The following is a 144,179-nucleotide window of genomic DNA, read 5'->3' as shown; positions in this document are numbered from 1 at the left end:
TCTATTCAATACTCTCCTGACTCAGTCTTCCTGATCCTTCTTGTTCTCTTCCCCCCCTCCTCTTCTCCCATTATCTTTTTTCTCCCTACCTCTCCTCTCCCCCCTTGCTCCCAATTTGCTCAGGAGATCTTGTCCCTTTCCCCTTCTTCGGAGGTCCATGTATTTCTCACTTAGGGTCCTCCTTGTTTCCTAGCTCTTCTGGAGGTGTGTATTGTAGGCTGGTGATTTGCTCTATGTCTAATATATGAGTGAGTACATACCATGCTTGTCTTTCTGTAACTGGTTACCTCACTCAGGATGGTTTCTTCCAGTTCCATCCATTTGCCTGCAAATTTCAAGATTCCATTATTTATTTTCCACCGTCCAATTCTTTTTTTTTTTTTTTTTTTTTTTTTTGAGACAAGATTTCTCACTGAACCTGCAGTTCCCAGTTTCTGCTAGACTAGCTGCCCTAGAATCTGCCTGTCTGTACCTCCAGCACTGGGGTTATAGGCATGCACCACTGCACCCCGTTTTTATACAAGTTATGGGGCTCAAACTCAGGTCCCCATGCTTGCATAGCAAGCACTTTACTGACAGCCATAAACCCAGCCCCATATTAATATTTTTCATTTGTGTTTTATATCCATAATTTGCATGTGCAGAGGGCCTGGTGTTTTTCAATGTGCGTTACACACAATTCTTTCCCTTCATCCTGACAAGCTAGTGAAGCAAGCAGGAAAAATTCTATGTAAGCATGAATGCTCTCATCACATAAGCATGGTCCCCTCCTCCCAGGCACACAGCAGAATATCACTCCCTACCCCTAGAGGTTGGCTGTGACTAAGCCACTTTAAAAATGTGGTGAAGCTGGATGTTGGTGGTGCATGCCTTTGGTCCCAGCAGAGGAAGGCGGATCTCTGTGAGTTCCAGGCCAGCCTGGTCTACAAAGCTACACAGAGAAACCCTGTCTTGAAAAATCAAAAAAGAAAGGAAAACAAAAGAAAAGAAGAGGGAAGGAAGGGAGGGAGGGAGGGAGGAAGGAAGGAAGGAAGGAAGGAAGGAAAGAAGGAAGGAAAGAAGGCGGGAAATCGGGGTGGATCAGACTGGAGAGATGACTCCGTGGTTAAGAGCATTGACTGCTCCTGCAGAGGACCCAGGTTTGGTTCATCAAAAGACTCACAACTACCCATAAGTCCAGGTTGAGGGGATCTAATGCCCTTTTCTGGCCTCTGTGGGTTTCATATAAACTCACACAGGTGCATACACACACACACACACACACACACACACACACACACACACACACACACACACACAACTAAATAATAAATAGTTTTAAAAATGTAAATGAAGCCTTTCCTCTACAAACCCCATGTCCCCTCTTGTGGCATGACTTGACTTTCTAAGGGAGACTCGGGACAGAATGCCAAATTCTCCAGCACTAGGTGTAATATGAACAGATGTTTGTCACTGCAGCAAACCACAACCATACTGACTAATACAGGAATGGTTCCCATCTCAGGATTAATCAGCAAAGCCTCACACTTAACCCAAGGCCTCCTAGACATGACCTTGGAGGAGAATCCAAGCCGTGGCTACGTGGGCGGGAGGCTGGGCACCATCGGGAACCAGAAAGGTTCATTGACCAGTTAGAGTGGGCACTGAACCCAGAGAAACTCTGCCTATTGTAGCTTGAGGCCATGAGCAAGTGATTTGGGGACCACATGAGGGTACCACCCACAGAGTAATTAGGAGTGCTGGCAATGCATGGCACATGTGGCACACATGGCTCTAACAAGCCCTCTGTTTCTGCTAACCCACCTTCTATTCACTCAGCTGGTTCTGTTTCCAGGGGTTTCCATACAGCTCAGGAAGTTCAAAGGTGACTCGGGGTACCCCAGGCTCCAGCTGAGGTGACTCTTCCTCTAAGCTCAGTTAAATAGCACCTTTTATCCATGTCTGGGCTTGGAATCCAGAAGGCATCCCCTTTGTGTCTGCCTGGAACATTTTTCATTTCAAACGTATTGTTGTCCTGGACAATGGCATAAAGCAGAGCTTAGCTGGCTCCCAAGAATAGAAGGAGACAGTGAAAGGCCCCCAAACACCTTGGCATCTTTGAGTGGCAGTCTCTTTCCCTTCCTCAGGGCCACCTGCTCTTGGTGTCAGTAGGAGAGGGCCCGGTAATTAATTTTTAAATTTGCTATTATCATGCATTTAAGCAGCAAGCCGAACTTCCAAGTGATTTTGACCTTTCAAAATGTTACAAGCAATATCAGTTTTTCTCCTTTGTGAAGGGCACTGATCCAGAGGCTATGAAAACAGCAGCCCACACACAGCCTTCCTCACCTGGTTCCTCTCCATCCGCTTCACCTGCCTTCTATATAAAAGGAGCCCTCACACCCATACCTTTTATTTTTCTAGAAATGAGATATCCTTTAATCCCTTCCTCTTCCACACTCAAAGTAGCTGTCACATTTTCTTTTTAAATTATGTAAAGTGTGCACAGCATAAAATTAGCCATCTTAGCCACTGTGTGTTTGTGCACCTGTGATCGAATGTTCATGCAGATGTCACAAGACAACTTCAGGACCATTCCTCAGGATGTCATGCACCTTCTTCACTGGGACAGGCACTCCTGCTGTCCTGGAACTCACACATTAGTCTAGATTTGCTAAAACCATTATATTACATTCCTAAAGCTAGCTCCCAAAGTCCATTCCCTTAATTTGGCCACTGACTCATTCCGGAGACAAAACACCAAGGTCCAACAATCAAAATTCATTATTTGGCTAACCTATCCAGTCAGGATTTACCAACTCACACTAGCACAGATGCCACCCCTCCTCTTAAAAACCCACTCCTGCAAAAACCACCTGCTTGCTGTTTGCCTTTGCAGCCTCCCCCCTACTTGCCCCTCTGGGGTAATAAATCTCCTTTGTGCTGAGAATGTGGTGTGCCCAGTACTGACTCACAGGTTCAAATCCAAGTTTTCGTGAAAGTATGGGCACCAGAGGCCAGAGAATTTTGTCATTTTACCATGCTGAAACTAGCTCCCCAGCCCTGGTCATGCCCACTCAACTCTCTCTTTCCTTGATTTGGGTCCCTCTGGTAGCTCACATCAGCAGTGCTGGATTTACCAACAGTTGAAGATGGAGGTTTCTGTTGTGCCTAGTCCCACAGCCACTTTGTCCTAAATAAACACACAAAGACTTATAATAATTTATATACTGTTTGGCCAATGGTTCAGGCTTCTTATCAGCTAGCTCAGTCTTAATTATTATCCCATTTCTATTAATCTATGTATTGCCTGTGGCTTACCTGTAATCTGACATGTTACTCCTTCAGTAGCATGGCCTCTCTTCATGACCCCTTTCTGTCTTCCTCCCCCCCCCAACCTAGTAGCCCCTGGTCTGATAGCCCCGCCCATCCTTCCTGCCTAGCTACTGGCCAAACTGTGTTTTATTCATCAAACAATAAGAGAAACATATATACAGAAGGACATCCCCCATCGGACAGTTATGAACCACTTTGTGCTGGGAATCAAACCTGGGTCCCCTGGAAAACCAGCCACTGCTCTTAACCCCTGAGCCATTGCTCCAGCACTGTGTGTATTTTTGTGACTAGATTGTCTCACACTGAATCCATCCTCAAGGTCAGCTTCTCTCTGTCCATTTCCTTCTTCACTAAAGTGAGTGGAACCCCCTCACATGTGGACAGTGACGGGAGATCCAGCCAGCTTTGTGTAGAAGGTTTTCTCCACATTCCCCACAAGGCTCAGAGATTTTGCATCTTCCCTCCAATGACCACTGTCATGGGTGCACTGTGTCACAAACACATTTGTGTCTTTCCACAGAGTCAGAATGTACTGAATAACAAAACATCCTCAAGGTATGATGGCCTCATTGGCAGCAGTTTACCAGAATCCTGCATTCCTTGATGGCCTCAGCTGAGACAAACACAGATCCCTTACAAACTTAATTAGTAATATTAACTCTCAGGTCACACATTGCACACACATACACACGTTAGTGTGAAAATATGTCTCAGTATGTATATGCATAGGTTATAGGATAGCTGGAGATAATTAAGTAGACACAGCAGAATTCAAGAGATTTCAGAGGCCTAAGAAGCAGGAAATTGATAGAGACACAAATGTAATCTCTGTGGAAAGCAGAGTGAACTAACTCACCAAGCGGGGATGCTGAGGTTGTCAGCCACAGTCAGGCTGCAGAGTCAAAGCTGAGCTGAGGAGTGAGGTGAAATGAAAGGTTAGGACTGGGACCAGTTAGACTGATGGAAGGATGGACAGATTGACTGATGGATGGACAGACAGATAATAGGCAACAGTCAAATAGATCACATCAACAGCAGGAATAGAAGCCCCTGGGACAATCAAGAGTTCTCTGTCCATTGATCCTTTCATATAAACACCAGGTGACATGGAGACCATTGTCATCATGGTATTGGGTATCCTCCTCTTTAGGGGTACAAGAAATAGAGTTATACCCTTTCCCTGGTATGGTCAGTAAATTCCTTGTTTTCCTGATATTATTTAAACATGTGCCCCTACACTCTCAATTCACCCTGATAAATTTGTACAGTACCTCTCTTTCTACTCCCAAGAAGAAGCCACATATCACTCTGTGCTACACGGGTAGCTCTGGATAGATGGTGCCATTCATATGTCTACCCAGGTGCAGAGTCACCATTCATCTTCAAAACAGAGTCAAAAGCTGCCTGTAAAATGGAATCTGTGGGGACAAGGTACAGCCTGAAAAATCACTGTTTTACACAGTGTGGAATAAGTTAGAGTAGATTTCAGCCCGATCTAAGCAGTCACCAAGCCTCAAGAAGTTTCCCAGAGCACACCCTGCCCCATCCATGAGAGCAGAACTTGCTCCATCTTGGCCAGGGGTCAATTTCACTCTTCTTAACTCCCTGCCTGCACCTTCTTGGCCAGAGGCCACCCCTGAAAGCCTACTGAGCTCAGAGCTCTACACAACCTCTTACAGGCCTCTGGGAGAAAATGGAAGACAGCTCTACCCCTGTCTCCACCCCCCACCAGGAGCCCCAGCCACCTCCTTCCCCTCTTCCCTGCAATATGAAATGACCATCAAGCGCAGACAGAAGCCTTGCATTTACACAATAGTCACACAAGCTGGAGTGTCATCACCCCACTGAGGTCACAGGGGTAAAGGGGGGCATCTACTGGGTGTTTCCCTCACTCCTAAATCTGCATGATGTGCGGAAATCTGACCCTCAAGTTCACATTTCTTTATCCTCTCAGGAGACAGGAGTGTGTGGATACAGGGGCAAGGTGGAGGGAAACACAAGACAAGGCAGAAGCCCAGCTTCAAGGTAGTCCTGACAAGATCACAGTGGGACTGCGGACCCCTCCTCAGAGTCTACACCTAGAATGTCACCCTCCATCCTCCTTTCTGGACAACTGTCAGGGAGGAAGTTGATGGTGGCAGTCTTAAGCTGTGTGGGTTCTCCATTGATGACACCAAGGGGAGGGAGACCTGACTGTAGCTCTGGTGGCAGACAGAGCCCACCCTGTTGCTATACAAGTTGTTCCCATTGCCCATGTGACAAGTCTTCCCAAGGTAGAAGGTGGCACACCCAGAAAGGCTGTCTTTGGGGACAAGTTCTCCAGGCAGGAAGGCAAGGAGACACACTCAGCAGAGGAGATAGGTTGTGCATGGCCAAACAGGATGCTCTCAGGGAATGGCCAGCTGGTAAATAGCAGTATATGTTCTAGAAATCAAGTGCACTACCATCTGCAAAACTCTGGAGGACAAGTTCAGGAGTCTTAATTTGGGCTTGCAAGCAGCAATGGAAACCAAGAGACTTTGAGGAATGAGTCAGGGTATCAACCCCTGCTGGGAGGCTGCAAGAGACAGGAGGAGGGTGAAGCCAGGGCAGCGGCTAAAAGCCATGGGAACACTAAACTTAATTGACTGGAGTAGAGAGGAGATTGGCAGGAAGTACTTTAGGGAACAGATGTGCCCCTAGCTCTGTAGACCCTCAGAAAAGTGGATTTGTTACCACCACAAACCTGGGTGGAGGAGACATCACACACACCAACTTTTGGGGGCTGGCTTCTTGTCCCCACATAGTGGGGACATGGAGTGGATTGGGCTTTTGAATGAAGCTGAAATGCTTGGCTGGTCTGGTCTAGTCTACTGAGCAAGCCCTGGGGAAGCTCTTTGGGGTACCCTGAACCTTTGTTATTGTCTCCTGCCATCGATACAGGCTCTTGCTCTGGTACTAAACAAGTCATACTTTAAAGGGACATCCGCGCTTACCTCCTCATGCCAGCTGTGTGATCTTAAGTAAACCCTCAAGCTCTCTGAGCATTGATTTCTATAAGAAAATTGCTTTTTTCAAAATCAGCAAGGTCTAGATCTTTCAAGGTAAGAAGGTGACAGGGAGGGTAACACAGTCATGCTTCGGGGACAGCTCTTCTTTTAGTTCCCCTTGTGGATGGCCCACTCAACCCTGTTGCCATGGCCACACTGCTCTGAGAAGTACATGTTCCCCTTTAAATGGTCTGGTAACCGGACAAATGCCAGTTATCCCAAACCTGGGCTAAGTACCAAGAGGAAAATAAGTATAGATATAAAGTATGATATACCAGACATCCCAGGGCATGCCATACAGCCACCCTCTTCATCAAGAGGCCCTATTCCAATTGCACACGTTTCTAAGAAAAAAGAGACACAGTGGCACCCTTGAGCAAGTTCATATGGACTCTGGGTCCTCATAGTGTGTAGATATAGCAGCAATGCTGGGGCAGTTTACAACATGGAAATTAGCTAGCCCTACAAATCAGGGATGTTTTTCTCCCCCAGTAAGCTGGTGGTTAAGCCAGTTGTACTGGTTAGTTTTTATTGACAATGAGACACAGCCTAGAATCACCTGGGAAGAAGGAATCTCAACTGAAGAATTGCTTTGATCAGATTGTCCTGTGGCTATCTATGTCTGTGAGAGACTGTCTTGACTGATGATTAATGTGGGAGAGCCCAGTACACTGTGGGTAGCACCACCCCTCAGCAGCCTTTCTCGGCGGTTTCTGCTTTAGTTCTTGCCCAGACTTCCTTCAATGATGGCCTGTGGCCTGGACACATACATTCCCTAAGTTGCTTTGGAGCAGACCGTTTCATCACACTGACAGAAAGCAAAGCAGAACACCAGCACACCTCTGACTAACTGCACAGCTCTGCCCTGTGACATGGGAGACTCTACGGGAAAAGAGAAACAATCCACAGATCTGTCCAAAGGCAAGTGCAAAGCTGTTCAGAGTAGCTAAACCCATTGCAGGCCAAGTACCCACTTGTATTTAGAGCTACCAAACAATCCCAGGCAGTGCAGGTCATGAAGGTGCAGGTCAGGGTCAACTTCAAGCAAGGATGACAGGGCAGTGAGCATGTGTGAGCCAAGTGCCTTCTGTGCCAATGGGACTCTTGGTTTAAAGTACAGAACTGACTTTGTATAAGTCAGTGATACAGACTCAATGGCATGCACACAACAGAGCTTCCAGACACATCCCTGTACTCCCCACACCAAGCAGCAGTACTGCCCTATCCCCCACCCTCAGGGACTTGCTCACCCTCCAGGAACTTGCTTTCAATGAGCTTTGGTGACCAAAGTTCATACCACAGCAACTTGTACACTAGGAACTGACCTGGAAAACAACATGGCCACCATTGGAGAAAAGAGCAAGACAACCACCTATTGTCCAAAGTCTTGCTCCCAAGTCCACATCCCAGTGTGCTATGTATCCAGCAGCAATGACAACAGGGAAAGCCTGTCAATACTCATGAAATAGTGAGCCATCTTCCCCAGTCACAGAAGAGGCTTTGGGTAACCCAAATGAGTAAGCATCTACACACCCTACTGCTCAGTGGAGAAGCTGACCCTGCCTACTCAACCCTAATGCCCTGCTTTGACCTCCCAAAACATAACTGACACCAGGCCAACCCATAACACCACATTTATTCATTCATATTCATATCTCAAAAGTCTCAGGAAGATGTCCTGGTTAGGGGATGGATACAGTTCCCAAAGGCAAGAGATCGAGACCAGAAGGAAGATGGGAAGTAGGATTGTTAATCCTCTCGGTGTGTGGCCTTAGGTGTTTGGGCCTTGACAGAGTCCAAGAGGACAGACAGGGGGATCCAGTAAGGACCAGGATGTTAGAGCTGTGTCTGCCAGAAATCTAAAAGTGAGGATCCAAAAGTGCAGGTATCTGCCATGCATGGGCCTAAGGGTGCTGGTGCTCACAGAAGACTTCTGGAATGCCAGACATTATGCAGGGGTCTTTAACTGTGTTGTTTCACTCAGGATTGTCTGTTCTTTGCCACATTTGACAGGTGGGGAACAGGTTCTAAAGGGTTCAACTTTGCTCAAGCTCACATAGCTATGGGGACCCAGGATCCAAACCTATTCTCTCTACCTAAGAATTGGGACACTTGAGGAAGGCAAGCAGGGTTTGCAGTGGTGGTCTGGAGAGGCCCCGAGTGGGCAGTGAGCCCTGGGGTACAAGGCAGGGAACAAGGCAGGACTCACACACAGATAGTCCTTTGTCTGGATAAGTTCTGGGAACCTTGCAAGAGAGAAAGAAATCAAAACCTGGTATAAGTTTGAGATGTGGTAGAGTGACGGAGGTCCAACCCATACCTAGCATCTGGCTTCTCATGAGCTGTGGCTGGAATTCCAAGGCCAGAAGCTTCCAGGCAGGTCTTGATCACAGTGAGACCTCAATACTTACTTCCTCTTCCATAATAAGGGCATAATGACTTTGAGGGTGCCATGGTTGGACAACATGTGTGAAATGGCAAAGGAGGAAATCACCACAGCTGCCACAGAAATATTCATTGACCACGTTAAACCCAACCAGGTCCATCTGGAGACCAAATGGACACCAAATGCTCTACTTGTGACTCCAGAACAGGGGAGGGCACATGGGTAATAAGGTGGGGGGCAGTTCCCAGGTGTCTTGTATAGGAACTCCCCAAGATCCTGGAGAATGATGTTCCAGTCACTTTTATCAAAAGTAACAAATTCATGGGACTGGGGAAAGTATTCAGTGGTTAGGACCACTGGCTGTTCCTGCAGAGGACCAAGGTGGGGTCCCAGCACCCACATGGTGTCAACAACACTCAATAACTCCAGTTCCAGGAAACCTGGCTCCCTTTTGGGGATTCCACAGGGAACCAGGAATATATAAAATATAAATATAAATTCATGTACATAAAATATAAATAAATAATTTTTTAAAACCACAGATTTACAAGATTCTTCAAAATAAATTCTGACCTGTCTGTGTATCCTCTGGCCCCATTGCCCAACAAATGCCTAGCTGACAAGGGCTTTCTTCTGTCTCTACCACCAGATCCACCCTTCCTGAGCTCACCTCCCTGCTCTGGGCAAGAACTGCCAAGGACATGGCCTGGAACACCCAGTTATTATCTTTCCATTATCACATTGAGATGTCCACACTAGTGCAGCTACTTCTGTTGCAAGGCCTTGACATGGCTCCCCATGCCCCAGAGAGACCCCAGCAGCCCTGACTTACCACTCACCCTGCCCTGAGTCTGTCCTGTGCCCACATACTGGAGACAGGCAACCTGTTCACCTACAGCTGCTCCTTCCTGTCCTTTATAGCGCTAACTTCTGTCTCTCTGAGCACCAGCCTGGCCTGTTCTAGACCAAGGACACTCGGCCTCTGTGTTTGAGGGAAATTGTTCTAAGATTCATTGTTTTATCAGTAAGCATCCTGTTCCTTCCCACCAGGGAGGTGGTGGATAAACCTGGTTTGTTGTTTTCCATTTTAATAATGAGGTTTTTTTTTTAACCTAGATTAAAAAAATAATATGAAGGAACAAAGGCAATGGGTTTATGCTGCCAGTTTTCCTTTCCCATGCCCCTAACTTTTCTGCCTAAACCACCAAAGCAAATGCAACTGTGTTTCCAAAGTCTTGTCACCCTCTCTTCCTCCCTCCCTTCCTTACTTTTATTGCCACACCTGGCTGTGCATCTGGCATTTTTCATTTAAAGATGGTACAAATGCCCCTTGCCAATCTCTCCCTGTCAGGCCATATAGATGGAGTCTGTGCCCTTTGGAATTCCTGGATAATCAGGGACTATGCCTAGTTATTAGTTTCAATCCCATCTTGGTGGAAACTTAGGGCGCCTCCATACTGCTGTAAGTATCTTTGTGTATTTGTTCAATAAATTCCTGGGAATGCAATTGCTAAGTCAAAGGTCACAGGGCTCCCTGAACACTGTCAACTACTGGCTCAGTTCCTCAACCTGCTGAGTGTCCTGCCAGCTTCAATCACCTCCCATTTCCCATAAACTTCAGGGCAGGCCTCATAACCGACCCCACTCGGCTTTAACAGCCACTCACTCATTCATTCATTCACTCATTCATGCACTCATCCATCCATCCTTTCTTTGCTTTGGTCCAGATCCTGGGTGGAATGCTGAGCATTCACATAAGGCCACACCCAGCCCTCAGAGCCTTCAGTGTAGACCTGGATCATCATCCTCCAGGAGATCTACTGAGCTCCCTATGCAAGCCTCCAGTCCCCTTTCCAAGCCCTACAAGGCCATCTACAAATAATCTGCATGTCTTCACCTGGGTAGTAGTGACACACAGAGGAAGTGTCACAACGAGGTCTTTTCTACAGCCAGGGACACAGCACCCTCCCTCCATTCCAGACACTACCCCTGAGGTATTTGGGTCCTTCTCCCAGGCATTTGGAAGGGCTGCGATGTCAGACAGAGGATGCTGGACCTGGGGGATGCAGAGGTGGAAGTAAAGACAGCATAGGTTCATGCACCAGAAGAGGCTGTGTGTGAGTCATGGCCAGGAAGCTAGCCTGTGGGCTAGAGAAAAGAAAAGGGTCAGTTCTAGAAACAGAAGTCCTAGAAAAGGCCCGTGAGCTACCTCTGCTTCCCCAGAGTGCCCTGAGCCCTCCCCACAAACTGTCTTATTTATTCTTGCTCCTTCTGATCCTTGCCCCAGCATAAGGCCACTCCGACTCAGTTTAGAGCTCTCAAACCCCTGCTCCCATCCTGGTGTGCTGGAGATGCTCATTAGCACCAAGCAAGAGTTGAGTATGTCACATGGTACTCCCCAGACCCTTGAGGAAGGTACCAGAAATCCCATGAACATGGCAGCTGCACTGGTCACATCACCAACAGGCTCTGTGTGAGCTGAGCCAGCAGTCCCAGATCTGTGAAGCCACTTGGCTATGGGCCCCTTCACTGTCACTGGGTGTTGGAGGCCATGGGTAATGAAGAGATGCCTCACTCTATAGCCAGCATAAGTTTACTGTCCTTATGAGGCTCCTGAAGCAGGGGACAAGAACACAATGTCTCCCAGAGCACACTGTGGCTAAGGCTTTTATGGGTTAGACAGTAGGAAGGTTTCCTCCCATGGTGATACTGCACAGCCTGCTGGGCTCCCTGCTCCACCCTGTCATCGTGATGAGCAAGAGCACATTCAGGGAATAGGAACATTTGATGACCTTCATCCTCAAACTGACAGGGCCATCTGCATCCCTGTCATGTCCTCATGGACTCCTAGAATGTATGATTCACTTGTCACTTGAGAGCTTTTCAGTTGGATGCCACCCAAGCACCTTGAGGTCCACCCCCAACCTCACTGCTGAGACATCACGATGAAACCAAAAAGATGCCATTCTCTTGGGATTTGCATGGCCCTTCCACAGATATGATCAACTGATAATAGCAGTACCCAGAAGGATGTGGGGCAGACTACTGGCTGAGCAACATTGCCCTCAGACCTTTTAGCCCTTTAGAAGAGAACTCATGATGGGAAGAGGGACCCCCTGGGCAGGGCAACTTGTCTCCAAGAAGCAGGTCCCAAGAGCTGAAGAACCTAATGGTGCTGAGATGCTCATGAATAGTTGACAATCTTCTTTTAGGGTTCCCAGGCACTGGTATGGCAGCCATTTTGCTTAGGGACTGTCTCACTGTTTGGAGTGTTCCATCAAAGTAGAATCAATCAGGCTATATAGCCTGCAACTCAGGCCATAGGAAAGATAGTCAATGAAGCTTGTAGGCTGGAATTTGGAGGAGAGCTAGAATTCTGGGGAAGACAGAACACAAGTGGCATGTCCCAAACAGCCAAATAGATGATTAATTCATGTGGTGTGGTGTGGGATACGTTTGTAGCTCAAGGAGAGCTTCCTGGATGAGAAAATACTGCAGGTGCATCTTATTAAAACCAGTATCAGGGCTGGGGAGTGGCCAAGTTGGTAGGGTTCTTGTCTGATGTGCCTGAAGTTCTAGGACCCAATGCTGAATAAACCAGGCATAGTGGTACATGCCTGAAATCCGGAATTCTGGATGTGGAAGCTGGAAGGTCAGAGGCTGTATAGAGTTCAAGGTCAGTATGAGTTACATAGAACCTTGGAAATAAATAAAAATAAAACTAGCAGGGGGCTTTTGGCAAAGCTCAGAGAACAGAGGAGAAGAGCATTTAGGCTCTTTAAACAGTGGGGCAGGGGAAAACAGAGGACACCCTGACTGGCCTGGAAGACAGAGGGTTAAGATGCTAAGCACCTTCTGGCATCAAGATCTGCCAAAGGTGAAAGACAGGTAGATTTGTGCTCGTCCTAGATCCTGGGTGGGGGACAGACAGGGGGAGACCACTTCCCCACTCCGTCTGCAAGCCACCCACCACAGAAGTGGTAAAGCCATGAACTTCTCAGAACATAATATCCAGATTCCTTTGGCTCGGGGCCTGAGCACAGACAGCTGCAGACCAGGGCCAACCTGGTCCCAGAGTCCAGGGAGACATCAGCCTGTTGGTGGCACTGGAGAGACAATGACAGTCAAGAGATGAGGCCTGAGGAGGCAGCAGGCCAAAATCATTAAGCAGAGCCCAGGAGAGGGAGAGGCTTCCCAGGGCTATTAAACCCAGTCATTAATTTGAGCAGTGGAACCTTCCCTAATGATAGCCATGGGCTGTCCCCAGAGGCTTCTGGGAGGCGGGGTGCTGCTTGTCAACTTCAGGTAGCAGAAGTGTCATTAGCATATTACAGCCTCAGCCCTGGGAGTCTGCTTTTATGTTCTGAAGACAGAGAATAAATGGCCCTGATCACTTTTATAATACTAGTGTCACTGCAGAAGTTTCTCTGAAGGACCTGAGCGCACACACACACACACACATGCACACGTATGAAGGGGTGAGGGAGGGAAAGAGAGAGAGAGAGTCTTGTTTATTGGGGATATTAAAATCTTTCTCCACCAAGAGGACACACCTGAGCTGAGAAATGGCTGAGCCCACCTTGGAGCTGGATTACCCACACAGGTCTTGTTTAAGCAAGTCCATCTCTGTGGGACCCATGTGAAGACCTTGATGTCCCAGTTAGAGATGCAGAAGAGGGGTTCAGCGGGTAAAGTGTTTGCTGTGCAATCATGAGGACCTGAGTTTGGATCCTCAGCAACTTCACAAAAGCCATACATTGTAGCATGGATCTGAACTCTGAGTGGGAAGTGGAGAGAGGAGGGTCCTAAGGCATCACTAGCTAGCCAGCCTAGACAAAATGGCAAGCTCCAGGTTCAGTGAGAAACCCTGTCACAAGAAAGTTAGGTGGAGAGTGGCAGTGGAAGACACACAACATGTACTTCTGGTGTCTGTACATTCACTCTCTCTCTCTCTCCACCCCTTCTCACACTATCTGTAAGGCTGGGGGGTCAAATCATATGCTAGAGCAACCTATAGATCTTTGAGAGCTAAGGCTGGTGACAACTTGGCCGCCCACCCTGGGCAAAGCCTCTTTGAGTTAGAAGCTGGTTATATTTGGGAACCTCTGTAGAGGTCAGAGCTGGAACTGCAGCGTGGAATCAAGTCTCTAGACAACTTAATCAGGACTCAATCTATTTTCTTCATTATGGGCTAGACTTCTAGTTCATCTTTCAAACTAATGAGAAAACCTTGTTTGGGCGTGTTAGGCTGCTTCAGCCTTCTCCTGGTGTTATTATTATTATTATTACTTCTTTCACACACGTGCCCAGCAGTCCTACGGCTGAACATTCTACCTTGGATCTGTTCAGAGCTCCAGGGAGCCCAGAGGTCACCCTGAGAAGAAGGGCTGAGCCTCTTATAAATGGGCTTGTGTGGGCCGCACACTTGTGCTTTGGCTGTCAAAGGTCCTGTCAAGCTCCACCTTCCACAGGGAATCAAAAGCTTACAGATGTGTTGTTGGTGCTCCAGCTGCAGCTCTCAGCCATCCAGAAAGGAACCAAATACAAAGTGAGGCACCTAAGTGTGGGAACAGGACCTTCTGGACATGCTTGGGGGATACTGCCATTGTGCAGGGGTGGGCTTTCCGTGAGTAGTGAGGCATCCCTGGTTTGCAGAACAGTGACCTCAGAAGGACTCGGGAAAACAATATCCATGCTTGTCCTCAGAATGCAAGAGGCATGTACTATCACCTAAGGTCATTGGCTGTCTTGACCCTTATCCATGTAGGCAGAGATCCCTACAGAGAGTCTTCCTCTCCCCTGATGAGGCTGGGAGCAGTGTGGTGAAGCCATTCACACAAGGTCACATGACTAACCACAAGGCAGGTGATCCGGTCAGAGCTGCCCCTCTCCTAGTGAGGAATACACATCCAAAGTTTGGGGAACAACAGGAGATGAATGAGAACATGAGCCCTGGAGTTGGAACTCTCAGGGCTCAAGCCCACATAACAGCCACAGTTTGCCTTGGACAAGCCCTCTTCCCTGCCATGAAGACTCACTTCTGTCTTCCAAGACATTCCACGCTCAAGTAAATACTCAGTCAACATGGGTTGCAAAAGCTGGGCATGCGCCAGGGGGCCATACCCTTCAGCCCACATTTCCCAGGGTCCCGAATCTCCAGGGAAGGTACCTCCTCCAGCACAGCCCACGCCCACAGGCTGGGCATGGAATCAGAACTGAGTCACAGTCATTTCCTCTAGAAGGGAACCAGCCTTGGCACACATGGCCCAATTACTCAGACATGGAGAGAGCCCTGAGGGGGTGGAGGTGACACCTGAGCCCAAGGAAGGTGCAAGTGCTGAAGTTCAACTACCCATTAGTGGTGGCTGCAATAGGTTCCAAGATGCACCCTACTCCTCCAAAAATGATCTGGCTCTCAGTTCCATGGGGTATCTCAAGCATCTCACAAAATACTTTCCAGGAACACTCTAAAGTGGTCAGGGAAGCTCTCTAGCCTTCTGGTACTTTATCCTTTTGGCATTCGCCAAGCGGGAAGCAGGTCCCCTGTTGTAGTTTGTTTAAGGGTTCCTGAGAAGACTTCTAAGCAGAAAGCTGAGCTCTGGGATGAGCCTTCATGGTGTCTGCATTCCCCCACCTTAACATTCTCCCAATTCCCAGGTGGTCTCTGTCATGGGTACCCATGGCTGCTGGCCCAACCCACAGGATCCAGATTAAAAACAATAACCAAAGATAGCTGAGACTCAAGCCACACTGGCAGCTTCCTCCTCCTGCGACTGTCATTCTTGGGAGCCACCATGGCCTCCTCCCACAGACAGATGCAGGTGTTCCCATTTGATGGGGCTGCAGGCTGGGCCAGGCCCATTTCAGAATTCAGAGATGAGGATAACTGTAGCACCAGCAGAGGCTGCAGATAACTCTGTTGGGAGAGTCCAGTTCTGCCTCCTCCATGGGCCTCCCACGACTGATCCATTAGCATCCATGATCAAGGAGGCAGGCCCTGCTCCTGCTGCTGCTGGAGCCACCACCATCCCACACAGGTTTCACAGCCAAGCTATCTTCCTGGTATTCAGCTCTGTTTCAAGCCATTATTCCTCATTACTCCACTGAGCACTCTTCAAACAGCCCCTCCTCCACCTTCATGCCCTTCAGAGGACTACAACAAGACTCATTTCTTGGCTAAGGGACAGGCCATCCGTCTTCTTAATCTGCCCTCATAAATCAGCCACCCCAGGCTGCCCACCTCTGCTACCCCAGAACTCTCTAATTTTCTGGATAGCTCTCAGGGATGCCCTCAGGCCCCAGTTCTTTGTGGAGGGGCAGCCATGTCCCCAGGTCACCCAGCTAGCCTCCCTACCAGAGCCTGCCTCACATGATGGGGTGGGGCATCTGGCAGATGCCTCTACAGGAGGCTTGCCATCAGCCACAGCAGCTGCTTCTGCTGTCAGCAGGGCCTTCTCCTGGAACGGGATGTCTTAAGGGTGTTGGGATCAGTTTCCCATGGTGTTCTGATTAAGGCCCCTGCCAGGTGGCTGATAGCTTCAACAGAGAAGGGAAAGAAGGAATTGGTGGGACCCTGAACAGATCCAAGGGATGTGGCTTTAGGGTAGGAAGTGGAGGAAGAAGGGATAGGGTCTAAAGGTCACAGGGGGAGCTCAAAGTTGCGTCAATAGGCTCGTGAAGGTTGGCATTTGGTGGGCATCAGGAAGCTACTAAAAGGCCACAAAAACTTCCAACTGAAGAAGAGGAGAGGGGTAACTAGTAAAGAGGAAAGAGATATGTGCATATATACTGTGTGTGTGTGTGTGTGTGTGTGTATGTGCACACGCGCATGCGCGCGCACATATGCGTGTCTATGGGTGTGTGTACGTGTGCTATGTGTATAAATTCTTTGTAGATGGGGAGGCCCAGAGTTGTCTTTAATTTCCATCTCCAACCAAAATCTCCTTAAGGTTCCTGAAGCCAGAGCTGAGGAGATGACTCATTCAGTCAAGTGTGTGCTGCACAAACACAAGGACCTGATTTCAGCTCCCCAGCACCCCTGCAAAAATCCAGGTGTGGTGACCTGACTTCAGCTCCCCAGCACCCCTGCAAAAATCCAGGTGGTGTGACAAGTGCCTATGACACTAACACTGGGGAGGTGATGGCAGGATATATATATAAATATAATTTAAAAAACAAAAACAGGGATCTGCTCTTGTCTGACAATGTCATGGACATTGAGAGATCACATCTTGCTTCTTGCTCATTTTTAACTCTTAGAAATCCCCTTTACTTCCTTGCAAACAGCCCTGGCACCTCACTTTCCTCCCATACCTTTCTTTATTTGGGGTTCTCAATTGGACTGCATTCCCAGCTTCCCTTGCAGCTAAAACAAGTGACAAGTGCTATTTCCCCGCTTGCCTTACAAAGGTCTTCCACACAGGGGGAAAATAAGTGCTCCCTAAGCCACTGATCCTGGTTAGAGGAGAGACAGCCACCATACTGGATATCACTAGGGCAGGACCTGATATAGCTAGCACACCTTAGCTAACATCAGTCCAGTACGTTGTCACAATTCACATACCTCATGCCGTGATCCTGTGCATTAGTATTTACTCAAAATCTTCACAAGATTTAGAGATTCAGAGGCAGGACCGGTCACAGAGCCTGAGGGGCCCACCCAACTGCTACAAATGGGGGAGATTCAGCTAAGAAAGGCTTCCATAGCTCTTGCATCTTAGAGCTCTACCTTAAGCCCCGTGTTAGTCCACAGGGTTTTCTACTTTCAAGAAGTTCCCTGATGGTTCAGGATATTGATGAACACACCGGTGTCCTGAAACAAAGGGGTGATGGCTGTTGTGAGTCTGAAGATGGAAGTCCCTCAAGGATATAATGGCCCGTTCATGCTAAGGTCATGGGGCCTGGGTGAGACTTTGCCTGACAGAGGATCTCTGTGGCAAGAGCATTTGGAACAGAAAACCAAGCAGGGACCTGCCTGGGCTGGAGTAGCTGGGACCATTGAGAATATAGTCTAGCTGCTCCTGGGAAGAGTGTGGACATGCTCTGGAGATGGGCTTAGGGACTGGAGCTGACAGGCCTGATCTATGCTAGAAAAACCTCAACCCACAGTCTTTAGTGACAGCTTGCCTGGCAATGGCCAGAGCCTTCTGTGCAAACATGTCAAGAGACCATCAATCCCTTGATCACTGTGGAAGTTTGGACTGCCTTCCAGTTGCTGGTGATATTCCTGATCAATGTCTGTGGTGACAGGCAAGCAGGAGGAGATGCAGCTAGGACCTGACACTTGCGCCCTCCATGACCCTTTTCAGCAGCCTCCTGGGAGTGATGGGATTCAAATATGCTGAGTGGCTTGCTACTAGCTAGGCTGGAGTTGAAATCTGAGACAAGCTGTGATGCCTGGTTCCAAGGCAACATGGGCAGATTACTGGGCCAGACAGTTTAACCAAACAAACAAGGATCTAAATATTTGTTAGTGGTGTTTTGTAAATGTCTTCATCTTCAATGAGTTTCCTGGAAGCAAAGGAGAGGGCGCTTGGTGACATGAATCACCTCATCCCAGGGGATTCTGCTTAAGATTGTGACAGGGCAGTTCCAGCCTGCCCTGCCCTGCCACTTGGCTTTTGGAGTTGCCATCCCCATAATCATGCCAGTCAATCCCACACCAATACTTAAAACCATGTTAGCTAATCGTGAGGATCAATTCTGATAAAGAAATCATTTAGGAGATTTTGTCGTTGTGCAAATATTACGGCATCTACTTGTCCAAAGCTGGATGGTACAGCTGGCTACTCACTCGGACTCTATGGTACAGCCACCAGCATGCACACATCATGGACTAGACAATTGTTAGGTGGCACATGGCACACATACCATATTGGCTACTTTTATGTTACTGTGACTAAAGTGTCTGACAAAAACAATGCAAGGGAAGGGGTCTTTATCTGGCTCAGTTTCAGTCCACTACTGTCCCATGTGCCTGGCCAGGACATCATCAGTGGGAATGTACATCATGGTGGGCCCAGCAAATGAGGTAGGTGTCTAGAACCAAAGGCCTGTTCCTACCTAGTGACCTGTTCCTACCAGGTAGACCCTGCCTCCTAAAGGTTCCACAGCCTTCCAAAGCAGGGTAACCAGCTGCAGAGCAAACAGTTCAAAACATAAGCAATGGGGGACATTTCAAATTTAAACCGTAACATGTCCTATTCCCATGGAGAATTCTGGGTGACATACCAGTGTCCTTCCTACCTTACTACAGTCCCCTGTGCCAAACCCCAGCACACCTGTCTCTTTTCAAAAGTTCTGGACTGGTTTTCCTTTTGGACTAAATGTTTATGCCCTAAGTCCCAATTTCACATATCAAGTCTCAAAGCAAACATTCTCTAGATAGAGTCTCTGAGGGGCGATTTAGATTAGATGAGGGTAGAGCCCCCCACAATAGGAATAATGTCCTTACAAAAAGAAAAAGATTGGAGCTGCTATCTCCTCACAGGTATGGAGGAGGATGAGATGTGAGGACCCACAGCAGACAGTGGCTGTCTCTCAGAGGATAGTTGCTTTAGGCTAAGGTCACAAGGCCTGGAGGGACTGAGTCTGTAAGCCAGAATGATGATTCTCCCCAAGTATTGAGAGCCTGACCTGCCTGTTAGCTTTGCCTCTCGAATGTGGGGGGGGGGGGACCATGCTGCCTAATACCCTCATATCACCAGTAACCCCTGAGCCCCCTGAGCCATGGCCTGTTGTAACATAGCCAGAACTGTCAAAAACAGTCAGAGTTCAAATGATGTCAGCGAAAGGAGAGTTGTGGAAGTCAGGAGGAGGGACACCTGACTCCACTGGCCAATCAGTGAAGACTCAGAAACCAGGCCTGGGGGAAGGCGTGAGATGCTGGAGTGCCACTCAGGCTGGGATCATAGCCGAGACCCAGGTCCTGGCCCAGCCCAGAGACATGAGAGTCCAGAGCAGGACAGGGGCAGAAAGCACCATCACACACCTAGAGAGTTGGAACAAGCCTAGGATTGCAAGTTGATGTCTAGAATGCTGTGCTCCCCACTCTATCATAACAAGTCCATTCCAGCCTGAATCCTACCCATCTAAACTACAAGAACTACCATATAGGAGACCCTAGGAGGCAGAAGTGATCCTGGCTTCATTCTACACCCCTTTGGGGGAAGTTCTCAGTGAGACAGAAGCTCTGAGAACCTGACTTGCCCTGAGAGGAAGGAAGAGCTATGGATCCTCATTCAACCCATGGCTGCCTGGGGCCAGCTGCTCTGAAAACAAGAGTCACTTTGAAGTCATTAGATCATGCTCTACTCCAGCCCAAACCCCACAGTACATAAAATTCCAGCAGGAAGATCAAGTTGGAGCTGGGGTCACACCTGAGATTATCCGTCTCTCAACACCCCTGGAGTAGAGGCCTTTGGAAGCTGGGTGCAGCCTAGAGCATCCTTTTCCAACACCTTGGGCCTCCTACCCTGGTAGGTCCCATGTTTCTCCTGCTCTGGGTGCGACAGCTAAGAACAGACCCTCTGGATTCCAGGGGAAAAAAATAATGGTAAAACTGGGAACACAGGATCGTTAGTGGCCCACTGTTAGGCATACCCAGAAACCCCCAGTCGTCTGGGAAGGTAGGGTCATATTCACCTACGTTCTCTCTACAACCTGTGCAGCCACCCAGAAAGAACACAGACCTGGAGTCTGCTGGGCAGGGCTGGGTCCTGACACTGCCTCTGGCCCAGCAGGCCCTGGATGGTCCACATCTCTAAGTCTACGATTCTTTTTGCCCAGCAGTGGGAATGAACACACTCATCATTCACATGGGACTGAAAAGCCCTAGCACACTGAAAATGGCCAAGGGACATTCATCCCCCCACAGTCAGCCTCTGCTGTCCCCTCCTCCTGTCCCTCATCTGACACTGCCCAGTTCCTTCCACTTCCTCACTGTGCTAGGCCCTCAGCCAAGAAGGGGTTTGAAGGTGGTTTGGCTCTGTCCTCCAGCTCAAAGGGATATGGGACATTCCAGAGTACAAAAAGATGAAGAGTCTGAGGAAGTGACTCCGGACTTGGGGAGGAGTTTACAGCATGTGCAAAAGCCCAGGGCCAGGAGTCTGGCCTTTCCTTCCTCTCTAACTACTGGAATGAGATGTCAAAATACAAATTCACAGTCATAAGAAAAAAGATCCCTGTGCCACCAGGGGAACCACAGCCTTAGACTTTCCTCTCAGGACAGGCTGTGGTCATTTGCATGGTCTCTGTATTTGTACACAGGCATTCTGGAGATGAGGTTCTACAAATGATATTTTTGCACCAAGCTATTCCTGAGTGTGTGTGTGTGTGTGTGTGTGTGTGTGTGTGTGTGTGTGTGTGGATTCCAGAGAAGCCTCCCAGACAAGAAAGATGTCCAAACCACAGATACCTGAGAGGCCACCCTCAAAGAGAAGATATGGCTACAGGGAACAGCACCTTGCTGCTCCTCACCCCCAATTCATCAAGATCACAGCTCATGGCCTGCAGTCTCCTGAAGCAGGGCATTGGTTGTTAACTTCATGTACAGGAACCGTCTCATCTTTATTCACAGCCACCAATGTGGCTGTGGGGAGCTACTCCAAGGCCTCAATGCTTCACTGAATGCTGGCTGGACCATTTGATTCCTTGTCTAAATGAAATTCTCAACAAGTGTCTCCTAACTGACAGCTCATTTGCCCCAGAGCAGGTGTGAGTAAGAGGTCAGGCAAAGAAGGAAATAAATTGAGCCTGGGTTGCAGCTCAGTTGGTAGAGTGCTTGCCTGGCATGCACAAAGCCCCAGGTTCAATCCCCAGCACCACATAAAGCAAGTGGGATGCCACAGGTCTGTAATCCCAGCACTTGGGAGATGAATATAGGAGAATCAGAAGTTAGAGTTCATATTCAGCTATGTAATGAGTGTGAGGCAAGCCTGGGCTACATGTGACTGAGAAGGAGAAAGAGGAGGAGGAGGAAGGAAGGAAGAGGAGGAGGAAGGAAGAGGAAGAGGAAGGAAGGAAGAGGAAGGAAGGAAGGAAGAGGAAGAGGAAGGAAGGAAGAGGGAGGAAGGAAGAGGAGGAGGAAGGAAGGAAGAGGGAGGAAGGAAGAGGAAGGAAGGAAGAGGAAGGAAGGAAGGAAGGAAGGAAGGAAGGAAGGAAGGGGAGCAACGGCTCCAGTTCACACACAGAGGAGGGAATTGGACAGCACCATGCATTGTAGGTTCTTGGAGGTGACAACTGTGGTTGCTAGTTTTATGTCAGCTTCGCACAAGCTAGAGTTAGCTGAATGGGGGGAACCTCAGTTGAAACAAATGCCTCCATAAGATCAGGCCATAGGGTGTTTTTTTTAAAACTAGTAATTGATGGGGGAGGACCTCGCCCTTTGTGGGTGGTGCCATCTGTGGGTTGGTGGTCCTGGGTTCTATAAGAAAACAGGCTGACAAATCCATGAGGAACAAACCAGTAAGCAACACCCATTCAAGGCTTCTGCATCAGCTCCTGCCCTGTTTGAGTTCCTGTCCTGACTTTCTTCAATAATGAAGAACAATATGTGTAAGCCAAATAAACCCTTTACTTCCTGGCTTGCTTTTGGTCATGTTGTTTCATTACACATAGAAACCCTGACTAACATAGCAGCCATGTGAGCCTTGAACACTTGAGTGAAGGCTCTTTCACACAGCATGGGTTTGAAATTTCCATGCCTGCCTATCACCAGCTAGCAACAGAATCCCTAGTGACAGATCCAGGCCAATGTCCATCCATGTGACATCTGGCGGGATGATGCCCCATCCATAGGGTCAGAGAAGGCTGGACCTTGGCCCAAAGCTTACTGAGGCTCTGAGTGTCTGACCTTTCCCATTAGCCCAATGAGGGAAACATGTGGAGTGAGGTGCTGGGATAAGAGAGTGGCTGAAGAGCTCACCCTACCCAGTGTTCCCTGTGCATGGGGAGAGCACCACCCACTTGCAACATCAGTGTAGTATGTTATCCTTGGGTTATCCAGAGAGGGCCACGCTTGATCCTCCAAACTCAGGAACTGGACCTGAGTCTTGGTCTTCTCCAGAGATGCTGAAGACTAGAGTGTGAAAAGAAAAGAGCCTAGGAATCTCCTGGGTGGAGCATGGCTGGAACGGGGGGGGGGGGGGTATTTCCCTAAGGTGTTGTGATGGTGATGGCCAGAGTAACACACTGTGATCAAACAATGAGACATAAGAGAGAGGTCAGGACTGGGCAGAGTCAGACAGAAGCTGTGGCTGTGGCTGGGAAAATTCTGGGATGTGACAGGCTAAACGCAGAAATGTCAGGGGAGGCTGGCTGGCCGAAGTGGAATAAATCAGAATGTGAGCACCAGCAGGACTCCTGGCTGCTCCCCATCCCCTGCATCTGCAAAGAGGAGTACATATGCTTCACCCTCAGGTGTTCAGGCCTGGCCCTGAAGATAAGGAAGCTCTGCTAAACAGACAGGAACAACGCATGGCCCAGCCTGGCCCCTGCTGCCTTGAGGAAACCAGACCTCACACTTCCAGGAGAGCTGGGACCCACCTAGGGCTATGTGCTGTGGAGGTTCTTCAAGGTACCTTTAGTTTTCTCTTGAGGAGACTCAAAGAGGCATGGACCCACTGTTCCCCAAAGACAGATTAGCTGTTCCTTGAGAGTGTATGCCTCAGAAGCAGAGCCACTGACTCACCAAGCCCTTCAGGCCCCAGGGCATAGCCTATGGGGGCTCTGTTTCCAGAGTCCTCTCAGTGTAGACATGGCCCCAGAGACCTTTGCTAAGTGGATGTCCACTGCTTCCTTCCTCTCCTCTAGGGGTCAGGAGCAGGGGACCTCTGCAAATTCCAGGGTTCCTTTGGAAACAAAAGTCAGGAAGTCTTGACAAAATCACTCACCTCTCTGAGACAAGCAGGCAGAAACCAGTGAAAGAGAGTGGAGAGGGAAGGAAGGAGAAATACTCCCCCACACGAGTATGACCCACTCAAGTGGATAAAGGTGAGGTGCTGTAGTAAACAGGGGACCCAGCACCATGGAACATGGCATAGCGGCCTTCACAAAAGTGGCAGCAGGGTTTTGCCATTGATCCCATGATCCCACTTGGGTGATACTTGTAGGAGAAGTGAAAGTAGGAACTGATCAGAGATGTCTACATTTGCAGCAGCTCAGCTCGCCACAGGCAAAAGGTGGCTGCAAACTAGGTGCCTATCAACAGTGAGTAATTAGTGGGTGCTAATCTACAGGGAAGCATTCCTTGGCCTCTGTCAACCTCAGGGTAGGATGACAAAAAAAGAGCAAACCCTGTGACCCACTTTATGAGGTGCTTCAAGGAGGCACTGAGAAAAACGAAGAGGGGGGCTCCTAAGGGAGCTGGGCCCCCAGAATTAAAATTCTGACAGAAGTCAATAACTTACAAGGCCCAGAAACTTACCAGATGTACAGGGTGGGGGACCCTACCCAAGACTATATAAGCTGTAAGGACTGGGGTGGCGGGGCAGGGGTGATTCTTGGGCCAGTCAAGCTGTTTGCACGTCATACAAAGAGCTCTGGAGTTCCAGCTGTGGTGAGCTAGTGGCTTTTGATGGTACCGCTGCCTTTCAATCATCCACACTCCTGTAAATAACCCCAAGGACCTGACTTAACAATTTGGACTTTAGATTGACAGGAGTTCTTTGTCAGGGCTAAGTAGACATTTGTTCTAGTCTCCCAGGAACAGTGTCACACAGCACTGGGGGAGGAAAAGGGTAGCTAGTGTTTGAGGGGCGCAGAGTCTCCACTTGGAAAAATTAAAGGTTTTGTGTGGATAGTAGCAAAGGCTCAACAATACTATGGATATATTTAATGCAATGATTAAGATGATTAAAATGTCTAAGATGGTACATCCCATTGTGTTAAGTATATTTTAATACAATAAAGCTATATATGGTTAAATTATTTTTGTTCTTTAAGATGGGGTTTCATGTATTCCCAGGCTATTTTCAAACTCATTATATAGCTAAAGATGGCCTTGAACTTTTAATTCTCATGTCAGTACCTTTCAAATGCTGTGATTACAGATGTGTGCCCCCACAATTGTTTTATGTGGTGATGGGGAATGAAGACATGGCTAAATCTTTGTAAAGCAAGGAGCTGGGGGTCAACATGGCATGGTATCATGGAGATTTGGGAAAGTTCCTAAAGACAGCAATACCTGATTAGGCCTTAGGGCTTGAGAGGGTGAACCAGCTCAGAAGGGCCCAGCAGAAGCAGGGTGGAGAACAGAGTGGGTCCGGGTAAAATTCCATTGAACTGTGTCCCCAGGGCCTGGCAGGCATCACACAGGTCCTAGGAGCCACCAGAGCCATGCCATACAACCACTGAGTAACAACAATGATATCAGATAGCTTGTCACCTAGATGCCATGCACCCCAGGCTCAGATTGAGAAGGGTTTGTAGGGGAGATGGGACAACAAGCAGCCTGCAGCAGGACCTTGGCCGCCTGAACTAACATGGCCGCCTCTACAGCTCAGTCCCTGGGCCACTTCTGCTCTCTCGAGGCTGGCTGAATTTAGAAAAAACTAGGACAGCCAGCCAAGGGCAACAAATGGCTTGTCAGTGTGTATCCCTGGCTGCATGAGGCACACTTTCACTAAACAATTCTTTGTGGTTACTTGGAGTGTCGTTTGTTTTCTTGTCCAGCACTGAGGGTGGAACCCAGGACTCTATGGCAGAACTCACCCAGCTCCTATTTGGAATTCATTTGGAATAGGATAGCCTGGTTTTGTTCTCCTGCCCATATTTGGAAGGGGTGGCTGCTGCCTTCCCAATCCCTCTCCTTCTCATCTAGCAGGTATTCCCGTCATGCCCTCCCCAAGACCATGCTGTTAGAAAGATGGACCAACAGTCACTCCTCCACCTCATGATCTAAGATGACCTTGCTTCTGTCTATAATCTGTCCCTTGCTCTGAGAGGCAGGGTGCATCTGTGCCTCCCATCTGACATGGTGGCTTCCACAAGCACAGGCACCTGTTGCTATATCCCCAGAGCCTAGCACAGGTCTGACACACAGTAGACACTCGGCTAGTATTAACTGAAAAATATCAAGACTGTCTCTACAAAAGAGCTGCCTAGTGCAGAGGGGAAGAGGGAGGTAAACACGAGGGGACGTGCTATGCCCCTATTATCCTACTGTCTGCCTGCCAGCCTCTCACACTGGCCACTAGTCCCCTCCTTTTTTGAGGTACAGAGTTGACAAAAGGGGGCTGGAATACAGGTCTGTCCTCACCCTACCCCACAAGCCCAGCCTCTGGTCCACACATTCCCATGGCAGCACAGTTACCATGGCAACAGCAACCAGAGGTCACAGCGCTGTAAACCAGAGGATGCATGCCCTCCTGGAATACCACCACTGAAGTAGAATCTAATTTTCATTACAGCCATAATACTGGTTTTGCATAATGGTACATATATGAATACCTAATATGTCTGTTTATTTGGTTAAAATTCATGAATTCAGGTCTAAATAAAAAATGCTGATGGCTGAAGTTTGTCACTCTCTTAAAACGTTTCTTACATTATTGTTTTAAGCCAGTCTCTCCTTGGCAGCTACTGGCTTCTAATCCTATTGCTAATGGGTAGAGAAGGAAACCGAGTAAGGACAAGATGAAGGTGACACTCAGCCAGATGCTAGACCTGCCCAGGCTTCAGGTCTGCTCACCCCTGCCACAGTGGGTGGAGCTGCACACTTCTCACCTGTCAGTCAGTCTCCTTGCTGGGGTGGGAGGAGCTGAGGCAGGACCTACCAGTTGCTTTGCTGTGGCCCTAACAGCTGCTGTCGCTCTCACACTGTCCCTCTTCCTTCCACTGACCAATAAATGTGTGACCGGAAGACAGCATATGCTATTACCCTGGCGGCTCAATGGGCTGGTCCTGCACTTGAGGATGCCTTTCTGCACCTGCCACCTGCACAGTGAAGGAGCCGCAGAGTTGGAGCTGCCAAGCAAACAGTGCAGGCCCTGGAAACGATATGGAGCCAAAAAGAGCATTAGGGGGAGAGAGAGCTACAGTGTGGCCAGTGGCACACAGTGATTCTCTGTCCACAACCCCACACTGGGAACTCAACAAAATGAGTCCTGGCAGGCTCTCCTATATGTCTACTGCCCACTCCACCCAGCCACTGGACTGCTCCAACTAGCCAGTCTCCCCTCCATCCACACTGTCCTTGCTACCAGGAGTACTGGCCCTAAGGTGGGTGAGTTGCCCCCAACCCTCCCAGTTGGCCACATCGCCTTGTCCCTGTTTATTCCTTCCTTCATCGCTTCATCCATCCATCCAACTACCCATACAAATTCCATCTATGACTCTCACCTGGCCCAGCTCAGAGCTGTCCTCCAAGGCACAGAAACAAAGCCCTCTAGGAGCTCCCAGCTACGTATGAAAGAGGAACCCTTGGAAGTGAATTCCCAGCACTTGAGATGCCATTGTAGCATGGCAGCACCCACACAAGTCAGATGGCAAGGAAATAGAAAGCCCTGCATTCACTCTAAGAAGTCTCCCTGAAGTCCGGAACATAGAACTCAAGGGGCAGAGGGGGTTAGACAGGAGAGAGGAGCTGCAAGAGGGGTGGCAGGGGACAAGGAAGGAAGGGGCCAGGGTTTTATCCCAGGGCTGTGAGAGGCAAGGTAGTTGGGGACTGGTGGAGCAGGACTGGGGAGTGTTGTAACAGCCCAAGGCCATCTGGGATAATGGGGCTTGAGTGGATGGCAGTGATGAGAGGAAGAGAAAAGCTACTCCGCAGAGATGCTGGCTTGGTCATGGGCTAACATCAGAGGAGGTGGAGGCAGGCATCAAGGCCATGCTAGAGTACCAGGAGCCTCACCAATGGCTGTGCTTTCTGAAGCCGAGGATCTGAGAGGGGCTGATCAGAGGCCACCCCCAGAGAGCATCCAGAGGAGTCATCTGCAGGTCCACGATTATAGGCTGAGAGAAGCATCTTGAGAAAGGCTTGCTGGGGTTTCTCCCAGGCATGGTACCTACATCAGCGAGGTTCTCCGGGAACAAGGCTCAGCTTGGAGGTACTGGTCCCAAATCACATATCCCAAGAGCTCATATATGGACTCAGGATCCAGCCTGCTCTAAAGAGTGCCTTGCTTTGTTTCATCTGTAGAATGGGGGTAAGGCTTCTTCTGAACCAAGCTAAGGCCTGTTAACCAGAGGCATTGAGGCAGGCATTTGCATACACATTCACAGGCTCACATATGCACACACTGTCAGCCATCACATAGATACACAGATCCTCAAGCAGGCAAGCACACATTTGCCTACACATATATCAACCCTGCCCCTGCAATGAGGCAGATGCCTGAAGCTGGGAAGACTTTTAAAGGGGTTCCAGTGTCCTCATTGGTTTGAGAGCAAGTCTGGATGGCACTGCAGCCACATACCTCCGCCTTTGCCTACCCCTCCTGTCACAATACACTAGTTTCCTTTGTTTCCAGAAGCTTCCAGAATCAATGGACAGGGAACTCCAGAGATGCAGAGACCAAGGGTGCTAATGAAGGAAGATGGGTCAGGAGTCCCGGCCTAGGTCACCCCTACCTATAGAGTCCTCAGGGAAGGGGGTGCCTTGAATGAGGCCATACCTGCTATCCTGATACCCCCAGAGCCTATATGAACCTCTAAGGGATGGGCATACTCAAGAGACAGGTGTCCACCCTCCTTCAACTTGTCAGCTTGGCTATTCCTGTGTTCCCAGCTGGCAACATCTGACCTGTCCATCAGAGGGCTCCATGGCCTCCTGTTGAAGGTAAAGATTAGAAGCCACTATTCCCAGAAGCTAATCAGGAGGGCAGGTCATAGATCTTACTTCATAACTCTGGTTCAGCAGCCACAGATGCCCTGAATCCCAGAATGAGCAGTGGTGAGACCTGGCCAGTACCAGCACAGTGTCTCTGTGGCATGGTGATGGTGTGCTCCTTAATTAACTCTGAGCAAAGCTGAATGAGGATCTTCCCATAGAGAGGTGGGGAAGCTCAAGCCTGGGACTGCTGGTGGCCTCAGAGAAGAAGAAACAAACACATAAACAACAAAGTCAGGAGGTAGCAAGACTGTGTCCTATTGACTTGGCTGAAGCCTTTGATCCTCCTGAAGCCCACACTATGCCTGGGATTCTTAAAAACTTGAACCACTAAATTATTTCCATCCGTGTCCATGTTCCCTCTCATTTCTCTCTTTTCTTCTCTTGTGCTCTTTTATTCTTTAAGACTGTGTGTGTGTGTGTGTGTGTGTGTGTGTGTGTGTGTGTGTGTGTGTGTGTTTATGTGCACCATAAGCATGCAGTACTCACATAGACCAGAAGAGGGTGTTGGATCCCCTGGAACTGGAATTAACAGGCAGTTGTGAGCCACCTGACATGTGTGCTGGGAAGTGAACCACAGGCTTCTACAAGAGCAGTGTATAGGAATGGCCCCCCAGAGGCTCATATATTTGAATGCTTGATCATTAGGGAATGGCACTACTTGAGAATGATTAGAAGCTGTGGTCTTATTGTAGGAAGTGTGTCACTGGGGCTGGACTTTGAGGTTTCAAAAGCACAAGCCAGGCCCAGGGTCACTCTCTCTTCCTGTTCCCTGAATACTCAGATGTAGAACTCTCGGCTCCTCCTCCAGCACCATGTCTGCCTGCATGCTGCTATGCTCCCTACCATGATAACAATGGACTAAGCCTCTGAAACTGTAAGGCATCCCCAATTAAATCCTCTCTGTTGTAAAAGTTGCTGTGACCATGGGGTCTCTTCATAGCAACAGAATAGTGGCCAAGGCAAACAGCAGGCACTCCTTTCCTCTGAGCGTCTCTCCAGCCCCCATCTTTTGCTCTTAAGCCCATCTGAGTTAGGTTTTGTGTTCTGCAGCTGTGAGTCCTCACAATGCCAACTCTATGAACTCAGGTTCTAGTGTCAAGAGTAAGCAGCTTGACTTCTCCCTGCCCCATTCCCAGCCCTGAAGCCCCACCCAGATTACAAGAGGATCCCATTACAGGGTCGCTGAATCCCCCAAAACCCCAGATCCCACAGCTGCAGCATGAAGACACCATCATTCTTCCCTTGAAACGGGGGCGGAGGATGGGGGGTGGAGAATGGGTGCAGGCAGCACAATCCCAACCCTGTAGGGAAGGAAGAGACATGAAGAAAGTCCTCAATAGTTTCTGGAGTTTTATTCAAAACAACGCTGGCTGGCGGTTCAGCTTGGTTTCTCCACACCTGGGCCATCTGGGCCAGCAGGGACCAGCGCCTTCAGTGACTAAGAGGGAAGCTCATTCACACTGTAGAAACTGTACAGTGACCAGAAGTTAGAGTCACAGCAGCAGAACTGGGCTGGGGGCTTGCCAGACAAGGTGGCCTCTGCCTCCTCCCAGGCCCCAGCTCTGCCAGGGACACTAATTATTGCACAATGACAAAAAGAAAAAGAAAAGAATATGTGTGTCTAAGACCCCAAGCCCTTACACAGAGTAGCAAAAGGGGCTGGTGATGACTCTGGGCGCTGGGAGCTCTAAGAGAAATATTGGGGGCAAGCAGATGGACGAGTATTGCTCGCAGTTCATCCTCCTCAGAGGGACTGCCTAGACCAGAGCAGGAGATAGCAAGAAGGCAGGGCAGGCTCTGTCTGGCTCCAGACCCTTCTCTACAGATGCTATAGAGCCTGGCAAATTAACAGCGTTAGGGCATCAGTGCCTGTGTCTCTATTCTCCTCGCATCCAGGCCCATGTGGATTGGGGGAGTTTGTGCTTTGGTGATGGACAGACTTGGCCTGAGGCCACAGCCCCAAGCCACAGTGTTGAAGGGTCACACGCCCAATCCTTGCCCATTACAACTCATCTTGCCAGAAGCTCACAGATTTCCTGGTTCCTGACTCACCACTCATAGACACAAGGCCAAATACCTGAGATTGGTCCTAGGGAAACCTACCCTGGATAGTCTCTGGTAGTTTCTGTGCTTCTGGGCTCAGATAATTGTTCTCTCTAGATGTACCCAGCTACAGCCCTTACTTAAACCTTGGCCATTTCCCTAAAACACCTTCAGCATTTCTGCTTGCTCTGGGGGTCACACAGCCCAGTGTAAAGGTGTAGATGCCTGAACATCTCTGCCCAGCCTCAGAGCCATGACAAGGAGAGAGCTGTGGAAGAGAAGCATAAACACACACTCAGGGGCACCCTGAAGATTGAGCTGGATGACTGACGCTGTACCCAGAAAGCAGAGGGTGCCGGATGCTATCAAACACCACTGCTGTAAAGCCTGAACACTATGGGCCCGCCCTGCCCTCTCTACATCACCGCCTACTACACACTGGGCCCTTGGAGCCACCCTCCCTTCAACCATGGCTGTGTGTGCACAGTTCAGATGTTCAGGCTAGTGCCCTTCACAGATGCCCTGGGATCTTTGCTGCCAGGGCTGAATCTCTGCTTCCCTTACCCAGAGTCTCAGTTTACCCAGATGTAAAGTGGGTTTATGCCACTTTCCCACGCCTCACCTCTAAGAAGGGCTTTGCAGGCAGCACCCCTCAACATCTCTTTCCTCCTCACCTCCCCACTGTGCCCAGCCTCAGAGTCCCTGTGCCAGACTGGAATACCCCAGAGCCTACAGACAGCCACAGCTCACTAGCCTGGCTAGAGGCCCACTTCTGTGAAATCAGGATTTGGAAGCAGGGACAAGATACACACATGCTCTTAGCAGGACCCAGGGCAACCTTTGGCAATCTAGATGAGCACCCCATATCACTGCCTTCTCAGTAGGCCACCCCTGCCCCAGCATGCCTTACTCTTCAAGCTGATTTTAAACCAACCTGCTTTAGAGCTGAGCTTTGAAAAGCACAGGCTCGATGCAGTCTGTTTTTTGAAATAAATAGGTAGCCATTCCAACAACAACAACAATAATAAAAGCCCTCCCATCCTGAATTCATCCAGGAAGCACTGCCATCATGAGGCCCTATCTGCAGCTTTAAACGGGCAAGCAAGAGGCAGAGGGTGTGAACGTCTGGGTAACTGGCTGAGGCGGGGAAAGGCTGGAGCCAGGGTTTAGACAGGTGCTCAGAACCCCCTTTAGAGTTACTGTTACCCCCAAACACCACTGGGGCAGGGATGGGGTTGCCCAGGAACTGCTGCAATTTGAGGACTTCACAGAGGATAAAAAGAAGAAAGTTCTCGTGTGGCTGACAACCCAAGCATGGGGAATCTGGGTGAGCCAAGCAGGTGCCACGGACCCCTTCACCCGTCCTCTCTCTTGCATGAATTATTCCTGTTTGCTGCCTCCCTGGGGGCGGTTGAACTGTCCCCCCAAATGCTCACAGAAATCAAAACTTAACCTGCATTCCTAAGCCCCCGTCCAGCCTCAGAACTGCTCTCTCCCCCAACCCTGCTCTAAGAAATAAGACTAAAACCCCAACCCCTGGTTTTTCTAAAGAGAACATCTAGCTGGCTAACTAAGAAAGTTTGTATCTCAAGAGTGTCTACAAAAGACTTCACAATGACACTATAGTCCGAGAGACAGGACTGACAACCCGACATGTGGGTAGAGGTTGGGGAACTTAGCAGCGCCTCTTCTTTAAAAGGGAAAAAAGTGCACCCTGAATTGCTTCTCTTCTGTCTCCTGGGCCCTGAACATCCTCCCAAGTTGCTCTCAACTCAGGGAGATACCCAAAATGACAGCCACCGATGCCGCATTAGGAGGGTCTGTGCTGTGAGGACCTGTGTCCTAACCAAGAGCCGAGACCCCTGTCTGGGCCCTAGCCTGCTCTCAACTTTAGCACTTTCTGGGATTCATAAGCTCTTAGTAAAAAAAATAAATAAATATATGTCTGTCTATATATATATATATATAATATGTATATATCTGCATATGCACTGGAAGGGCCATGAGTGGGACCACACCTGAGCCTTGGCTAACCCAGACCCTCCTCAGTCGCCTGCCCAGTGGCCTGGCGCTAGCTGCCCCCTATGCCACTCCCAGGTATGGGCAAAGTATTGCTGTCTGCTCCCTGGCTCCTGAGGTAAAAGAAGGCAAGATGGGGCAGGCGGGCGGACAGCAGGTGGCAGGTGCCCGGCAGCCCCTGCAGCCCCTCATCTCTTCCTCTTGCTTGCTGCATCAGTTGACTCCAGCTTCCCAGGAGGTGGTTGTGGCTCAGGGGCTGAGGAGCCCAAGCCTGAGGCCAGCTGGGCCTGGCCTGGTGGGTCCTTGCTGCGGTCTGCAGCCCATGAGGGGCTCCTGGCCAAGCCTCGGGCTGAGACAGTCACACCAGGACGGCCAGGTCCAGCCGCCAGGCTGCTGGTACTGCAGAACTTCCTGGCAGGGGTGAGGCCCGGGAGTGGCAGCATGGGGGGTGGGCAGAAGAGAGATGTGAGTGACAGGCTGCTGAGGGTCTCAGAGTGCTCACTGCCCGCACCCCCGCCACCTGTGCCCCCTCGGCCCTCCTCATCAGAGGGGTCCATGGAGTCGTGGTGGGTGCAGCCGGGGCTGGTGGAGCCACCGCTGCTGTGGCTGCGCTGATGGGCACGCAGGCCACGTAGACTAAAGAGGCCACGGCCCCGCAGGCTGAGGCGGCGCCGGGTGGTTGGTGACAGGCTAGCTCGTGGCCCTGGCACCTGGACTGGTGGTCCCAGAGCACGTCGGGGACTGTCGCTCAGTGTCAGACTGTCCTCCAATGTGGTCTGCAGGCTGCCTGCTGAGCTGCTAGGACTGGCATCCAGTGATGGGTCACTCACAGTAGCCTGCAGGGAAATAAGAAGGGTTGAGGCTCCCTGGCCCTTAGTGGGCAGTCTGATGATGGGACCCAGGATGCTTCCCTTCTCAGTGTATCCAGGATCCAACAACATCCCCTCTGCCACATCAGCAATCCCCCAGGATCTCTCAGAACAGTTACCACAGAAACCTCATGTAGGCTCCCTGTCCTCTCTGAAGCCTGAGCCATCTTTCCTAGTCCCAATGTCAACATCAAGCCCTTCCCTCTCATAGTTCCCAGATGACTCTCATCCATCCACATCTCCAGCATTACTTTTATAATCCTTTCCCTTTTTCACAAGCCTGTCTGCCTGCTCTAAGTAGCCCTGCCTCATCCCAGCTGCTCGCATCCTCTCTCCAGCCTTTATTTGCTCCCCCGCCATTCCTCAGTTCCCCAGAGATGATTATACTCCCAGCACTCATATGCTTGGCCATCTTTCCTTCTGCAATACATACATGCACAAGCACACACACACACACACACACACACACACACACACACACAACACATACACACACACACTTTAAACCCCAAACTGTCCTCCATGGGAGGCAAGGAGTCAGAGTCCATTACCTGTTGCAGAGCACAGCATAGTGAAACCAGAAATTAACTATGTCTGACTAAGTAATTACTAGGAAGCCTACAGGCCAGCCTCCGCTGTTATATAGGATTATACATGGCCCACCAAACGTGCTGGTGGATTTTTGTTTCACGCTCCAGGGGCCCTCTGTGCCCAGATGGCATGGGGGCTGTGGCTCCAGTCATCCTGATACAGGAGATCATACTTGGGGAGCCAAGACTTCCCCATTTCCCAACCTGCCCCTCTGCGATCAAGCAATCTATAGTCTACAAGCAGTCTAGCAATGACACCCCTACCACCCATCAAGAGCACTCAAGACACGGTCCCTGATCCCAGCACCGTGTCACCCCACAAAGCCTCCTCGGTGCCTCTCTTGCCCTCATCTCAAGCTAGAGCCCCCATTTCAGCTGTCCTGACAACCTGGGTGCCCCTAAGAAGCTGGTCTTGCTCATATGTTCACCTTAGTATCACCTCTCCTCCCAAGTCTCAGAAGCTCCCCAACTTTCCCAGAGTCCACTGCCCTGGCTGCATTCTGTTCTCCCCCCTCCCATCATCCCTGGTTCCCAGATACTCTTCAGAGTCCAGGAGGTGCCTGTACCTGACGCAAGAGGGTGCAGTTGACACTCGGTGACCTCAGGGATGCCCAGGAGCCCTGAAGGGCGATCTTGGGCAGGGTCCCCGCACTCATGCCCGGTTCCTGTCCCTTCTGGCTGGCGGACACAGCCGGGTGGAAGAACTCAGCAGGCATCTGCAGGAGAGGGCTGGATGCATCCGGGGAGAAATGGCTTGGGGGTGCTGCAGGGGAGGAAGAGGAGGTGCTGGGAACAGCCCAGGATGTGGGCACGAAGCCCTCACTTGGGCTACTTGACACTGGCTGTAAGACTCTGGGCAAGACTCCGAGTTGAAGCTTCAGTTTCTTTGCTGTGAGAGCAAGAAACACTTCTGGTGTGACCCCTGGAAGGACAGGCTTTGAGCAGAATGCTGCTTTCAAAGCCCAGCAGACCAGACTCCAGGCCAGACTCCTGAGCCTTCTTCCTCTGGAAATGGGAGCAGGTACACACCCAGTAGAGGTATGTTGACATGTCTACTGGACAAGCTCTAGAGTCACCAAAGAGAAGCACTCTGAACCTGTCTGTGAGGAAGTTTCTAGATTGGATTGAGGTGAGAAGACCCACCCTAACTGTGGGCAGCATCATCCCACAGGCCAGGGTCCTGAACTGAACACAAGAGAGATGAGCTGAGTACCAATGTGCATCTGTCTCTTTCCTGCCTGTGGATGCCACATGATCTGCTGCCCCAAGCTCCTGCTGCCATGCCTTCCTACCATGATGGACTATACCCTTGACCTGTGGGCCAAAATAAACGCTTCCTTAAGTTAACTTCACCAGGCATTTGGTCACAGCAATGAGAACAGAAACACAAGAGGAGGGCTGTGGGGCTAACAGCAAGTACTGAGCACCTAGCCCAGCACTGTGCACATAGTAGGTACTCAGTCACTAAGATTCATCACCCTTTGGACTCTGAAAAACCCACATGGCCAAGCCAGACCTGGGGGGACCCTCCTGAACAACACAGGATAGAGTTTCAGGTATGGGCCAGGCCCTGCACTGAGGGTACAGAAGCAGCTGTATGGGCCTGGTCTGCTCCACAAGGCCAGGCTGGGTGAGCCTGAGGCAGGGATATACAAATTAACATAATACTCCATTATGTTAATGGAAACTTCCTCACAGACAGGTTCTGGGGTCAGAACCTGGGCTCAGGTTTTGAGATCAGGAAATGTAGGGTCCTGGCATCTGAACCATCATACTCTGTAGAGGTCACTGGCTATGGGTCTGTGGAAAAGCCAGTCACCCAGACATCCCAGAAGACATTTTAGGGTTGAGTTTGGGGCCTTAGAGGTCACTCTTGTGTTGAACTGTCTCCCTTTATCCCCACCCAGCCAGTGATGCCACCCAGATTCTTGTCATCCTCCAAGAGGGAGCCCAAATGACAGGCAAGCCAGTTCAGTCCCTTGCCATATCCCAAAACACAAACCAGCTATCCAAGGGGGTTTTGGGTAAAGATCTTTTTTATCAAAAGGCCATTGAAAATGCCAATCTTCCAGTCATTGCATCACCTTGTGTGTATAAACACCTTTCGGATTATTCTCTGCCCAAACTCAATAATCTACAAATCTTCCTTCAGCTGTGCGTGACAACCTAGTTCCCAGTTCATCAAGGAACACAGGAAGCTCAGCACACTTCCTGTAGCCCATGCTTCAGCTATCCTTAGCTCACTGACTACTCTTTTATCACTACTGTATCAGGCCTGATTCTTTCTCTAATTGTCATTTGGTTCTTTCTGGGGGAAACAACCCTTTACCACCTCTCTCATAAAACAGATGTTTAGGATCTGGGTGCGGGGAGCTGGTAAGTTTGCAATGCTTACCTTGGCTGCTCTCATGTTTGAGCCAGGACTGGACAGGATTGAATGGGATGGCCTCCATCTCACACAGCAGACTCTCTGGGCCTGCAGACACTGGCGCATTAGCAAAGGGGAAAAAGCATTCATCCAGGTCTTCTGCCTGCAAGGGCTCTGGAAGCTCTAGCTCACCCTGCAGGCAAGGGAGGTAGGTGATCAATAAGTTGAGGAAGACAGAGGCAGGCTCCTGCATAGCTATCCCCATCCTTACCTAGGAAGCCCTTCCTCGTGCCTCCTCCACCTGACCAGCACTCACTACCTTCCAGTCAAGTGGAAGGTTCTGACCTCTAGGAAGCCTTCTTGGATGCCTCCAAGCAGCTGTGGTTCCCCTGCCCTCTCCCTTCTTGACTCTAAAGGCTTTGAGTACAGCACTGGGTCTTCTTCATATCCATAACCAAACACTAACTCAGTGTAGCAGTCACTCAGGGTGAAGGCATCAGAACAGAACATGTGCTGGGCCCCTCCCTTTGCCATAACACAGTTTCCACATTCATTCTTGTGGAGAGGAGTTCTTCCTCTCTGGCCACTGCCTCTTGCAGACAGAGCAGATGGCTGTGGCATCTCTTTCCAGACTTTCTCAGCTCTACAAGTTCCTTGAGAGCTACCTGATGTCCACTTTGAAACATGGGCTCACAATTTCCCAACCTGCAACTTGATATCTGACTCTAGATGTCTGACTCTAGATGTAGCCTCAGTTACCTAAATTGTACCCCACCTAAGCCCAGCATGGTTTGATGAACAGTATACCCAGGCATCGCACATGGAGAGCAATGCAAGGAGACTCCTAGCCACTTACCTTGCTCTCTTTGGGGCCCTGTAGGCAGGCTGTGGGGTCCTCAAGACTCAGGTCATCCCCCAGCAGGATGGACGAGGACCTATCTGAGTTCAAGGAGAAGGCCTCTGTCTCAGCCAGCTGCACCTGCAGGGGGAGGTGGTGGCCTCGGGTCACCCTGGGGCTGGGATGGGGCAGCCTGGGCCTGGAGCGCTGAGCAACAGGTCCCTGAAAGGACATGGGGCAGTGATCAGAGTGGTTCACAGGCCTGCTGGGCATGGGTGGTGGGCCCACTCTGGGTAGGATCTCAGCCTGGGTGACACATGATGGCCCTGGGGCCACCCCCAATGGAAACCAGGTCTGAGCGGCCCACCTTGGTGTTTGAACACACAAGTAGCCATGATACATGAGCTATGGAGCTCTGTTGTCCACTTGCCCCAGACCAAGTGTCCACACAGCTGGGTTGGGTGTGACTCCTCTGAGGGCTATGAGGGTCACTTGCACTGCATATCCCTGCAAGATCTGCTGTCCTGGGGAATCTGTCTCTGCTGTGAGGTGGGAGAGTTGAGCAACCTCCACCTACATGCTCAGCTCCTGCCCAAGGCTCCTTGGGGATGACCTCACAGCCACTGATCCTAGAACGAGCCAAGGACTGCATTGCTGGAGCATAGGAGGAGCTCTTTAAAACCTGGGAGATGGCCCCTGAGCAGGGGCAGGGTGGGAGAGCTGAGCTGCCTCTGTGAGGAGGCCAGACAAGCTCCCCAAAGTAGTTTTGAGATACTCATGGGGACCATCGCCACTGGGGAAGAACAGGCACCAGTGACCCCCTTCTTGGTTCACAAAGGGCAAAATGTCCTGGAAAGGACACAAGGCTCTCGGCTGCCCAGCAGCACAAGGAGGAATAGCTATTGCTTCTGTGAACCTTTTCTATCCAAGGCGCCAAGGATTCGGCTCTTTAGGCCCCACCACAGGGCTGCACTTCTCAGACAAACCTCATGACCAGTGGAATCAGTATGCTTCTAGGGGCCTAGAGTCACAGCTTCCCCCAACACCTCACCCCAGGCGACTCCCAGGGAGCCAGCTCCTATCAGGCTGCCAGTACCTCTTGCTTGTCATGGTGACACTTGTCACAACCAGCAGGTGAGGAGTAGTGGTGGAAGATGGATCCGGACAGGTTGTCAATGATGGTCAGCTCCCCCTCCAAGGAGTCCTTGATGATTAAAGAGACGCTGTCCAGCCACAGGGTCTCCTAGGCGGATGGGGCAGGGTAGGGACAGGTGGGATTATTGGCTGGGTCCCCGGACATTGGGGTGGGTGGAGCAGAGCTGCCTTCCCATTCTCTGTGCCCATAGCCTGGGACTGAGCCTCTCATCACAGAAGTGCCCTACCTTAGAGCAGAACACAGAGGGACCCCAAAAGATAGGACACCTCCCAGCCCAGCTGCCCAGCTGCCCAGCTGCCGAGTTGGCCCCTTGGCTCCTGCCCTTTGAGTCCCCATTCACCTCTCAGACTGCCCACCTGGGCTGGAGAATAGCAGTGCTGGCACAGGGGGCCCTCGTTGTCACCCCCAACACCTGCCCCTCCTGATCCACGGCTTGGGGCTCCTGGTGAACTAGTAGGCAACCTCGGACCAGGACAGGGGCAGGGGCCGGGGCCAGGGCCAGGACCGGGACCAGGGCCCAGGCTGTGGGCCATCTCCAGCTCGATCTCAGCATCCATCTCCGCATCCTCCTGGGCCTCCTTGTTGCTATCATCCAGATGTTTCATGAGCACAGCCACCACCACGTTGATGAGCACAAACTGAGCCGTGAGCACAAAGCTCACGAAGTATAGTGGTGACACGAACTGCAGGCTACTGAGGCAGCTGCGCTCATCATGGGTGCAGTCTCGAAGAGTGTCCTACCACAGGGAGAGGTTAGTGGGGTCAATGCCACCCACCACACCTGCCCAGCCACACACCTTACCTTCCCAGCACAGAGGTTAGGCACGCATGCCCGCGCACACACACTCACACACACACACACACACGTTTGCACGCATGTGCATGCCACAAGACCTAGATTCAGTCCTCCTCCAGAGTCCTAGCTGCCTTCATTGCCTTCATGCCCATCTAGCTTACAGTGGCCTGAGCTTGCCTCAGTTCCAGTCAAGTCCCTAGGGTCCTAATCTGGTGTGCTCTGGCCCTCTTCACTCCCTACTGCGGCTGATCCCACCTCTCAGAGCCACAAGAAAATCTGAGAAGCAAGGGGTTCCCTGGGCACTCATTGCTGCTTTTCAGACCAGCCCAGCAAGGTCCTGCTTGACCTAAGCATGGGTTCATTTCACTGGAGTCAAGGAAGTCCCTGGATGTCTCTGGTCCCTGACTCTCCTCCTGCATACAATCAGTTATTGGGCGTGTAGAGAGTACTATGTCTGCAGCAATAGTACCACCATGCCCCCCAAGACTTGAAACTACCTGCTTTCCCCCTCAGCTAGCCCATAAATACCTTCATGATTCCATTCCAGTTATCGCCTGTGGAGACCTGGAAGAGCGTGAGGAAGGCCATGCCGAAGTTCTCAAAGGTAGCGTGCCGGCTCATGCCCTCACACGGGTTCTCATCATTGCAGACTGAGAGGGGAAAGGTGGTCAGCCTGTCCACCAACTGCACCACCCCCTATAACCATATGCATATGGACTGTGCCCAGCCAACAGATGGGACAACAGAGGCTGGAGGAAGTGGTACACTGGCTGCGGAAGCAGTCTTAGAAGCATGTGGCTCTTCTATCCAATAAGGAGCTCCTGAGAGAGGTGGCCGGGTGAGGGCCAGCCCCTCAGGGAACCCCTGATTTCTGGAACTGACCTTATATGTGGGGCTGGCTCTGTTATTGGGGTGGCCCTGACTCAGGACAGGAAGTGGCTGGAAGCAGAGGATGGAGGTTCCCCAGAAGACCAGACAGCTTGAATCCAGGACTCCACCACACAGATCTGATGTACATTCATGAGCCAGGGCCTCAGAAAATACCCCATGCTAAGACTGGGTTTGGATGAGGAGTCCTACTACTGCAGCATCTCCCCATACAATGGCGTCAGCGGGCTGAGGCCCAGCCTAGGCATTGCTCACCCAGTTTTCCAAAGAGCTCCACTCCCAGGGCAGCATAAATGAAGAAGAGCAGCATGAAGAGGAGGCCCAGGTTGCCCACCTGTGGGGAGAGATGCGCAGCACTGGGCTGGGCTGGAGGCCTTTGGCATTCAAGAAGAGAAGGGGGAGGACTGGGGAAGAGGAGGACCCAGTCTGGAGGAGGGCAGTGAAGGGGGGATCCCTGGGGCAGGAGGGTAGAGATGAAGGGCCTAGGCCAGGGAGACAGAGGCAGGGCCAGGCTCTGTATCATGGCACCAGGCTGAGTATCCATGTCTGCTGTCCTCTTGTAATCTCCTGAAGGGCAAGACTTGTGAATCACAAGTTACCGAATAAGAACTGAAGGCTTACAGCTTTTTCCATGAGCATAGCACTTGTCCCCCCCCCAAAAAAAAACTATGAGGGAGTAGAGAGATGACTCAGTGGGTAAAGTGCCCAAATGTGGGGACCTGGCTTCAGTCAGCAGCCATGTAAAAGCTGAGCACAGTGGTGTGCATCTGCCCCGCTCATGTGGACAGAGACTGGCAGGTCATGAGTTCATGGCAAGGCTGGCCACAAAAAAGAATTAGTGAAGGAATCACACACACTGGGATGCCAAGAGCCTCCTACAAATGCAGCCACCCCTGTCCCATGGCTCCTACAGGACAGAATGCCCCAGATTTCGAGCCTGGTTCAAACCCAGGCATCAGTGGGAGACTGCCTTTCCCTCATGCTGTGGATGAGGCTGAAGGTGTTCCTGCCCTACAAAGAAAATCCCTCCTGACCTTCCAAAGGCTCCCATGAATTGAGACGAGAGGCGTTTGAGGTGATCACTATAAAGCAAGCTCCTTCCCCACCCCCTCCTTCCACTCCATGGATCACAGACTGCTCTAGAGGCAGGCTTCCTTCCCAGCCGCTCCACACTGTAGTGTGGGCTAATTGATGACATTAAGGATGCACAAGCACTTAGTGGACACTGCAACCACAGTATGTGGTCCTGGTAGCTATGGAAGACCTGGTCGCACCATGGCCCACAGAGCTCAGCTTCCTGCCCTGCTCAGACCTGGCTGGTGGTGTTTCCTAACCAGGATCCAGTCTTTTCCATCAGTCTCCTACCCTCACCCTCAGCCCCTTAGAAAGCCTGAGAGTCCCAGCAGCCTCCTCATCTGCCTCCTTGCCTCCAGCCTTTCCTTCAAGATTCACACAGAGGCACCCCTGCTTGGAGCCCTCTTGTCCAAATACTCCTGTGGCTTACAGAGCCCACAGCACAAAGCCCACATCTGTTTTGTCCCAGAACTGAAGGCCTACTGTGACATCCCCTGCCCACTCCCCTCACAGTCTGATCTTCCTGCTTCTTGATTCCAACCACATAGAAATGGACTGCTGAGTGTGCATCCTGTCCCTCTTCAGGGAAGATGCTTGGACTTGTATGGTTAGTCCCTCATCATCATTTCTCAATGCCCAGTCCAGGTCACCTCCCCTGAGGAGCCTTCCCCAATTCTTCTCCATCTATATTGGGCAAAGTCTGGGGGAAGGGGCTGAAGTTCTATTTTCTTTTTTTTTTTTTTCTTTTTTTCTTTTATTTTATTTTATATAACAAAGTCCAATTAAATGAAAACAAACATTTATACACAATATTTGGGAATTTGGGCGTCGTGAAGTTCTATTTTCACAGCACTCTACCGTTGTCCATTTGGGGTGGCTTATATTGTCAACTTGACGTAACCTAGATTCACATGGGACCTGAGGATCTTGGCATGTCTTTGAGGGAGTTTCTAGACTGGACTAACTGAGGTGGGAAGACTGAGTGTAAACAGTTGAGGCTGAGCTTGACACCACTGTTGATCTGTCTTGGCTTCCTGAGTGCAGATGCAAATTGACCAGCTGCCTCAAGCTCCTGCTGCCATGTCTTCCCTGCTGTGATAGACTGTATCCCTGAACTGGGAGCCAAAATACATCCTTCCCTCCATAAACCACTTTTGCCAGGTATTATATAGCAGCAGCGAAAAAAGCAGGGAATACACCATTTAACAGCATGGACTAAGGCTGGCAAATTTTTGAGGGACAAGCCCACAGCTATATGTCACTTGGTACATACTTATGTCATTGTAATTACCATCATGTGTCTCCTACTTGAGCCGGGGCTTCTCCAGTATCTCCATGTACCCTGTGTCAACTTAGTACTAGCCTACAGAGCCCTGGCAGGATGACCAGGGGTCAGAGGAGCTAGACACACCCCATCACCACCACACCCTCATTCCCACTTGTAGCTGCCACACTTTCCATGAGCTGAGCCCTGCTAAGAACTTGATGAGCTTTAAATGTCAGACACCTCCAACTTTGAGAAACTGTCACATCCTCACTCACAGGTGGGGAAGCCAAGACACCAAGACAAGACACAGTATACCACATGCCTACGCATGGATCCCAGGCAGGATGTTCAAGTCCAGGTCTCAGCTCACTTCCTGTTTACATTTATGTGCATCCCAGGACAGCCCCTTCCCTGTGCATTAGGAGAAATCACATCTCTCCCAGCAAATGCCCTTGCTTTCCAGTCAGACTGTAGATGAGTCATGTTGCTTTCCCTTTGGAAATAAACAAACTACTCTCTTCCTGGAAAATTTCTCAGACGGTAGACTTGGGACAATGTACTATAACCCACCCCTTCTTATTCATGACATATTTCCCCATCCCCCTAATTGGAAGAGACTTATCACAAACACTACAGACCCCCACATCATTTGGGGAGGTCACTGCTCGTCTTACTTTGAATCCCACCCATCCTCCAACCTGCATTCTTGTGACATGCCCCCTATCAGAGGAATACCGACCAAGTCTGGTACCCAAAACTGATGTTCAAACTTCAGTGTACCTGAATAATTTGAAGCAGCAGTACCCTGGAGTATGGGCTGGGAATAACTCATGAGGACTGGCCACTAAGCACCAATTGTCATCCAATTACTAAGTACTCCTACCAAGTATGTGATGGGAGATGTCATTCTGTAAATGTTTCTCATACTGGTTAATGAATAAAGCACTGTTGACCAATAGGAAAGCAAGATAGGCAGGACTAGGAGACAAGGAGGAAAGAGGAAATAGTAAGGAGTCAAGATGGAGAGTCGAGAGAGCAGGACGCCAGCCGGCTCTCCAGTAAGAGGAGACCACGTGGAAATACATAGATTAACAGAAATGGGATAATACTTAAGACAGAGCTAGCCGATAAGAAACAAGTAACTGGCCAACAGCATTATATCTAATACAGAGTCTCAGTGTGATATTTGGGGCTGGTGTGGTGGCAGGACAAGACCAGCGGCGGGAGGAAAAAACTTACTCCTTACATGTATGAATCAAACAGTACACTGTGAGCCAGGAAACCAAACAGGGGGATTGTTAAACACAATAGCAGTCTACAAAAAGCAGAAATCCTCATTCCCTGTCATTCCCCTTAGAACACTCCCTGATCCCAGTCCTAAAACCAGGCACCAAGAACTATAGAACTGTGAAGGATCCCAGAGTAGTAAACAAAAGGGTGAATACCACCGATCCCATGGTTCCTGACCTCTACACCCTCCTGAGTCTTCTGCCACCAGAAAAACAAATACATATAGTTCTGGACTTAAAAGATGCCTTCTTTTGCCTCATATTGGCACCTCTAAGCCATCCCAATGTTGCCTTTGAATGGACTGATCTTAAGAGAGGCTTTACAGGCCAACTGACCTGGACTAGGTTGTCATAAGGGTTCAAAAATTCTCCCACACTCTTCAATGAGGTCTTAAGTGAAGACCTCCTGACTTTTCAGCAGAGGTATCCAAAGAGCATCCTATACAGTACATGGATGACATTCTCATAGCCTCATTAACAGAGGAGGAATGTAAGAAGGGGATTTATGGAGACAGCGAAGGGCCCAGGATACTAGATCTCAACCAATAAGGCCAAACTATGTGTACCCCATGTCACTTACTTGGGGTACAAGTTGGAAAGAGGTAAATGAATACTTTCCCAGAGCCAAATATAGGCAGTCCTACTGATCCCCACACCTCAAATGAAGAAACAAGTGTGGGAATTTCTGGGAAGGTCATGTATTGCCACTTGTGGGTACCAGGGATCTTGCAGCTAGCTAAACCATTGTATACCAGTACTGATGTGGTGGCTCTCAGACACTACAATGGACTGATTCTGAATGAGGAGCTTCTGAGGCCTTGAAGAAGGCTCTCATTTCTTCACCAAGAAGCCTAGCCTAGCCCCCCCCACCCCCGGACATCTCTAAGTCTTATTACTTATATGTGAGTGATGCCCAGGATACTACACAGGCACTAGGACCCTGGAAGAAGCCAGTGGCCTACCCATACAAAAACTTGGATTCTATTCCTACCTGTTGGCCAGATTGTGGGCAGTTGTCTCTGTAGCCATGCTAGTGAAAAGCTGACACATTAAGCTTGGGTCAGGAACTGTTCCTAACCATCCTGCACTCTGTAGAGGCCTTCCCAAAGGCAGACCCCAAAAGGGTAGATTCTGATGCTCCAGCGATACATTATCAGGCCGTCTGGACCAGCCCCATGTATAATTCTGTGAAAGCTCAACCATCAGCCCTGCCAGCCTACTGCCAGATGATAACCAAACTCCCATACAATGTTGGGATAGGAACTAGTCAGACCCTACACCCCACTTCTAACCCTGAAAACTGTAAATGGGGCCAACCTAAACTCACCCTGGGAGACCTCCAAGACTGCTTAATGGCACTAAGATACCTGCTAGATAGCTTCCCCTATGCAGATTCCTGTCACCATACATGGTAAGTAAACTCCATGAACAGCAGACAAGTTTATTTCCAGGCCCCAGCCACTACTTGGCTTGCTTAGCCAAGCGTCCATCTTCTGAACAGTTTGCAGTGGAGGAGACCCCACTCCTTTGATTCCTCATGTGTGCCATTCCACAGGTACTCATCTGTAATGAGGAACTGGGCAAAGCCAACCTAAATCTAGATGGTTGACTGCCTTGTATGTGGCAAGCCATCCCCATCCCCATTCTGTTCTTGGTAGGGGAATGAAATCAGGGTCCACTAGAGTTGGAATTTTAGCCCTAATTGTAGGGGATACAAATTTAAGGAAATTAGTACTCAAATAAACATAGACCTAGGCAATCTGGAAAATTCTGTTTCCCATTTAGAAACTCAGGTAGATTCCTTAGCAGAGACAAGGGGGTCTCTGTATTGCACTGGGAGAAACCTGTTGCTTCTATGCCGACCAGTCAGGATAATTAGAAAAAGTTAGCCATGGTCAGAAATAACACTGAAGAAAGAGAAAGAGACTTCAAGCATCTGACAATGGGTATCAATTCCCTCTGGTTAACTATTCCACTTACATCTTTTTGCTTTTAGCCTTCACTATGGAACCCTGCTTGCTCAACTGCCTACCTAACTACATAAAACAGAATAAAGTCTGTTAAATTGTTAGTGCTGAGGGGACAATATAACCCCTGCCCCAAGATGATGCCACAGTTTGACTCATGTCCATAGAACCAGTAGGGAATGTAATGGGTTTCCAGACCTTAGTACACTGAGACCCTGTCAGAGGCACTGCTTAAAGCCCAGCACATAGGCTGCAAAATCTTCCAAATGGGAACAAAGTCCTACCCATCAAAGACCCAACCACAGTTTCAGGGAAGTCCCTAAATGTACAAATCTTGCTCGTTTTTGGTTTCTCAGTTCCACTTCTTGCTAACTGGAGTGTGTCAACCAGAATGTGCTTTTTGTGCATAAAAATCCAAGAGCTGCTAGGCAGCAGTGGTGCACACCTTTAATCCCAGCACTTGGGAAGCAGAGGCAGGTGGATTTCTGTGAGTTCAAGGCCAGCCTGGTCTACAAAGCTAGTTCCGAGACAGCCAGGGCTGTTGCACAAAGAAACCCTGTCTCAAAAAAACAAAAACAAAAATCCAAGAGCTCAGGGTTTTACGACTTGGGTGAGTTTCCCATGCAGTCACTGGATGGCAATAAAGGCTTCTGGTTTGGGGGTTTTGTTTGTTTGTTTGTTTGTTTGTTTGTTTGTTTGTTTTCTGCTTTAAGAGTGTCTGTGTGCTGGTCTACAGACTGAGTTCCAGGACAAGCTCCAAAGCTACAGAGAAACCCTGTCTCAAAAAACCAAAAAAAAAAGTGTCTGTGTGGTGGCCTCTGGGAGGCTTATCTTGCAACACTGAGAAGCTCACACAAAGCTCAAGAACATGACTTAAGTGGTGTCTTCAGTGGAGGTCCCCAAGAGAACCTACCTTGCCTCTGTCTTCCCTTGTTCTATCTTTGATTTTTACAAGGCATAAAGTTCCCTAAGTGAATCATGATGAATGAGTGAATGTGTACATGGGTCAGGCCAGCACAGATGCTTGAACATGGCTGGGTGTGGCTAGAGGGACTAACACTGTTCAAGTATCAGGGAGCTGACAAATGCCCCCTTCTATGAGCCAGAGCCCAGCTCACCTTCCACTGTCCTCTCACTCAGCCTGGGGCTTCTATTTCCCCTCCTGGAAGGCTGTCTGGGAACCCCATCATCCATTACATGACATCATCCCATAAAGGTCCAGCTCAAAAGTCACCTTCTCTGATTTCCTAGTGAGTAACCTGAGCCTCCACCCTCCAGGGAACAGAACACGGGCCTCTTCCCATAGGGCCCTGAGTGTCTATCTCCCCACCAATCTAGGGGATCCCAAAAACACTGTATAGGTCCTCAGAGTCCTCACAGGGCTGGACAGAGTGGGTGCTGGTGATGTTGTGAGTTCCCAAAGAAAGTAAGAGAGGACCCTGGGGAGGAGAAAAATCAAAGTCTGCATCATTCTGGGCCTAGCCCCACATAATGAACCTTGGATTTGGGGGCAGAGTTCCAGGAGGGTGTGGCTCTTACCTGGGGCAGAGCCTGTACCACTGTATCCAGCAGGGCCCGCATTCCTGTGGCCATCTTCAACAGCTTCAACACTGTGGGTGACATTCAACCCTGGCTGTCAGTCCGGGCTATAAGTGTGTACTGTACTTGCAAGTGTGTGGACTCAGAGAAGAGAGGGAACACAGAGCAGTCCATATTCCCTCTTGGGCACCACATAAGAATATGACTACAGGGTCTGAAGTGATGGCCCAGCAGAGTACTGGCTGCTCTTCCAGAGGTCCTGAGTTCAATTCCCAACACCCACATGGCAGCACACAACTGTCTATAACTATAGTCCCATGGAATCCAATGCCCTTTCCTAGTGTGCAAGTGTACATGCAGACAGAATACCCATTTACACAAAGTACACAGATAAATATAAAAAAAAAAAGAATATGGCTACAGCTGCAGAGTGAGGGTTATGTGAACAAAACAACATAAAATGGATACAGAAAAGTCCAAGACTACAAAACATGTACAGTGGAGTGAAGGGAACACAGTGTGTGGACAAATGAGTAAATGACTGCTTTGTCAAAGATGACAGACACAGGGATCCACACCCCTTCCTATCCCTTCAGGTTGAAAGGACTCTGGTGTCTCCCAAAATGTCTCTGCACACCTCTCTCTTTAGAATGTGGATGCAATGGGCAAGGGGTGGGCAGGGGAGCACAAAGCACCCAGCCTTCGCTGTGGCAATAAGATTTTGAGAAAGTAGGAAAACTTTTCGGGGTGAGATACAGGCTTCTGGAGAGAAAGGGGGGATTATAAGACATGGTGAGGACCATGTCCCTGCTATGGTGCTGGAGAAATGCCAGGTAGCACATGAACCTGGAACCGAGTCCTTGTGGCACAGCCTGAAGCTGGACCGCACAGATTGTGTTGCCATGAGGAAGCCCAGGTGTAAACAAGTAGGGGCGTGGGCAGCTGGGTGTGCACACATAGGGGTGACATGTGGACTTCTTTTGGATCCTGCTCTGCCCTACTCAGCAGAGAGCTCCTCTTGTCAACATGCTCTACCTCTCACCCACTCCTAGGTGCTCTCTCCTAGGCAATGGGGAATCCCCTTCCTGATCTTGCTTGTCTCTGTCCCGTACTGTCTCCTACTTACCCCGGGCGATGCGCAGAACACGCATGATACGGATGATGGTGGGGTTGATGGGCAGGGCTGCATTGATCTCAATCTCTTCCAGTGTAATGCCCATCACAGATAGCAGCACAATGGCCAGATCCAGCTGGTTCCATCTGTACAGCAGGCAGTTGAAGCAGCAGTGGGAATAGGGGAAAAGCATAGTGACTCAGACACACCTGAGTGGAGGGTCATCTCCCAGCACTTCACACTCCTGTGGGGCCCACTATAATGTGTGAATACCCTTCCTTCTAACCTTCCTCTATGATACCAATGAGTCTGCCCCTAAACAGGGAGCTGCCCAAACTGAAGAAACATCTCTGGCCTCCTGTAGGGAAAGAGGCATGGACTCTGACTTCTAAGTCTAAATCCTAAACTATCTAAATATCCTAAACTACTTTCAGGTAGCATTTGGCTACCTGAAAGCTCTGAGCTTCAGCTGCTTCCTCTGAAAAATTAGCATCAGGAAGACCATAATCTGTCTTCACGTTACAGAGGACCCACAGGAAATGAGCTGAGACAGCCTGTATCCCATATCCATTCAACAAGACTTAATCACTTCCTGTCCAGGGATCTAGTTAGCAGCTAGGAATCTGTGGCCATCAATAGCCAGATGTTACTGGCTCATTCAGGCTGCTTCAAAGATCAGAACTTCTTCCCAACCCTGCTTTGCCCTAGTATGGCTCAGCCACTCACCGGTCCTTGAAGAAACGCCTCAGGCCAAATGCCACCAGCTTCAGCACAGCCTCCAGCACAAAGACAGTGGTAAACATGTAGTTGCAGTACTTGAGGGCTGTCTCTAGGGACTATAGGGAAAAGAGAAGCATGGTCTGGGGCTATGATCTGCCTCAGAACCTTTCTACAACCAGAGTCTCTGCCTTTTAAGGGGAGAGTTTAGTCCATTGACATTTAATATAATGCTTTGTTCCTTTTATTTATTTATATTCCTTTTCACTGCTTATGTCTTCATGTGTTATGGTCATCTCACATTGTTATTTCCTTATTTGTGTTGGCCTGACCCAGTTGTTCCTCTTTGGAGACAGTGTGGGGTGGTTAAGGATCCCCAAACCAGACTGCATAGATTGAATACTGGCTAAGCACTTGCTCCGTATTTAATCTTGACCTCTCTAACACTTAGTTTCTTCAGCTGCCTATCAGAAAGCTGCTGTGATGATTAAATGAGCTAACATACAGTGCTGGGCACAGGACAAACAATTGGTCATTGTAAACTGTAATAATCCTGTTTCTTCACATTAATTTGGAAATGCTACAATTACTGTTCACTCTGTCACTGTTTACTTCATAATAGTCTTCTCTGTCCACTAAAACAAGAGGCAAACTCTTCACTCAGAGGCTTGGCTCCACCTTTCCTGCCAGCTCTGCTGAAAGGAGACTTAGAGATCACCTTCCTCTTATAGTCTTCTCAGGACTGCTATCTGACATCCACCCCAAGGATACTTGCCATGGGCTTTCCCCAGAAAGTCATCACCCAGACCCAGGATACTCAGTGGGCAGAGGAGGCCCTAGGAGACTTTGAACACAAGTCTAAGTTCCAATTCTGGCCCTGCTGCCTACTCTCTGAGGCTCAACCTCTTCATCTGGAAACCCCAGTCAAAGGTTCTCCCAATGCTAACATTACTGTGATGATTTAAGCACACACCCTGTCTCACAGAGTCATATTAACACATCATAACTGCTCATGCTCTAGGCTGCTCAACAATGCCACCTCCCCCACACTCCTGGAAGGAGTGACCTTTTCCTTTCAGACTTCTAATTCACCAGCACCTCCTCCCAGCAAGTGCCTGGCATAAGCCCATCATGGAGGGACTTCACAGATGCTGTAGTCAGCTGGCCCTCTGCCCAACCCTGTCCCTGAGGTGGGATCCTGCCAAGGCTGGTTCTCACCACGTGACCTTAGACTAGATAGCATCCCCAAGACTCACTGTGGGCTGGTTGTAGTGCTCCAGGGACATGGTGACCACATTGAGACAGATGATGAAGGTGATGAAGATGTCCAGATAGTGGCTGGTACACATGGAGTGAATTAGCAGCCTTGTGGGACAGTAGGTGGCATAGTAGGGCAGCCTCTGGGCCTCTGCAGGGAGCACAGGAGAGAGGCACAGACCATACAGGGTTGGACCAAGCAGAGAGACAAGCACAAAGGAGGGAGAGACCATGGGTAGGGAGAAAGCAAGAGAGAAGCAGGATGGCTCACACCAGGTCCCAGCTGACATAGTGCGCCTCTACCAATTGGGGCACCATGAGGGGGAACCATGAGATATTGGGGGCAGGTAGCAGAGATGGTAGGGTATACATTATTCAAATACCCCCCAAAAGACCCATAATAAGGACTGTAGATCTGATAGGCAGAGACAAGAGTCCTGAGGCTAACTATCCAGGAGTGGATGACTGTCCCCAAAACTGTACACAACTTGCATAAGGAAGAACATGACAGGAGCTGTGTTCTCAAAGTGCCCACACAGTGATGCCCATACGAAAGACTGCCTCTCTGTCTGCCTGAACTGGAGTACTGGTGGATTCACTCAGGTGGGCAGCGATGTCATTACTAATGGGCTCAGGTCACCTGGACAAGTAGATACTAGGAAAAGGGCTGGGCCATGGGCAAATGATGGATACAATCTTTTGTTCCCCTCCAATTCCAAAGGCCCAGCAGGCCTCAATCAGGTCCACCCTAGGGCACCACGCAGGAGGCACAGCAGTGAGTAGAGACCCTGGCCATCCCAGCATCCACCATCTGCTCACTACGGCGCTTCTTTTCCAGGCGCCGCAGTCGCTTCTCCTCACGCCTTCGGGCCTCCTCAGCCTCCTGGTGCTGCCGGCACTTGTGGAAGTTCTCCACAACCACTCCCACGAACATGTTGAGCACAAAGAAGCTGACGATAAGCAGGAAGGAGATAAAGTAGAGCAGCATCCAGGGGTTGTGGTTGGTCACAGGCTGCAAGGGAGGCAGAGTGAGGGCTGAGGAAGCTGGTCTGCACAGCAAGGCCACAGATAAGCACTTGATTTCACCCAGCCTCAGTGTAACAGGGGAGTTAGGACAGCTTACCTCCAAAGTGTAAGGTGAAAACAATACAGCAAATGGGAAATGTCTAGCCTGGGCCTGACATGAGTAAGGAGGTCAGCAAAAGGGCCTTCTGCATAAGTAGGACAACTCCATAGTAATCTATGTCATGCCTTCACCCTAGGACTGGATATGTAGTTCTTGCCATTTGTTCTTGTTGCCTCTCTGGCAATAGGTCTTAAGTGTGTATGTTCTTACTTTTCCTTCTCCTAGAGCATACTTGATATTTACTGTCATTGTATATAGTGTTATATCAAGCATAAATCTTTTCTTTAGACCAAAAGGGGAATTGTAGTGAGATATCCACTCTGCCTGCACCTGTTGCACTGACCACGCCCATTGGGGCGTGAGTACAGGTATGGATGTGACCTGTGGGAGGCTAGGTCTGGGGTCCCAGGCCCCAACTCATGCTCTTGGTTCCAGTCCAGTCATGGAAAGCAGCCTGGGTGTGTATCCTTGGAGCAGGAACTTAAGGGTCATTGGTTTCTCATGAAAGTGACTTCTCCCAGGATAAAATATTATAACCCATATTTTATCCTCATCCCATGTATCTTAATCTGTACATCATTAGCCCTTTCCTTCCCTGCTCTTGTGGTTGTCTTCTGCATGCATTGGTCTGCTGTCTTTTCATTGACCACCACTCATTGACCCATGTAAAAATTCATCTATTCACCATGTACCCAACTCATCTATCTCCCACCCATCCACCCATCTACCCACTCATCCATCCACCCACCCATTCATCTACTCACTTACCTATCTACCCACCCATTCATCTACCCACCTATCTACCCATTCACTCACCCACCCATCCACCCATTTACCCACACACCCATCTATCCATTCATCCACCATATATCCAATCCATTATTCCATTACCCACACATTAACCATCTATTCACCCATTATCTATCCAACCTTATTTATATCTACCCAGTACAACACTCAGTCATCCATCCATTTACACATACATCTCTCCATCCATAAACCCAACCATCTATCCACCCACCCACCCACCCACTCATTCATCTACATTTTGGGGGGGTTTTGAAACTGGCTTTCTGTGTAGCTATGGTTGTCCTGAAACTCCCTCTGTATTCCAGGCTGGCCTCAAACTCAGAGATCTGCCTGACTCTGTTTCCTGAGTGCTTGGATTAAAGGTGTGCCTAACCTCTCATCTATCTATCTATCTATCTATCTATCTATCTATCTATCTATCTACCTACCTATCTATCCATCCATCTATCCATCTGTCCATTAACCCTCCCATGTATTCATCTATGCAGCTGTCCATCCATCTATTCATCCACCTTACCACCTACACCCATATCCATCTATCCACTCACCCATCCTCCCATCTACTCACCCACCCACCCACTTATCCATCTACCCAGCCTTTTTCCATCCACTCAACCTGTCACTCATCCACCAACCCACTTATTTGTCCATCCATAAACAAAGTGAGCAGGAGGCAGCCAAGCCCAGAATAAGTGGGTGAAGTCCATTACTAAGAAGAGAAGAGAGGCAGACAAGGAGTAGAGGAACACTTATAAGTGTACTCATCACCTCTGACCGCTCCTAATCTCCTCTAGCTCCAGATATAACCTGGTGGGTTCTAGGAGACCAAGAACCAGAGGTGACTTATATAGGTCCACCATCCTCATCAGTTATGGCCCAAGCCATGCCCACCTGCTGGTCCACAGCAACAGCATCCAATCCATTATACATGATGTTCACCCAGCCATCCTTGGAGGCCAAGACAAAGAGGGACATCAGAGCCTGGAGGACAAAGAAAGGGGTAAGGGTGAGAGATATGGGTGCATCAGTCCTCCACTGTTCTGCCTCTAGGGGGCCAAAAGACAAAGAGGTCTTCCTGAGTAGTAGACCTGTACCTTCAGCTGATGAGGCCTCATTGAGCACCTACTGTGTGCCTATTATGTTCCCTGCGGCTACTACTGTGGAGTTAGAAGGAGCAGTGGAGCCAAAGTCCTGAGCTTCCATCTCAGTTCTGGAAGTAACTGTCTGTGGAATGTCTTTGGAAGCAGCTCTCATTTGAAACACTACAAATACATCAGGTCCCAGGAATGGGAGTCAAATGCAAAGTAGGACCCCAAATACTGACTGAATTGTTAGAAAAGAGAAGCCACCAGGTAACTAGCTCAGCTTGCCTACTTCCCATATGACAGAAGACACACTCATTAAAAAAAAAAAAAAAAAACTGAGGTGTATGCCCAGATGTGGATGGCTCTAAAACTTCCCTGGGTGGGAAGGCAAGACCAGAACAAGTGTTCATGAAGTGCCTGCCAAGTTTCACATGCTGGCAGGTTCTGCACACAGGATCCTGGGCTCACACCTCCTGTGAACAGAGTTACATCCCTACCCACTTTACATGATGGGAAACTGCTGCTCAGAAAGGGGAAAAAGCATGGGGTCTGTCCCAACAATGCAGGACTAGAGCCAGGCCTATGACCCCTGAAGTGCTCACCTGACCCAGGTTATCAAAGTTGTATTTGTGATGCACCCATCGATAGTTGGCAGCCACACAGTCAGATCTGTTGGTGATGTTTCGTGTGTCCACTCCCAGACAATGATAGAACTTTCCCTTGAAAAGCTGTGTGAAAGGAGGGAAGAGCTGGTTGCTCAGGGTGAAGAGGCACAATCCAGAGGCGGGAAAAGCTTCTCCAGGAACTGACCCACACAACCTGCCCCTTGCTCAGTCAACCCAAGTTGGGTCTGCCACCTTCACTTGGCTTCTCCAAGACAACGTGAATCCCCAAGTAAGTGAACACAGGTGTGATAGAGTAGGCATAAATAGGCTGTACTGGGCTTCTTGTCACCCCCACAAAATGTGCACCCCCTCACCTGCACCCCCAGGATGCCAAAGATGATGAAAAAGGCACAGCAGATGAGCACAATGTTGCCGATGGGCTTAAGGGAGGAAATGAGTGTCTCCACCACCAGCTTCAAGCCAGGGGCCCGGCTAATGACCCTGCAGGCAGACAAGGAAGGACAGGGGCACTTTGAGCCAACAGAGAGACAACCTCAATTCAGTCCACAGTCACCAGGCCTCCTGAAAGGTGAGGTTCCAATAGGAAATGAAGAGACAGTTGCCAGGTTACCTAGGACCAGGGATGAGCAGCAATTCCTACCTAGATCAACACATGGAAGGGCACTTGACCCTCACCCAGTGCCCACAGGGTACACACTACATCCAAGAAGTGACACGGAGAGATGGCAGTGAGACATCCAAGAACACAGAGGAAGTAACACTGTGGAAGCAATTTGAGCTCTTTGGCTCCTCCCCCAGCATCACGGTATGCTTGGCCCCGATGCTTTTGGAAGCCTGCATTGTTAAGCCAGAGTGATGGTCCACTCAGACTTGGGCAATTTCCCTATACAGTGCATCGACGCTTGACTTCCACTCCACCCCCATACCTTGTGGCAGGATCCTTACCTCAAAGGGCGTAAGGTGCGTAAGAGCCGCAGGACCCGCAGGACCCCCAGAATCTTGGCTCCACCCGCGGAGGCCACAGATACCACTATATCGATAATGGACACAAAGACCAGGAAGCCATCCAGTACATTCCAGCTGCTTCGTAAGTATGCCTGTTCACCGAAGTACAGGCCCAAAGAAACCACCTGGGGGTGGAGTTAGGGTCAAGCCTTGGGAAGTGGAGGGGTCCAGAAGACGCCCCCCAGGGACAGGACAAAGGGAGGTCAGGTCTGCCTCCTCTAAGGAGGCAATGGGTAGAGTGGCTCATGACAGCTCTTCTGAGGGCTGGTGATAGGCAAGAAGGAACAGGGTTTGGGCCCAGGGATATCTCCAAGCTATGGTCTCAGACCACGACTACAAGATCTCAATCCAAAGCTATCCCAGGCTGATGCTTCTACCTAAATGTGCCCTTCTAACTGAGTTTGACAATTGGAGAAGAAGCTCCCCCCATGGGCTAGAGCCCAATAGGAGTGGACCTCTGGGGCCTGTGGGATGTTGCTGAGGGCCAGGCCAGCAGAAGAGGTGAGCCTTAGACCAGGGGCTCCAGGTAGGGGTGGGAAGGATCCTGGTGAAGCCCACACAACCTTCAGTGTCATCTCGCCCACGAAGATGGCTGTGAAGATGTAGTTAGACACAGTGAGGAAGATGCGCTCCTGAAAGAGAGGGAGAATCTGTGAGCCTGAGTCTTCCACAACTGCCCATGTGCCTGGTCAGCATCTGCTTCAGCCAGGAGCAGCCACTGTGGCTAATACTTCTCAGATCCGGTGTATGGCCTTCAGCTCCCACAAGCAAGCTCCCTGTCACCTCCCCCCGCCCTGCATGCTAAGTGTCTGACTTGGCTGAGCTCTTTCTCAGCTCCCCCATCTTGGCCATCACCAATGTTGTGGCCCTCTGCCTGACCCCAGGGCTGCAGCCACTCACTGTGCTGCCAGCTTCAATCTGGGGCCTCTCCAGAGCAATAGTGATGCAGTTGAGGAAGATGAAGGCCAAGACCACATAGTCGAAGAGCTTGTGAGCAATGATAGTCTGGCACAGGATCCGGAACCTAAGTGGAAGTCAAGGAACCCTCAGGAGGGTCAGGTTGCCCCCCACTCTAACCAGAAGGAAGGCAGAGGACCAAAACACACCCTCCTCCTATAGCCCTCACTCCCAGCCAGACACTACTCACTTGTTCTCAGGAGAGAAGAGGTAGACCGACCAGTCCTCACGGACCTCGCACCAGTCAGGCTTGTAGACATCGATCATCTTGCGGACGCGGAAACACAGCGTCTGACAAGGCAAGGAATTGGGTGTCAGGGTTGGTGCTGCGAAGAACGGCCCACCTCTTCGCACTCTACTAACTCTGAACTCTTGCCCCGGTCGCCAACCAAAGGATTGGTGACAGGGTAGGTCAGGTGTGGGCAGTTCTAGCCCCGCCCTCCAGCCCCACCCACCATTCCAGGACCACCCAAAGCCACGACCCTTGGACCTTCCTCCTCCTGCCTGCCCTGCAGACTACTCTCACAGTCCAGCTTCTCAGGGGTGCTGTCCAGTCCCTACTCACGTAGTCGATCTCCTCCTCATCCTCCCCACGGTCACGGCGGTCATCCATCTTGGTGAAGACGTCTTTGGCGATGTTGGGCATTCTGCCATTGCAGTCCTCATGCCCGGGAGCCTGTCCCGGGGCCCTCCAAAGAGCCCGCGAGTGGGCACCCATCACGGGCACCAGTTCTGCCAGGTCCACTGAGTCCCTGGTATCGAGGGATAGCGTCCGGCGGTGGTGGCGATGACGGTGAGCAAGGTGGGGTCCATGGTGCGTGTGGTGGGCATGTGGGGCATGCAGAGGTGCGGTACGGGTTGGCACCTCGTCCCGGGCACCCTCACAGGCCCTGACACAACTGCCACCACGCTCCCCCAAGAGCAGAGACTCATGCTCAGCTGAGGGTGGCTTGTGCTTCAGGCTGTTCCAGCTGGAGCGGCGGCTGGCCCAGGCCCCACTGCGGCCCCAGGGTCCATAGTAGGAGCTCCGGGAACTGGACTGCAGAGAGGCCCGGGCTAGGATTAGCAGCCACCCACACCATAATCTAGCGCTAAGGTACGGACTTCCTGCAAGCCATGCTAGAGTGAGCCCACCCACTCAAATGTATGACTCAGGTTAAACCCCCTCCTTCTTTGAGAAAAGCATATATAGTAAAATGGACCTGCCTTACAGCTCAGGGAAAGGTGATAATTTGCTCACTTTAACACAGCTCAGAGGTGACAGAGGCCACATTAAACCTGTAGTTGGCCTCACCCCGGATGAAATCCCAAATCTGTCCCCCAAACTACAGTCTTTCATTCCAGCTACCAAGACCTGTTCTGGCACAGAGCACCCAGGGTTGCCATAAACACAGGCCCTGCCTGGTTTAGACTAGATAGTATGGTACCCCAGCAGGGCACTTCCAGCCACAGTCCCTCAGTACCCTCCACCTCCAGCAGGGAGCATTCGTCATAGCACCCACTGGACTCACCAAAGAACGCTGGTCGTAGCTCATCCTGCCCAGTGACATGACACTGCTTTTGCGGGAATCTAGGGCCACTAGTACTGGGTCTGGCTGCAGTGAGAGGCGGGGGGCAGTGCCCATGACACCAGTGGGACCCAGATGCCCACTCAGGGGGAGGCTAGGGTCCAGGTGTCCATTGGGTGTCATGGGTATTGGGCAGAGCTTGAGATCTGGCAGACAGACAGAAGAGCAGAAGCCATGAGACAATCAGAGACAGATGAGGATGGAGAGCTTTTCCAGCTTGGCTCCTACTTCTCATGCCTTCCTCCATCCTCTCGACAAGGCTATTTATTCTCCTCGTCATGACCCTTTCCTTCTCTTCTGGGGCCAGCCTAGACCTCCACCCAGCAGGAGGACCTCAGTCCCATGCTCACAGGCAGGGACTGTCCTCGGGTCACCATGGATACTTGGCTTGGTTGGAAAAGGCTACCAAGTGGTATCATACATGACCAGAACACAGGCCACATCCTAAAACACTAGAACTTCAACTCAGGGCCCCATGTGGGAAGGGAAGCAGATGGGCTCTCTAGGGGAACCCAGGAGGTCCATGAATGCCCTTCCCTGAGACTAAGAATCTCTTTCGGGTATAATCACAAAAAAAAAAAAAAAAAAAAAAAGACAAGTAACACTCCCTGAGCCTAGGCTTGATGGGGGAGCCATTGTGCCTTATGTCCACCTGGGAATCTACGGAAGGCTTCTGACCCTAAGCAGAAAGTGGACATGTGCTTACCCCCACTATTGTCCAGGCCCTCTGGGAGCTTGTCAAACTCCTCCATGTTGGATGAACTCTGGTCCTCATCAGAGTAGGAGCGATTAGCATCACCCTGGGAGATCAGGTCACATCATAACAGGTCCACTCTGCCTTTTCCTGCCCTGCCCTTGGGGTTTTTCAATGGGTGCTCCCACCCCCCTTTTACAGATGGAGAAACTGGTTCAGGACAGGGACCTGAGAGGTTAACAGGGACTTTGGCCACAAAACTCAGTCTTCTCATCTTCCCTGGCTCCCTATCCCCTGCCCAGTGACCTGCCCAGGGTTACAGTTACCTCGGCCTGGAAGCCCTCTACCAGGATAGCCACCAGGAGATTGAAGAGTACATAATTGCCAAAGGTCATGAGGGCAACAAAGTAGAGGGAGGCCCATGGGGTGGTGGAGGCCATGCCATTGTAGAGAACAACATTCCAGTCCTCCTGTGTGAGGATCTGTTAAGAAAGACACAATTTAGCCCTGGGATCCTCCCAATCCCAGGCTGTCAACCTGAGCCCCTCCCAGACCTGCTATCTAGATGTTTCCCATACATACCCCTGAAATCTATGAGCTTTCAGTTGCCACTCACCTGGAACACTGTGACAATGGCCCACAGTAAGGAGTCAAAGTTCTTTCTATCAGGGACTGTATCTCCAGTGTCTGTGCGGAGGCTGAATTTGCAGCCAAAGATATGCATCCCAAGGATGCTGTGAAAGGAAAGGAGTGGCTCATGAGACAGTGCACTGAGTTCTCTGCAACTCCCACGGCCATCCAGAACCAGAATAGAGGGAGATTGCAAGCCCATGTTATTAGAGGGGAATGCTGAGGCTCAGAGGAAGGACCTGCCCGGAGCCATCAGAGTTGAGTGATGGTGCTGGGATTCACAGCCAGATCCTGGTAGCTCTTCCCTTTGGATCTTCACCAGCCACCACATCCCAGGCTCATGCCCACAGCCCCCATCAGGTCCCCAATGTTGAGTCCTGGGTGGGTGTGGCTCACCTGAAGATGAAGATGAAGAGCATGAGCAGCATGCAGAAGGTGGCCACGTTGTCCATGGTCTTCATGAGCACCACGAGCTGGCGCCGCAACGCCGGCATGAAGCGCACCAGCTTCAGCACTCGTAACAGCCGGAAGGTGCGCAGCACGGACAGGCCTCCATCCGCCTGCCCCACGATTTCCCATATGCTGCAGCCAGTGTTGAGGAAAGCATAAGGGTTCGGTGGGAAGCCAAGAGGATGGGAAGATGGGAAAGGCAGACAGGGCAAGGAGGACAGAGAAACAGCTTACATCATCCATCTGTCCATCTAACAAATGATATTGGGTGCTACTCCACAGCGCCCCCTAAATCAGAGTTTCTTAGCCAGGAGCCCCTGGATCCTACATTAAGAGGCCTATGGCTCTAGAGTTGGTGAGATGGCTCAGCAGGTCAAGAAGCTTGCAACCAAGCCTTTTGGCCTGAGTTCAGTCCTCAGGACCCACATAGAAGATGAGAAGTGACTCCTGCCAAGCTGTCCTCTGACCTACACACACAGGCACACTCACACACGTGGAAAAGGACAAAGAGGAGGCAGCAGTCTTTATCTAAAGCCTCTCAAGTGTCTGAATGCCACTGTCCTCTTTTTGAGGCTGCATGCTTCTTTTGATTCTGAATGTAAACAACAAACCAGAGAATCAGCCATAGTCAAGAGCAATCAAAATAGTCGATATCTTCAGGTTGTGTAATGATTGATGTGGCTATTTCTGTGTGTCTCCAAACCATGTTTGGAACTCCAGTGGCCTCAGATTCGCTATTGAGTACATTAATGCAGAAGCATTTATTACTAAATTACCAGTTTATTCAGTATTTGGATAACTGCCTGTCAGTAAAGATTTCCTTTGTCATTCAGAGACTTCCTGTGCTGTTAAGGGTTGGGGCTCTCACTCCTGCTCCTCAGCTTCAGGGTGGCAGTGTGGTTACCTGATGATGACAATGATGCTGTCAAAGATGTTGTAGGGGTTTCGCAAGTAGTCGAAGAGCCCGAAGGCAGCCAGCTTCAGGATCATCTCCAGGGCAAACATGCTGGTAAAGACAACATTACAGATCTCCAGAATGTTGGTCAGCTCCTCGGGCTGTGGGATGTGGGGGCAGAGAACATGTGACCCTACTGGGTCCCTGTGGTTGCACCTTAGTCTGTAGGTCTTCTTGGCTGTGCTACCTTCAGATCCTGTGGAGTGGTATCTACTAAAGGGTGTGGCACCATGAGTGGTGTTGGAACTGCATGCTGGGAGACATTAGGCTATCTGTGTTACAGACGGGCCAGCCTCTCACACTGCCAGGAAGTGGAAGTCAAAGACAGGGTTTCTACTGCATGCCTCATGGACTCTAAGGCTCAGGCAAGGAGGCTCTCTTCTCCACAGTGGAGGGCCTAGCTTATGCTCAGGGATATACCAATGGCTCCTGCCTGAATCCTAGAAAAAGAATGGCCACTTATTCCTACCTCACTGAATCTCAATGCCTGATAGGCCACCACTGACCTTTCCATTTGATAAATAAGGTGGTAAACTAGGTGGTAGAGGCTGGATTACACAGAACCACCCAGCATGAATAGCAGACTCCAATGCAGCACAAAGAAATCCTGCCTGAACCAGTCAATCACTCGCTCATTCATTTGTTCACTCCTGGGTGTATAACATAGGTCTTCCAAGAACCCGCACTGTACAGGGACTATGTTCCTGCAGGGGACAGGGGGATTCCCACTCTCAGTGGCAGAGTCCCACGAATCACCCTCAAAACAAAGCAAGCCAGTACCCATCAACACTCGTAAAGCTAAGTATGGCTTGGGGACAGTGTTGGGGAACCAGGCAGCCTCCTGTAGGAAGTTAAGAAAGAGAGCTGGTGACACAGGGGAGGAGAGAAGGGTAACCAAGCCAAACTCCCAGCCAAGGCAGGGGCTGGGTGACAAGCTAGTGCCACAACAGCAAGCCATCTCCCACCTGCCAGCACCCTAACTCCAAGCTCAACCCTTCCACTGACAGCAGCAAGAAACCCCAAGGGCCCAACTTTGATTCCATGTGTCTTACAAGAAGAAAGAAAAAATTATGCAGCCACCAGCTTCCCATCCCTAGCACCCAGGAAATCCAATAAACTGCCAGCTCCTCTCAAGCCCAGATAAAAGGAGAGGGACCCATTTCCATCCGTAACTACATTTGACTCACAAAATGCAAGGGGAGCAGGACCCTGGGAAGGATGTAGGTGGGAGGGACTCTGATGCTGCTCACTCAGCCCACCCAAACCAAATCTTCGGAGATGAGAAGGGTGGCTGCTGATGGGTCCTTGATGGCCATCCACTGGCTCTTAGCAGCATACAGTGTGTACATGTTCCCTCCAACTGTGCTAGAGCCACTGAGCTTCAGAAAGGTCACTAACTCGCCTCCCTCCTCCCCCGCAACAGCTGTTTCTCCAGGCAGCACACACCTGTTAATCTTTCTCTAATGGACCATCCATCACTCCCAAGAGCATTTTTCTGGGAAAGAGGCAGGCTGGAGAGAGGCAGACAGATGAATATAGACACCACAAGTGGGAGGCCAAGCGGGGGATGGAAGGGACAAGGCAGACACACAAAGAGATGGAAGCCAGGAGGATGGACAGACAGAGATATGGTGAGCAAAAGGCAGAGGCCAAAGCCCTGATATGAACAAAAGGAAGGTAGTCTGGGGACGTGGCTCAGTCAGTAGAGTGCTTGTCTCACATTCAAGAGGTCCTAGGTGCCATCACCACACCCTTTAATTTGGTATGGTAGAATACACCTGTAATCTTAGCATGCGGCAGGAGGGTCAGAAGTTTAAGGTCATTGTTAACTATACGTTGGGTTCAAGGCCAGCCTATGCTTTGTGAGATCCTATTCTAGTAGATTGAGACACAGTGACATGGTGGAAGTCAGACATATCAGGAAAGGAAAGGCAACACAAAAATCACAGACAGACAGACAGTGAGAAGTCTAACAGGGATGCCTAACATGCGCCCTGTGAAAGAGCAGGTGGTCCATGTCAGAAAATAGCAGCTTAAACCTAGGAGGTGCAGGGGGCTCATCCTGGCCTATGCTGGGCTTTGCAGCCCCAGGTTGTCCAGTCTCTGACCACCTCTACAGGGGTAGATGAAAGGACATGCAGAGGTCCAGCGCCCACCCCTCAAGCCCAGCCTAGCACCATAGTGACAATGGCAGCAGGCGTCAGTTAAGTTCCTCCCCAAAGCAGACATGCAAAACACTTTCTAGGCACTTATCATCTAAGCTTCAATCTTGCCTACACTGTCTCCATTTAATAGTTAGAAAACATATGGCTCAGACAGAAGTGACTGCTCAGGGTCAGAGTCGTGACCAGGCCAAGATGGAGTCCACTCTGGAGTCATGTCTCCACCCTCTGCTGTGAACCAGGTGCCATCACAAGGACACATTTTAGAAGAGGCTTGTTCAGCAGACATGCTATTCACCTTATAAGCCTTCCCTGGTTCCCCACTGCACTGAGGACAGAAGTGTCCTTGAAGCCCTCAGTGGATAAGCAGCCCTGCTTGCCCCATGGGCTGTCCACCACACCCTTTAGAAGCTCTGAGTCCTGCCCCTCCCTTGTACCTGTCTTTGTAACTGATGATTCATGGCCACCCTCAAAATCCATCCTCAGTGCCATCTCTTCCAGGAAGCCCTCTTTGGTTGTGACCCATATTGCTCTCTCTCTCTCTCTCTCTCTCTCTCTCTCTCTCTCTCTCTCTCTCTCTCTCTCTCCTTCTCTCATGAGGCCCTCCCAGGGTTAAAATGTCAGACACTAAACCATCCCATAATCCTCTTCCCAGAGTCACCCTGAGCCTGGGTTATTCGACAGGAGCTATCCAATGCTTTGAGTCACCCCATGGCTAGGGAGGTCTTGAACACATTGCCCTGGAAGCTGGAACTAAAATGGCTCTACTTCCTAGAGTGGGGCATCCCTAAGACTGGGAGGACCCCCTCCTCCCCTCCTGGTGCCCATTCCATACGCCTCTACTTTTCACTCTCCACCTTGACCAGCCTTCACTGAGGCCAAAGTGAGGCTTCAGGGTGGCCCTGCCCAGCTTGAGAGGAGTCCCAGGTCTAGTCAGGGAGACACTAAGACGTGGACTACTACTCTGAGTGTCTTCCTGGCCTGTGTCCCACCTCTGTTGTGATTATCCACAGATGCCCTTTGCATCCCAGAGCCAGCCCCGCCAGCTGCTTGCCAGGTCACCTGGGCAACCTATTCACCTGCCTCAGTTTCCCCACCTGCCCCACCTTCCCAGTAAGGATGAGACACATAGCCAGCTTGCACTTCGTGGCTCCTGTGAAGGTGAAACCTAGTGACCTGACTCTCCTCATGGCCCCACAATTCAACCAGAGACTCCCCAAGGGGTGTGGGTCTCCCAGGTCTCCTGGGGATTTCTTTCCCAGGATGCACTAGGCAAGTGATCTGCCATCAAGACACACCCTGCCCTTGTTGGGCATTATTTCTCTCTTCATGACACACATGTAACTCCTTGACTGGCTGACATCCTTTCACCTATAATCTCCTTCCAGGCCAGGCCCTACAAGGAGTATCCACAGCCATAATGAGCCTGGACAAGGAAATTGATGGTGATGGCCCTCCATTATTTGAGCAGCAAAGGCTGTGAGCATCTGTACTGACAGAGACAGGGGTGATAAGCCAGGGCCTCACCAGCTGTCCCCTTGCAGGCCTGGGTGGAGTGCAGGGCCCTGTGGAGGGAGGGGGAAAGGACCTATGACACTCTCCCCTTTTCCTTGCATGCCATCTGTAGCCCTGGGCCACCTCTCACTGTGGGCACCACCTCAGTGGGGGATGCTCAAAATAAACCTGGGGGCAGATCAGTTTCCTGCAGAGAGATGTCTGAGAGCCCAGGCGAGGAAGAAAAATACCAGCGGGCCCTGCACAGAGCTCCACTGAACAATGGCTGCCACTTGGTACTGCTTTAAAAAGAATGCTTAAAAATGCTTCCTCCTCCTCACTTCTTCTTTAATTAATTTTTGAGGCTCCAGACAGAGGATGGTAAACTCACCCAGGCTGGTGGCAGAAGGCTCAAACAAAAGACATGCTAGCTAGTAGTGATGGAGTCGTGAATGCCTACTAGACAACCAGAATTCACCTTTGCTCTTCCTGAACACCCTGTGTGTGTGGAGGGGGGGTTCTGGCTTATCTGTAGATAGAGACACTAGCTAGGTAAGCATGTGATTTTCCCAAGGCTATCCTGTCCATCAGCAGTAGAACCAGGAGTGGAGTCCAGGCATGAATGAAGGATATAGTCTCTGAGCAGTGGCCTTCCAAGTGTGAAAGCAGGAAGCCATGACACTAGGAAAATATTTGTGAGGACTCAGGGACATTCTCTCTAGGCCTGGAGCTTATTAAGTTCTGGTATAAATTCTTTCCCCTGACCCTTTTTAAGCAAGCAACTATTTAACAACTGCTTGATGAATTCCCAAGTGTGAGAAAATTGGCTCTCACAAGAGACTCTGGTGTAGCAGGGGACACCAGAGCCAGGTGCCCAATAGCAGCTCCTCCCACAGCATCTTCCCAAAAGTGTAAACCCAGCTGGGTCTCTGCATTCTGGCAGTCTAGAGTCTTGAGGCAAAGGATAGTCTTCTTCTCTACCAGCTTCCCCCTGCAGAGATCCCACCCAGCAGCCTTCCCCAAAGATCTTTTTAATTAAGTCAGAATAGCTGGCAAACCTGCAGTACCAACTGAGTGTTGGTGGCAGCCCCAGGGGCCACATGTAACTAAATTGAATGAAGCCTGTGCTTGGTGAGCTAATGAGCAGAAAAATGAAGAGTGTGGCCCCTTCAGGCATAGGGAAGGGCTTTGCAGAATGACAGTGACACCATAGCCAAGGGGGCTCAGAATCCAATTCCTGCTGGGGTGTCACTCTTGCCACAGTAGGTGGGTTCAAGCCCAGCTGCTAGCTATCTGTGGAACTTCGGGCAAGTGGGTCTGGCATAGCCAGGTGGCAAGTGGGGGGGTGTCCCACCAGACTGAGGAGTGGGCCAAGGAAGCCATGCCCTCCAAAAGGACTAGTGGATAGAAGCCAGGAAATGGGGTTACTCCAAATGGAGCCAGGATTTGACAGGCTGTTACAGCAGGCATGCCCTAAGGACTGCAGGCTTTCGGGCAGCTTAGGAGGAAAAGAAGCAGGCAGCCCCTGAGTTGAGTACCAACCCCTTGAAGTCATGTCCTGCCAAGCCACATGCACCATCCATTCATTCTACAGGTACCCAAGAGTATCTGCCCCCAAGTGTTGCCTCGGGCAAGGTCTGGAAGCCATATGGAAGGATTAGACTCTACTCTAGCCAGGGTCAAAGAGACAGATGTGAGAGTGGCTCAGTGTAGCTGGGTGTGCCCCTCCACCCCTGCCTGACCTGAATCCAGTGTTCCACACTGGCTTGCTTATCCCTCTCCCCCAACCTGGCCCAGGCCCTGTACCCTCACTGGCCTGTTCATGGTGCTCGATGCCCATGCTGACAGTGTTGACCAGGATGGCCATCATGATGCCTCTGTTGAAGTACTTGCTGTCCACAATGCTCCGCAGCTTGGCTCGTGTCTCTCGCCACACGTCACCACACAGTTGAGCTGCCCCATCCTCCTGTTCCTCCTCCTTCTCCAAGCCCGAGGGGGCTCCATCCTCACTGCTCTGGGGTTCATCCCCATCAGCTTCAGCTTCTGCAGAGCCACCAGAGCCTGAGCCTTCCTGACCTGAATCCATACTGCCCAGGCCTGAGGGCCGCCTGCCTGCCTCACGCTGGCAGCGTGGGCAGCTGCTTGGGTCAGAGGCCAAAATAGCAGAGATGGGCTGCACCAGGGTGTGGGGTGTGGGGTCCAGGGGACTGTGTCGTGGGCACAGCTCTGAAAAAAAAAAAAAAAAAAAAAAACAGAGGACAGCATTAGTGTCCACACCAGGTCCCCAGCCTCCCAAGAGACTTCCTGAAACAAGTGGACCCCACCTGGTGGGCCTGGTGCTTCTTGGGGAAACATCTCCATCCAGGCTTTGTTCCTGTACAGAAGCAGGGATGGGAATACCCACCAGACAAAGCTATGAGATGATTGCCTTCATTAAACATGTGGCAGGCTCATCCAGCGCCTGGCACCTCAGTCCATGCTAACGCCTGGTCACCTTTGACCTTGACCTTGGGACAGTCACTCAACAGACCTTACTAGGCACAGTTATGGGAATCTGAGAACTGCAGGTCTGAGTGAAAAGTAGACACCCCTCAGAGGAAGCTTCGGTGGCTTTGGCATTTCCCACTTTCCCCATCTGTATGAAGCTCTCAAGGAAGAGGCATAGCCCCAGACAGAGGCAGGCTCTTGCTCTGGAGGTTCCCAGGACTTTCCTCCATACAAGGGTCAGACTAGACAGGGGCAGGGGCAGGAAGGATCACAGCAGATGGGGTCTGTGGTAGTTTGAATGTAACTGCCCTCCCCCCCCCCCGTAATCTCATAGGGCGTGGCACTATTAGGAGGTGGAATAGATATGACCTTGTTGGAGGAAGTGTGTCACTGTTGGGGATGGGCTTTGAGGTTTCCTGTGGTCAATATATGCCTAGTGTCTCAGTCAACTTCCTGTTGCTTTCTGATCAAGATGTAGCCAGCATCATGTCTGCCTGCCTGCTACCATGCTCCCCACCATGCTCCCCACCATGCTCCCCATCATGATGATAATGAACTAAACTTCTGAACTGTAAGTCAGCCTCCCCAATTAAATGATTTTCTTATAAGAATTGCCAAGGTCACCGTAACTTTCAACACCTGGGCTAGCCTTGGATCTATCTGTAAGCCAATTCAAAGAGGTGTCAGGAGGCTTCTTTCTAGCTGGTTTTGTTTCTTCATTTTAAGTTTTCCTTTATTTAATTAATTATTTATTTTTTAATTTTTTTATTTGGCTGGTTGGCTCTCCTAGAACGCACTACATGGGCCAAGCCAGCCCCAAATTCAAAGATACACCTGCCTCTGTCTTCCAAGTACTGGGATTAAAGGCATGTACCACCACACCTGGGTGGTTTCTTCTTTATACTTTCCCATATTATAGTAACACAAACACATTTTGCTTGAATAAGACAAAGGAAAAAAATCACTAAAGGGAAAGAAATGCAAGAACTCCATTTTTCCACACAAGCCTCCAAATATTGCAAAGCTACCAGACACATGAGCCATCCCACTGCAGCCTGGAGGATCAAAGCCCAGCTCAGCACATCACCACCAAACACAGGAAAGGGAGAAGGTATGGAAGCCTGGGGAAGGGGGGGACATCTGAAAACTGTAGAACCTCTCTCCACAGAGTTCCAGGGCAAGGGTGATAGCAACAGCAAGAAGCTTACTCCTAGGAAAGGGAGAGCTAGCCTTGCCCAGAACCCAGCTCTCCTCTTCACTTGCGAAGCCAGCCCACAGGCCACCTGAAACCACATCTAGATGGCTAGTGTTTATGGACAGTGGGCAACTGTCTGGTCTCTACCAATCTCTAACTAGTAGGATAAGGGACCTGCAGTTCACCAGCCAGGCCCTCAGGCAGTAAATGTTGTAACTCACAGGCACAAACTAGTAGATCCCTTTGAGCCCTGCTCTGGCAAAGGAGATAGGTAGCACTATAATGTTCACGTTCATAAAGGGAACAGGACATGCCATGTTCCACAGATGCTCCAAGGAACAATCCCAGGGTCTGCCAACTTCTCAGCACCAATTTGGAGAAAGTGAAGCAAACTTGGAGTCCCATGGTAGCCTTGGTGGCCTCCACTTAGGGTTGGGCACATTTGCAGCTCGAGGACAGACACTAAGCAAAGCCCAGCACCTCTGACAATCTATGTGACTGCAGCTTTCATTGACACACCAGAACACTTAGGTGACTCCGTCATCTCTTGGACCTTGGTTTTCCCTTCTGAAAACTGGAGACACTATTTTTAGTCTGCCCCCTTCTCGGGGCTGATTCTTGAAAAAAGCAAGATAAGGAACCTCCCTTTCCCCTCCCCTTTACCCTTCCCTCTCCCATTCTCTCTCTTCCTCCCTCTTCCTCTCCCTCTCACGTCTCTTTTCTTGCAATAGGGTCATGTGTATCCCAACCTGGTCTTGAACTCACTATGTAGCTAAGGATACCCTTGAACTTCTGATCCTCCTGTTCTGTGTCCCGAGCACCAGGACTACCACCATGCCCCATGAAGCTTGAACCTAGAGTTTTCACAATGTTCAGCAAGCACACTAGCAACTCTACTGCATTCCCAGCCTAGAGTATCCTTTCTAAGCTAAACACCAAACTTACACAGTCAGCCAAGCATGAGGCAGGAGCAGAGTATGGGGATGAGGGCTCCAATGTGCTATGACATGCACCAGGGGCCTGTTGTCATTACTCAGGTGTGCTGGTAAGAAGGGAATGGACACGGGAGACACAGTGGGAGATAATGTGGGTGGTCACCAAGTGAGAAGCTAGTCTTGCAAGGCTGGAAACACATCACTGTGCACTTGCTTGACTTTCAAGTGTAGGTTCAAGGGAGTGGTGCCCAGGTTTGCCTACAGAACTTGGAAGAATTTCTCCAGGGAGAGGGCTAACCCACGCAGGCTGGGCAGAGAATAGGGCAAGGAGTAAGCAGAGCAGGTGAGTCCTGAATAGGTCATAAGAAAAACACTAGAGCCTGAAATGAATCCTTGGGAATCCCACATCTGATATGGACACCTCTTGTTCCAGCAGGCATGATCCACTTGCAGTATTGCCATTCTGAGGCCCCAGGTCATACATACTGCAGAGGCAAGTCGACTTACTGTAGTGGCTGGGTTCCCTGGAGTGGGGCCCAGGCTTAGCAGGAGCTGGTGTCCCTGGGCCCATGGCCTGGCGCCGGTTCTGTAGGGCCTGGTAGAGGCCCAAGGCACGGCGCTTGGCCTTGCGAAGGATGTGACAGACATATTGGAAAATCTCCTCATAGCAGTCACCAGGCTCGGCGTAACTCGCCACCGTGCTGGAGGACAGGTAACGCTGGCGCTGCTCCAGCATCAGCCGGTGCTCCCGTTGCTTGGTCTCAGAGAACTGGGTCGCTATGACAACGAGGCACAGGTTGATCATGAAGAAGGAGCCCACCTGTGACCAACAGGAGAAAAGGACAGGAACAGGGACAGAGGGGACAGTGGGGCCAAGGAAGTAGAGAGAGAGAGAGAGGTAGAGCCAGCAGAGGGCACAGGAAAAGGGGACAGAGAGATGGAGAAAGAGTTAGCAAGAGCAGGAGGCCAGAGACAGCAAAAATGGGGAAGGCGAAGAGGGCAGACCAGAGACATAGAAGAGGGGACGAAGACAGAGCAGAGAGATAGCCAGAGCACAGAGTCAAAGACAGAAAGGGCATGGGGAGGGAGGGGAGAGAGGGAGGGAGGAGAAAGGAAAGAAGAGAGTGGGGAAGACAGAGGGAGGACGAAAGAGAGAGAGCAGAGTTGGGGGCGCATGGGAAACACAGTTGGGAGTGGAAATAGACACACAAAGGTTCAGGGGAAATGGAGGGGCCCAGAGAGACAGAAACGCAGACACAGATGGGACAGGAAAAGGTCACTGAGTCCTTGCAGGGGAAGGCACAGCCAGGTGACTTCTCAGGTCAGACCTGGACTACAGCCAAGCCCAGGCCCCACTACCCACCCATGTAGGACAGAGATGCTGAAGCCACGAGGGGCGCCACAATTCTTCAAGTCACATAAGGTCCTGCATCCTACTCACTGGCTTGGACTTTGGCTGTATGCTTGGAGCAGGAAATGGAGCCAGGTAGCCTCTCTATACCCCATCTATGTCAATACCACCTCCCCTGGTACTCACTAACCCCAAATGTGCACCTCAGGCCTGGCAGGAGAGATTGTGGTCTCCAGCCTTCGGTGACATCACCAACAGGTACATGCAGATGGCGACCCCAGTCACAGCTTCATCCTCCTTTCCCCATTACATACAACTGAAGAGCTAAAGGTGCACAGGGCTTCCTGGCCCAGAGGGCTCTGGGAAACAGACTGCCTCTTAGACCAAAAGATGCCCAGCAGTCCTCTGACTCCATTATTTTATATGTAGCACTTCCCAGAGAGCTGTCTTGCCCCAGACTGGTTAGGGACACAGGAACCAGAGAGATTAGATCCTGATGCCCCCTGTGTGGTCACCCCTGTAAGGCTCCTACCTAGCCTTTGCTCAGCAGTGGTTGCCCTGGGTGACCCAGGCAGCCCCCATCCTCTCTGTTCCCCATCTGTAAAGCAGGGGGTCAGGAACAAAGTGGATACGGGACTTTCCTAACCAGAAGAGTCTGAGAGCTGTATGTGAATACTAAAGACCCCCACCAGCCTACTGATGGCATGCCCTGGCCTGAGTCAGGTGCTCCTTGGACTCAAGTGACCCCACTAACATCAGGGCACATTTACTGACCACTTATTGGATATTGAGAAAGTTCAAAGACTTTCCCAGCTTGTATCCCAGCTAACCCTCATCATCACCTGGGAACTAAGTGTTGTCACTGTCTCATCTCATGGAGTCAATGAGGAGCCTGCCCCAAGTAGCACTGTGAATAAATGGCTTCCTGTGGGAGAGGACAGAGCGCCCTGCCTTCCTCCTTGCCCTCCTCCAAGTGGCCCCTCCAGTCTCTTTCTATCATGATACCTGAGGTTCTGTATGTCATTGTCACCTGTCAGCCCTCCTTTCCCAGATTGTGAGCTCCTTGGAGGAGGGCAGGGCCTGGATCCCTTCTCAGTCCCCAGAACTCAGCTCATCTTTCCTGGATGGTCTGTTGAAAGTAAGCTGATGAATAGCCAGTGATGAAGAATGAAGTCTGTATCCTTCTTTCTTTCATTCCTGAGTCCAAGGCCTCAGGTTCCCCAGAAAGTCACCAGAGCTACATCATAGCAGGTGTGTCTCAGGTCAGCATCCAGCCTGTCCCAACTCCTCACTCAGGGTGTTACTCAAGGGAGCCAAGCTTGTCTTTGCCCACCACCAGGAAGGTAGAGAAATTAACCTTTATGCTTGGAGGGGGGGTGAACACAGCTCTCCCAAAGGCCTGACCTCTATGCTGAGGCAGAAGCCACAGGTAGGCAGGACAAGGTGGACACTGGAAAGCAGGGATAGGAAATGCTGCCTCCATCCTCTGGCCACAGACAGAGCTGCAGAGAATCCTGAGTTCAAAGACTTTCCCAGGACTCCACCAGGCCACCACCAAGGCCAGCCTCCTTCCCTATATCTTGCTCAGGAATGAGCCCCATGCAGCCAGTCAAAGCATCTTGTCTGCCCCAGAAAAAAAATGGGGACCAGATGGAATCTCTGGGAAGTTCTATTCTGTAACTATACCCCCTAAGGCTTTGAAGGAATGATTCCTGGAGATACGGGCAGAGAGAGACAAGCAGAATCAACAGGGAGGATGTTAATGTCCAAGGATGAGAAGTGAAGGCCAGGAGATGTGATGGATGCTCTCAGCCACAGCCCTGACCGGTTGGTTGACTGCATTTAAAATATCCCCTCCTTGGGGATGGATTGCCCACTCCTCTGGCTGCCTCCTGTCTTGCCAGGCTCCTCTAGCCCAGAGGACTCCCTGTGTACTGCCAATCCCTCCTCTCCCTCCCCACCCAGGCCAAGTGCCGTGGTTCATGGTCCCAAACTTGCCCTGATACTTACTATGATGAGCAGGATGAAGTAGATGAAGTTGTAGAAAGAATGTGCATCCATCACATAGTACATGATCTCCACCCAGCCTTCCAGAGTGATCACCTGCAGCAGGCATGAGCACAGGGCAGTCTAAGACTCTGGGCCTCTGTGCACCAGGACTCAAGACACACCCCAACAAGGCCTTGGGGAGGGGGCAGCATAGGTAAGGAAATCAAGATTCAAAGAGACACTGATGTCACATCACACTGCCAGGCAGGAGGGGAGCAGGGACTCCTGTCCTCTCTTGCCTAAAGGCCCACCACTGGGGGTGGGGACACAAGCCAGAAAGAGCCTTGGACTTCAGTTCACTAACTTATTCAGTACAGGGATGACAGAGCCCCCAGCAGAGCTGAGGTGTGGGTCAGCTAACCGTTCCCTTTCTTTGTCCCCCACAAAGCCATCCAGAGACTAGGAGCCACCTGGGGAAAGACAGGCTAAGCACTGGGGCTCCCTAGCTCAGCCTTGCCCTTGCTTGTGGCAAAGCACAGAGCAGCCTCCACCCTCTGGGCTGACCAACCTAGAGGCCAAAACACAGTGCTTGGGGACGAATTCAGCTACCTCCCAACTCTGGGTCTCTGATATGGTCCTTCCTGGAGTAGAGTGGGAGCCCCCCTGCCCTCCTCTGCCCTTCCTTTCCTTCTTCCCTCTGAGGTCAGCACCTCACTGCACAGGAGCCGACTTCCTCACTCACAGCACTGGTTTTTGGCCAGGCATCCAAGGGAAGGAGTCTGCTAGTAGTTTGCCCAATATGAAGAGTACACTCAGTATGAAGAAGAGAAAGCTGAGGCACAGGCAGGCCAAGCAAGATCCCAAGTGCCCTACAGCCCCAGTTTCCTGAGAGAACCCTGCTTAGTCCCCTCAAGAATGTAGAGATGGAATTGGTATAGGAGCCACCAATGGTCTGCACAAAGTCATCACGGGTACAATGGTCACAGGGTGAAAGTGATTTCTACACAAGCCAGTCGGGCTTCACCCAAGCCTGGCCCCCCGGTGTCACCCCTCTAGGAATGACCTTCCTTACCATGGTGAGCCCTTGCTTTGGCTCAGCCCAGCCCTTCCAATGGAGCCATGCCCTGCCTCTGCCCTCTGTGAACAGAACTCCCTGCTCTGACTCAGCCCACCTGGCATCTATAAGGAGCAGAGGCTCCAAGGGAACCCAAGTGCATTGGAATCTTGATTTGCTTTAATCAGCACAGACTCCTTGGCCAGCTGGCATGTCTTCTTCCTTCAAACCTTGGATGAGGCCTGTACTGCCAGAATGTTGGACACATCTCAAGGAGTGGGTGACAGAGTCCAGCTCAAGACTTTACCTGCTGAGTGGGGTTGCCAGCCATGCCACCCTCTGCTGGCTGCTGAGCAGTCCTGGGCCTCAATGCTCTCACCTGGAAGATCACAATCCAGGCATAGCCTATGTTGTCAAAGTTGATGGCACCCTTGTGAGGGTTGGCATTGCCTGTACGGCAGACGTTGTAGTAGCGGTTCCAGTTGACGCAGAGGCCGCTGGCGTTGAGGTCTTGGCGCCCCGCCCCAAAGTCATACACGTCATCTTTGGACAGGCAGCATTCTCGACCCTGCTCCTTCAGCGGGGGGATCTCGTGGCAGCCCATGATGCCATTGTCCCCCGACAGGGAGCAGATAAAGGGCATCTCGTCATCCTCCTCTGGCTGGTAATAAGGGGGCAGGGCCACATCCCCTTGTCTGCCATAGAAAAGAGCAGTCAAAGAATGGCAAGGGAGGGCCATGGCCAGGTATACCAGGCAAAGAAAGGCCATGCTATGGCCAGATTGGTGCAAGGCCCCATCACTGCCTCCAAACCCAAGAACACGTAGTCCCTTCCTGAGATACTCTTCCCCACTTCCATTATGATCTTTTTTCATGTTCTCCCATCTGAAGATCCTCCCCTGGAGGAGTCTGACCTCCACAGAGCTAAGTCAGGGCTCCCTGAGCTACACTGTGGCCTGGCACAGACATCACCCAGCTCCCTGGCTGGCCCAGGCCACACTGTTTGAACAGGACAGAGCAAGTACTCAACTAGCAGCCACTGGATTTTGCTGGACAGCCGATGGGGGAGTGTGTGGCTCTGGACTGGTCTCTTCTGTCCCTGGACATGGATTGTCTCATCTATGTCATTTGATCATAAGCTCTGCTCACCACACAATCACAAATGAAATCCATTGTGGTTTTAATCTATGAAACCCAGCTAGATGGTTCAAAGAAAAATCATCCAGACAGGGTTTTTAAAAGTATAAAGATGAGTGGAAACTAGCCTTACAAGAGAGGACTCTGAGACTAGTCATGAGCCTAATGTGGTATTTTACAGAACGGGAGCCTTAATGGGAACCACAACACATTGAGACACACCTGTTTCTTAAGGTAAACACAGAAGCCAGCACTCAGGAGGCTGAGGCAGGAGGATTGTGAGTTTGGGGGCTAGCCTCAGATAAGTGTTGAGTTCATGGTTGGTTGGCTGGTTACTTGAGACGGGTCTCATATAGTCCAGCTGTCCTTGAGTTTTCTACACAGCTAACAATGACCTTAAACTCCAGATCCCATAACTTCTACCTCCTGAGTGCTGGGATCATAGGTGCATGCCATCACATCTGTCTGAAAATGCTGTGTCAAAAGAAAGTATTAATTTAATTCAATTAAATACAAAAAGAAAGAAAGAAAGCAACGTTAGGATGGTGATGACACACAACTTTAATCTCAGCACTCAGGAGGCAGAGGCAGAAGGATCTATGTAAATTTAAGGCCAGGCTGGTCTACATAGCAAGTTCCAAGACAGCCAAGAATATACAGAGAGACCCTGTCTCATAAAACAAAAGCAAAAACAAAAACCAACAAACAAAAAACAGCAAACAGAAATAGCACCAGCATTGCCTCCTCTCCTATGAATGAATGGCCACCTCAAGGTTTTGTACCAAAGAGTGAGAAGCATGAGTGTAAACAGGCACTTGCACTGTTTTGTGGGAGTATAAACTAGACCACCCCTGTAGAAGACAATTCATGAACATCCTTTCACAATCCAAAGGTCCCAACCAACCACTCAAAGGCTCACAGCCACCTGCTTCCACTAAAGACATCACTTTGATCCTATGCAGAAAGGCCAGACTGAGCCACACAGGGTTCTGAGTAGACTGAATACACATTAAATAAATCAGCCTTGATGTCAGTATGCCCATCATGTACCACAAGCAAAAATTCTTTGTGATAGACTAGACCAGACTGAAAGATGAAGCCGGAAGTCTTTTGAGAATGTTTTCCTGACCTCAGGCTTTGAGATTAGTTCAATACATTAGAAAGCTGAACAGGATTTGGGGGCAAGTTTTGCTGCTCAAAAACTTTGCTAAAAAAAAAAAAAGCTAGCAAAGTTAAACAGTCACTCCTTGGGACTCTTACCTATGAGAGTGTTCACTGTGTGAATGAGCACATTGCTATTACTTATCCAACGGTCATTTCTGAGTATGGAGCCCTTATTACTCAGAACTGCTCTTGTCCACAAGCTTCAGTGGGCACAAACCACCCTCTGTTCTCTGCGCATATGTGCATGCATGTGTAGGTATAGGGTGGGGGATGGAATTTGTTTTTTTAACCAATGCTGACATCCTAAAGTCTTTCCTGCCAAAACACCCTGAGCACAGGAATTGCAGGTGTGAGCCACCATTACCAGCTAACGCTCAATGGCTGTCATTTTCTTTTCTCTTTGCAGTGCTGAAGGCTGAACGTGGGAGCCTCATGCATGCTAAGAGAATGCTTTGCCAGTGGAGCTACACCATTGGCCCTAGCCAGCAAGCCTTTCTTCTGAGCAAAGCCCCTGAGGTACCCCTGACAAGTCAAGGTTTTCTTTAGCATTGGGTCTGTCCAGCCTCCCACAATGGATCCTGAAGTTCCACTGAGACCTTCCTGAACACAGCTTAACATCCATCGCTTGCTCTTGGTTTATGACAATGATTCTTCTAATTTAAACCATCCTGGTAGGGTGCCATGGTACCTCACTGCCATTTCAATTACAACTCCCTTAAGACCTGGAAGAAGGGCCTCTTCAAATATTCATCCACCATTCCAGTAGCCCCTTGAGAGGTATCTGGTAAGGTCTTTTGAACCATTTTTAATTAGAGCATCTTGGGTTTTCTTATCGATGTTCAGTCATTCTTTATATGTTCTGGATTTTAGTTCTCTGATGGATGCGTGTATTACAAAGTTTTTATTTCAATCTGGCCTTATTTTTTTTTATTTAATCACTTCTGCAAACCTACAGACAACTTAAAGTGACAATTCTTAAAAGGTTTCCAGTTGACTGTGAGCATCAACCCAGATGGGACTCAGGGGTCAGTGCAGCTAGCATGGAGGGGTGATGAGCTCTCCCCATCTAGTAGTTGATTACCACTTGTCACTACCCTGGAGCTCTTCTGCCAGCCCTACTGCACGAACATAGAAACCCCAGGGCAGCTGTATGGAGGCCAGCCTGTACCTAGACACCAGTTCAGATGACCAAACAGTAACATGGACAGCTCAGCTCTGTTCCCACACATGCCTACCCCCAACACTACACTCCCTCCACTGTAGAGTGCCTGAGCCTGGGGTTCTCAGAGCTATGCTGCTGCCAACCTTAGTTGGTTAATTGCTTGCCTTGCATTGCAAAATGACCTGAGTTCAGATTCCCAGGACCGACATCAAAACTCGTCTTGGTGATACGTGCCTATAACCCTGCACTAGGGAGGCACAGGCATGAAGGCTCCTGGAGCCCACTGGCCAGCCAGTCTGGCCAAATCCATCAGTTCTAGCTTCAGTGAGAGACCCTGTCTCAAAAAAATAAAGTGAAGCACAATCAAGGAAGACCCCCAAACATTGACCTCTGGCCTCTACACACATGCACACACATATGCACTTGATGGGAGATGTCATTCTGTAAATATGTTTCTCTTATTGGTTAATGGATAAAGTACTGTTTGCCACTAGGAAAGCAAGATAGGTGGGACTAGGAGATAAGGAGGAGAGAGGAAGTAGTAGGGAGGAGAGTCAAGATAGAGGATGGAGAGAGAAGAATGGCAGCCCCCTCTCTGTTAAGATAAGACCACGTGGAAGTACTTAGATTAATAGGGTTAATATTTAAGACAGAGACAGCTAATAAGTAACACTAATAATAGGCCAACAGAATTATATCTAATACAGTGTCTCTGTGTGTTATTTGGGGCTCACACACACACACACACACACACACACAGTCTCCTTCTGTGGCACGCCCATTTAGGGGTGGAGCCGGGGGCAGAAGTGATCTGTGGAACTAAGTCTGAGGAGGAGCTGGGGAACACTCTTGCTGGTGAGACTCAGAGAGGAGAGCATCCGGTGGATTTGCTGGTGTTCATCTGTCTAGGTTGTAAGTTATTTCTCCCTGAATAAACATCTATTCAGCCTATTTGTTTATCCTGATCTGTATTAAACTGCAATATCACACACACACACACACACACACACACACACACACACACACACACACACTCCAGGAACTTCCCAGGCTACTGTCACATAATGGCTCACTACTGCTCAGAGCTTCCTGACATCAGACACTGTCCTAATGGTCCAAATATTTTAATTTGGGCCATTCCCAAAACAACTCTGCGATAGGGAAACTGGGATATGAAATTGCTGAAGCCTCATGGCTAACAAGTGGCAGAAGCAAAATTTGACCCTGAAGTCCAGACTCCATTGCCACAGCCCTCACCTGTATGGCAGCGGTGTGAGGCTCTGTCACAAATTAACTCCTGCCTCAGTCCATGACCCAGGAGGCACCCATCATTCTTGAACTTTCAGGTCCAGGTCAAAGTTGCATCCTTAGACATCCCAAAAGTCCTCTCTTCTCAACCCAACACACTAAGCCCCAGTACACATTTGGCTCCCTGATCCTCCTAGGGTCAAGACCAAGGAAAAGAGCATGGCCTGACCTTGGAAGTGGCAGACAAATGTTTGTTGTGATGCCCATGTTCTGAGATTCCTACACCAGAAAAGGACCTGGCTGTGTGACTCTGAGTAGATCTTTTCCCTCTCTGGGCCTCAGGTCATTTCTGCATAGCAATGGCTTGGACTGAGGTCCCTGGAGGATCCAGTGCCCAGCTATGTGTCCCATCTAGAAAGGATCCTGCCCTGCCCTGCCCAGCCTGCATGGCTCATGAGCTTGTTCAGAGTGGCTGGCCAGGAGCTGGAGGTGTGATTTGAAGCCTCCAGACAACAAGCTCCTAGGAAAACAAGCCAAGAGGACATGGAGAATTTTCCATTGAGTGACTGTTGCTCTTGTCTAAGGCCAGGCCTGGCTCACCAGATCCTAAACTGGGGTCTGCTTGGAGCCTGATTGTCTGAGCCCCAGAAAAGACATACTTCTTTGCAAATCTTCTTTACCATCTTCTCTGCAGCTTGCTCTAAGCCAGGTCTTCTGAGTTGAAGTCTGAACCTGGGCCTTACTCTCTGCCCAAGCCTGGAATTCACCAGCCTGAAGTATGGTCATCCTCTATCCCGAGGCCTGTAAGGCCGCCTGCCCTGAGCATGGGCCTCAGAGCTTAGGAGACGCACCCAGCCTTGCCAGCTATGCCTTGTCCCTAACACTCTCTTGCTCCTCTCACATTCGGAATTCCTCTTAACATGGAGGCCAAGGCATGTCCAGAGCACTGTGCCCTCATCTCCCCTCATCACAGCCAAGGCAGGGCTGGAGCCACCTCTCGGGAATCTGGACAGGACAAGGAAACAGCTAACCTCCAACCAGCACATAGACTCACCTGTTGCAAAGCCAAGGAGAACCAGCCTTCTTCCCAACTTGCCTCTGTGAAATATTGCCATTCACTCATTCACTCTCCCATTCATTCATCCATTCATTCATTATCTCATCTATGTTATCATCTCAATTAGTCCCTCGTTCATTCATTCTCTCATTCATTCATAGTGAACAAATTAGGGCCCTATTCCAGGTCTTGAGAAAACAGTGAGCATCAAGTATTCCTGGTTATAGGGGAGAACTCACATCCTAGGGTCCCCCCAAGACCAAGTATGCAACTACTCGAGACCCCTCAAATACTCATGCTGACAAATGGGATCACTTCAGGAGAAGATCAACAAGGAAGTTTAGCAAATAGTGTGTCTATTGCTTGGGGAAGAAATAGCAATCCCCTGGCAGAAGGTGACATGAAGGCTGAGCCTAGATAGTGAGACAGGGCTAGTCACAGAAGGCTACTAGAAAGATCCATATGGTACAAAGGGGGCACAGATGTGCTGGGAACCCCCAATGCCAAGAGCTCACACACATGCTACTCTTTGAAGGCCTTCCCCTCATCCTGCCCCTGACTACTCAGGACTGGCCACCTGCTAAGCACCCACAGAAGTGTAAAAGCCCCTCTTTCACTACCCATGGGGCCCTCACTCAACAAGGTGTCCCTTCCCTGGCCTACCCGGGTACCCCACACTGTGCCCACAGGACAGCAATGGGGAGGGAAGCTAGTCTCTACACAACTTTCACCTCCTGTTACACCACATTGTACCTAGTGTCCCAAACCCTGAAAGGGACACTAGTCCCAATTCAGGCGGTGTCCCTATACCACCACATCCAGAAGAGGCACTCAGCCTTGGAGACCAAAACTTAGCCTAATGCTCCCCATGGGTGCCCTAGCTCACCAAGGGAAGACACTGGGTACATCTGCCAGGTTAAAACAGACATGATCACTCCCTGGAGCCTGGCACACAGCAGCAGCCCAATGACTTGTGGAAGCATCCTTTCTTCTAAACACGGTGTGTGCACATGCACTGAGTAGCCCTCAGCACTTAGAAAGAAGTGATTCTAAAGACATAATTTTCAGAAATTAAATTCATCTTTTAAGCAGATCTTGACATTCCACTTTGAGGGGCACCAGGCTCCCACTTTGGATCCAGCAGCAGGATGTGAGCTGATCCCATGATGGCACACACACACACACACACACACCAAAAAAAAAAAAACCTGAGTTCTGGAACTTTCTCTCCTTCCAATATCCACACATCCCTCTCTCTTCCTATCCAGCCTTCCCAAATTGTTCATTCTTACTTTGTTGGCCTGATTCTCAGTTAGAAAATTAGTTAGCAAGAAGCAGGTTGGAGTCAGCAGGAACAGAGCTGGGAATGGGGATAGGAGTGAGGTGTTCTGGCTAGTTATTTTGTTTTGTTTTGTTTTGTATTGTTTTTTGTTTGGTTCGTTCATTGGTTGGTTTTGGTTTTGGTTTTGGTTTTTTGTTTTATTTTGTTTTGTTTGTATCATGTTGACACAAGCTAGGGTCTTCTGAGAAGAGGGAATATTAATGAGAAAATGCTTCCATTGGATTGGCCTGTCGGCTAATCTGTAGGACATTTTCTATTGATGATTGATGTGAGAAGACTCAGTTCACTCCTGGGCAGGTGGTCCTGGGCGCTATAATAAAGCAGTCTGAGCAAGCCATGAGAAACAAGCCAGTATGCAGCACCCCTCCACTGATTCTGTATCAGCTCCCACGTGAGGTTCCTGCCCTACTTGAGTTTCTGCCCTGACTTTTCTGGATGATGGACTATGAGCTATAAAATGAAATAAACCCTTTCCTCCCCAAGGTACTTCTGGTCCCAGTGTTTTATCAAAGCAATAGAAAGTCTGTAGTGAGATAGTTACTTTGTCTCCTTCTGTAGCACTGACCACGCCCATTGGGGGTGGAGCCATGGGCGGAAGTGACCTGTGGAACTAAGTCTGAGGAAGAACCTGGGAACGCTCTCTTGCTGGCAGGAATCGGACAGGACAGCCTCCGGTGGAACTTGCTGGTGTTCATCTGTCTAGGTTGTAAGTTATTTCTCCCTGAATAAACATCTATTTGTTTATCCTGATCCTTATTTAACCGCAATAAAAGTCTAATTCAGAGGGATGAGGAGGCAGCTTTCTGCCTCTCTCAATCTCTTTCTATCTAACTCTATCTACCTATCTATCTATCATCTATCTATCTATCTATCTCCTTCTCTTCCCTTTCCTTATCCCTTTACCCTCCCCAGTAAACCTTCCACATAAAAACGATGAGGTTGTAAGGTTGGGGACTCACATGGTGAAGTTCTCCTCCAGGAAGCAGCGGTTCCGCAGCAGGCCCGCCCAGAGCTGCACACCAATGATGCCGAAGATGAAGAACACGAAGAAACAGAGCAGGAGCACATTCCCCAGCATGGGCAGTGTGTCAAGCAGGAGGTTCACCAGGATCCGCATACCTGGAAGAAGAATGACAGAGAAGGTGGCATCAGTGGAGCAAAAGGAGGAGGTCAAAATGCTGAGGGATGGCCAGAGGGGAGTGGAGCATTGGGCTCGAGCTGGGAATTGCCAGAGGACTTCTCTCCTCCACATCTGCCCCTACACCCACAGAGCCAGGAAAATGGTTATGGGCCCTGGTGCACTTCTGTAACAGACTTTCATGGAGCCATTTTTAGGTGATGAGTGTTCTGGGGATGTGCACAGATAGACTTTCTTTCAGTCTTCATAGTGACTGCACAAGGCTGGCAATATCTGTTTTATACAGGAGATTCAAAGAGCAGCTAAGAAGCAGGACGATGTGAGTTTAAACTGTTGCTTGATGGTGAGTCTAACCTTCTTCCTATGACCAATCCTTTTAACCCTGCTAATTACTCTTCTTGAAACATCCAACAAACACCTATTCATCCACCACATCTCATGCTTTGGTGCTGTAAAGACCTTTTCAGCCATCACTCCCATGCTCCAGGCAATCTCAGCAATCCCTAGTCTAGGCTGCTTTATACAGTTAAGTTTGTATGTTACACAATCCTAAGATTGCATCAACATCTAACCCTAATGAATATGCATCTGTTTACCTTCCTGTCTACTGGGCTTATGTTCTTGGGGACAAGGTCTATGTCTGAGTCACCTCAGTTTTCCCAGAAGCCATCAGTGCCTAACCCAGAATATAGGATTCATCAGTGTTTGTTGGATGACCTGCTCGTGAACAAGACTGGGGAAGAGTGGAAGGTTGGAGAGGGGAGGAGTGAAGAATGACAACAAGTAGGGGAGTTGGTCCTGTCGGATTTTGATTTATCCCAGTGTGATGCTGAGGTGGTTATTAATGAGGATAATTATCATGGATTTGCATCACGAACTCAGCGTGGAGTGATTTCCAATCAATAATTAATGTCCACCCCTGTCTTCCCTCCCCACAAAACTAGGTCAGCGTCCACTCAGGAAAAGCAATGGGGCTCCCTGGCAGGCTGCATCATCCAACAGGGTCAAGGCTCAGCACCCCACTGCCTTACATTCGCCCCCCAACATGGGAGCAAGCAGTGTACACTGGGGGAGACAAGAAAACAAAACAGATCCCCACTTACTCCTTAAAATGGACCGAAGGACTTAAAGTTAGCCGACTCCAGGCCTTTCTGGGACTGCAAACATTCATTCATGTACGCATTCTTGCGTGCATACATTAAGCAGTAGATTGCTTAGATGCTGAGAACTACCCTCAGAGCTCACAGCCCAGCAGCAGGGGCCAGAGACAGCAGTGTTGAGCAAAAGGACCACTGCTAAGGACACATTTGTAGGGAGGATGAGATGGAGCTGGACCCTACAGGATGTGAAGAGTCTACCAGAGGGGCTGAAGGGAAGTGTAGCCTCTGAGCATGCATAGCTGCCTGGAGATAGGCCGGGGTTACTGCAGAGGGTCTAAGTGGTTGCAGGGAAGTTGCATAGATGACTAGTCAAAAGGCCTGTGTCACTGTCACCAGCAGATCTCTGAGCAAGCACAACCCTTGAGTGGGTTCTGGGAAGTACAGTCCTAGAGACCACACAGAGGCAGTGGATGGAAAGAAACCTGGACCAAAACTACCCTGAGGAAGCTGCAGATTCCTCTGTTTCCACATACCCATCCGCAACTCACGAAGACTCACTAACAAGCACCATGCCAGCCTGACTGCTCCTGGCTGCTCCCAAGGGTGGCCTTTGTTGCTCAATTAATTACATTTCCCTTGTTCTCCAGGATATTGAAATTCTGAGCTGCCAGTTACTTCCCCTGAACAGTAGCCCCTTCCCTCTGTTTCCTTCTGCCAGGGGGCCCAGCTCTTCTCACGGGGTTCCCTAGGGCCTGGGGAGTCCAGGGGCCACAGAGGCAAGGTGTAATTAGGTAATTAGGAATTTAGCACAAATTGAATTCATCCATGGCTGCCCAGGGAATTGGGATCACAGGATTAGGAGTCAGGCAAGGCTCTGCGGAGCCTGGCTAAGCCTTCTTTTACATACTTGGTGTAGGAAGTAGCCAAGACCAGTAAGACACCGATACTCTTCCGCCAGTGCCCTGACGCCAGGCACATGAGAAAGAAGAAGTAGGAATAGGCAAAAAGAGAGGTACAGACAGAGCAGTAAATGGAGACAGAGAAGGGGGACATGGGTGAGAAGACTTGGGAGAGAGGGACAGAGGGGAGGATACGATACATTCATGCGAGAAGGAGCCATCTTCGGACTTCTCTTCACATACTCTTTCTCCTCCTCCAAGCAGCCTTCCTGGGTTCTCGCCATACCCAGTCAAAAGTACCCACCCTCTAGTTCCACTGCCCCCATCACACCTTCCCTTTCTTAGTCTGGGCTTACTTTGGACACTGTCAGCCTGGGTTAGAAGCCAGGTAGCCCTTAATGGAGACAGGCTGTCAGTGGTCCCAAGAGTGTAGCTAAAGACCTGTTCCCCAGCCAATAAGAGATAGAGGACACTGGACATCTGGTGTGGACCCACCCCTGGTGGCACTCAGCACAAACAAGATGAAGAGGTCCTAGTCCCAGCTGGGTAGCAAGTCATACCCCTTTGGGGACACAATGGCTGTAGCAGCCTTATTTATAGGCAGGCATTTCCCATGTGCCTACATGTATTTGATTCAAGAGCTTATGTATACACATACACACACACACACACACACACACACACACACACACACATTTTCTTCAACTCAGCCCACAGCCCATTCCAAATGTTCCTATCAGGACAGCCCTGGGTCCACTCCCAGAAGCAGGCCTGGCTCATGCCACTGTAGACCCCAGCTTCCTGCTTCCCTCCTAGCCAGCACATATGCAGAAGGTCATCTTGCTCCTTTGGTTCTCTGTGTCCTGAGGTTCCCTCTTCTTGTCCCTGGGAGTGGGCTAGTAACTGACGTCAACCCACTCTTCCTCAGTCACAGCACTTGCTACCCAAAGCAACTTGTGTAGGTTCAGGGCTCTACTGCTCTGAATCTGGCTTCTGGACCCAGGCAAGTGTACACGCCAGGCGCACATTCCCCAGTCCTGCTGGGTCCTGACCAGAGCAACAGCCCTTCGGGAGACAACGGCTCAGAGAAAAAAGGACTGATGGTGGGTGCTGGAGAGATGACTCTGCAGTCAAGAGCACGAGATGCTCTTCCAGAGGAAGCAGTTTGATTCCTAGAACCCACATAGCAGCTCACAACCATCTGTAACTCCAGTTCCAGAGGATCTGAGACCCACTCCTGGCCTGTTTAGGCATCTGGCACACACACAGTGCACAGACATACATGCAGGCAAAATACCAAAACAGACAAAAATAAGCTTTATAAAGAGTGGTAGGTAAATGGATGGTCCCCCTCCACAGCTACTAACAAGAAACCTGCCACCACCATACATTGCTCTGAGCCCCAAAGACTCATTAGCTTAAAAAAAAAAAATCAAACTAGATGAGGCCAGATATAGCAAGAATAGTTATAATTCCTCTACTTAGGATAGCTGAGTGGGGAGGATTGCCTCAAGTTTGAGGCCAGCCTGAACTACAGAGGAAAACCCTGTCTCAAAAATTAATTAACTAATTAATTAAATGAAATTAAAAAATAGCTCCCTGCCCCATGAAGCACACTTGAGAAAAGACAAGCCTGAATCGTATGTAAATCTCTCCATTTGTCCAGGGGCACTAACTGTGAAGATCTGTGGACCAGGAAAGGGGTGGGGTTGCCAGTCAGGATCAAGGGACTTCCTTGAAATAGGGACTAGAAAGGCAAGACGACTCTGAGCAAAGTAGCAAAGGAAGTGAAGAGGCATGTCTGCATTGACAAATTTCAGGCAGCAGGAGCAGACAGATGTCTAGAAAACAAAGCAGGTCAGGGCAGAAGAGGCCCCTGGGAAACAACCCACAGGACCTTCTCTGTAAATGCCCAGTGAATACCCCATTACATGAGCCCATATCTTTATGGAAGATAGGCTCCTGGGTTCTGTGACCAGGAAGGCAAAGATGGCCACATAATGGCTTGGATGGGACCCAAGAGGAATGGACTCCGTGTCCTCAGCCTCACAGTTGAAGTTGCCCCAGCCACTCTAAGCCCCCTTCATGGGTTATCAGTACTTTGCCACTGGGTATCTGATCCCTCTGCCCCTGTGTATTCTGCCTGCCCCTGCCTGGCCATTGCTTGCCCACCATTGTGATAAGCTAAAGGAGAGTAGATGACAGAGTGGTGTGAAGGCACAGGGAGGATTCTGAAGATACCAGGGAGGTGGGACCAAGAGGGGAGGCATAAGATATGGGAGGAAGGAGGGAATCCGGTACAGCTAGAAGGTTTGGGGTCACAAAGCAGCTATCAGTGGAGACGAGAATCTGGACATATAGAGTTTGGAGGTGTGCCTCACTGTCCATCCTCACAGAGTTGCTTCATTGAGCTCAGAGTGTGGGGTTCAGGAGAGAGGGGTCTGGTCTAGGGGTGTGACATGAGTATCGTCAGGGTAGATGGTCTAGATGACATCAAAACTGGTACCATAGTGGCAGATTCCAGGCAGGGAAATGAATACAACAGCTCCACCCCAACCTAAGAGATGGAGACCCCAGAGCAGACCCTCTGCTGCAAGAGAACATAGAAGGTCCCTTGGTGACCATGGAGGAGATGGCAAGAGGGAGGTACACTGCCTAGCAGTCATCTCCTCCCCAGGCCCAAGGTGCTCCACAGACAGGAGCTGTCAAGCCAGATTAGCTCAGCCACTCTGCCAGACCAGTTCAAGCAGAAATCACAGGACGTGTGCCAGCCTCAGCCAGGGGCACAACACATTGCCGGGGGAGGGGGGAGACAGCAGAGAAAGAGGTGTGCCACGGCTGTGGCCTGGCCCCCAAGGCTGCATATTTTTTGATCTGGCCAGGTTGGCGGAGGTCACCAAACAGCCAGGAGAAGAAAGTGCTGAGCACAAGGAGAAGCCGTCTGCTGCCCTGCCATTGCCAAGCCAACTAATCAGAGGCACAACAGGGGCCAGGGAGGCCGGGCCAGGCAGCAGACGGTCGGACTGCCAGGGTCACAATTGCTGGCACCAGCCCAGCCTGGAAGGGGCCTGTAGGCTGAAGGCGGACACCAAGTTACAGAGCACCCTGCCTTCTTCATCCCATAGGCCTTAAGTCCCTCCCCAGAGCAGTGTGTGCCCACCCAGAGTGTACCAAACAACATCCATCCTTCCCAGGACCTATCACCCTCCTCTAGGGAGTCCCATCAAAGTATCTGCAGTGCCTTAGCCCTGACCCCTGGACCCTGGTCCACTACTTGGGGCTCAAGTGTCAGCCAACGATGAGGGACTATAGATGAACCTATGCTTTGTCCCTCCCTATACCTAACCCTGGGCCTGGCATAGTAGCCCCTGGCAATACTACTTCAGATGAGGAACAATCAAGAGGCCAACACACTAACCTAATACTACCACCTGTGTCCCGTTGACAGTCTTCCAGATTCCTAGAACAAGACTCAGTACTTGACCCTGAACTAACTGCTCTGACTCATGTCCTACAATCCCTGGGTTCCTACCAGACATCTGGCCAGATGTTCTCCACACAGCTCTTCAGAGAAGGCAGCAGCTCTTGGCAGTAGGGTACCTCATCTCTCTCATCTCTGTCCCTCCCTCTCCTTCCCTCCCTCCTGCAGGCTGTAGGCTTTTATACCCCAAGAAGAGAGAATCCATATGGACCAAGGACAGGAAGCCTTGGGATTCAGATCTACCCAGAATTCCTCCTGCCTTCCCTGGAGCCCAAGGAACCACACACTCCAGAGAAAGCAACAAAATGCCCACATCAGTTCTGACCCACAATTTTTCTTTCTCCCAGACCCTGTACCCAATAACACTCCCTAGGTCCTTCCAAGAAAGAAACCTGGCTCTTCCTGTCCCTTCTCAACACAACTGGACTGACAGTGATCCAGCTGGGACCCTATCTGGATAGGATTAGCCAAAGCAGTCCTGGGTACCAGAGCAGGTACATTTCCTGTACTGGCCACTGCCACACCTCTGTCAATAGAAAGCTCAGCACCCCAAAACTGAGTCTGCAGTTCCCCCGCTGTAAAGTGGATGCTACACAATCCTAATAGCCTATAATTTATTAGAAGATGGAGTAACAGCCCTGTGAGACTGTGAGGGGCTCAGCCCAATGCTTGATAAACTCCAGCCATTTGTCAGTAAATCCCAGATGTAAGCCACCCCCTCCTGCTATGTTCCTCTGGCTTTGAATCCGCCAACAAGGGAGTAGAGATAACTGTACCAATTTCCATCCTGTCATTTAGGCAAAATGGTGTGATGTGCATGGAGAGCTATCTGAGGAAGCGAGTGATGAGTAAGTAACACAGGTATAAGGGATGATGAGAGATGAGCTCCTACCCCTCCCAACATGGGGTTCCCTGAGCTGCCACAGCAGCCCCAGGGTGTCTCAGTGTCATACTCTGACTGCAGGAATGCCCACCCACACCCTGAGACCTCTGAGTCCTTGATGGGCTCTTCTAAGACCAGCCTTTGCTGAGATGTCCCCAAGACCCCCTGGTCCTCATCACAGAACCTGCCCATCACTTCTCACACGAGACATTCGGCAGGAAGTTCTTCAAGCACACCATATCATTTCAGCCACACTACAGGACAGAGATTAGAAAGATTGACTCCATTTTCTAGTTGGAGGACTCAAACATAGAGGGGACAGGGTTTGCTGAATCGGAACCAGGGGCTGCCAGCGCAGCAGAGAGACCTGTAGTTGGGAGTCCCTGTAGATCTGTGCCATTGCTCCCACCCCGTCCACAGGTATCTTGAAGCACCTTCTTCATTTTGCATAGACAGCCTAGGCCAACCAACCCAGGGTCCCTTGTGGTAAGGTAGGTTGTGACAGAGCCAGCAACTGTAAGCCCGAGTACAGCTCAGGACCCTGGAGGTTGCGCAGACACTCCTGCAACAGCCTAGCTCGGAGTGCAACACCTATTTGCAGCATGGACTGGCTCCATGCTCCGTGAAAGCTGCCCAAGTTTCTAACTGGAGGCAAAAAGCAATTTTTCTCTTTGAAAGGAGTCAACTAATGGAGCTCAGGGAAACGCTGTGGTTACTTAGAGGAGGCACAGACAGAGGCAAGCCCAGAGTGGGGCTGGTGCCAGGACACACACGCTTGCAGATAATCCAGGCCCATCATGCTAAGGCCCAGATAAAAGCAGCGACTAATAAGAGTTTGTAAAGAACCAGAACTCAACCTCCCACCTCTCTCCTCAACTTCTCCCATCTTCTGTCTCCTTCCCCTTACCTGCCAAAGGCAGGAACTGAGAATGAAGCTGCAGGGGTGGGATGGAGGGACATATTTTGAAAAATTCTGTAATGAGAGCCCTGACTTCTGGGTCCCTACCCACCCAATACGAAGTTGAAAACCACACAGCTAATCCAGCGCTTTCTGCTCTGTGCCACAGGGAAACTGCCCATGTCACAGCAGAGTGGGGGCCAGGATTTGCACTCTCTGACCTCCAGTTGAGTCTTTCTAGGTGATCATGTTGAGGTTCTATCCTCCGCTACATTTTTTTAAGGTTCTGGTAACCTACCTCCCTGATTTCCCAATTAATCACTGATCATTTGACTGCCCAGTACTGGCTCTCTAGCTTGCCATCTAGTGGTGAAACTTACAGCTGCAGGCTACTGCTGAACACATCCCAAGGCAGACACAACTAAGGAGTCCTAAGGAGCCTAGGCCTCTCTCAGGTCACTATTACCTGGTGACTCCTAGAGGAAGGCAAGGCAGCCAGGGACAAAGAAGGCTTCCCTGTAGAATGAGGGGCTGAGTTGCTGGACTTCAGAGATCCCCATTTTCCAACTGTCATGCATTCCTAGAGTTCATCTACTTAAGAAGGTGAGTTCAAGCCAGGCATGGTGGCCCATACCTTTGGTCCCAGCACTCAGGAGGCAGAGATGGGAAGATCTCTGTGAATTCAAGGACAGCCTGGTTTACTAAGTTCCAGGACAGCCAGGACTATGTAGACAGACATTGAATCAGAATAAAAACAAAAAGAAGCAAGAGGCAATGATGGAAAAAGAGAAGGAAGAGGAGAAGGGAGGAGGAGAAGGACAAAGAAGAGAGGGAACAAGGAGGAGGAGAAAGAGAATAGGGGAGGAGGAGGAGGGGGAAGAAGTTGTTCATCCTAAGGTTATTTCCTTGGAACATGGCTGCTTACTCAATCTGGAAGTATTTTGGATCCTGGGAGCTCATGCTCTGAGCACCTCCACAATGCTAGATTCTGAGAGAGGTGACTGTCAGCTGAGAGGGCACCTGAGGGTTCCCGAGGGGGCCATTAGCTGTTAGGTCCTGTGGAAAGGCTTGGAGCCTCCCTTGGCTATCTGCACACAGAGCCTCAATAATTGGAACTTCCAGGAACACAGAGATGTTGGGCTTAAGACTGACCCCTGCCCTGCCCTTCTCCAGAGAATAGTCAAACTTGGGACATGGAGTAACCACCTCAGTCCCAAGCCACTTAACAAGCTCTGTACACAGCCAGCCACCCAGGGTGGCCCAGGTTCCACATATGTTCCTATGAGAGACAGACACAATGATTGGGCACATTTACATTTCCTCACATGCATACCCATTTACATGCACATGTATGCACTCACATATGTGCACATGTGTTATCCTGTGAATTCATATAGATTCTCCATATCCATACACAGATGTCCAGAAAGCATCTAACAAGAGAAAGACCCACACTCTACATGTCTATCCTGTCCCTTTGGGCCTTGTCCCATTCACTAACAATCCTTCACATGGCTGCCCCATGCCTGTCAGATCCCAGGCCTGACAGAGACCATGATGTGAGATCCTGTACTAATGCCCTTGTGGATGATACCCTGCTACGTGCCCCTCGCATCCAAAGTGACCAGGCCTGTATGCCCTACGATAGGAACACAACTGTAGATGAAGGCCATCCCCAGGACAGAAATAGAAGCATTACAGGTGAGACCAGGAGAAAGGGGCCCCTGCTCCATGCTCTCAATGCTGTGCCCCTCCCTTCATGCTTAGCTAATAATGACTCTCAGACCTAGGCTTGGCTCAGGAGTACCTCCTCCCTCCCTCTGCCCTGCCCAGCCTTAACCATTGCTTCCTAGTCATGGGAGCAGCTTCAGTGACCAGTCCATCCCACACTCTCCTGCTGACCTCTCCTGTCCCCTCCAGCCTCAGCCCCACTCCCTGACCTTTATCTGGTCCCTGCAGCAGTCAGTACCTGGGATCCCCAACAGCCAGAGGCTACTACTTCTTGACTCTGGCCATGCCCCACTCCCCTTTGCCTCACTGGTCTTTCCCATTGCCAGCTAGTCCCCGTGTTTCATGGGTCTCAATTCAGACACCCATCCCCACCCTGCACCCCGAGCTTGGCTGGGCCCAAGGCATCACTGTCTGTGCCTAGAAGACAGCTAGACAGGCTTATTGAACATGTGTATCGCATATGTGTTTGAGGGTTTCTTCCATAGTTCTAGGCACAGAATGGCTGAGATCCACCATGTAAAGATAGCTCAATAGGGAAAGTGCTTGCTTCACAAGCATGAGGACCAGAGTTCTAATCCCCAGGATCCATGTAAAGGTCAGATTATTCTAGCAGGCTGCCTGTAATTCTAGTCCTTGGAAGGCAGAAACAGAGCAAACTGGCTAGCCACCATAGCTGCATCACTGAGCCCTGGGTTCAATTAAGAAACTGTGCCTCACCCTCCCTTTCTCTCCTTTCTCTTCCCTTCTCTTACTCCCTACCTCCCCCCAATAAACTTTTCACATTAAAAAAAGAAAGAAACTGCCTCAAAGAATAAGAAAATTATCAAGGAAGATTCTTTAATATCAACCTCAGGCCTCCATTCATGCAGGCATGTATAGACACACACACACACACACCACACAAATGCAAATACACACATGTACACTAAGCACACATACACAAGAGAAAGAAAAGAAAGAACAGTTCCTGGCCTTCCCAAACAGATCTGAAAGTCCTAAGCCTATGTCCTCCTCCTTCCCTTCCCTACCTCTTCCCACTCCTAACACAGGGCAGTGGAGGAGGCATCCTACATCTGCTACTTGATGGCAGTGCACCCTTGAGGAGGGAACCATGTCTTCAAGGCTGTTTCTTCATCCTCCAAATAAGAATAACCCAGATTCCTCCCTAGGTGATTGTAAGGCTCAAAACATCAAAGGAACACAGACCAGCCAATGCAGAGCTGACCCTAGGGCTTGTGGATTCAAGGCAACCTCTCAGTTTAAGCTGGGAAAGGAATGGATGAACAGGTATATAAGTGGATAAGTGGGTAGATGAAGAGATGGATGGATAGCTAGGTGGATAGGTGGAAAGTGGAGTAAATGGGTAGATAGGTATATGGGTGAGCTGATGATAGATAGATAGATAGATAGATAGATAGATAGATAGATAGATGTGAGTGCGTGGGTAGTAGATAGATACAGATGAGTGGATGGATGGGTGGATGGATAAATGGGTAGATGATTGGGTGTATGTATAGAAGAACGCATGTATAGACAGATGAGTAAATGTAGTAATTGGATAAATAGGTGAGTGGGTAGGTGTTTGGGGGTGAGCAGATGGATGCATGCATGAAAAGGTGAATAGAAGGGTGGATGAATGAATAGAAGGTGAGTGGATGGATAGATGGATGGATGGATGGATGGATGGATGGATGGATGGGCAAGGGATGAATGGATAGAAAGGTGGCTGGAAAATTAAATAGACAGTCCTATGGGGAAATAGGTAACAGACTCAAGTTCTAAGCCTGCCATGACTGATTTCTCAGAGAAGCACTAAACTCCCTCACTATCCCAGAACAGTCAGACTTCCCAAGTGCTGAAATGCAAGTTATCTGAGGACTCAGAGGCATCAAGACCCCCTCCCTAGCACTCCTGGGCACCACATGCTGGCCCGTAAGTCCAATGGGAGCAAAGTTGTCCAGCACCATGAGCATAAATCTGGCCTAGGAAGGAACTGATCTGTCTTCTGTAAGCAAATAAATGGGCCAAGCTGGGCAGGCAGTGACGGGAGGGCAGGCAGGTAGGTCCAACTCACTGGGTACACGGTTGATGGCTTTGAGGGGCCTCAGGACACGCACAGTGCGGATGGCTGACAGGTTGATGTTCTGAAGGTCCAGAGAGTATTCGACCATCCTATGAAGAAAAGAGAGAATGAGGGACAGTATAGAAAATACTCAGGACCAGGTCCAAGGCTAAGACCACCCAGCCATCCACACTCCCTAGAAGAGCAAGGAAAGGGACCAAGATCCAGCTGTGATGGATCCCAGTCTCCTCTGGAAGCAGGGTTAGCAACAGCAAGACTGTCTGTCACAGGGACTCTGCAGGTAATGTCAGAAGTGGGAGTAGAAGAAACAGAGTGGTCCCAACTGTAGTGCCTGCCCCATGATAAATGGCTCCTACCCTCAAAACCCTATCCATCTGGTCAATGACCTATGTCAGTTCTGCTTCTAGAACTTCTCTTCCAGTGTGGATGCTTAACCATCAGATTAAACCAGAGAAACAAGGTGTCACTGATACATCAATAATAGCTTTACAGAGCCTCCACCAGAGATAGGGTCCTAAAAAGGGCCCACCAAGCCAGAGACCAGCCCCCAGTAAGAAAGCAAAAGGTATTCTGTATTCTGAGGGTGATAAGGAGCCCAGGATAGCTCAACTACTTTTCAGGCTCACAAACACTCCTCAGCCAGCCAAGACCTTCACTTGGGTGTCTTTTTTGCCTGGAGGGACCATCCCCACATCTGTGATGAAATCACACTTGTGCTAGCAGGCCTTCTGCACACAGCCTTGATACCCTAGAAGTTTTTCCACACTGAGTCCAGAGTGCACCAGACCACTGTCAGTACTATGGACCCAAGATATCTCAAAACCAGCCCTGTTGGGCAGGGTGATTCAAAGAGGCAGCCTTGGAGCTTCACACTGCCCTAGTCCTCTCTTCAGCCTCACCTCACACCGTACTCCTCATTCCACTTGCCCTGCAATGCTTTGCCTCTTCCAGGAAGCCTTCCCAGATCTCATACAAAGCATGTCTTGAAGACCCATACAATGGTCTGCACATCAGTCATATGTCACCTGCTGAGTCGCCACTGTCCACTCCCTCACTGAAAGATCCCCTCAACAAATGACCTCAGGTGTCACTCAGTAGAGCCTCCCCCCATCCCACCCAGGGCTGCTAGCTCCACATGTCACCAGTGTGGGTGGGAAACAAACCTGTCCAACTGTTGTGAGCCACCGCCCCCTCCTGTCGCTTGAGGAGTAATTGAGCGAAAGCTGCCTCACCTGAGATGCCCCCAGCCCATCCCCCATTCTTGTGCACACCTAACACTCTGGCAGGCTCAGCTCAGTATGCACAACCCCCACACGTGCACACCTGAGCTTGCTCATCCACTCACACACTCACTTGTGGACACCCTCAAACACACACACACAATCCTACTTTAGCCTAAGTTCAGATAGGAGTGACCTAAAAAAAAAAAAAAAAGTGACAGAGATTAAAAACAGAGACAAAGATTAGAGAAGGGGATGGGAGAAGGGAGAAGAGGGTCCAGTTCAGGGCAGCAATGGGGGGGGGGTGAGGATGAGACCTGGAAATGGGGGAAGACAAGAGGGGGCCCTGAGCAGGCAGTAGGGAGTAGGCCGCGTGAGGATTCCATGCGTGGGTGAGCCAAACTGTCATTTTCATATTGTGTAGAAAGCTCTCCCAGCAGCTGGGGGATGCTTATGACGGACATACTGTGGGGGTGGCACATACTGGCGCGCGCGCACGCGCACACACACACACACACACACACACGGGTGTTCACCCTGGCATGGTTTTGCTGGCACACTCATGCACACATACACATACACCCTGAGCATGGGGAGCTGCCCTGCAGCATTCAGTCACTCCATAGACCCTCTTCCTGCTGACCTAGGTTCTCTGCATCTGGTCATGAGGGAGGTGCAATGTACATTCTGCTTGGGAGTGTGGAAAAAAGGAGGGTGCCCAAAATACTACATGACACACCTGCCTAGCTCAAGACAGAGGGATCATGGAGCCAGTCCTACCCCTGTGAAATATCAAAAACAAAAGGCATTGCAGGCTTGGGGTAGACAGAAAATCAGGGGCTGTTGGAGGGCTGTATCTGGGCCCTATCCTGTTGATTCCTTATGTTCCTCTACCTGAGCGCGCGCGCGCACACACACACACACACCCACACACACACACACACACACACATGCGATTCTGAACCTGCCTCTGTCAACCTTGGACAGAACCCTGCTCTAGAGCAACCTCAGCAAGGAAATCCCCAGGACACCCCTGCCTGTCCCTGACTCCAGGCCCCAAATGGACACATGCTCCACTGTCTCCCCTCCAGAGCCCCCAGGGCCACAGCCTAGATGATCAGCACTGAGCAAAGCGTGGGGCCTGGGTTCAGCATGTTGGCGAGAAACTGTTCTCTTACATTGTCTTCCACAACCAGGGAAAAGAGACAGGCTCCCTGGATGCTGGACAGCATGTAGGCTGAAGCTGGTTATCACCAAGGCCCACGATTACCCAGTGGGAAGTTGATCGGAATCACAGGCTCGGCCTCAAACTCAGCAACCTCTACACTCTGGCTCCCTAGAAGAGCCAGAGAAGCCACAGCCAAGATGTACATTATAAGCTCAGATGGAACAGACTTAGATAGACATTGCACTAACCCAGCCCCTTCCCTTCACCCTGAGCCTAACCCTACAGATCTTCAGGCAGGAACATACCCTCTACAGTGAGCTGCAAAATTTCCTCAGACCCCAAAATTGCATCCTTCAGGCTCTCAAAAAACAAAAACAAAAACAAAAAATCACCCCATGAAACTTCTTGTAGAATTTAATATCAAAATTTGAATACCAAGCTTCCTGGCAGCCCATTGAAAAGGGAAAATGTGATATTACCATGTTCTTAGCAACATAAACCAACTAGGAGCTTTGGAAGTTTCTCCTAAGCTTTCTTCAATACCCCATGACCCTACTGGAACATTCTGCTGTAGCTGTTTCCTATCTCAGAGAGGAGCACCATCTAAATTCATTTGGTGAGTATGAAGCACATATTAGGTGCACAAGAAGCACACATTAGGTGCACAATGGAGAACCCAGAGGCTTTGATGGCAGAAAGGTTGCTGGACGCGTGTGGGAAGGTCAGGGAAGAGCACCTGACTGGGAGGCAGGGGCTGTGTGTTTAAGTCTCTGCCCTGGGAACCTCACCATCCTGACAGAGGCTCTTACCAGTAAGCCCAACCAGGGACAGCTGCTGATCTCTACCATGCCTGCCGAGACTGTGTTACTGTCCCTGTCCCCTGACAGCTGTGTCAGTCTCCCTCCTGTTCTCCTGCCTCCTGCTCTCCCCTCCTCCCAGCCCAACCACATCACAAATCTAAACCTCCAATGGAGCAGAGCTCCCTTAAAGCCTTCCATGGCCCCCACTGCTCTCAGGAAAACACCCGGGCTTCTGACCACAGCCTTCAAAGTCTCCACAGTCTGGCCTTGCCCCTCACCCCTGCTCCTACCTTCAGTGACTGTAGGTGTGAAGCCAGGCTCACAGGGCACCTTAGGCAAACCCCCGCTCTGTCTGTGTCACACAGCCCTCCCCTCCTTTCTCCCTTCTCACTCCTCACCAAGTACAAAATTCACCATCACTCCCTGTTCTGAGTCTCACTTCCCGGCTGGGATGGACTCCCCTCTTGAGGCAAGGCCTCGGGCTGCTCATTCACTCAAAAACTGACCCAGAAATCATGGAAAGGGAGGAAAAGTGAATCACGAGGGTAGACTGTTCAGGGCAGTCCAGCTGTGACCCCATCCAGAAGCCCCAACATAACAGAGATATCTGGGTGCTGGAGCAGCAAGGCTGGGCTGCAGCACAGAAGCAGAGAGCTTGTCTAGCATGTGCAAAGCTATGGGTTCTATTCCCAACATGGGGCGCAGGGAGGTGGGCCAACAGCAATGGCACCTGCAACATCACACACACACACACACACACACACACACACACACACACACACACACACTGTGGCACTAGGCATGCCTGTCTCCCCATCTCTGACCTTCATGCCCAGCTTTACCTGCTGCCCATACTCTGGAGATACTCAGGAAACCAACCTATCATGAATAACACCACCCACCCAAGGCCACCTGTAATGACAGAAGCCATCCCTTCCTCCTGTCACCATGAAAGTGGTCTCTGGGTCCCCATCCTAGCTCCTAACAAGGTGAAAACGAAGCTGCTGAGTGGGTGACTTCCCTCAGGCCCCAAGTAAGACATCACTTTCAAGAGTGAGAAATTAATTCCTAATTACACAGTTTCTTTATCACACAGTTTCAGTGCTAACGGTCTTTAAGGGGAAAAAAAGGCAACGACTCCCCTCCTGCCAACTCCCAAGCACCTAACTGGGCAAAGCAATTTTGCTTTAAAACACCCTGGAACTACTCTGGGAGATGAGGGACTGTCCTTCCTCCCTGAGTCGCTGGGCTTGGGTTGGGGCAGGTAAGAAAGCAGATAGGGTGAGAAGGGCTCCTCTGGGCATCTTCTACTATTCCTGATAAAGAGCCCCTTTCTGTAACTCCTGTCACCAGGGAGAGGCCCAGGACTGCTCAGATGGAGACATGTCCCCTAGCTTGGTCACTGTCACAGGTACAGAATGGGCATGCAGCCCCAGGTTGTCCTTGAGGGTAATTTAGTCCTCAAGCTGGACCAGCTGAGAGGAGACACCCCTTCCTGAATAAATGGCCTGGAAACTGGAGGCACTCAGTATGGTCTGATGATTGCACCAACACAGAAGGCTGAGGAGGAGCTGTAGGGGCTGGATTCTGGGCTGGGGCAGCTCTGCCCTCCATTCTGCCTAGATTCCTCCCTTTAAGCTTGAGGATAAGGAGCCTGGAAGCCTTGGGTTTCTGCTACCTGCCACTCAGTCCTGGCAGGCTGGGAAGAGCTTCCTGAGCACTACCCGTTATCTGCAGAAGAAGAAGTTGGGGCCCAGAGAAACCCAGAGGAACAGCCAGGTGTGGAAGAACCTACCTCTACCCCATCTCATCAAAGATCACCAGCTCTTCCCCCTCAACTGGCTCAGTGACCACAACACACAATAGTAAGTGAGATGGCCAGCATCCTTGGAGGCAGTGTGGTCTAGTGGTCAGAGAATGTTATTGGGTTCTGGGCCCAGCTCACTCTCAGGACACCCAGTGCCCTTGAATGAGACATTCAATGGAACCAGATTCTAACACAGATTCAGGGCTTATAACAGAGCCTGGTATGAGGAAGGGACAGTAAATATGAGCCATCATGAGTTTCCTTAGCTTCTTCAGCTCACCCTCATCCATCCACAAGTCACATGTACCCCGGAGGGAAAGGTCACATATACCCAGGCAGGAAGATCCAGGAAGGCCCAGGCCATAATTTTGGAAGCCCTCTGGCCTCATCTCCAGCACTGCCCACCGCCCACTGTACTCCAATGTCTGGCAACAACTCCAGCTCTCGGAGTGTTCCAGACCTCTTCGGTCCAGTCTTTGTATCTAAAGAGCCCTTTCTGGCTTTTCCAGGCCCACCGCCAAGCTAAGCTGAACTCTCCCACCTTGTGAACCACTGTTGCTTACTCTGCATACCTCAGGGCCCCAGCAAGTCCCTAGCACTGAGCCCATGCAGGCTCCCTCTGAGAGCTTGTCAGATAAACAGATTGAAGAACAAGATTTTTTTTTAAATGAGCCTTTGGAGCTACTGAGAAGCAACACGGAATACCTGGAGTGCATCTTTCCAGGAAACACCCCACCCAGGTGTGATGTTGGGGATGGTAGACCATTGGTCAGGAGGCAGCTGAAGGTGACTCAGCCTGTGATAGCTAGACCATCAGCTTGGGACACTGGCCTGACACCCAGCACACAGTAGGGGTTGGTGCAGCATGTGCAGCGAAAGGGAGAAGTGGGGGGTGGGGGACACCACGAGACTAACACTGTGACCCTTGACTCAGGTCAGTTCCTTAACAGTCATGGTGACTTCACCCATTGCTGTGGTCAGTTTATATCCCTTGCAACAAAGTCTTACAGTAAAATTCTAGTGCCCAAAAGCATGGAATGAGGAGGTGGCATTCTTGGGGTATTTCAGGATGAAACTGGTGCCCTGACAAACTCAACAAAAGAGAACTATTCACCCCTCATCAGTGAGGATGCACCAAGGAAGCACATCTGTGTGGTGATGGACCCTGACCAGGCTCCAAATCCTGTTGCAGCTTGACCTCGGAGTCTCAGGCTCTGGACTGGGAATACGTGTCTGTTGTTTATAACAATAGCTCTCAGCACCCAGGCAGCCTGTAGTGTTTCCTTACAGCATGCCTGTACTAAGATACCCACAGTTCCTCACACAAAGTCTCCAGGAGGCCCACTTGACTACTGGGGAAAGTGTGCATAACTGAATCAGATCATAGTTCAGGGAGGGTTCTGTATGAGGAAGGGTGGCTACAAAGTCTTAGGGTGGGTTACAAAGACAGATCCCAGGAGAGTGGGGACTTACTTGGCTCTGGAAACTCATTGATCAAGGAACTCAAGACTCTCCCAACTCTCCCACTGCTGGCCTGCATTCAGGGCTCTGCTACCTCATCTTTGCTAGGGTCATGAGATAAATACATGGTGCTCAGGTAAAATATGTATGCTGTTTGTTTTGTTTTATAGACAGTCTTCCACTATGGCTCAAACTCTCAGTAATCTTTCTACCTCAGCCACACAAGTGCTAGGTTTATAGACATGAACTGAGCCCCACGCCTCACTCAATAAGGCCTGATTGTTTCATTTTGCCTGTATCTTTGTGTAGTGTGTATTCATGTTCTCCCGTGTTTGAGTGTGAAAGCCTGAATCTGATGTTGGGAGTCTTCTTTAATTGCTCTCTACCCTTACTCATTGAGGCAAGTTCTCTTGATTGAATCCAAAGCTCACCAATGTGAACAGTCCAGTCGGATTCCCTGTCTTGGCCTTCAGAGCTTTGGAATTACAGGTAAGCTGTCATGCCCTCCTGGTTTGTAAGAGAGTCCTAGAGTTCCAAGTTCTAATCACCATGCTTGTGGGGCAAGGACATTATACACTGAGCTATCCCCTTTTGCAATGTCCACGTCCCTTAAGTGAGCTCGGGCTAGTCTTGACACTACCTGGGATGGACTATGCTACTGGGAAGTGGGAGAAGGACATTATAAGCTCTGTCACAGGCCAGAGGAAACAAATATACCTCACAGTTTCCTGAATGCCAGTAAGACTTCCCAAGTCCTTGGGACAGATCAATGGGACTATTTTGACTTCTGAAAAGGTGATACTCCCTCATACCTGGAGTGAGTGTGGGCTCCAGCACAGCCATATCTGAGCAATCCCAGATCCCCTGTACAGGATAGTGACCTGGAGCAGGCTACCAGCTTCTATGAGCCTCCATTTCCTCATCTGCAAAGCAGCTTGGGGTGCTGAGGCTGAAGACCTCAGGGTGGTAGATGTAAAATGTCCCAACCATCAGCAAGCCACCCATGAGCCAACACCTGTTGCCCAAGCTTCTGGCTGCACTCCAAGAAACCCAGGGCCAAGGATTCTCTTTCCATCCTCCTGGGATATCCTCCTTGTTCTCACGACATGAGGCAGAGGTGGAGCTGACACCCACCAAGACTGGCTCAGGATTGAACACAGAGCCCATTCCAGCCAATCAGAGCCAAGAAGGCTCAATCCTGGGCCTCAATGACTGAGCAGAAAAGGAGAGGTAGTAACTGTGAGAACACCCAATGCCATCCTGCACAGATCAAAAAACTCCAGTGAGGAGCACTAGCCCCAAAGAAACAGCAGAGCTAAGAGATAGCTGCATAGATAAGGTTGTCTGTCAGATTCTGGAACCAGCCATGATGGAAGGCAAGGCTCTTCAGCAAAGGAGCCAGGAGAATCCCTTCATCATATGACTTTGAGGTTCCTGCCTGACTCACACCTGACCAGTATGACTCACCAGGCAAGTCTGAGGATCTCTGTCAACTCACCCATCCCCCATCTTGTTTCTATGGAAACAGGCCCACATGGTGACCATCACCTATTCCAACCAGTCCTGTATGCAAACAAAACCAACATTGACACTCAGATTCTGTCCAGAACCTTCCACGGTCCACACCCACCCAATCACAGATCCTCACCCAGCTCTTCAGCACCTCACCCAACAGACCAGAAAGCAATGCAGCCTGCAGCCTCGGGAGCCATGTCCTTGACCCAAGGCCAGGCTCTAGGGACCTGTGAAGTCCCAAAGTAAAGTAAGTGGTCAGTGGCATGGCACTCAGGGCCTCTTGAACCTCTTGGCAATTATGGGACTTCTGAGCCACACTTAACACAGACACAGCCACATGGGAAGAAGGCTCCTCTTCGGGCTTCTGACCACTGACCACAGCTGGGCCCACTGGCAGGCACTGGTGCCTCCGCAGCACTTGTACAATTGGTACAAGCTTTATATTCCTTGGCAGAGGAGGGCTATGGGAGTGACAACCAAGGGGGGTCAGGGAGGACACTGCCCACCTGACACAAACCTTCTCCAATTTGAATTGACCCCATAGAGCAGCTCTTGGTTGGCTAAGTCAAGTTCAAAGATGTTTTCTGATTTCCTTGCCTCCCTGTACCTAAGAGTAGCCATGAGATTTGGCTCCGGCCAAGAGCACTAGGAAAGGAAGGGATCCTGTAAAGAAAGCATTGTTTTCTGACCCTAGTAGACAGGCATGGCTGGCATGAACATCTCTCCACCCTTCCATATGACCTTCAATTCAGATATCCATAGCTCCAGCCACTGCCTTGTGACCATGAGAGAAAAGACCCAGAAAAATCACAAGGACGTTAACTCCTTCGTGGCAACTCTTTCATCAGTAACCAGAACTGGGAGTCATGATCTCACCTCCCATGGCTTTCTACAGCGGTCACAAGAGGCAGCTTCTCTAACAGCAGCCACAGACCACCACAGCAGGACCCCTGGGTAAAGGCAGATTCCTGGGTCCCTCCATGCCTGATAGGCCCACATCCCCAGAGTGGGGCCCAAGAGGCTGCCCCCATGACTCTGCTGCTCTCTTCAGAGAGAGGTGAAAGATTGTGTTTGAAGGCTGAGGAAATTACCCATCCCAACTGCTGTGTGTGATTATCTCTCCTTCAACCAGCCTGCACCCCCAGAAAGCCTCTATCCAGCAGCCTGTAGTTAGAAACTCCTCTCCCCTGCCCCAGTCTTCTCTGGCCTGCTGCATGCACTTAAGGCAAAGTAGTAGAGAGTGGCTGGATAGTAGTCAGGTGAGGGTCTTGTCTGTGAAGGAGGGTAAACAGTCAACAAGCCCAGCTGGGATAATCCTCAGTTTGTCATTGGGATCTTAGGAGAAGGTAGACATTGCTTGCATCTTCTCTGGGAAGGAATTTTAGCAACACACACCCTCATCCCTCAGTCAGCAGCTCTTTTCTTCATGGAAGCCGGTGCTGTGATGTCACAGTCCTCAGGTTTTCAAGGGCTTTTAGATTTAAAGTGCTGACACTTACCACCTACAGTCATCCACCAAAAAGCCCACAGCCCTACCTAGGCCCCTGTTCCCCCAAGCACCAGCTTTGAAATTCCTGTGGAAGCTTTTAACTTTTAACAGAGTGTCTCATTCCCCACCCCGCTGCTGGCAGTGGTCACTTAATAAGGCCTGGGCATGGAGGAGAAGATGGAATTCAGCATGATGTAGGAAGGGACGTATACAGGTGGAGAATATCTCAAGTTCAAGACAGTAATTGAATATTTCATGACCTCCTAATGGACAGGCAGGAGAGAGACGCTTAAGTGGAAGATGGTAGGGTGGCTCAGCCATACCTGAAGAGCAATGGTGAGTGCCTGCTCTGTCACAGGCTGGGGAGGAAGAATGGCAGGGCTCTCAGCCTAAGCTGAGCAAGAATAGGAAGTGACATGGAGAACAAACAGCTGGAACCCCCCCCCCCGCAATGAAAGCACCTGCCACAGGGCCAAGTTTGCTGTTGGAGTTTCAAAGCCACCTGCTATTAATCCCAAGGTGAAGGAGAACCAGTTTGGAGGGCAAACATGATCATGAGACAAGCTACCAGAGCCTTCACTCTGACATGGTGCAGCCTCTCCCATCTGCCCCAAGGCCACTGTCGTTGGAGACTACGATCCTATTCTCCAGGAAAGAATAGAGACTGCGTGATGTAAGTGGAGCTTCTGAGGACACTGTCCTCAGACAAGCAGTGGGGGGTTCTGGAACATTTCATCCCGAAGAGAAAATGAAGCCACCTCTAGACTTCTGGAGGGCTGAGGAGTCTGTACATAAACCCCTCCCTGGGCCCCACCCTCCCACCCCACCCCACCCCACCCCCGCCCCGTGAGAGGACCTAGACTTGTCTCCTAGCCTCATCATCTCTCAGCTCCACACATTACAGAATGCAAGCCTTCCACCTTAGAGTTCATAGTCTTCTCTCTGCTGGACAGTTCCCATTCCCAGCTCTCTGTCTTGAGGACACTCCAATCCCTGATGGATACTGGACCCATGTCCTTGTGTCACTCTGGTCCTTCTAGGCAGTATTGTGGAACCACCTAGAATTTGTCTGTGATATGTGTTTTCCATCTCTTTTCTACACTCTGAGCCCCATGCCAGCAGGAAGAGAATTTGTCTCCCTTATCTCCCTTAGCTTGTGTCCCCACTTCCCAGGACAAAGTCCAGTATGTAATAGTTCCTCAGTAAATGATGACTCAGAAATGAATGAATGGTACTAACAGGTGGGAGCCACAGAAAGACAAACTTCAGCTCAGTGAAAGAACTTTCTAGCCCTTTATTGTGTTCCAGTTTGAGACTTGCTGCCTTGCATGACAGTGAGCTCCCTGCAGGGGCAGCATACAAATGGGGCCTCTGATCTCAATTCAGCTCCACTGAGTTGGGGATGAACGGCTGTGACCTCTAAGGAACCTTGCAACTCAGAGATTCTGTGTCACCCTCTGTGTCTTGGAAGAAGCAGCCAGTAATTTGAGGAAGGGGTGGGACAGAGAGGGAGAAAATATCTTTGGGATGTCAGACCTGTTACTCTGGAAACAGAATGCTTATAGTACTTGGTAGGACTTTATGGGGGAGGGTGGGCAGCTCTGGGGGTGGTAAGAACCAGGTGGGGGTAGGAATGGTGAAACTGGGCTCTGGAGTATCAGCTATAACCATCACCCCTGCCCTCTCCAGCCACACCATTCCTAGGATAGTGAAGACCATGGAGAAAGGGTAAGGCTGGTTCCACATCTAATCCAGGGGTAGATCTTGGGTGTTCATGACTCTAGGAGAAAGTCTCCCATAAAGCTAATGGATGAGTTGCATCACCAATGGGTCACAATGAGGGTGACAATGCAGGGCTCCCCCCCACCCACCCAGTTCATACAGTAAGTTTGTGAAAATATGATGCTTTATATACCAGCCCCACGCCAGCCTTTCCTGATGCTAAAGGTGGCAGCCAGAAGAGCCTACCTCCCAACATGTCCCAAGAACCAGGAAGATATCAACCAGAGCCCTTCACAGGTAACTGGGTACTGAGGCTGGTGATCCTCTCCATGCTCAGCTTGGAGATCCTGGTATGCCAGCACACAGGAACACAATAAGAAACAGAGGGAGCTGAGCTGAGCTTGAGGTCTACCGGCAGGGGTGGGAGAGCTTCAAGATGGGAAGGCCAGACCCAGCCAAAGAAATAACATTCCAGAGACAAGAGTTAGGAAAAGCTGTCCAATGGGCCACGTACCTTCAGTCTCGGCACTGGGAATTTGGAGGCTGACCATCTCTGAGAATCCAAAACCAGCCTAGTCTCCATAGTGAGGTCCAGACCAGCCAGGGCTACACAGTGAGACCCTGTTAGCATAAGCTAGCAGATGTACCTGACAATTTCTCAAAATCTAGGGTACAATACCTGTGTTTGATTTACTCTTTCCTGTTAATTAAAAGGTGTAGATGCTGGGAAATTGCAAGCTGATTTGTAGATTTTTACCAGGCAAAGATGGATGCAATGTCTGCCCAATGTCTGTCCATTACCAGCCCTGTGGTATCTTCATAAGAGGTCACCACCATGCCATCACTCAGCTCTAGTAGCTCCCTGACCCTCTACTACAACTGCTCCCAGATACTGTAATCGCCATCTCATCTGTCCCCACCTTTAGTAGAATAACCAGTGATGCACAGGCACTCCAGGATTTATACAAGGGTCACTTTTCTTCATATTTGTCTTTTAGAACTTTTGGAAATGACACTCTGATTTAAGTTTCCTTCCAGAAGCAGGGAGGCACTATTACTTTTCCCAAGGAGATGTAAGTGAACAGCACATCCATAAGACAAACCGTCCTGAAACCCAGAAAACACAATAGCACGAAGACATCCAGGAGGTGAAAACAACAGAGAAAGGGACAATTCTAGCAGGGGCAGTGAAGGGACAAAGGACCCTGCTGAGTCAAGGGTGACTCACAAAACTGAGTCCGAACTCCCTCCCATTCCAGATAACACAGGACAGATGCAGAGACAAGAGAGAGGAGAGATGACCAGCTAACAGGAATTTGAGAAGGACACAGCAGGAAAACGAGTTAGAAAATCAAAGAAAACAGGTAGTGCCCTGAGCCAACAAGGACTAGAAGATGGAACTACAAGTTCTAGACACCTCGGAGAAAGTTTCAGTTCTGAAGACAAGGAGGAAAATAAGCAGCTTCTTGGCTAGACAAGGCTATTACCTTCTAAGAAAGGAGAGCAATGTGGTACTGCGCTCCATGCAGCCCCATGTTATCAATTCACATGACACAATGTCACCGTTTCTAAGGGAATAAAATCACAAACCTATAAAAAATCAGACACACTTTGTCCTTCCCACTCCAAGATCAAAGGGATGAGTTTGCACAGCCAATATTAAAAAATGATACTATCCAAAACCTTTTCTTTGAAACTCTACTTAAGGGTATTCTCCAGTCAGCCCAAAGTGGAAACGCACCCGACAAAGGTGATGACCTGGTACCCAAGAAATCATCTGAAGTTTACCTGCCTTCAGGCAAGATCCAAATTCCTAGGGACAAGGGGCTTGGGAGTCTGAACAGCACCATCAGGAAGGAATGCTTAGACACAGAGTGGTGACACAAACTGTCACATTTCAGGACAGAGCCTGAGAACTCAGCACATTCCTGGGCCTCTACATCTCTAGTACTCCCTCTCAGCCATTTGCAGGTGACTCTGCTGCAAATGGCAAAATACTCATGTACAATGCATACATGTGCTCCCACACACACTAACAGGCACACATGCATTCTTGATCACCAGCCTTCTTCTAATTGCAGCCGTGATGGGCCATGGCTAAGCATGGTCAGTGCCCGCTTTTCTTTTATCTTCTATGTGTTACCTCCTCAGGACAGAAAACAAGTCCCTATGTCCCCAGCCAGGTTCCATCAGACTCCTGGGTTAAATTATCTCAGCAAAACCCAGCACCTTATTCAGAGCCCTAGCTCAAATGAGGGCAGACCCCATCACAGCTGAGCTGCTGGACACTGTCCTAGACAGTCAGTCTGGCAGGACTGACCTGAATACAGCCACCCTCACCTAGCCTTCAGGGAAGCACCCACACTCAACAGAGCCTTTTGCATCCCTGCCTGCTGAACAGACTCCAAGGAAGCAGAAAGGAAGCCTGAGTGATGCTCCAAATGGGAAAAGAAAAGAAAACTTAGTTTCTCCTGGTTTCTCTGACTGCAGCATGTGGCTTTTTCCTTTTTTTCACCATGTTTTGTTCTATGAACCAGGCTGATCTTAAATTTCCGGTTTAAGTGATCCTCCCACTAAAGCCATTCATACTGTATTAGAAGCAACCACAATGATGATAATGGTGAAGCAACTGTGAGGATAGTCATATGGTGATGATGGTGGTGATGATGATAGCTGGTAAAGGTGACAGTAATGAATGTGGTGGTGACAATGATGGTGACAACTAGGATGGCAATGATGACTAACAATAATTTTGATGGTGATACCTGTGGAGATGATGGTAATGGTTATGATGATTAGGGCAGTGACAGTGATGATATGGTTATGAGAGTCACGATGATGATGGTTGTGATGGTAATGGTTATGATGATGATGTATTGTTATGATGAAGATGACTATAGTCATAGCGAAAATGATGATGTTGGTGATGATTGTGATAGTAATCTTAGCGGTAGTAATGATGATGCTGATGATGGCAATGGTAATGGTAATAATGGTTATAGTAGTGGTGGTGATGAATGATAGCAGTAACATGGTGATAGTGATGGTGAAGATAGTGACAATGATGATAATGATAAGAATGGAGATGGTTATGACAGTGATGTTCATTTGGATCAGGCGAATGTCTTTACTCTTTTTTTACAGATGGGGAAATGGAGGCTTCACAAGGTTAGGCGACTTTCTCAAAGGCATTCAATTAGTCAACATAAAACAGTCTACACTGCCCATCTAGAACAGTTGCTTACCGTGGCCGAAGGACGTGGCCTGTCCACTGAGAGTACCATTTCCGCTGCCCCCTGGGCTAGAGGCCCTGCATTCTCACACAGCATCACCATCATCTCCCAGAAGCCCCTGGATTAGCTATATGGCAGCTGGCATGCATCAAAAAACAGGTTGTTTACCTACCCTGCCATGACAATGAAGAAATCTAAGCGGTTCCATGTGTCCCCGAGGTAGCATTTCTTGCCAAAAATGCCCAGGGCCACCATCTTAAGCACCATCTCCATGGCAAAGAAGATGAAGATGAAGTCATCAAAGACCTGTGGGGAGGAAGAAAAAAGGCAGGGCAGAGTGAACTCTCAGGGTAGAAGTGGAAATCGGAGCCACTGTGAGGTCAAAGGCAGGACAGGAAGAGAACCTCAGAGACCCTGGTCACTCAGCCTCTTCACAGACAAGGGATGAAGTTGCCCAAGGTTACATAGCCCATTCTGTTCATTGCTTTAGCCCAGGTAAGGACAAGGACTAGGGGCTGAGCAGCAGGCTCTCCCTCATTGTCTCTACTAACTGTCAAGCAATAGGACAGACGATGGAACTAAACTCTCCCTCCTGATTCTCACAATGGCACACATTGGGTAGCCCACTTTACAGGGAAGGAAACAAGACTCAAAGAAGCCAAGCAACTCACCCCACGTTACACCACAACTACATGCCAGGATTAAAATGACACTCAGGTCTAGCTCCCAGGGATGGTCCTCAAATATTCTACTTCTGCAAAATGGTGCAGCCCCAGAGCCCTGTTCTATGTTTCTTCACACCCTGCCCAAACCCATGTAGATCAGGGCCCACCTAGGACCTGAGGAGTAAGAACAGGAGAAACGCAAGAAGACACTCCTAAAAGGCATGGGGAGGAGACACTAGGGAGCCAAGGAAGGCTACAGGCAGAGAAGTGTCAGTCACTGCATTTCACTGGTGTGAATGGGGTGTGGGGAAGAACCTCAGCTGGCAAACCAAAGGAAGGTGGAGGGGGCAGTTAGGTAGGAGAGGTGGGGAGCTGCACCAGAGGAGATCCCTGAGGTTAGGACACCCCGGACGGGAGAAGGAAGGAACCACTCAGAGGCTCACCTGTAGGATCTTGCAGCGGTCTGACAGGCACTCCATGTCGTCACATGGCTGGTACATGCCCAGGGTCACACAGTTCAGCAGGATGACCAGCATGCTCACACACTCGAACCATGTACACAGAGTCAAGGATGAACTGGTGGCAGAGAGGCTTAAGGTGCTACACTCCTGAGTGTGACACCCCAAAAACAAACATACATTTCTGCCCTTCCCCCGCCACCCTGTGGACCCCTCAATGACCCAGGTCCAAATTTTCAAAGAAGGTACAGGTGGCCCTGCCCCAACACAGCAGTAAAACTAAGGCCACACCTTGCAAGAAACCAAACCAAAAACCACCAAAGTTCCACTGGAGGATGTTCCTGGTCCCACCCAGGAAGGTCCCCAGCCCCAATAGCTCTGATACCCAAGCCCTTCTCTGACCCCCTTCTCCCATCCCCCAATCCTCCCTGTGCAGAGGTCTCATGGTTCCAGTTCAAGGGCTCTGCTGCATTCCTGAGACCACCTGGACACATTCTCCCAATCTGCCCATCTCCATGGTTGAAGGTCACAGTCTCGCTGAGGCTCCCAGGTCATCCCCACTCAGAGAGTCAGCCCCCCCCCAGGTGCTACCTGGAGCCAGAGAACCTAAGATCAGTTCTATACTCAGGCATTCTAAGTGCCCTTTCCCCCTGCTAACAACCCCTCTTGAGCCACAACTGACTGCATCCATATTTGCCTATCTCAATCTACCTAACCAAAATTCAAAGAGACCTCCCGGCTGTGCCTCTCACAGCCCCCAAGTTGTCGTGATGTAGCTGGGAGAGCTAGAGTCTGCTCATATCGCCCCAAATGGCCTCTCCTCTTTTGCCCAAGCCCTGGGGCCTAAGGAGATCTATACCCAAGAAAGTTCATCACGATAAAATGAAATTGCAGCATGTTAAAATGAAGTTTAAGTCAGACTCAGGGGTGAACTTCCATACTGAGGAGCCTGACTTCCCTTGAAGATGATGACTGACCGGGAAGTGTTTCTCATCTACTAGGAGGGAGCTGAGAGCCCCTACCACCAGCTGTCTGCACACGTATATCCCTGACCTCATCACTTAGCATCTGGGTACAAAGCAGCTAGGCTATATGTTGTCAGAGCAACCAGCAGGGTCAGAGACCAGGGCCTGTATGTGAATTCCAGTCCCAGCTTAGAGTGGCTCTGGGATCTCAAGCAAGCCTCTTCTCATCTCTAAGCTCCTGGGGGCTCCTTACTGAAGTCCAGGAGCACCTCACAGTCCATAGAGGCTGTCCTAACCCCTCTTCTGTAATGGCATCCATGAGCCCTTAAAAACATCAGGGAGGCCAGCACATGTCTTTAATCCCAGCACTCAGGAGGCAGAAGCAAGTGAATCTCTGAGTTTAAGGCTAGCCTGTTCCACAGCAAGTTCCAAGACAGCGAGGCCTACACAGAGAAACCCTGTCTCAGAAAACAAATAAACAAACAAAACACTCAGGGAGATGTTTCCTTCTCTGCTCAGAGCCCTGCTGTGGCTCCCAGCTTCTCCTGGCTTAAGTTCAGAAGCCCTTCCCAAAGCTGTCCAGCAATACCCTACCTCCCTCTCCTTCCCCTGACTGCTTCCCTCCAGTCTGAGGCTTCCTGCTTACTCTGTCTGGTCTCAGGCACATGCCACCTTTGCAAGAACTGTCCCTTCAACTGGGAGACATTTCTCAAGACTCTCAAAGGCTAATCCCACCTCTTCAACCCCAGCAGCCCCTCCCCAGCAGCCCTCCAGCTTGACATCTCTCTTATTGCTAGACCACGAAGATGATACTCATTATCTCTGCCCAGTTCTAGAGCAAAGTTTGGATCGATGGGATTCACACTCTCAGTTCAAACCATAACAGCATATAGATGCTCAACCAAGGCTTGCTGAATGAATACATGATCTTCTCTCAGGGCTCTGGCCACATAGCTCAACCCCAGCTCATAGCACCATAAAGCTATGCCAGCCCACCACAGCCAGATACCCACCACAGTGGACTGGGCCCCTCCTGCCTGCTAAGAGAGCTGACCTAGTTTCCATGGCAACAGCTCCTTCTGATCCCCAGACCCTGCTCACCTTGAAAGCTGCCTTCCCTGGCCTCTATCCTTGTCCTGCTCCTTCCTGTCCCTGGCCTGACTGCAACTCTCCCGCCAAAGCCTGTAATTAATTTCAGTCGCTGCCAGGCCCCCTTTGAGCCCAAGCAGTGCTCTAGCAGCAGCTTCATCATTAATTAACTTTTTTGAAGTTCAAACGTTCTAATTACCAATGAGCATCCCCATTCCCCTTGATCCCCCCACACACACACACACAGCCCACCTCCCTCTCACATCCCGGTTTCTGCTACCTCTGTCCTTCCTGGAGATGCAAAACCAAGTGCACCTGACAGGCCCATTTACAGATGGGGAAACCCAAGGCCTCTTCTGGGTCTCATAGCTGGGATCTATCTACCCCAGGCCTGCTGGGCTCCTTGGCCAGTGTCCCCTCCCAGTCATGTGTTCTGTCCCTGCAATCCTGCCCTGGCTTCCCTGAGCCCACGGCACATCCCTGATCCAGTACCAGCCTCTCCTGGGCCTGCAGCTCTGGTCCCTGCCTCTCTAGTGGGCCCCATGTGATGCCAGGAGCTGAATTCTCGACTCTTTGAGAAGCCCACATAGAAAGGAAGAAATTAAGTGGGATACAATGGGGAACAGATTTAGCCAGGTATAATGGTACATATCTGTAATGCCAGTACTAGGGAGGCTGAGGCAGGTGGTTCAAGGCCAGCTAGGGCTACATCTTAAACCAAAATTAGCAAAAGTTTTGTAGAGCTAGAGATGCCCCTCAGTTGATAATGTTTCATTCGTGTACACAAAGGCCTGGGTTCCATCCCAAGAACCACATAGTCAACTGTGGTAGCACTAGCAATCCCTGTAGTCCCAGCAGTACTCAGGAGGCAAAGGCAGGAGGCTAAAGAGGTGAAGGTCATTCTTGGTTATACTATGAGTCTAAAGCCAGCTTAGTCTCCATGAGGCCTGGTTTTGGTGGGGAGGGGAGATTTACTTATGCTGCAGAAGTAGCACTCTGTGCACAGCTATGCCTTTATTGTCTTGCCCCCAAACTAATTTGTCCCTTCCAGATTAATCTATGCATGTCTATCTCTTTCTTGCTCTAAAGTCTTCCATGGCTCCCCATCACCCCCTTAACCTGACACCCAAAGACTCTTGGATTCAGATCTCAATGAGTTCAATGGCTGAATCTCCTGCTGGCCCCGGGGCACTCAAAGCCTCGTGCTACCTGCAAGCATACCCACTGTATGCCATTACCTTCCCTCTGAGGCAAACCCCTGCCCACCCTTCAAAACCTCACTCATCCAAACCCCCATTCCCTCACTCATCCACCCCCCATTCCAAAAAGCCTCCACCTTTCGCCCTCCCCAGCTGGTGCCTGGCCTTCCACCCACCCAGTCTAGCACATACAATGTGGCAGTCACTATGGCTGCTTCATGCCAGGCCCTTCGGGGACATGGTCTTAACTGTCACACACAGTCCATCAGAGAGAGACAAGGAAATAGGTCTGGAGGGCCAGTGTGTCCCCAAAGTCCCACTGAAGCTCAGGCTCAGCAACTCCGAGTGCCAACTGCTTCCTTTGTAGCTCAGCTGCCTTGAGCTGCAGGGCACAGCGGCCCTGCAGGCAGCAGAGCAAGACTAGCCCCTGGGCCCCTGAGCTCCTGCTGGCCTCAGGCACAAGGGGAAATCCCAGATGAGACTGCAAGGCTCAGAAGTCAGGCCAGGGTGGCACTGCTGCCCACAGCTCCTGACACATTCCCGCTGGCTCAGGATGAAAGGCCCCAAGCCTATCGGATGTATTGGGCCATGCATGCAGTGAGAGTAGGAGCAGAGGAGTCAGAGCCCCCAGCTTGATGGTCTGATCCAATACCTACTTTCCCACCTTTAGTCATATGCACCAAGGAGCTTAGAGCTCGAGCAGGCTGAGCTCTGGGGAAATGGAAAGAAAGATGGAGACCCCAAGAGGGTAGAAAATGAATTTTGGGTAATAGTACAGGTGGGGTTTGAATGTTGCCTCCATAAGAGAATGGAGTGATCAATAGCTCCCCATTGCTTCTCACAGTTAGAAACAAAGTCCTGGACTGGCATCTAAGGATGTGCAAATGGGGATCCTACCACCCTACCTTCTTTGTCTAGGGATTCTCAGTCCTGTTGGGTGACAGCAGAGCACCCCCTTCAATTTGGAGACAGCATGCAGTCCAAGGCCCCAATGCATGAATAGGTAATGGAAACAGACTTGGCCAAGCACACGAGAGCCACAACAGAAACAATACTCATAGCCCCTTGGCCCCTGGGGATCCCTGAGTCACAACAGTCTTACAAACCCACCAGCCCTGAGCTTCCCCACCTTTCCAAGCACTGCCTGCCATCCTAAACAGCCCCAGAGCGGGTGACAAGCCCCCCTGAGGAGCCTGCAGAACAGATCAATGTACATCAGATCAATGCAGTTTCCTTGGTGGCAAAGCTGGCTTTTCAGCAGGCTCAAGAGACAACACTCAAACACCCTTGTCATCGCTAGCAGGAACCTTCCAACACCTCAGCTCCACCAGAAGCCAGACTTTAAGGGAACCCTACAGAAGCCTGGACCCTTACCAACCCTCACCACTCATCCTCAAGGCCCCAAAGAGACTTAATGAGAACATATAGAGTACCTGCTGTATACCAGGTGGTAGTGAACACCTGCTGTTTGCAAACATCTCCTGCGTGACCAAGAGCATTTGCTAATGAACTTTCTAGCCAAACATCAAGCCAGGAGTGCAGGAGTAGGGTTTGTGACCCTGCAGGATGCGTGTGTTTGGGGCCAGCCTGGGCTATATAGAGCCTATCTTAAACAAACCTGGAATGTCAGCATGTGCAGCAAGGAGCCAAGAGGTCCCTCCCAGTGCACAGAGCCAGCAAAGCAGGGGCAGCAGGAGGAGCCTCTCTGATAGCAGAGCTAGGACTTTTCTGGATTTCAGAAGGGAAAAAGATCCCACCATGTGCTCATGGCTTCCTATGGCCTTGAGTAGACGCTGAAGCTTTACAAGCCCTTTGAGTGCCTCACAGCTTATAGCCTTCCAAGGAGCATGTGGTAGAACATATCTGCCACTACTGTAAGAGAATCACTTACAGTTAGAGGATACCCTGGACTACTGTCTCAAAAACAATGGCAGTAAAGGAATTGGACAACCCACAGAAGCCCAAGCTTGAGATCCAGTATCTGTTATCGCTGAAGTCCTTCACACTGGCAGACAGTACTGCTGCTGCTGCCAACTGACAAATAAGGAAAGTGAGGCAGCCAGCATCATGGCATGTAGCACAATAAAACCTGCACTGCTTCTTGCTGCCTGCAGGTCGTATGTTCTCAACCACACCCTGGCCACACCAGGCTCAGCACCTTAGACCTGATGTTGAGTGTTCAGGGGACTCTGTTTTGTTCTTCATGTCTGGCAGCTTCAGGAAAGAAACTCAAGGCTATGTTTGCCACCCCAACCTTAAAAGACCAAGCTGAATCAATATGGAACTCCATAGCCCAGCACCAAGTCCTAAGAAGACCAGAACATGGGCCAGGATGGATAGGCTCAGGACCTCCAGGGACTACACAGTGCAAAGGCCTCATACATACACACACGTACACACACACATACACACACACACACACACACACACACACACACACACACACCTGCCAGGCCCAGGCAGAAGAGTGACCAGGTAGGGGGGCAGTGTCACTTTCCAAGCAGGTCCTCCAGGGCAGCCTCCTCTCAGAAAGTAGCCAGAGGCCTGCATGGTCACCATGACGACGACCACCTTCCTTCCTGCACTGCTGATGACTGCCTTCTATACTTGGGGGTGGGGGCGCTGGAGAGGGGTACTGGGCTAGGCAGGGGTGGCCAAGTTTGTTTTTATTTTTGTCAAATCTGAAATCTGATCCATTTCCCAGGGTTCTGCTCAGTTGTCTAAATATGTCAAGTGGAGGAAGGGGGCTGGGGCCAAGTCCTCCATGACAGGAAGCAGGCACAAAAGGCAGTCTCTCTTTCAAGTCCCCTCAGTCTTATCTCCAGAATACTGAAGAGTTCATGCCCTGGACCTCAAAGACCCGGTCTACACAGCCAGTTCTGCTTCCCTGAAGTATCTATGGAGCGCCTGCTGTATATCTGATATGCATCAGTGTACAGAGGTAAAGAAAGTTAGTTCAGTTCCTAGAGATTCCCAGAGCGTGGTACCATTGTCAAACCATTCCTGATATGTGGCCATACTGTATTTACCACAAAGACAGTGGCTATCATGTTTGAATGCCTTGTAATTAAGGCTATCCAGTCACTCATTCATTCATTTATTCATCTACCCAACTAATCTTTATGGGCAATAGTCATTCTGGAGAGTTGTTTAACAATGTCTACTAAAGTTGAACACAAACTCAGGCTGGGGCTGGGGGAGACAAGCACTGACATCTAGTAGATAGAGACCAGGGATGCTGACAAACACCTACATTACACAGGACAGTCCCTGTCATAAAGACTCAGTGTGCCCAAACTGTCAACAATGTCAAGGCTGAGAAATTTTGTTGGATATTTCTATGGCAGTATACTTACTACACAGCCAGGAAAAACAATGAGCAACCAATATACACAATAACATAGAGGACTCCCTGTTGAGTGATGACACACAGGGAGATCATCTGAGTGCAGGTCTAGGAAGACTAAAATCAGACAGAAGCACTCAGAATAGTAGCAGGGTGGGGAAATCGCCATAGCAGAGTACCAAGTTGTTTCCAAAGACTGGAGATGGTCTCAAACTGAGTGGTGGTCATAGAAGACAAACTGTAGAGGACTGTCTGGACCCTACGAAGTGTGAGCTCACCTGACTGTGTGTTTTACATCACTAAAAAGCAAAAGCAGAAGCTGAGAGGGGGTGGCACACAACTGCAATCCTAGCACTCAGGAAGGCAAGTTTGCAACTCTATCTCAAAAAAAAAAAAAAAAAAAAAAAAAAAAAGGAAGGGAGAGAGAATATAAAACACAAGCCAAAGTGATTAAGGCCACTGGCTGCTGTTCCAGAGGACCTGGGTTCTGTTCCCAGATCCCACACGGAAGGTCACAGTCATCTGCAACTCCAGTCTCAGGGGATCAAATGCCCTTTCCTGGGTTATGTGGACACCAATCACCCATGTGGTGCACAGACATACATGCAGACAAACACCCAGGTATACAAAATAAAACATAAATAAATCTTTAAAGAAAATCTGGTGGTGGGGGTGGGGTAGGGGATGTGGTTCAGACCGAGTGATCGGAGCATACAGGAAGCCCTGGATTCCATTCCCAGCATATATCCCAGTAATCTGAACAGGGTGAAGACCAGAAGGAAACTCATCATTGGCTATGTAGTGAATTTGAGGCCAGACAGAGCTATATAAAATCCTGACTCAAAAATAAATAAATAAAACACACAAGCAACATGCTGGGTATCCACTGGCTCTGGCCTCCAATTAGACTTTCCCAGTAGCCCCTGCACCCCTGCTCAGTGACTTACCTGCGGTCATAGCTAACAAAAGCCTGAGCTAGGATGGGGTCCCATGCAACCCATCTTCTGATATGTGGTTTTAGATCGCTCTGCCTCACCATTCCCCCCACACCCAGGGTGACAGCACAGCAGATATTACTACACTCACTTTTCAGTTATGGAAAAGAAGGTCTAGGGACCATACAACTGGCCCCAAACAGCCCGGCGGCTGAGCTGGGCAGAAAGCTGCTCCAGGAAGTGGACTCAGCTTGCATGTCCCCAGCGACAGGAAGTGGCCTGAAGGACAGACAGCCAAGCTTTGTTGGTTCTGCTTACAAGTCCTAAGTTCCTTAAAATTATGACAAGAGACAAGTCCACCCCTTCTCTCCCTCTTTACTTCTCTCCCTTCCTGTCCCCCACCCCTCTCAGAGTCCCCACCATATGAGAATTAGTGTATTTATCCAGTCTCTGAGTCCCATATGTCCAGTAAGCTATGGTGTCTGGCACAGACACCCAGAGTGGGGGAGGCAACAGTGAGCAGATAAAGGTGCCAGCCTGAGAGAGAACCTAGGGTGGGTGGCCCACAGGAAAGAGGCTCTGCCCAAGAAGACTTGCCAGACATACCACTTGGACACAGGGGAGGAGAGGGTCAGGAAGTCGCCAGGCCACAGCTGTCCAGGGGCAGACCTGGCCTCAGGAGCCCACCTCAAAGAAACAGAACTCCAGAGTTCGCCATGCCCTTTCAGCAGCCAAATGTGAATGCATCTGCTAAGACAACCCGCTAGCACTGTTGACCAGACTGGGCCACCTCACTCTAGCCCCCCTGTGCTCCTCACAGCAGAACATGACCACCCCATCCTGCAAATTTGGGATTTGCAGGTAAAACTCCCATTGCTTGGAGGCACTCGGGAGGCTGGAGAGGGAGCTGTTGTCCAGCTTCCTTTCGTGAAGGCCCTCTCTTCTCCTTTTTCACATCTACTACTCCTTAGTCAGCATCTATTGCTCATTATTCTTGCAACACTCCTCCACTGCGGCCTCCCAGAGTGAAGGACATTTGATCCCTGATACCAGGTACCCAGTAGAGGGCAGCGATGACACTCCAGTAATCTGTCCTTTACCACATCTGCCCCAAACACACCTGTTCATGTTTACCTGTGTGTTCACACTAAAGCACACAGTGTGCTCATGTGCACACATGCTTGCACGTGCATGCACACACGCACACACACACACACACAATATATATATATATATATATATACATATATATATATATATATATCCACAACCACCTCTCCCTCACTCCCAGCCATCAGCACTGGGCTTGGTCAAGCCCTCTTCTTTGAGAGCACGGGTTCTTCATCTTTTTTGTCTTAAACACATAAATAATAGATTTTATTCTTTTATTTATCCATTCATATTGTGTGGCATGGCATATGTATGGAGGTCAGAGGACAACCTATGGAAATCTATTCTCTCCTTCCACCAATGTGGGTCCTAAGAATTGAACTCGGGTTGTCAGGTTTGGCAGCAAGTAACTTCACAGGTTAAACCATCTCACCAGCCTGGAACAATTTTTAGTGTAAATTTTCTAAGAACTTAGGGGTACAAAGGGAGCTTGTAGGGCTAGAGGGATGGCTCAGTAGTTGAGAGTACTGGCTGCTCTCCTAAAGGACGTCAGTTCAATTCCCAGCACCCACATGGCAGTTCACACCTGTCTGTAACTTCAGTTCCAGGGCTCCTGACACCCTCACACTGACATAAATGCAGGCAAAACACCAATACACATAAAAAATTTTAAAAGAAAGGGAGCCTGTTATACTAAAATAGTTATCAAAATATTAAAAATATACACATATATTGTATGACAGGGTCTTACTCAGTAGGTCAAGTTGGCCTCAGACTATTAAGGGTTTTTGTTTTGTTTTCTGTTTTCTTTTTTGTTTCTGGGACAGGACCTCTCTCTATAGCCCTGGCTGTCCTAGAAGTCTCTACATAGACCTGGCTGGCTTTGAGCCTATAGAGACCCATATGCCTCTGTCTCCTCAGTGCTGGGATTAAAAGCACCCAGCCTCTGGTCTCAAACTTGACATCCTCCTGCCTTGGCCTCCCAAGAACTAGGATTACAGGCATGAGCCACCACACCAAGAAAAAGATGGTGTTTGTTTGTTTGTTTGTTTTGTTTTGTTTTTTATAAGTACATGTTTTGTTACCAACAAAATTAGTAGCAAGGTCCAGCCATGGGTCTGAAATTATGTGACAATCTGTCATCATGAAGGGGATGTGCCTGTTAATCCAAAAGCCCTGCAGTGACCCTGGTGTGACAGAAAACACTCATGACTCTTCCCTCAGATGGCAGGAACAGCTACTGCTTTAAGTGGGTTTGTTTTTACCTTTGTTGTTTAGTAAAAAGAAGTGCTAGCCATGTGTGGTGGTGCACACCTTTAATCCCAGCACTCAGAAAGCAGAAGCAGGAGGATTTCTGTGAGTTCAAGACCAGCCTAGTCAACAAAAGCAAGTTCCAGGACAGCCAGGGCTACACAGAGAAACCCTGACTCAAAAAAATAGAAAGGAAGGAAAGAAGGAAGGAAGAAAGAGAGAGAGAGAAAGGAAGGAAGGAAGGAAGGAAGGAAGGAAGGAAGGAAGGAAGGAAGGAAGGAAGGAAGGAAGGAAGCTAAATTTGAGCTACAGGTCCATGAAACTCAACTTGTCCCCAGAAGCTCTCATGAGCCTCAGCTTAAGACACCTGTCCTAGGAACTCCCCAGACCAGAGGAGTCACCCCAAGTCCCAGTCTGGTCCTCACACTTGCTGGACTCTTATCTTCCAACACTGGGTTCCAGATGCCAGCCCTGGGGTCCTTCCTCTCCTCTCCCTGACCTCACTACTGACAGCCTTCCATGGGATGATCAGATTCCAAAGTTGTTCCAAGACTGTCTCACTTGCAGCCAAGCAAGAGCCCCACCTCCAATTTTGCACCCAAGCTCTCTGTCAGTCCCAAATTCATCATACATGAAAAGGGACATATCGCACTCTCCTCGGTCCACAACACATTCCTGTGCATTTCTACTTTGCCACCAACCTTGGAAGTGGCCCACAGCCCCTGGAGCTTCCTTCCACCCTATCGACCTATCCACAGCCCTCCAAAGCCTCCTTCTACTCTAGCAATTTGTCCACCACCCTCCAGAGCCTCATTCCACCCTAGCAACCTGTCCATTTCTGTTTCTCTGTCTCCTCACCACCCCCTCCTCTGCACAAAACTCCCTTGGAGATATGACCATTTCACCACCAGATCATCCTCCCCACCTACTCCTCACACCCCACATCCCTAAGCAGGCAACTTAGAAGTTTCTGAATGGTCCTCTCCTTCAGCCTTGCCTTCTAGGATGCTTCTTCCACATGTAGCCCTGCAGCTCTTCCAAAACCAAAAGTGTGGATGTCCTATACCACACCATCCCCAGCCTCTGCTTCTCAGCCCTGAATACTTGCTTGGCATTCAAGGTCATGTGTCTTCACCACCATCCACTCTCATCACTGTCCATACAATCTCTACTACTTTACCTTTGCCTGTTAAGTGGCACTCCATCAAAAGCCTTAACACATGTGGGTGAAGGCCTGGAGAAGAAGTATGCATCCATGGAATGTGAAGCTTGAACACAAGAATTCTCTAATTAGCAGAAGGGGAGTATACATTTCATATTGAAGCCCCTGAAAAGGCTTCATGGAAATAACAGTGCCCAATGTAGACTTGTCTTGGCACAGAACAGATAACAGAAGGCATTAAAAATGGGGATGGATGGCCAACGAGCATTTGCCAAATATAAACCAACAGTTAAGTGGAGGGGTTGATGCATGTGTGGACAGGAGGGGGGCCCTCATGGAGGACAGGTAAGAGATGGTTAGCAGACAAATAGATGGTGCACAACTGTGAGTGTCTGTGGGTTGATATGGGGGAGCACATGAATGGATGGAGAGATGGAAGACGGACGGATGGATGGATGGATGGATGGATGGGCTTGTGGTTGGATGGGTGGGTGGACCTGTGGTTAGATGAGTAGGTGAATGGATAGATGATGGGTGGGTGAGTGAGTAGAAGGATGGATAGGTGAATCATTGTAGATGTTAGGTGGATGAATGTCAGAGGGGTAGATGGGTAAGCAGATGGATGGATGATAGAGGGTTCGGTAGGTGAATAGGTAGATAAGTGGATGAGTAATAGGTAGGTAAGTGAATGGGTATATGAATCATGATAGATGGGTAGGTAGATGGTTGATAAATGGGTGGGTAGAGGGATGGATGATAGATGAGTAGGTAGATGGATGGATGGATGGATAGATGAGTGACTAATAGACAGATGATGGACTAAATGGGTAGATGTGTGGACAGAAGACAGATGGACAGGTGGGTTCTTGGAAGGTTCTGGACACATGACACTGAAGGTGTTTGCAGTTCCAGCAGTGAATGAGGTCTGGGTGATACAGGAAACCCTTTTCTCAGGACTCAGCTTCATCCCCCTACCTGCACGAGACTCAGTCTCAGGCTCTTCTAGACCTAGATCACCCTGGTCCTGTCCTTCCCCCAGACCTGGGGTTCCCACCTTCAGCCCCAGTGACTTTGGATGCAGACAGTTCTCTGAATGGGCTGTCCGATGCATGGGAAGAGCTTTGCCTCTAGACATTGTCAAATATCCCCTGGGAACAAAATTAGCATGACAGAAACCTCCAGCTCACAATTGCATACTCAGGAAACTGTCACCCAGGGAAAGGATGACTCAGTCCCAAGATCACCATGCTTGTACCCTACAAAGAACAGACCTGAGCCAGGCCTCATCACCACCAGCAGCTGGCAGTGATCAGGGCAGGTCTAGGAATCTCTCCCACTGTAGCTTCATTCCCAGATGGACTTCTGCCCCAGAGGGACACAGTGCCCAAAGAGGCCATGGTGTCTGCCTGGCAGATCATGAGGATGCAGCAACTTGCAGAAAGATTAGCAGAAAGGCATCTGTCTGATTAAAAAGACTAGTGATTCCTCTCTGAGGGAAACAAACATGTCAAAGTCAGCCTGGAGGCCCCAGGCAGAAATAAAAGAAACTAGAATTCAGTCACTTTTAAGTCCCGGCCAGTGCATGTCATGCTCATAGGTGTCTCCCTTGTCACTCTCACCTCCCACACAGTGTCTTTACCCTAGGCCTCCTTCTGTTGGTCATAGTGAGGCTCTGGTGGGCTCCTAAGCTGGGTCACTGTGGTCTCAGGAGTCCTCTTCCCAGCTGTTCCACCAACTCTGCATCAGAAGGGTTGAGACCAGGGGCTCTGTAGACACTTTGAATGACTTGCTTGGTGCCCATGGGACTTCCGTTCAGAGCCAACAAGTTCCAACTCCCATTGGATGAACAACAGATGCAGCCAAACAATGTCACTGCAGGAACCTTTTGGCCAATTGTGGGCTCTGTCTCTCCCTCAGAACCTCTCTACACACTTGCCATGGCGCACACACACACACACACACACACACACACACACACACACACACACACATATAATAAATTAATACTTAAAAAGAAAAGGGGAAAGAAAGTGTGTCTGTGACCCATCTCTGCTGATCACCTGCCATGTCCCCATCTACCAACCAGTGTTACAAGTACAAGTCCCTGCCTGGCCACACCCTGCTCTCCAGTCCCTGCTTCACTGTCCCAAGCCCACAAATCTCTACTATTCCCTTTACAAGAATCACACTCCTTCAACCATTCTGGAAACTCCTATTCATACAGAAAGACCCAGATGAGAAGATCCCTTCCTGCAATTAAGCTTCACCAATGTCTCAGGAATCCATCACAGGCAACCTCACCCCTGCAGTTCTCATCACACAGAACTCTCCAGCATAGAACCTCAGACAGCCCAGAAGTTCCAGGATATCCCTAGCCTGCCCAAGCTCCTCTAATTGGCTGTTGGGACCCTGGTGACCAGTTGGAGCACCGTCTCTGCTCTGTCCTCCAGTTGCATCTTGGGGGATAGTACTTGACTCTGACTTTTATTTCTGAGAAAAACAACTTTCTCCACGCCAGATGGAGGAAACGGACAATTTCCCGGGCATGTGTTGCTTCTCCCAGCAGTGCCTACCACCGTCTGGACTGTCCCATTAGGCCAGGGTTGGAGGGGGAGGGGACAGCTCCCTTCAGGGAGCCCCTCCTACCCAGAGGGAGCTGAGCCAGGCAGCCTGGACAGAGGGTCCACAATGCTGGGCATTAACTAAGCATCCTATTTATGACATATAATATATAATTATAAGGGGTTCCACCTCCTAACATTCAACAGGTTACCTTGGGTGAACACACTCCCTCCTAGGTCTCCATCTCACCCTATGCCCCCTCCACCAGCTAAAGGACATAGAGTTAACACACTCCCTACACACACACACACACACACACACACACACACACACACATCCTCAGAAGGTGCCAAAGCCACAAGAACAGTAGGGACACAACCATGGAGATGAAATGTTGACCCAACATTACTCTAGCATACACACAGGCCCTGCCCTCTGGGGTCTGGGGAAGCTGGGCTGTGTGGGGCTGGTGGGAGTTCATAGCACTGAAGAAAGGGGAGAGAATAGTATAGACAATAGGGAACCAGAAACAGAGGAGAAGCATAAAGAAGGGGGTGTCTTGGCTTTAGGGAAGAACATAGAGTGATGTCAGGGGGCAGGGCAGTCAATCAGAGTGAATTGCAAACACCTCAAGTCCAGGCCATTACACTATGCTGAGCCCATTGCCGAGACCAGGAGACCCCATAGCTGAGTCAGGAAGACAGAGGGAAGGAGCAGGGAGACAGCAGCATCCTCCTCCAGGCAGCAGTGAAAGACAACAAACTCCATGATCAGGAGCCCCAGGCAGACAGGAGAAAGGAGAGCTTGGAAGGGGATAGCATATCTAGATGTGCTGCTGGAAAAACATACTTGAGCACCTGTCTCTGCCCTAGAGGGAGGGGTGGGGGACAAGGCCAGATGTTATGTGAAGTGTGAGGAATAAGGACCAGCAAAAACCCAGCCCCAGACCCTCTGGGTAGAAAAGGTTCAGGTGTGGTGAGGAGTGGCCTTCCCAGCGGCCCAGAGCATCCCCACATACACACTGAGAGATCCAAGAAGCCTTTATTTGGCAGCCTGAAATCCTGTCTGATATAGCAGAAATGAGAGAAATCCAATCCAGAGACTGGACAAGACCAGGTGACTGAGACAGGGGCAGCAGTGATGGGGGTCTTTTGCAATGCTAGCCTGTCCTTCCCTTGCTACCTTACAGTGTCTCAGCATACATCATACATGTACATACACACACAAGCATACATGCACAAATTCACACACATGCACACACTATGATTTCTCTCATCCCCTGGAGTAGCACACTTCCCTCTTGAATCTCTGAACTCCTGAGCCCATCATCATAGACCAGTGCCCAGCCGCCCAGCTGCTGCAGGCCCTGCTAGCTCTACCAGCTACATCAGGATGTGTATGGTGATACTCAGTGCTTGGCAGCTTGCCCATTGCTGGAACTCTCATTCCATCCCGATGTTCCTGACCAGTTTTTACCATGGCTCTGTCAAGCAGAAGCTCAGCAAAGGAAAGACCCCACCCAAGGACACTCAGCATTGAGACAGGTTCAGGTCTCCATTCACTCAGACACCAAGTTGCAGACACCCTGGCATCACTCTGAGTCACTTGCATCCAACACTAGCTCCAAAGACTGCAACATCCCCATCATAATCCTCTCTCTAGATCCCTGGACCATATTCTAGGATCTATCACTTGTCAGCAGGATCCCCAAGTCCTTTTTCTGGTATGTCTCACAGTCCTCTCTCCTAGAACCACAAAATGACCAGTACTTTGGCCTATGAGACACCTGGCACTGAGTGAACACCCTTGGGCTCATCATTCCCACTTATTCCATGAACGGACACTCCTGACCAGCATAAACCTCCAGCACTGTTTTGTTTTGTTTTGCTTTGCTTTGCTTTGTTTTGTTTTTCCAGGCAGGGTTTCTCTGTATTGCTTTGGAGCCTATCCTGGAACTCGCTCTGTGGACCAGGCTGGCCTCGAAATCACAAGAGATACACCTGCTTCTGCCTCCTGAGTGCTGGAATTATAGGTGTGCGCCACTAACGCCCAGCCAACCTCCAGGGCTGTGGTAGGCCTATCCCATTCCTACCCAGACATGGGCCATCTCAGCCAGGGCAAAAACCAGAACCAGTCACCGGCCACTTCCTCAGCCCCAACAGACAGTGGACTGGAGCTCTGCAAAAATGGCAGCAGAGAAGTCAATGGCTGGCTCCCTTCCAAACCGCTGCCTGCCCTAGCATTCTGCAAGCAGAGAGACAGGGTTCCAGAGGGAATGGACTTGTCCAAGGTTACCCAGTGGCTGGTGGTTGCTGCCTGATCCCAAGCAGAAGAGAGGCCTTCTCAGCCAGTTGGCTTCCCCACCATGCTAGCTCCTGCCACTGTTCTGTATTGGCTGTCACTGGTCCAGGAGCACCCAGGATAGGAAAGGGCTGCAGACTCAAAGATATGCCCTGCTGGCCCCAGCCAGGAGGTTCCTGAGTATGCACACCAAGATCCTGGGGAACTTTGACCTTACCTCACTGCCTGAAGCTGCCAAACAAATTTCTGATCCCCAGACAAAGTGTGGAAAACTGGATTCAGGTAGCAGTAGATAAAGCTGGGGGGGGGGGGGTTTGACAGAAATTGAGGGTTCAGGCCAGCTTTGCCACACACTGGCTGTGTAACCTGGCTGGATAAGTAACTTAACCTCTATGAGCCTCACTATCCTCATCTGTAAAATAGGGTTATGAAGGCACCTGTCTCTAAGGATGGCTAGGACAGTCAAAGACAATGCTGCAGGTAGAGCTTTCCAACTAGTCCATGGAGGTGGACATATGCTGGAGGCCTACAAGGAGCCACCTTTAATCCTCCATCACGGCCCCATTACAGAGATGGAAAAAAATGAGTCTCCCAGATGGGCAATGAACATGAGCATATGCAACCACTTACCCCTAAGAGGGGATTTGAACGCCCAGTTGGGGGTGGGAAGGGGGCTTCCAGATTAGACACAGCTGGGGAGGGGGACAGGTGGCAGATGTCATAGCCAGTTAATGTCTGCCCTGACACTGGCTTGACCATGAGCAGCCAGACTCACAGTGATTCATGTTAATAACAGAGATGGAATCAGATTTTCCCTGGGAACAATGTCCTCTGAAGGTATTGTGTTCCATCTAAGGGCCTGTCGCCTGGCATCTTATTGAATCTCCTGCAGGCAAAGTGTTTACTGAGCCGTGCATGCATGCATGAGAACGCATTCACCCCACAAACCTCAACATGGTGGTAACCACGCCAGCCTTTGTGATGTTCCTTTGTGATGCTCCACTGTTGCGTTCCCCTCACTGGCCTTCAGTATGCCCTATGAAGGGACACCACCACCCTCTTCCACCCACAGGAGGACTGAAACTTGGAGGGGCTATGACACAGGCCATGGTTGCCCAGCAATGAGCAGAAGAGCCAGCTCTAGTCTGGCTCTTCTCAGGTAGCCAGCAACTTCCACAAGCCACATTCCTCTCCTCCATGAGTCAAATGGCACATTCTGTGCATTGAAAAGCTGGAGGCCTCCCAGTTACTAGTGAGTGCCCCAAGCCCAGACCAGGCAGGGAGTGGGCTGATGCTTGGGTGAGCGGCATCCCCACCTACAAGGGTCCCCACAGCCAGGTGGCTCACAGTGAGTCAGGCAGTGACTCAGGCCTTGTTTGCTCTGAGCTGCACAAGAAGCTGAGTCAGGAGCACCATGTTCCAAAGAACCCTGGGCCAGGGCCCCAGGAACAAGGGAGGTAAGCTCAGGCTGTATTATCGGGGGCTAACCCCCATGCTGCCCTGCCTGGGACTGGTAATGAGGGGACAGCTCTTGGTTGCCTAACCTGACATTGCAGGCCCTCATCCTTCAGGCTCACTTTTACTGAGGAGTTGAGCCACCATCTGCAAAGACTGTGCAAGCAAAGGGTCATATTTGGTGGTCACAGTAATCTAGAGATGCTCCAGCATCATGAGCCAAAAGTCAGAAATGACCAACACCCTCTAATGTGCCAGACAGTCCAGATCCTCAAATGCCAACAGCCCAAATCCAAGGAGGGCTCCATTAAGGATGAGCATTAGATTAAGTTCTGCCCTGTTCCCCAACACTGGTGAGGGCTATGTTAAATATCACCCCACCCCAATCTCTCCCACAAGAAGAACTAAGTTAAGTACCACATACCCACTAAGGACCAGTTGAAATACTACCCTAACTTCCTCCAACTGAGGAGGACTAGATTAGGCAATTCCTGACAATGCTCCTACTGATTTCCAGAGAGACATTTCCAACGAGAAGAGCAGGTCCTCAGCGCCAGATAGAAGTCCCCTTTCCAACGAAGGCTGTCTCTGAACACTTGAAGCCTATTCTGAGATCCCCAAAGGCCCTGCCACAGGGTCCCCTGTTGATACAGCAGTCTCCTGGCTCCCACCTACCTGTCTACTAGGAGACTTCAGCCTAAGCTCTGTGATCACAGCCCCAAGTCCCAGGTCCCTGAATCCCAGGCACACATCTCAATTACCAAGTTCACACAGCTGGAACATGAACTTTTTGGAGATTATTAATGTGCCCAACTTTCCCCATAACCAGGCCTTTAATCCTCCCTGTAAGCTCTTAGACTCCACAAAATCTTCCAGACTAACTGTCTCTGAGCCTGGAACCTCTGACCTCACTCTGCTTTGGCACTGCCCCAGCTGTGATCTGAGAACTGAGTCCCCACATCAATACAGCCACTGTTGCCACTGACAGTAAGACTTCAGGGTTGAGGAGACTTTCTCAAGCAAGAGGAAAAAAGACAAGAAGGAGGGAGGGAGGGAGGGAGGGAGGGAGAAAGGGAGGGAGGGGAAGGGAAGGGAAAATGAAAGAGGTAGAAGGAAGATGGAGGGAGTGGAAGTTAGAAGAGGGGAAAGACAGAGGACGTAGGAAGTGGAGGAGGAAAAACAGGAAATTGAAAGAGGAAGAAGGATGGAAGATGAGGAAAGGGAAAGAGTATTGAAGGAAAAAGCAAGATGGAGGAAGAGAAGGGAAGATGGAGAAAGGATGGAGGGGAAGGAAGAGGGCTGAGAATGAACAGTAGAGAAAGGAAGGAGCAGGGAGAAAAGATGAAGGATGGAGGATTGGAAATGGGAGCATAGAAACTGGTGTGGAGGAAGGGACTAAAGAAACGCATTGTAGAGAGTGGAGACTGGATTAAGAAGGAATGGAGATAAAGGAAAAGGGAAAGATGGAGAAGGGTGGCCAGAGGAGGGATGAAGGGTGAGGAGGATAGAAGAAGGAGGAGAAGGAAGAGGACACAGAAGGACAGAGGGTGTAGGGGGAGGGGATGCGGGTGGATAGCTGGAGGATGGAGGGGGAGGGGATGCGGGTGGATAGCTGGAGGATGGAGGGGATGCGGGTGGATAGCTGGAGGATGGAGGGGAGGGGATGCGGGTGGATAGCTGGAGGGTGGAGGGGGGGGGATGCGGGTGGATAGCTGGAGGATGGAGGGGATGCGGGTGGATAGCTGGAGGATGGAGGGGAGGGGATGCGGGTGGATAGCTGGAGGATGGAGGGGATGCAGATGGATAGCTGGAGGATGGAGGGGAGGGGATGCGAGTGGATAACTGGAGGATGGAGGGGAGGGGATGCGGGTGGATAGCTGGAGGATGGAGGGGATGCGGGTGGATAGCTGGAGGATGGAGGGGAGGGGATGCGGGTGGATAGCTGGAGGGTGGAGGGGAGGGGATGCGGGTGGATAGCTGGAGGATGGAGGGGATGCGGGTGGATAGCTGGAGGATGGAGGGGATGCGGGTGGATAGCTGGAGGATGGAGGGGAGGGGATGTGGGTGGATAGCTGGAGGATGGAGGGGATGCGGGTGGATAGCTGGAGGATGGAGGGGAGGGGATGCGGGTGGATAGCTGGAGGATGGAGGGGAGGGGATGCGGGTGGATAGCTGGAGGATGGAGGGGATGCGGGTGGATAGCTGGAGGATGGAGGGAATGCAGGTGGATAGCTGGAGGATGGAGGGGAAGGAATGCGGGTGGATAGCGGGAGGATGGAGGGAATGCAGGTGGATAGCGGGAGGATGGAGGGGATGCGGGTGGATAGCGGGAGGATGGAGGGGATGCGGGTGGATAGCTGGAGGATGGAGGGGATGCGGGTGGATAGCGGGAGGGGATGCGGGTGGGTGACAGGAAGATGCGTGAAGATAGCAGAAGCCACAGCAGAAGGAGAAGCGCAGCTGAACTTTGTCCCTTTGGCTAAATCTCTCTTTTTAAATTTATTTTTATTATTTTTGTATGTGTGCCATATGTCTTCAGGGGCCTGAAAAGGCCAGAGGAGGGCATCTGATCCCTTAGAGCTCGCCTTAATTAGGGTTTCTATTGCTGTGATTAAACACCATGACCAAAAGCAACTTGGGGAAGAAAGGGTTTGTTTGGCTTACACCTCTCAGGTCACATTCCATCACCGAGAGAAGTCAAGATAGAAAGTCAAGGAAAAACCAGGAGACAAGAACTGCAGAAGAGACCACGGAGGATGCTGGTTACTGTCTTGCTCTCTGTGGCTTATTCAGCCTGCTTTCTTATACAGCTCAGTACCACCGGCTCAGGGATAACATCACCTACTTTGGGCTGGACTGGCTCACATCAACTATTAATCAAGAAAATGCCTATCAGGCATAGTGACGCACACTTTTAATCCCAGAACTTGGGAGGCAGAGGCAGCCTGGTCTACAGCCAGGGCTACACAGAGAAATCCTGCCTCCAAAAAACAGAAAAGAAAAGAAAATGCCCGCACAGACTTGTGTGCAGGCAATCTGAATGGAGGTATTTTCTCAGTTGAGTCCCCTCTTCCCAAATGCTAGTTTGTGTCAAAGGTCTAACCAGAAAGAGCTGGAGTTGCAAGTGGTTGTGAGCTGTCCATGGGTCTTCTGCAAGAGAGCACACACTGTTAACTACTGAGCACCTCTCCAGTCACCACATCTTTTTATCCAGCTCCGCCAAAGGCCCCGTCTCTCCCTCCAAAGCCAGCTCCACTGTGTCCTACTCCAAATGGACTCACAGAGCAGAGGAGACAGGGAGGGTGAAGCCAATGGGCAGAGTGACTGGAACCCCTATTTAAGCAACAAGTCAGCAATGTAGATGGTCAGTTGACTTGGGTGATAGCCTGAGTTCCAGTGCTAGGCACTATCCCTGGCTCCCAAAGCTGGAAGGAGACATCTCACCAGCCCCTCCTCTGCAGATGGAGACACTGGGGCTCAAGAAAAGGGTGGCACAGAGTCATACACACTCATCAGACAGGACATTGGCTAACGCCCAGGTAGGGACCTCTGAATGGCATTTGGGAGAGCATGTGCCATGTCAGCCCAGTCAGCCCTGCCAGAGACTGTCAGAGTCACACTCCCAAACCAAGGTCTTCTGCGGGCCAGAGCCATGGTGACCAGCCTACCAAGAGAAGTGCAGGGAGGTCTGGTGACTTATTCAACATCATACAGCATCCAACATGCTTTCCTGTCACCTGCCATGTGAGATAGTCACCTTGTCCACACCTCTGGCATAGACCACACCCACTGGGGGTGGAGAGGTAACTAAGTCTGAAGAGGGGGCTCGGAGAGCCTCTCTTGCTTGCAGCACCGGGACAGGAGCACATCTGGAGGCATCCTTGGGACCAGGAACCTGCTGGTGTTCATCTGTCTATGTTGTGAGTTATTTCTCCCTGAATAAACATCTATTCAGCCTATCTGTTTTTCCCTATCCTTATTAAACATCAATAGCCATGATGGGCCTCTGACTTTGTCTCCCTGGTCCTCTAGCCTTGTCCTCACCAGTCATGTTGGGATCCACACCAAAGGTTTACCTTCCTTGAAAAGCCCAACACAGAGCTGAGCAGTGGGGGTGCACATCTTTAATCCCAGTACATGGTAGGCAGAGACAGGAGGAGCTCTGTGAGTTCAAAACCAACCTGGTCTACAGAGAGTCCCAGGACAACCAGGGCTACATAGAAGGAGAGAAGAAAGGAGGGAGACAGAGAGGCAGGAAGGGAGGAAGGGAGAGAGGCAGGAAGGGAGGAATGGAAAGAGGGAGGGAGGGAGGGAGGGAGGGAGGGAGGGAGGGAGGGAGGGAGGGAGGGAGGGAGCTCTAACCTCCTGCAGTCACTTCTTTGGCCTGGACACTGTCTGCTAACACTTTGCACACCCCTAAGTTTTGTTTTGTTTTTCAAGACAGGGTTTCTCTGTATAACAGGCCTGACTGTACTAGAACTCAGGGTGTAGACCAGGCTGGCTTTAAACTCAGAAAACCACCTGCCTCTCTCTTACCTGAGTGCTGGATATAAAAGGGTCAGAAGTTTAAGGTCATCCTCAGCTGTGCATCTAACCTTGGCTATATGAGATCTTGCCTCAAAAAAAAAAAAAAATCGGCAACTTGGCATGAGGCTGCATGAAGACCCCCAGGTGATCACAGAGGGCTACCTGAGGAGACAACACTGACAATGTGATTTGAAGGGTATGGTAAAAGATTTGGCCAGGTGAAGACGGAAGGAAAACCATTTTAGACAGAGGGAATGAAGCCCAGAAGCATAGATGAACCCAGGGGGAGCAGAGTGTGGAGGATGCTAGGTCAGGATACCAAGGGACTGGTGGACTAGCTTAAGGCATGTCTCTGAATCCTGGGGGAGTAATGTGAACCTGTGAAGGACCATGATTGCTTGCAAACTGGAAACTTTATCCCCCCCATGCAACAGTGACGAGAGGTGATGTTTCAGAAGCAATAAGGACTCATGGTTTCAGTAACCCAAGCAGATTATTACTGAGGGAACTTGTCCAAAAGCTTCAGCTCAACAAGACCCCAGGTCAGCCTCCAACCTTGACATCTCCCCATATGGTTATGTGCCCACTCACCAAGGCCCAAGAGGCTCACTGTAGCCCTCAGTTCTACTGGCCAGAGGACCATGTGGGCAAGGCAGTGGCCAGGAAGCAGCTCTATCCATCCTTCCTTCCCATGCTGGCCCCTGGGCTGGGCACAAACACACCGGCCTCCAAAGGATATGGGTTACATACCATCTTGATGCACCAGTTCCGGGGGCTCGTGGTCTGGCGCAGACAGAAGAAGGCAACAGGTGCCAGGTCTGGGTGTGGGACGTCAGGGTTAGTCCCATCCAGTGGCTCCTCCAGGCCTGGAGGGGATGGAGGGGGACTCTGGGGCCCCGGCTGCTCAGTGATTCCCGGCTCAGGAGCCTGGGCTGCTGAAGATGAAGGTGGCAAGGTGCTGTCAGCCATGTCAGCGTGGATCGGGGAGTCCTAGGGAGCAGAGAAGGACATGGGGGGGTTGGCTTGGCACCCACTCCAAGCCTACCTCCCCCATGGTGGGTGACACAGCTCAGATAGCCTAGCTACAGGTCCTGAAAGCTACCCCTTGCCCTCACTGTAGCCACGTGAATTAGGAGGAGAGAAACAGCCACTGCACAAAAGTCATCATCACTCAGCAAGATGGTCACTGGGCAAACCTAATCAGAGTGGGTTTCCACAAATGACAACTATAGATAGATAGATAGATAGATAGACAGACAGACAGACAGACAGACAGACAGACAGACAGACAGACAGTCAGATAAAACCTCAGAATGTAAATGATGTCTTTCTCGCTTATTTTCATAGTGCTGAGCTACAGTTCTGGTCGGAGGGTATGACTCGATGATAGAGGGTATTCCCAGTACTGTCTAAATAAATAAATAAATAAATAAAGTCTCGGGCTAAGGAAATAGCTCAGTTAGTAGAGTGCTTGCCTAGCATGCACAAGGTTCTAGGTCCAGTCTCCAGCATCACATAAACCAGGCACTGTGGCACACCTATAACCCTAGCACAGGAGAGGTAGAGGCAGAAGGATCAGAAGTGTGCAACCACACAGGTTGTTTCAGGCCAACCTGGTCTAGAGAACCTGTCTCCAAAAGAGTAATAATGAAATAATAAGTTAAAGAGGGAAGGAGAGATGACTGAGCAGTTAAGAATGCATGCTGCTCAAGCTGGTAAAATGGCTCAGCCGTTAAAGGTTAGGCTCACAACCAAAAATATAAGAATGCAAGCTGTTCTTGCAAGAACCCTTGTTGAGTTCCCAACACCTATGTAAGGCTATTCACAACTGTTTATAATTATAGCTTCAAGGAACCTGACGCCCTCTTCTGAGCTCCTTGGGTACCTGCGCTCACATGCACATACCCACACACAGACACACATACATATGTAGTTTTAAAATAATAGAATAAATCTTTCTAAAATAATACATAAAAGACTAGCGTTATCTATCAAATCATCAAAAGTGAAGTAAAATTTTAGGTGAGTGGGGATGTTATTGTGAACACAGGCTTAGCTGCCAAGGCAATGTGTGACAAAGGAGAAGCTGGGTGCTGTGGAATCAGACACTGAAGAGCAAGGAAGGACTAGCAGCAGCTTCCCTGAGGAGATGACATTTGAGACCTCCAGTGAGCTTCTGGACCAGGAATCTCTCTCTCTCTCTCTCTCTCTCTCTCTCTCTCTCTCTCTCTCTCTCTCTCTCTCTCTCTCTCTCACACACACACACACACACACACACACACACACACACACACACACACTAGGATGAGAACCCAGGGATCTACAAGACCAATCTTTCTGCTTTACAGGTAGAGAAACTGAGGCCCAGAACAGATACACAGCTAGGTAAGAGCAGAGCTGGGCCCCAGTCACATGGCTTCCAGGTACATCTTGCCTCTCTGAAATCCTTAGTGTTTTACCAAGGACCTCAATTTGAAGTGTCTTTGACCAGCCAACCACACACTGGCCCTGACTCTGCTCAAGGACAGCTCTACATGCTCGTCTCATTCTGATGCACTCAGCCACCTCCCAGGGCCTATCATAGGGAAACTGAGGCTCAGAAAGAGGGCAGCTTTTATAGACTCAGGGGTAGATGAAAAGTCAAAATTCTAGTTCCAGCCCTCCAGATCCACTTAGGACAAGGGGCAATGGACACTGGCCTGACTGGCCCCCTTGCTAGGAAGGACAGGCACTCCTAGAGCCCAGCACCCTACAACCTCACCCTAGGGGCTGCACATCCCTGAAGGTTTATCCAAACTTGGAAACATGAGGCGCTCAGAAGGTCTGTGTTCCTAGCTGCTGCTGGCAGCTGCAAGGTTATTGTCTGAGCCACCCTGAGCTGATGGATCCAGACACTCCTCTGCTCCCACAAGCAAGGGACAGGAGCTGGTACTTCCTGCCGCTTCACCCGGCTGGTCAGGGCCGCAGTGTTTCTCCTGAGCTCCCAGTTTTGCTCCCAATTCCAGAAAAACAGCACAAGCCTTACATAAGTGCCTTGGCTGGCCGAGCATCAACCACTCAGGTAGAACAGCAACCCTCCCTCGGTGGCTCCAGGTCTCCCCATCACTGGACCAGCTCTGGAACCCACCACTCCCTCCACCAACTATCGCTCTAGCAAAATGGGACCTCTTGGGTCCCTAGGGCAGTGCAGCTCTTGCAGGCCACATTCATGCTACTCCCTTACTGGAGCATATGCCTTGGCCTCCATATCCCTGATTGTCCTGAGTACCTACTGTGTGAGCAGGCTCTACAGCTATACTAGTGAACTTGCATTAGCCCTCATTCAGCCCACACAACAGCATAAGAAAAGGATGCCTATTCAATTCGCTTCTCTTTCTGGCTTTTCAGTACCCCAGTCACCCTCCAATGTAGTGTACAATTTTTGTTTTTATATCCCTGCGATTTCCGGTCTGTCTTCCCAGCCTTCAATAAGGCTGTAACTGAGAGCACAGATTGTTGTCTGTTACATTTACTGCTGCAACTCCAGCCCCTGGAACACTGAGTGCCTGGAACATACTAGATGCTCAATAAATATTTGTTGACTACATAAATAAAAAGTATTGAAAAGTAAATAAACACGGGGGGAATATGGTGGGAGGAGCCACTTAAGAGCAAAACAGAAAGAATCAAAAGGCACTGCCAGCCACGCTCTGCGGAAAGGACACTCCAGGCAGGAGGAACAGCATGTACAAAGACTAGGAGGCTGAACGTGGCTGAATGCATTTAAGGAACAGAGGAAGGAATGAGGCCAGTGTGGCTAATGGAGCAGGGAAGGGAGTGAAACTGGAGAGCCCCAAAGGATGACTCCAAGTGTAACCGAAGTCACTGGGGGGCTTTAGGCCGGGGACTGTTGTGCCCTGAGCTGCATGTCTAACGGTACACCCTCTGGGGGTAGGAGTTATTCAGGAAGGGTCAGAGGTGGAACACAGAGAGCAAAGAGGGGACACGAGAAGGCTCTGGGTCTTGCATTGCCAGTGGCAGCCTCTCTGCATCATGGAAACTCTCCATGTAACCACACAGAGTGGAGAGCTGCTGGGCTTAGAGGCAACACACAGGAACTTACATCTCTTCTCTCCACTCCACCTCCTACCCCATTTGGTTCTCCAGCCCCTGTTTTGCCACACTAAGTTACCATCCTCCATCCTCATACCTCTCCTAGATCACTGCCTCTCCCCCCTCCCTGACAGTACAGCCTCCACCCCCTGGTCCGCTTCCCACACTCACCTAACCCCCATCCTCAACTTGATCCCCTGCTCCTACCCAGCCAGCTTCCCTGCATCTGCCCAGCCTCCACCTTTTGACTTAATTTCAGCACTCATTCATCCAGCCTCCACCTTTTGACTTGATCTCCAGGGTTCATGCAGCCTCCATTCTTTGACTTGGTCCCCAGCACCCACACAGCCTCTACCCTCTAATTTGCTCCCCAGTGACTGCCTCCACATCCCAAAGCACCTCCTTCTTGATGCTCTATTTGTCTTATCCTGACACTCTTTCTCCCACAATCCTTCCAAGTGATGGTGTGGCAACCACAAGGAGAGCATAGCAGAAGCCCACTGTGTCTGGAACCCCATCTCCACTCCTGGTCCCGCTGGCCTCTTGGAGTCTCAACTTCTCTCTACAAAGCTCAGCCTTTCTCTTCCAGTAGGCCCCTATGAAGAAGCAGTGTGCTGTGGATGGAAGGCACAGTGGAAACCATGAAAAAAAAATCTGAGCATGCATGTGACCATATGTACCATGCATAAGGGCTGCTAACCCCATGTTCCCTCTGCCATCACTGTTACCACCACCATCAACATTGTCATCACAATTACCACCAATAGCATCATTACCATCATCATCACCACCATCACCATCAATATTACCACCTTCAACACTATCATCATCAGCACTAACACTACTACCAATGTCACCATCACCATTACCACAGCAGCAGCAGCATCACAACCATCATCATAACCACCATCACTACCATCACCACTGCCACCACCATCACCATCAGGCAATAATCAAAGGCCCTATCAATCCCAGAATTCCATGAATATTTTCTTCTTGGAGGAAAAGATCAGGACCCAGAGGAGTTCAGCAGTGCCCAATGTCACCTAGCTGACACAGGGCAGTGGTGGAAAAGATGAGTCCCAGCTCAAGTCTGCCCACTTCCAAGACCAAAAACCAAACTATTGCAGCAACAACTTAGTAAATTCCTTAAAAACAGGTTCCCCTCCAGGCTGAGTCAGGAGGCAATGGAGACAAAGCTCCTGGTCCAAATAAGACCTTCAGTGTTGGTGGTGCACACCTTTAGTCCCAGCACTCCAGAGGCAGTGCCAGGCAGATCTTTGTGAGTTCGAAGCCAGCCTGGTCTACAGAGTGAGTTCCAGGACAGGTTCCAAAGCAATATAGAGAAACCCTGTCTCAAGAAAAAAAAAAAAAAAAAAAAAAAAAAGACCTTCAGTCTCCCAAAGCAGTAGGAAGCCTATCTTCCAGAGTATTCGTATTCAGTAAGCACCAAGAGAATCCTTGGAGCCCTTATGTCTCCATAGCTCACAGCCTGGACTGGCAGCCAGGTGTGTGTGTGTGTGTGTGTGTGTGTGTGTGTTTTCAGAGGGGTCAGGTAACCTGTTTGTTCTTCAGACAACAACCACAAAGCAGACAATGCCACTGCTCACACAAGTAATAAAATCATTCAAGGAATATGATGAGAGTCCAGAAATCTCAAAGTCAGGATGTCTTGCTCTCATTAGAACCAGAGAGTCAAACAGTACTGTGATGGAATGAAAACCTTCAGTATAGTGTTTTGGGGCACAGAGCTCAGAATTGCAGCCTGTGTTCAAGTCCCAGCTCTGGCACCAGCCCACCTTGACACATGAAAGCTTGAAGGTGCTATGTGCCTATGAAATGAGGAGATGACTGCTCTGAGGCAGAGCTGCTGCTGGGGTAAGCTGGGGTAGCCGCACCAGGCACAGGGCTTGTGCACAGTGAGACCCCATGCTGTTCTCCCATACTCCACAGTGGCATCAGCCACAGATTTCTACAGTCCTGGGAGTCCGGGGTCCTGGAAACAGTGCTTGGTTTCATAGATTTTCTTGGTGTCCAGATCTTCACAAAGGGGGTGGACTCTGAAAACAAACAGAACCTTCAAAATGGCCTAATCCACTACCACACACATAAACAGCACCAAATACACATACGCACTCACAGTCTCATGCTTACTGTTACACTCGGACACACTCCCATGTGGACACATAATACCCACTGGCAATAGGCATTCACACGTATAACACACAGTCACACACAGGACAAATACACAATATTATACACACCACATATCTTCACATACAACCACAGACATGGATAATATGTAACACAGAGATGCATACAAATACCCCATAAAATAGAGATACATACACACAATCACACACATATGTAACACAGATATTCATTATGTATATCACAATATCACAGACACATACAACATACACATATAATCATACCCAGATACACACACACCATATGATCACACAGACCAGTACACCACACATTCACAGACACATGCTCACATACACACACAGAAATCACAGGCACATCAATTGTGGTGGCACATGCCTTTAGTCCCAGCATTCAGAAGGCAGAAGCAGGAAGATCTCTGAGTTCAAAACCAGTCTGGTCTACAGAGTGAGTTCCAGGACAGCCAGGGATATACAGAGAAACCCTGTCTTGAAACACCAACCAAAAAAAAAGAAAAGAAAGGAAGAAAGAAAGAAACAAATAAAGAGAGGAAGAAGTCATAGACACACATGCTCACTTAGTATCTTACACAGATACATAGTCCTCACAAATACAAACCAGGGCAAACCCTGGATTTGGGAGACTACCAAGAAATCTAGTAAGGCCTTGGGAAGACTGCCTCCCAGAATCTTGCAGGCATCATCTCAGAGCCCCTAGAATCCTGTCTGCTTCCTCTTCCGCATGACAGCCCTGCAGATTCATGATGACAGCCTGCCTACCCCTGAGCCTCATCTGCCCCAGGCCTCTTGTCACCAGCTCCCTCAACCATTCCTCAGATGACAATTTCCAGATCACCTGCCTCCCAGAACCCTTCTTGGTCTAACTTGAGCTTACCCGATGTCCTCTGCAGGGACAGGGCTAGATTGACACTGAGGCAGCAGGGTCGCCTGCTTAATGCTGCAGATGAGGCCTTTGTAATACAGACTGGCTTTTTAGGGCCCAAACACAACCCAGATCCCAGCACCTATGCTTCATGGGGTCCACTGACCCCCTCAGGTCTTCTGAATTGTTGTGCAGTTGCTCAATTGGGAAAGGTTTACCTTTGGCCCCCCAAGTTCATGAACTTACAGCAAATTTTCTTTGGTCTGGCTACCTGAGCCTGCCCACATCCTAAACTCCTATTGGCTCCACCACTAAAATCAACACCTAGCCTTCCCAGCTGCACAGCACACTCAGAGAATTGGCTCAGCAGCTCCTCCTGGGACAACTAACAAGTGTCACAGATAGCATTGTTTGTGGGCACTTGCAGCATGCCAGGCACCTAATCACAACCCAGAGATGCAAACATATTTGGTCTCTTCTACAAAGAGGAAACTGAGGCACGGGGAGAGGAATGTTTATTTCCCAAAGTCAAAGGCTACTTAGTGGAAGAGCTGGGAGGCCCAACTATGAATTATGAGCTAAAACATGGGCCAGATGCCCCTGCTGCACTGAAGCGCCTGCTCACCAAACATTGTTGTGTTTGTTTTCAGTGGCCCTTGGCCTTATGATGACTGTCAGCAAGTAAGGCTGTACCTAAATTCCCGGCTTGAGCACATCTCCCAGCAGGTGCCTCTGCTGATTGCTTTGCTCACTTTGAAAAACTTAAGAATTTTGGGTCTTATTTCAACTAACAACTCAGGGTGCAGGTGGTCCCTGATGGGAGTAAGGTGGGTTCCACAAAAAGGAACACTGGACCGGAATCCCAGAGCCCAGGCAGACCCAGCACCCCTTCCCTACATCCTGTCTCATTTCCACCTGTGAAAAACAGGGAGGATGGTGCCTCTGTCCCTCTCAAAGCAGATAACACATGGAGAGAGATTTGGAAAGTACCTTAATGAAAGGAAAACAGCTTCCCCCTCCAAGGCCCCATACTAGGTACTACAGAGACACTTATAAGTCTGGCAAATTCCCTTTAAGGTAGAAGCATTATTCAAATTGCAAAAAGCAGAGCTTGCCACACTGAGTGGCCTGCCCCTCAGAGCCCCCAATCATCACAGACTTGCTTATTGCTGTCGCGGCTAGGATAAAAGCTTGGGTGGGAGCACTCAGGCTTTAACCCAACCCTTCTTGCTCAGTAGGTCAGGGTGCACAGCAGGGAGGTGGAAGAAGAGCCCAAATATCTGTCTCAGGATGCATCCCCAGCCAAGGCCAGCAGAAGGGGACAGCCGGCCAGGGAGGACCCTGGAGGCAAAGGTCTCTTCTGATTCCAACCCTGAAGAGACACTGGCTCCAAGGCCCTTCACTCTCCAGCACACACTTCTCCTCCCTCTCTCCTGTTCAAGAGCCCCAAGTTGCCAGCTCCTACTTAGAGTGTCCAGTGGCCGTGTGTCCAGCACCCCTGGAGTCCACAACCTGATTCTCACTCACAGAGCACAAAAGAATATGGAGACTTGCAGCTATGTCTCCACATTGTCCTCAGCAAGGAAGTTGATGCCCCCTCGAGGCATGGAAGCCCCTAGAAGGCCCATTTAGCCTGTTCCATTCTCACCTCTGGATCCTAGTGACCAAAATGAGACCTGGCACTCAGTAGGTGCTTAATGAATCAGAAATCCAGGTTTATTTTCTTCTCTTCCAGCTGACAGCTTAGAATGGGGGAAACTCACCCTACATCTTTCAGGTTTGAGGACCCACAGGCCTGCAGACCAGGGATCCACAGATGTTCACACAGGAGCAGGCAGGCACCCACACATCTGTGTAGTCAGCAGCTCCAGCCCAGACCTAACACTCTGGAGGACATCAGGTGAAGGGGGGGACACACTATGCAAGGCACACTCTGGGAACACGTGGGAAGAAACTGTTCTCCAGAAAGGAGAGAGGGAGGAAAGAGATGAAGTGGGGGGAAGAGAGAGGGAGGAGGAGGGAGAATGGATGGAGGATCCAAAGCCAAGAGTCAGAAATGGGCCTTGATTTCCCCTCCTCTGGACCTCCACCCCCAACACAGCATTCACTCTTGGCAGACGGTTTTGAGCACCCAAGATGCAGCCCTGGGGAGTCAAGAGCAAGACACACTGGGTGAGAGACAGCACAGATCGGGGAAACCACACAGACCTTGAAAAAGAGCTCTGAGCTGCTGGGGCGGGAGCGCCTGATGGTGGGGGAAGGGTGGGGCCCAGAGTCTGTCCTGGGAGCTGCCCTTGGGGTGTGGGACGATCAGTGGAATTGGGCAGGTAATGGGGGTTATGGTGAAGGGACTGAGGACAAGAAGGTAGCGGTGGCTAGGTTGTGTGCTCGGGGCAGATATCTGAGTTCAGAAGCACTTGGAGGCCTCGGGGAAGTGCTCCCCAGTCTGAGTGGATGACGGGCAGGCCCTCTAGGGCCAGGTCTAGAGCCAGCTCCAGTGAGTGAGTGAGCGGGAGGTTCCTACAGCAAAACCCCACCCACCTGCCCAAGGTCAAGGGGAGTCAACCTGCGGGGATGAAGACTTCCTGGCGCCCTCTGGCGGCCTTAGAAGATACCCTCTCTGACCGAGGCTTGCAGAAGCTACTGGTACAACATACAGAAGTGTAGGTAGGAGTCAGGCAAGGAGGCTACACAGGAACTCAGGTAATGGGGATGGAGAATTTCAGGCAAGGCAAACAAGGGTCTCCAGGCAGGCTTTCAGCCCCTCCCCCAGGCCTATCTGGCTGCCTGAGGAGCCTCCCGCTGGCTGGCACAGTTCTGAGCAATCGGAATGGATCCTGTAGGGCAAAGTATAACGAGGCCCAAGCCTTCGAAGGTATGGAAGATTCTCCAGTTCGGTGTCAGGCCAGTGTGGTGTCCCAGGATATTCTCTCCCTGTCTCTGCATTCACCCCTAGACTGCTGCTCCAAGCTTGGTTGCAGCTCAGCATCTCCCTATCCCATCCTGAATTCTCACCCACTAACACCCTTTGCCTGGCATCACCATTGCTCAGCCCAGGACTTGGGGCTCAAACAGAAAGTTTGTCCTGAGGGGTGGACGAGAGTTTTGAATAAGTACTTGGAGCTGAATGGGGATGTTAATTCAAAAAGTGATTCCAGCTTCCTGAGTTATAAGGACGAGCAGAAGACAGGCCTGAACTCCCAGCGTCAACCCCCCTCCCCTCCATGCTGGCCCCTGGACCCACACCTTTGTCTGTGAGGCATCAGAGTCTCCAGGCAGTGGCAGAGTCTGCAGCGACAAATCCCCCCAGGAAATGAGACGAAGGACTGGCAGACTGCTCAGGCCAGACTGAGCCCTCCAGCCTAGGACACTGTTCACATGCGATTCAGACCCTGTCACACCATGCAGACACAGACAAGCTTGAGCTCAAGCTCAGTGCTCGTGCTTGCTCTCTGTCTCTCCCTCTCCCTCTCTCCCTTTTCCTGGAACACACACACACATACACACACACACACACACACACACACACACACACACACACACAGCCCAAAACAGACTCCAAAGGCCAGAATATATCTCAGGGGTCGTTCCTTGGACCCCTTCTCATACACACGCTCCGATCTTGATGAGAAAGGACACAGCACAGGAGCTGTTGGCTCTAAGATGGGCCTATCCTGAACCCCCCCTCCCCCAGGAACCATGACCTCCCCCAAAAAAGACCTAACTACCTCCCTGCCAAGGCTTCCTGCCCCTTCACCCCACATACACCACCCAACAGACAATTAAATCCCAATCAACACAAATGCTCATTATATAACCATTTCTCTAGCAGCTGAGGACTCCTCTTGGCCCCTGGAGTGCCCGCTCCAACCCGACCTGACTCCATGAAGCGCGACCTGGGTGGGTGCCTGGGGTACTGGCCAAGGAGGGGCCCTCTGCCACAGGCCTGGAGGAAAGTTAAACCCTGCCTGGGGTTCTTGCACTCAATCCTGCCGCGGTTCTCCCTCCCTAGCTAACACTCCCAGCTCAGCCCTGCCGGACACTGGCACCAGCTCTGATCCAGCTGGTCGCAGAGCCGCAGCAGCAAAGGGACCAGGACAGACAGACATACAGCCCGGGCCCCCGCCAGCAGCCAGACTTGTTGAATAAATTTCTGCAGCGCTGGTTCAACTGGCTTTGGGCTTTAGTATTGGCACCAAGAGAACTTTCGTGGCCTTGGAGAGGGGGCCGGTCAAAGTTCCCTGTCCTTCCTCCCAATGCAGGGCCCCCACCCCCAAGCACAAGATGTGGCGCCCACCTGATGGGCAGGCGCGGGCGGAATGGGGGAATCAGCCCCCAGAAATAACAAATAAATAAATAAATGAGTAAATAAATAAATTAATTAATAAAACGCCTCTATAAAGAAAGAGCCCAACGCGCCAAGAAGCCGACCAGGGGGCTGAATCTTTTCTTCTCCGTCCACCGCCACTGCCTCGCCTACCTTGGCATGGACGCGGCCGGGCAGCTGGGTCGTCCCAGGCAGAGATGCGGGGGTGACGCGTGGCCCCGAAGCAGGCGTGGAGAGGGACCCCGCACCTCGCCGGCTCCACGCCTCGGGTTCCGGGATCAGCTGCGCCCCCGGGGCGAAGGGGGCGGCGCGCGCAGGGTGGCGGGCCCGGGGGCGCGGGCCATGGCGGGCGGGTCGCCGCGGCTCCGGGCGGGCGGCGCGGACGAGCGGCGGACTGCGCGGAGTTGGAGCGCGCGGCGGGCGGCGGGCGCGCGGCGCTCCGGGCCGGGGGCGGGGGCGCGGGGCTGCGGCGGGGCAGGTGCGGGGTGTCGGGCGCGGTGAGACGCGGGGTCGGGCCGCCTGGGTCCCCGGCTTCGGCGCCTCTCGCGCCCCCGGCCCGTGCTCGAGGCGCAAGGGGGCTGCGCGCGGCGGGGGCTGCGGAGAAGCCGGAGCGCCGGGAGGTGCGGGGACGTGCGGCGGCGGCGAGACCGAGCCGCGCCGCGTGCGAGGAAATAGCCGTCCTTATACTGACACCAAATGTCTTCGGGGAAAGCTGCAGGCTTGGGGAGCTGGAGGGGGAGGCGTGCGGGCGACAGACTGAGTGACGGCGGCGGCAAGTGAGCCCCTCCGGAGGGGCCCAAGCCCCGGGGAGTGCTTCCACCTCCTGACCAGTTAGGGTCGCTCCCCTGGGAAGGGTCTTGACCCCTTTGGCACTGGACTGCGTCATGCGTAAAAAACGGGAGACCCTATGAATGAGCAGCCCAGGTGCTCCGTGCTTGTTGGCCTTGCCACACTTCAGATTGTCACTGATTTCCAGTTGGGCGGCTTGCTCCACTGCTTAGTGAGGGGTTCACCAGCTTAGCGATGGAACTCAGCCTCAGAGGTCTCCAAAGGTCCCTCAGAGACACAAGTTCCCACCAAGCTTCATATTTCGGCCCCTCTTCTTCCTGTCCTTCAAGATTGATTCAAAGACCACCAGCAGTGTTGCATGTATGTAATCCCAGCAGAGGCTGGTGGTGGTGACACATGCCTTTAATTCCAGCACTGGGGAGGCAAAGGCAGGTGGATCTCTGTGAGTTCAAGGCCAGCCTAGTCTATAGAACGAGTTCTAGGACAGGCTCCAAAGTTACACAGAGAAACCATGTCTGAAAAAAAAAAAAAAAGACTACCTCCGTTTAGACTTCCCAATGACCTCCACATCCCTCCCCTCCCACAGGAGTGGGGCAGACACAGCCCTCAGCCTTATCATTCTCTGATTCTCTGGGCAGCCTGAGAGGCCAGCCTTGTCCATGAAATGGACACCCAACTTTCTTGTTTTGCATCACCTGCTTCCCAATCCCTCTTAGCAAGTGGCCCCACCTCTCGGCCCCACGGGTTATGGACTATTATTGTTTATTATATATATACATATACATATTATATATACATATATACATCTTAAAGGCATCAAGATCCTGATGAATGCTTGTTTTCTTGACACTGTGGCAGGACACCTCATTTTACTGCCAAGAAAACTGATGCCAAAAATAAATATGAAGCCAGAGGTCCACTCATCTGGAAGCAGTCACCCCCGTGGGTACTCTCCAATCCATACCCACTGTTGACTTGTCTTAGTTAGCTTTCTACTGCTATGATGAAATGCTAACCAACATCAACTTGGGGAGGAAAGTGTTGATTTGGTTTATACATCCATCATGAAGGGAAGGCAGAAACCCGGCAGCAGGAGCTGAAGCAGAGGCCATGGAGGAATGCTGCTTACTGGCTTGTTCCTGGCTGCTTGCTTTGCTTGCTTGCTTATACAACTCAGGACCACCTGCTCCAGGAGTAGTACCACAGTAGGAAATCGTTAATCAAGGCAGTACCCCATAGATAAGTCCAAAGGCCAAATAAAGAGACAGTTTTTCAGTTGGGCTTCCCTCTTCCCACAAACTCTAGTTTGTGTCAAGTTGAAAAAATAAAAAAATAAAATAAAAAAAAAACCCAGTTCCTCATCATCGCCCCATGCAGGATGGGCCACCCTGCTCAGCCCTTCTAACTTCCATGGAGAGTGTGTGCCAGGGTCTCTTCATGAGGCTTAGGCTCCAGGATAGATTCAGTGACTGTCCTGGGGACCAGTTGTTTTGGCAGAGGGGCCTGACTGTGGATGTGAGAGATTTCCTAAAAAGACTCTAATGGAAGGTCCGGTAAATGCACACAAAGCTAAGAGATACCCTGCAGCATGAACTCACCCATCCAGACAGTAGCCCGAGTTGGGTAAGAAGACTTCAGATCATCATGGATTCCCATGGTGGATTACCAAAGGTGGCTATGCAAGACTGAGTCAGGGGAGAGATGGGTGGAGCAGTGGCAAGGGAAAGACACTGAGGCTGGAGTAGGCAGTAAGGGCAAGCATGCCTAGCCCTGGCCAACAGGATGCACAGCTGAAAACACCAAGGCATGGAGAATGAAAACCTTCAGGGTAGGAAGAAAATCCAGCCATTCTCTCCTGACAACACTGTTGTAACATTCCGAAGGTCCCATGGGACTTTGAGAACTCACCAGGTAGTAAGCTTGCAGGTCTAGGCCCTTGGTACAAGCTTCTAAAGGGCTATCCAGCCCTAGATTGTGCTCCCCAGGGTAATGTACACCTTACTTCCTTCCAGACAACTCCTTTGTTTCTCCAGGCACTGCTGATCCTCAATCCACCCAGCCTATCCTACCCCACCCCCAGGACAGTGAGTGGATCCCAGAGACATGGAGGAGTCAAATAGAGACCAGGATGGATGTAGGAGAGAGAGGAGCCATCGACCTACTACAGGCTAGGAGTGCAGTTCCTGTCTCCACAAGAAGCAAGGCTGGGGCGGTGCCTCTCAGAGGCCTCGCT

The 144,179-nt window shown here is 50.3% G+C and overlaps 1 protein-coding gene across 1 annotated transcript; it reads right to left on the bottom strand.

The window, feature by feature from the left end:
- Window positions 1-32,573: 32,573 nt before the first annotated feature.
- On the bottom strand, window positions 32,574-141,558 carry Cacna1i (calcium voltage-gated channel subunit alpha1 I). The gene is made up of 37 exons (XM_051189417.1): window positions 141,311-141,558; window positions 130,428-130,677; window positions 107,771-107,883; window positions 106,835-106,968; window positions 92,239-92,336; window positions 80,994-81,153; window positions 73,305-73,620; window positions 71,893-71,985; window positions 69,039-69,351; window positions 65,731-66,140; window positions 60,208-60,359; window positions 59,250-59,435; window positions 58,840-58,957; window positions 58,550-58,705; window positions 58,236-58,329; window positions 57,473-57,675; window positions 56,527-57,000; window positions 56,152-56,252; window positions 55,905-56,028; window positions 55,568-55,636; window positions 54,945-55,129; window positions 54,353-54,479; window positions 53,976-54,101; window positions 53,180-53,269; window positions 51,172-51,364; window positions 50,352-50,503; window positions 49,105-49,214; window positions 48,391-48,524; window positions 47,265-47,335; window positions 40,384-40,462; window positions 39,769-39,890; window positions 38,801-39,181; window positions 38,385-38,531; window positions 37,307-37,429; window positions 36,478-36,643; window positions 34,649-34,845; window positions 32,574-33,459 (listed from the first exon to the last, which is right to left on the bottom strand). The coding sequence occupies exons 2-37, from the start codon at window positions 130,654-130,656 to the stop codon at window positions 32,812-32,814; spliced, it is 6,594 nt and encodes a 2,197-aa protein (XP_051045374.1). The 5' UTR covers window positions 130,657-130,677; window positions 141,311-141,558; the 3' UTR covers window positions 32,574-32,811.
- Window positions 141,559-144,179: the final 2,621 nt, after the last annotated feature.

Source organism: Phodopus roborovskii, unplaced genomic scaffold, assembly GCF_943737965.1.
Source record: "Phodopus roborovskii unplaced genomic scaffold, PHOROB, whole genome shotgun sequence".
In the NCBI taxonomy this organism is placed as follows: domain Eukaryota; kingdom Metazoa; phylum Chordata; class Mammalia; order Rodentia; family Cricetidae; genus Phodopus; species Phodopus roborovskii.
Note: the sequence above shows the minus strand (reverse complement) of the source record. Positions and strands in the feature narration are given on the sequence as shown.

Coding starts and splice junctions, on each gene's coding strand:
- Cacna1i (XM_051189417.1), bottom strand. CDS start 130,656: ATGGCTGACAGCACCTTGCCACCTTCATCTTCAGCAGCCCAGGCTCCT. Junction 48,525..49,104: donor AGGCGTTTCTTCAAGGACCG/GTGAGTGGCTGA, acceptor CCTGCTGTACAG/ATGGAACCAGCTGGATCTGG. Junction 47,336..48,390: donor TGTTCTGCGCATCGCCCGGG/GTAAGTAGGAGA, acceptor TGTCACCCACAG/TGTTGAAGCTGTTGAAGATG.